The following is a 115,260-nucleotide window of genomic DNA, read 5'->3' as shown; positions in this document are numbered from 1 at the left end:
AAATATTCAAATAATTCTTTCTTACAACTTGCACAGTAGAATATTCATTTTAAATTCAAATTTGTTCAATTTCGCTACCTTTATTGAACCAATAATTAACTTGGTCGGACAAAAATTTAAATTTTTTGAGGGTCCCTTTCATTAAAGTAAATATCCACCAAACAAAATTAAACTTTGAGGATAATTATTTCCATCTTTCTATTAACGTATATCTTACATTAGCAGACGAAAACTCCTTAATTTAAAAATTGCGAATTTTAGAATATCAAATCCTGTTTAGCATGGAATTTGAGATATCACGACGCAATATAATTTAGAATATTCCGTCAATATTCTTTCCTTAGTTCCTCACTTCTCCGTTAAATATTTCTTGAAAAGAAATGTTTTTTAATGCTACTTTCCAGTCATATGTATTCTTAAAAAATTTAAACCTGGTAAAAGAAAATGATGAGTTTAAGTAAAAATATTACTACGTATATAGTGAGTAGTAAGTAATATTCTGTAGTATTTATTGAAATTTTATCACAACACAAGTTAAATTAAGCTTGAATTAGTAGTGAGTTTTATATAGTACTCCTATTCGATAATCAAATTAACTCAATAATAAAAGAACGTGATCGCTTTATTAATTTGTACCTGTACATAAATGTTTAAAAAATCTGAATTGAATCAATAATAAATATATTTAATGAATGTTAAAAATCTGAATTGAATTAATAATAAAAGAATTTAATGGAATTGAATAAACAAGAAATAAAAGCGTGTAGATGAATGACAGGTGTGAGGATAGAAAAGGGAGGTGTAGGGTAAGAGGTATGCCGTAGTAGCAGAGGATCCTGACCTTGTTAGAAGACATTCCCACTAAACCTCAATCTTCGCCTCACTGTCCGTCCAATCTCTATCAACACACACCTTCTTGTTTCAATTTCAAAACTCAAATCACTAAAAACGGCTAAAAGGAATAGAAAAAGTTCAATTCTTCGCTTAAGCACTTTGCCCCACCACCATTTCAGCCATTGTTTCACATTCAAAAACACAAACGAACAACCGAATATACAACCTACTTTGCTTCTTCATGTTTCAATTCCAAAAGCTAGCGCCGCAAAATCAACTTTTCTCCATGAGCTAGCTAGATTATTTCCATTTAAGTTTTTAATTTTTCAAAGGTATAGTTTTTGTCTTTAATGCTCAGATCTCGTCTGTTTGTGAGATGCCGCTATCTTAATTTTAGCTCATTGTCTAGAATGAAGTGTCATTCTGTTGAATTAGTGTATAAAAAGATCCAAATTTGTATCTGGGTTTCTTCGCCCAAGTGGGAAATTTAGCCGGCTGTTTAGTGCCGTTTGAATGCGTTAGGTTTCTATTATACTGTTTTTTATCATGAAACTGAGTCTTTGGTTTGGTATGCTTTGGTTTGGAAAATTTGGAGAGAGAGAGAGAGAGGGCTAACTAGTGACCGGGTCACATATAGCAAGTGTGTTACAGTTGTAAATTTGTTTGCAAACCGTGTGTGTGGGGGGGAAATGAATAATGAATGTGTATGTGCCGTATGTATAAATTGTCTCATTATTAAATTCTAGCGTTTGAAAATTTCTTACTCGTCTTGGGGGGAGGCCGTTTCATTGTTTTTATATACAGAAATGGTCTTCGCTTCTTTTAAGTAGACTGAGTAGCATAGATGATGTGATATATTTCCATCCATTTTCTTGTTGTACATACACGATCTTCTTCTTGCTCACACGTTTTCAACACCTTTACTTGCGTTTTACTTCTTCATCTGCACATCTTCTTTCGAGTTGAGGTGTTTTGTGTTTTGAAGATTGAGATCATTAGGTGCACATGGTGTGATCTCTGATATCTGTTCTTTGCAGAAAATAGGTAACTTTTTTTGTGGTTGAGATTATCTCGACTTTGCACAACTATTTTATTTAGTTCTTTTACTGGCAAAGATTTGAATTTGGCCAAAAAAGCAGCTGCTTTTTTTGCTTTTCCTGTAGAAAGAAATGAATGAGTAACGTTGTAGAAAGAGAAAGTGTTTTGATCTATTCTAAGCTATATTCAGTATTGGTCTGTTAAAGTTCTTGGGATGTTGTTTTTCACTTTAAAAAAGATGGTCGGAGAAAGAATGTTTGATTTTAAAAATGGTGAAAAGTAATCTGACCGTTAGCAGAATATACATAATTTCATAACTTAGTTAAATATTTGATGTTTGGCTCTTTGATATGTTTCAGGTTCTGGTGAGTAGATACTTTGTTATTGCATAGATTGGTAATGGCAGGAAGATCCTTCAGGCCCTCTGATTCGCAGCCAGGGAGGGGCCCGATTCCTCCCAGTGTAAAGTTTACAAGAAGAACATCGTCGGGCAGATATGTGAATCTGTCAAGGGAAAGTCTTGATAGTGAGATAAGTGGTGCTGAGTTTGCGGAGTACACTGTGCATATACCGCCAACACCTGATAATCAACCAATGGATTCTTTGACCATTAGGGGGGAACCTCCAATTTCACAAAGGGTCGAGGAGCAATATGTGTCTAGCTCTTTGTTCACCGGAGGATACAACAGCGTTACCCGTGCCCACCTGATGGACAAGGTGATAGAATCTGAAGCAAACCATCCTCAGATGGCTGGGGCAAAAGGTTCGTCCTGTGCTATACAGGGCTGCGATGGAAAAGTTATGAGTGATGAGAGGGGTGAAGATATTCTTCCATGTGAATGTGATTTCAAGATATGCAGGGATTGCTTTGTTGATTCTGTTAAGGCTGGTGGAGGCATCTGTCCCGGTTGTAAAGATCCATATAAGAATACAGAATTGCCCGATGAGTCAGCTGAGCCCGGTCAGCCATTGCCTCTTCCATCTAATGCTGGAATGTCAAAAATGGAAAGGAGATTGTCTTTAATGAAATCCACCAACAGGTCTGCAATAGTGCGGAGCCAGTCTGGATTAATGAGGAGCCAAGCAGGGACGGATTTTGATCATAATAGATGGTTGTTTGAGACTAAGGGTACCTATGGATATGGTAATGCCATATGGCCAAAAGATGGGGGATTAACTGAAGATCAAAATGACGAAACAGGCGAGCCTCCAGAACTTTTCAACAAGCCATGGAGACCTCTAACCCGTAAACTAAAGATATCAGCTGCAGTACTCAGTCCATATAGGTAAAATCGTTGGCTAATTTTGTTATTATATTTTGCTTGATAGGATTTTCTGATTTTCATTGTGTGTTTTCGTACAATTTTCTATCTTGAATTGACTGATCAGGTATTTTAATAATTAAGCCGTAATGTAGAAATTCAATAAATTATTTCTTACCTGATGATACTTCTTGAATAATTTAAGTTGTCTGTTATTGTTCACAGCCAGATTTTGTGGGTTTGTGGGGTTGTGCATTTACAATGTAGTTATGAGACTACATTGAAATCTATACAACATATCCCCTAGCAGTGATAAATGATAGTATTGAACTTTTAAGTACCTTTTTGGCTATTTCTCATTTGTTCTTATTTCTATTATTTCGATTGGGAATAACGCATCTGTATAAATTTGAATGGATATTGTATAAAAGCTGACAAGCATCCCTCTTCATTTCTTCTTCCTCCAGACTATTAATTTTCGTCCGTATGGTTATTCTTGGTCTATTTTTGGAATGGAGAATCAGCAATCCTAATGAGGATGCAAGGTGGCTGTGGTTGATGTCTATCATCTGTGAGATTTGGTTTGCCTTCTCCTGGTTACTCGACCAACTTCCGAAGCTCTGCCCTGTTAATCGTGCTACGGATCTTAAGGTGTTAAAAGAGAAGTTTGAAACACCCAGCCCAGCCAATCCAACTGGAAAATCCGATCTTCCGGGAATAGATATATTTGTTTCTACTGCTGATCCAGAAAAAGAACCTCCACTTGTTACGGCAAACACTATTCTGTCTATTCTTGCTGCTGATTACCCAGTCGAGAAGCTCTCCTGTTATGTTTCAGATGATGGAGGTGCCCTCTTGACATTTGAGGCCATGGCAGAAGCTGCAAGTTTTGCTAACTTGTGGGTGCCATTCTGTCGAAAACATGATATTGAACCAAGAAATCCAGAATCTTATTTCGGACTGAAAAAAGACCCATTTAAGAATAAAGTGCGCCCTGATTTTGTAAAGGATCGCAGAAGGGTTAAGCGTGAGTACGATGAATTCAAGGTTCGGATCAATGGTCTTCCTGATTCAATTCGGCGTCGTTCTGATGCATATAATGCTAGAGAAGAAATCAAGGCCTTAAAGCTTCGGAGACAGACTGCTGCGGATGAAATATTAGAACCTTTAAAGGTCTCTAAAGCAACTTGGATGGCAGATGGGACTCACTGGCCGGGAACTTGGGTGGTTTCTGGTCCGGAACACTCTAGAGGTGACCATGCAGGAATAATACAGGTATATGCTCTTTATATTTGTTAAATTTTCTACTCTAATGATTTGGATATTGGTATGTATGTATAAGTCCTTCAAGATTGTTCCCATTTCGTTTTAGCATAAAATGTTTCTAAACCAGTTGACTATTTTCCATGCCTTAATTTGCAGTATCTACGTAGGGATTATTTAGGGATTTTTTTGAAGGCTTGAACTATTGTTACTTGCTTTTCACTGAGAAACTGTAGTTAGTTCATCCCTCTTAACTTCTTTGTATTGTTGATTCATTAACACTTTTGTAACTATAAAATTGCAGGTCATGTTGAAACCACCAAGTGATGATCCTCTTAATGGTACTGATGATAGTAGCCCACTTGATTTTACAGAAGTTGACATTCGGCTACCCCTCCTTGTCTATGTTTCTCGAGAAAAGCGTCCAGGATATGATCACAATAAGAAGGCAGGGGCCATGAATGCTCTCGTTCGAGCTTCAGCCATCATGTCTAATGGCCCATTCATTTTGAATCTTGACTGCGATCACTACATCTATAACTCACAGGCAATAAGAGAAGGCATGTGTTTCATGATGGATCGTGGTGGAGACCGTCTATGCTATGTCCAATTTCCTCAAAGGTTTGAGGGAATAGATCCATCTGATCGCTATGCAAATCATAATACCGTGTTCTTTGATGTTAACATGCGTGCTCTAGATGGGCTGCAGGGTCCAGTTTATGTTGGAACTGGATGCCTCTTCCGTAGGACTGCACTTTATGGCTTTGATCCTCCCCGATCAAAAGAACACTCTGGTTGTTGCAGCTGTTGTTTTGCTAAACGGAAGAAGACTGCAACTATCAAAACTGCACCAGAGGAACACAGAGCTCTTAGGATGGGAGATGACGATGATGATGAAATGAATCCTTCTCTATTCTCTAAAAGATTTGGTAACTCAAACTTCCTGATTGATTCCATCCCAGTGGCAGAGTTCCAAGGGAGACCACTTGCCGATCATCCTGCTGTAAAGAATGGACGAGCACCTGGTGCTCTTACCATTCCTAGGGAACTCCTTGATGCATCAACGGTTGCTGAAGCCATTAGCGTGATCTCGTGTTGGTATGAAGACAAAACTGAGTGGGGTAACCGTGTTGGATGGATTTATGGGTCAGTGACTGAAGACGTGGTGACAGGATATAGGATGCACAATCGAGGCTGGAAATCTGTGTATTGCGTTACTAAGAGGGATGCTTTCCGTGGCACTGCTCCTATCAATCTCACAGACAGACTTCATCAAGTCCTCCGTTGGGCCACTGGGTCAGTCGAGATCTTCTTTTCCCGTAACAACGCTATTCTTGCTAGTCCAAAAATGAAGATTCTACAAAGAATTGCTTACCTGAATGTGGGTATCTATCCTTTCACCTCTTTGTTCCTGATCGTGTACTGCTTCCTTCCGGCACTATCACTCTTCTCCGGTCAATTCATTGTCCAGAGTCTAGACGTGACCTTCCTCACGTACCTCCTCGTCATCACCTTGACACTTTGCGCATTGGCCGTGCTTGAGATAAAATGGTCGGGCATCAACTTAGAGGAGTGGTGGCGTAATGAGCAATTCTGGCTGATCGGAGGCACGAGCGCTCATCTTGCAGCCGTGCTCCAGGGTCTACTGAAGGTGATTGCTGGGATCGAGATCTCGTTTACTCTGACATCAAAATCCGGAAGCGACGACAATGATGATGAATTCGCGGATCTGTACATCCTGAAATGGAGCTCGCTGATGATCCCACCTATCACCATCATGATGACGAACTTGATTGCCATTGCTGTTGGCGTGAGCCGGACTATATACAGCAGCATACCACAATGGAGCCGTTTGCTCGGAGGCGTGTTCTTCAGTTTCTGGGTGTTGGCTCATCTGTATCCATTTGCCAAGGGACTGATGGGGAGACGAGGAAGGACCCCAACCATCGTGTTTGTGTGGTCGGGTCTCATCGCCATCACCATCTCCCTTCTCTGGGTGGCCATCTCTCCCCCGGAGGGCGCTACAGGAATCGGAGGTTCGTTCCAGTTTCCATGATCTTCCAGACATGTTCATTGGCATAGATATGTCCTTCGGAGTAAGTTAGTTAGATCAATGTTACACTTTCATTTCATTTGTTTATTTTTGGCATTGTTATATTAAATGTGTAGAAGATAAGACCAGATGAGATGACAGATATTCTCTGTCATGGAAAATTTAATACTATATTCTTCTTCATCTGCATTCTTCATTTTATTCTATTGCTGACAAAAGGAGATTATCTAACGTCAACTTGATTTTTATCTCAAGATCTAGTTAGGTTTTTGTCTAGGTACGCAATTGCATAAAATATATCGAAATTATTTAAAATAAATTTCAATTTCCTTCTTTATGAATATCTATGTGCTTGCGTAGATATAGTTGAATATCCATTTCATCGTGGTTTCAACCGGTAATCGTTGACTCTAGTGGCCTTATAAAAGTTATAGAAATCTGCGTGAGCTCTATTTATACTCCTAATTCAGAGAAAAGAGGTCATTATAAAATTAAGAAATAATTTTGAGTACAGAAGTAACAACTATAGTGAATAGAAGTGGTTGTTCTTTGTAAATGAATATTTCTTTGTAAAAAGGAGAGGACTGTAAATTTAATTATTTTGCCATTTATACTTCTGCGGTTTAATACATTAAAAATATTTCAACACTTTTTAAATGGAGTACGTTTTTAGCACGAAATTGTCCCTCAGTTCTTGAAGAGTATTCTAATCTATTTTAGTCACTAATTGTAATTTTCAGAGTAATTATTGCATGTCAATCTTTATTACTCCTAGACGCAAATCCTTTGAGTTGAAATTGAAGGAGTCCTTGCTTTATTTTATTTTGAGTGAACTATATATATAGTTTAACTTTATATGTTTTACATTTACGGTTCTTAGTACGTAGTACTATTAGAAGTCTGTGGATTTTGATGTATTTTAAATTACCAAGAGGACAAAGAATCCATTCCTGATAATTACATTAATAAGATATTTAGGTGGTGACAATATCGATTGAGAATTCGGGATGTTACACTTGGTGACTTCAATATCATTATTGAAAAGAATAATTATGATAAAGCCATCTCCTCGGCTCCTCCCCTCTATTTTCTTAGCTTTCAAAACAATTCCAAACTTCTGACAAACTTTATAACATGATATCGGACAGTTTGCAGAGATATCTCAAGTTATAATTTCAAACAAATGAAATGGGTGAAAAGTTTGTAATGACTAATGAGTCTTTGTATGCAAAAATGTCAAATCTGAAGAAAAAAATTGAAGATTGTTTACCTAAAATCGACCAAAAAGATAATTTAAAAGTGTAGAAAACAATCTTCTAAGTATATTACATCAAACTTAGAGATATGTAAAACAAAATTTAATTATGAAGACAACAGAAATACATATAATAAAATATAGTAGTATTTGTTATTCTCTATTACAAAACACCAATGTTTTGGACATAAACTATACTTAGTTCGATTCCTAATGGAGAAAAAATCTATATATAAAATTCAAATAGTAGTAGTACATATAGTATTTTGTTAGATGACTCATCATTCTATTTATTAAATTTGTAAGTTAATAATATTTTCAAAACATCTCAAAAGTTGAGAATTTATTATAAATAATGCTATAAATTATGAATATATTTATGAAATAATGTAAAACTCGAGCACACAATCTACTTAATTTATCTATATATATGCATAATGATGCTTTCCCTTTCCCACCTTTGATGATGCCTCATTTTCTATTCTAAAACATTATTACATTTCATTTTCCATTAGGATATAATTAATTTTGTATACCAAATCTATCATAATTTTCCGTAATGCCAATCTCTAATATGATTACTTTTCCATCACTATGTTCACTTTATTCCTAATAACATTCATGACATTCACTTTTTCAGCTAAAATCGGTTCCATGAATATCTTTAAAAAAATTTAATTAATTCCATAGACGCGAATGAAACATGACATATTTATAATAAGGTAGTAGAATTTTTTGTGTAATGAAGCACGACATAATATTATTCGGAATATTCTGTCATTATTCTTTCCTTGTAATTTCTTTAAATAATTTAACCTGGTAAAATAAAATGACGAATTTAAGTAAAACATTAGACCACCTTTGAAAAAGTAGAATTATTGAAGTGTTTCTCATAAGTTAAACCTAAGCTTGAATAACTCGGAGGCTTTAAAGTCTTCAATAATGCAAATAAGCTTAACCCAATAATAAAAATTGAGAATTGAATCAAAAATAAAAAACATAATTAAGTTGGATAAACAAAGAGTGAAAACGTGTAGACGAATGACAGGTGTAAGGTGAGAAAAGGCAGGTGCAGAGTAAGAGATACGGAGTAGTAGCAGAGGATCCAGACCTTGTTCGAAGGCGGCCCCATTAACCCCAATCTTCGCCTCACTGTCCGTCACATCTCTTTCAACATCTCCTTGTTCAATTTCAAAACTCAAGCGCTCAAAACGGCAAAAAGGATTAGATAAACTTCAATTCTTCGCCCCACCACCATATTCCGCCATTTTTCACATTCATCAACACAATCGAACAACTGAATATACAACCTACTTTGCTTCTTCATTTTTCAATTTTATAAGCCAGCACCGCAAAATCACTCTCGATGAGCTAGATTATTTCCATTTTAAGTTTTTAATTTCTCACAGGTATAGTTTTTGGCTTGAATATTCAGATCTCATCTGTTTGTGACGTGCTACTATCTTAATTTTTGCTCATTGTCCAGAATAAGTGTCATTCTGTTGGATTAGTGTATAAAACGATCCAAATTTATATATGGATTCTGTCACTGCCGTTTGAGTCTGTTAGGTTTCTATTATACTGTTTTTTTCATGAAATCGAGTTTTGGTTTGGTTTTCAACACGTTTTCTTCTTGATCTGCTCATCTTCTTTCGACTTGAGGTGTTTTGTGTTTTGAAGATTGAGATCTTTAGCTGCACATGAACTGATCTCTTATATCTATTCTTTACAGAAAATAAGTACTGTAACTTTTTCTTTTTTTTTGTGGTTGAAATTATCTAGACTTTCCCCAACTATTTGATGGCATTCTTTTATCGGCAAGTTTTAATTTATCCAAAAGAGCAGCTGCTTTTTACTTTTCCTGAAGAAAGAAATGCTGGATTTTGATTTTGATTGTAAATAAATAGTTTACACCCTGTGCAATCTGCAGCTCAAAATTCATTGGATTTCTTCTTTAAATAGCTTGTCTGCAAATTCTCTAGTTCAAGTAGTGTTTGCACTTGAAATATGACGAGCATTCTCGTCGTTCCATCCGGTTGGAGTCAGTAATGATTTTGTAGTTTTGGTTGCAATGTTTCTAACATATTCCATGTAAGTACTGATACACTGAATTCTGGTTTTAACCTAGCTTGATTATCTTCGTAATAAGATTAATCAGTTTAGTAGAGTATTTAGATTCTTAGATAATAGTGCAGTCTGCAAAATTCTAGTAGTAATACTTTTGATTGATACATTAATAATTTTACATGTTATTATAGGAAGATTTAGCAAATTCTAATACTTTTAATTAATCTAGTAATATATCTAGTTAGTGTTGTACTATTACACATTTTTTGTTCTAAATAATTGAGGTTGCTGACAAAATTTGAAGTCTATAAATACATTAATGAAGTGAATATTGATGTTTTGGGTTTAAAACGGTCATATGTAAATGGTGGGTTTCACTTAAAAAAGATGGTCATAAAAAGAATTTTGACTAATTGGACTGTTAGCAAAATATGTAATGTCTGTTTTTCGTAACTTAGTTAAACATATTTGATGTTTGGCTCTTTGATATGCTTCAGGTTTTGGTGAGTAGATAATTGTTATTGCATAGATTGGTAATGGCAGGAAGATCCTTCAGGCCATCTGATTCGCAGCCAGGGAGGGGCCCGATTCCTCCCAGTGTAACCTTCACAAGAAGAACATCGTCGGGCAGATATGTGAACTTGTCAAGGGATAGTCTCGATAGTGAGATAAGTGGTCCTGAGTTTGCAGATTACACAGTGCAGATACCACCAACACCTGATAATCAACCAATGGATTCTTTGGCCATTAGGGGGGAACCCCCGATTTCACAGAGGGTCGAGGAGCAATATGTTTCTAGCTCTTTGTTCACCGGAGGATACAACAGTGTTACCCGTGCCCACCTGATGGACAAGGTGATTGAATCTGAAGCAAACCATCCTCAGATGGCTGGGGCAAAAGGTTCGTCCTGTGCTATACAGGGCTGCGATGGAAACGTTATTAGTGACGAGAGGGGTGAAGATATTCTTCCATGTGAATGTGATTTCAAGATCTGCAGGGATTGCTTTATTGATTCTGTCAAGGCTGGTGGAAGCATCTGTCCTGGTTGTAAGGAGCCATATAAGAATACAGAATTGCCCGATGAGTCAGCTGAGCCTGGTCAGCCATTGCCTCTTCCATCAAATTCTGGAATGTCAAAAATGGAAAGGAGGTTGTCGTTGATGAAATCAGCCAACAGGTCAGCAATAGTGCGGAGCCAGTCTGGCTTGATGAGGAGCCAAACAGGGGTGGATTTTGATCACAATAGATGGCTGTTTGAGACTAAGGGTACCTATGGATATGGTAATGCCATATGGCCAAAAGATGGAGGATTCAGTGAAGATAAAAATGATGAAACAGGTGAGCCTCCAGAACTTTTGAACAAGCCATGGAGACCTCTAACCCGTAAACTGAAGATACCAGCTGCAGTACTCAGTCCTTATCGGTAAATAAGTTGGCTAATTTTGTTTTTGTATTTTGCTTGAGAGCATTTTCAGATTTTCATTGTGTATTTTTGTACAATTTCTATATTGAATTCATTGATCAAGTATTTTGACTAAGGAAACGTAAGGTATGCTAGATGATAATGTAGAAATTCAAGTTTCACATTTTTAGCTTAGCATACTTCTTGAATAGTTTATGATGTCTGTCATTGTTCATAAGCCAGATGTATTCCTAAAATCTACATAGGGCGTCATTGAGCACATTTGTGGTGTCCCTCTAGGCTATCAGTCATCGATTTGGTGGGGTTGTGCATTTACAATGTTGTTATGAGACTAACTTGAAACCTATACAAGAAATCCTCTAGCTGTAATAAATGATTTTTTAACATATTCCTGTAAGGTCTTGATGGCTGATGAAGAGTTTAAGTTCCATTTTTTCAGTAGTATTATTGATGAACATTTTTATTTGCCTTCTCATTTGTTCTCGTTATTATTTTTTTGACTGGTATAACCCATCTGTATAAATTTGAATGGATATGGTATAAAAGCTGACAAGCATCTCTCTTCATTTCTTCTTCCTCCAGGCTGTTAATTTTTATCCGTATGGTTATTCTTGGTCTATTTTTGCAATGGAGGATCAGCCATCCTAACGAGGATGCAAGATGGCTGTGGTTGATGTCTATCATCTGTGAGATTTGGTTTGCCTTCTCCTGGTTACTCGATCAACTTCCAAAGCTCTGCCCTGTTAATCGTGCTACTGATCTCAACGTGTTGAAAGAGAAGTTTGAAACACCAAGCCCTGCCAATCCAACTGGAAAATCTGATCTACCGGGAATAGATATATTTGTTTCTACTGCTGATCCAGAAAAAGAACCTCCACTTGTTACGGCAAACACTATTCTGTCTATTCTTGCTGCTGATTACCCAGTCGAGAAGCTCTCCTGTTATGTTTCAGATGATGGAGGTGCCCTCTTGACATTTGAGGCCATGGCAGAAGCTGCAAGTTTTGCTAACTTGTGGGTGCCATTCTGTCGAAAACATGATATTGAACCAAGAAATCCGGACTCTTATTTCGGCCTGAAAAAAGACCCATTTAAGAATAAAGTGCGCTCTGATTTCGTAAAGGATCGCAGAAGGCTTAAGCGTGAGTACGATGAATTCAAGGTTCGGATCAATGGTCTTCCTGATTCGATTCGGCGTCGCTCTGATGCATATAATGCTAGAGAAGAAATCAAGGCCATGAAGCTTCGGAGACAGACTGCTGCGGATGAAATATTTGAACCTTTAAAGGTCTCTAAAGCAACTTGGATGGCAGATGGGACTCACTGGCCAGGAACTTGGGTGGTTTCTGGTCCGGAACACTCTAGGGGTGACCATGCAGGAATAATACAGGTATATGCTCTTTATATTTGTTAATTTTTCTACTCAAATGATGTGGATAATTTGGTATATATTTATAAGTCCTTCAAGATTGCAACATGGTTTTCAGCATAACATGGTTTTCCTACTTTTAAGTAGAACCTCTTTGAAATTGAAACTGCACTTTACCTACTTGTATAAATTGCTTTTCACTGATGAAGAGTAGTTAGTTCATCCCTCTTAACTTCTTTGTATTGTTGATTCATTGACACTTTTGCAACTACGTAAACCGCAGGTAATGTTGAAACCCCCAAGTGATGATCCACTAAATGGAACTGTTGATAGTAGCCCACTTGATTTTACAGAAGTTGACATTCGGCTACCCCTGCTTGTCTATGTTTCTCGTGAAAAGCGTCCTGGATATGATCACAATAAGAAAGCCGGGGCCATGAATGCTCTCGTTCGAGCTTCGGCCATCATGTCTAATGGGCCGTTCATTTTGAATCTTGACTGTGATCACTACATCTACAACTCACAGGCAATAAGAGAAGGCATGTGTTTCATGATGGATCGTGGTGGAGACCGTATTTGTTATGCTCAATTTCCTCAAAGGTTTGAAGGAATAGATCCGTCTGATCGCTATGCAAATCATAATACTGTGTTCTTTGACGTTAACATGCGTGCTCTAGATGGGCTGCAGGGTCCAGTTTATGTTGGAACTGGATGCCTCTTCCGTCGAACTGCACTTTATGGCTTTGATCCTCCCCGATCCAAAGAACACTCCGGTTGTGGCAGCTGTTGTTTTGGTAAACGGAAGATTACTGCAACTATCAAAACTGCACCAGAGGAACACAGAGCTCTTAGGATGGGAGATGATGATGATGATGAAATGAATCCTTCTCTTTTCTCTAAAAGATTTGGTAACTCAAACTTCCTGATCGATTCCATCCCAGTGGCCGAATTCCAAGGGAGACCACTTGCTGATCATCCTGCTGTAAAGAACGGACGACCACCTGGTGCTCTTACCATTCCTAGGGAACTCCTTGATGCATCAACTGTTGCTGAAGCCATTAGCGTGATCTCGTGTTGGTATGAAGACAAAACTGAGTGGGGTAACCGTGTTGGATGGATTTATGGGTCAGTGACTGAAGACGTGGTGACAGGATATAGGATGCACAATCGTGGGTGGAAATCTGTATATTGCGTCACTAAGAGGGATGCTTTCCGTGGCACTGCTCCTATCAATCTCACTGACAGACTTCATCAAGTCCTCCGTTGGGCCACCGGGTCAGTCGAGATCTTCTTTTCACGTAACAATGCCTTACTGGCTAGTCCAAAAATGAAGATTCTACAAAGAATTGCTTACCTGAATGTGGGTATCTATCCTTTCACCTCTTTGTTCCTGATCGTGTACTGCTTCCTTCCGGCACTATCACTCTTCTCCGGTCAATTCATTGTCCAGAGTCTAGACGTGACCTTCCTCACGTACCTCCTCGTCATCACCTTGACTCTTTGCGCATTGGCCGTGCTTGAGATAAAATGGTCGGGCATCAACTTAGAAGAGTGGTGGCGTAATGAGCAATTCTGGCTGATCGGAGGCACGAGTGCTCATCTTGCAGCCGTGCTCCAGGGTCTACTGAAGGTGATTGCGGGGATCGAGATCTCGTTTACTCTGACATCGAAATCTGGAGGCGACGACAATGATGATGAATTTGCAGATCTGTACATCCTGAAATGGAGCTCGCTGATGATCCCACCTATCACCATCATGATGACCAACTTGATCGCCATTGCTGTTGGTTTCAGCCGGACTATATACAGCAACATACCGCAGTGGAGCCGTTTGCTCGGAGGCGTGTTCTTCAGTTTCTGGGTGTTGGCTCATCTCTATCCATTCGCTAAGGGACTGATGGGGAGACGAGGAAGGACCCCCACCATCGTGTTTGTGTGGTCGGGCCTCATTGCCATCACCATCTCCCTTCTCTGGGTCGCCATCTCTCCCCCGGAGGGCGCTACTGGAATCGGAGGTTCGTTCCAGTTTCCATGATCTTCCAGACATGTTAATTTGCATAGATATATGTTGGGGATTTATCCTTTTTAAGTACTCCATATTAGTTAGATCAATGCTGCAACTTCTTTTTGTTTATTAATTTTTGCTATGGTTAAATTAAATGTTATAGAGGATAAAGACAAGATGAGATGACAGATATTCTTTGTCATGGAAAATTTAAGAGTATAGCTGCTTGCTGTATTCATCATCTGCACTCTTCATTTTATTTTCTTGCTGACAAAAGGAGATTTTCAAATGGCTGTATTTCGAGATCTGGTTAGAGTTTTGAGCAGGCATGCTAATGCAAGTGCTTAAAATATGACGTTCGTATTAAAAATAAAAATTTCAAGTTCCTTCTCTATGAATGTACATGTGCTTGCGAGATATAATTGAATTTGAATATCTGTTTAATTGTGGTTTCAAACTTTCAACCGGTATTCATTTGACTAATTATTGTAGAAATTTGTTTGTCTATGTCATAGTAGAATTAATTCTAGAAAAGTGATCATTCTTTGAATGAATTTATTAGTTACGAATATAAGAATGAATGTGTAAGTTACGAATATAAGATTCATTTTTATGAGTTTTAAGAAATGTGAATAAATATAAACTGAAAAAGTTATTTGAATGTTAGTTTTAGTTTTATATATTTTCTTTGTTCATAAAGAGATAGTTTTGTTTGAGATGATATAACTCTTTTAAAAAGTTCCTTTATGGTTATGCTTATAGCTTTCTTTAACTTACTAGCTCGATTATCCAAATATTTTTGTAATTCATATATTCTTAAGATATTACTCTTAATTATATTTTATATACTCTTGATTTACTAATTATAGTAATTCATAAATAAGTTCACCCAAACCTCTCCTTAGAGTAACTTTCATATTTTATCCTAAACTTTGGTTATCTCACATCAGAGAAAACAAATAAGTATTCATAATTATTAGCCAGCTGTGGATGTGAAAGAATAGACAAAAACATGAAATAACTTCAAAATTACATTCGAAAACATTAGAAGAATTTAGTTGTGGGCCCTCTATCTACGTCCAAGTTGAAAAAAAAGAATGCTAAACTATTAATAAATGCATTCACAATTTCACACCCCTAGTATCAAACAAATAAGTGGTCTTCATTCTAAATCTTTAATAAGTCAATTTGTTAAATGTATAAGCTATTAATAGACTTGACAAAATATAATTTCAAAAAAGTCAGGAAAAGAGTAGTCCCCCATCAGCGTCGATTACAGCTGCCATTCCCCTTTCCATCTTCCCCACCCTTTTATTTTATTGACAAAAGGGCCAAAATTGATGATTTTATTAATCAATTATAGATTCGACAATCAAATTGATTGGGGTAATTTAATTGATTGGATTATCTTTTCTTGGCTTTATTTGATGAGATGCATCACACGAGGTAAATTGTCGCAACTAACTGTGACTAGGAATGTAAATTGGATTAACCCGCTCGGGTTTAGGCCAATCCACTCGGGTTGTCGGGCTATTTGGGTGCGAGTTATTCGAGTTGTGAATTTTTCGGGTTAAAAATTTTCGGCCATAACTCTAAATCTTCGGGTTTCGAGCTAACCCAGGGCTACTTGGGTTAAAAGTGATCTTATGTGTTACTCCCTTCGTCCCCGATTAAGAGTCACACTTGCATTTCTGCACTCGTTTTGTAAAAATAATAATAAATAGTTAAAGTCGATAAATAGTACTCCCTCCGTTCCATAGTAATAGGGGCGTTTTTCCATTTCCGTATATTCCATAGTAATAGAGTCATTTCCCTTTTTAGTAAAAGGCAACACATTTTTCCACACCTACTTTACTCTCTCTTACTTTTTTATCTTCATTTCTCTACCTTTTTCATTTTCCACTTTATTCTCTCTTTACTTAACTCACCTAACTTCTTAATCACCGTGCCGAAAAGTTCTGCCTCCATTACTATGGAACGGAGGGAGTAAAATAAGATAGAGAATAAGGTAGAGAAGAGTCTTCTTTACATTATTCTCTCTCTTACTTTATCATTTTTTTCACTTTAACTATTTATTATCATTTTTACAAAACGAGTGCAGAAATGCAAGTGTGACTCTTAATCAGGGACGGAGAGAGTACTTTCTATCCAATTCAATATTCTAACTTATAAAAAAAAATTGTAGCAAATAGAAAAGTATTATGAAAGTGATCAAGAGAAAGAAATTAATAGCAATTAAAAATTGAAACAAAATACATACATATCACTAATTATTAGCACATGTGGATATGACTACAATTGAATGTAAATCATGCATTTCAAAGTAGTTGAATGACATTCTTAATTGTATACCCAAAACATAAATTTTAAGTAGGTAAAAAAGATAGTATAGGATAGATAGTACTATGTCAAAAAATAAACTCTATGGAGTTGAATGACATTCTTCTAATCAATAATTTTTGAAGCTTCAACCGGATCATTCTCTTAGATGGAAAAGACGTAATGCAACGTTTAATATAAGTATAAAATAATAACATCTATATTCCATATAACCATAAGTTTCAATTTGAGAGAGAAGACATAATTACCATATACATCATATCAATGCTGCTTTTAATATTGTAATTATCATATATACTTTATATAAGTATATAACACAAAATTTTAATTATATTTTTATTTTAAATGCTCAACCCATGGGCAAACCCACAACCCACTCGGGCCAGCCCGCATAACCTGCCGATCCGAACGGGTTAGCCCGTGTAGCCCTATTCTGCATTTAGGTTACGATTTTCTAGCCTTAACCCTATGATTTTACCGGGCTAGCCGAACTGCGGGATTCGGAATAGATTGACATCCCTAACTGTAACATCTAATCGAATTACCTAAAAAAATCAATTCTAATTATATTTTAAAGACGAATATTAGTAGTATCATAGTATGATTTATTCATGTGAAAGTTACTCTAATTTTTTGTTCACGACAAAGTTGTGCAATGATGAAGGCTTAGCATATATCTTTGCTTCCCAAGAAAATCATAATATCAAAATTTATGAATATAATTAACACTACTATTTGTCAATTTAATAGCATCATTCAAAGGCGGCATTCTTCACTACTTTTTTGCCAAATGATAAGAAGATCCGATCATAATCCACCGACACTGATTAAATTATAATAATTGAGATTGAGAAATGAGAAAAGTATGATTCTCTTTATCAATTATAATTCAACTGCTTGATAAAGAATTCTGAGCTACCCAAAATAATTAATTTCCATTCTATAAATTTATTGACATTTATTTGTACGTTTACATTAACTACCCAATTTTGTTAATTTATCACTACCCTTTCTGAAATTGACTTCAATATATTCAATTTGATACAGTTATTGAAGAAAAGTAAACCTTTAACTAATTTAATTACTTGGAATTGGTTGTTGTGAATTGTGACCACCTTGTGTAAATATGTATAATTGCTAATAAATCTGATTTATTGCCTCAGTATTTTGCTTGCAGCATCACCTAGAAGAGAAAATAAAAATTCTTCATATTTATAATAATTGGGAAATGATATACTCCATAAAGAACGTTTAATTAACAAATGCATCCACGTTGCTTTTACAATAATCATTCAACTGCCCCACCAGAATCAATGCAAGAATTTAATCCACAAATTCAGAAATATGCATATTATATGGACTATCTTTTGGGTGTATAATATAAAGTGAAGTCATGGAATAATTACTTATTCATAAAACAATAAAGAAACAATGACAATCATGATAACAAAAAACATGACAATTAGCTAGCTTTTTTTAAGTGAGAAAAAAAGCAATAGATAAGGAAAAGTGGGATGAAAAGTGCTAAATACACCCAACATCATTACCCAAGTTTTGAGGGAGTGACCAATACTATTTGGAAAGTCTATAGTTCGATGAAAGAGATGAATATTATAATTAATATCTTTAGGCTAGCTATAGTTTATTGTTTTCATTCCGTAAAATGAATAGTATTGTATAGAGACGTATTTAGTGAGTTAAAATTCATAAAATAGGTCAAGATCCAAACAAAATTACAATTCAATTTCAATAAAATTAAAAATATATTATTAAACGAGTTTATTTGAATCCAAATCTTAATTTGTCTAACATAATTTGACACATTAAATAATGTTATGCGAATTTTCGTGAATAGGCAAATCAAAAGGTTTGACAATTTGGACTCCACATTATCGTATGGAGCACGTAACTCTAGTTTCATTTATGTGAAATGTCCCCGACTCGTACTAATTCATCTTCATGACATTTCAATCTGCATTTTGTCTTTCTTCAATCGTGATAACTCAATAAAAGGACTGTATAATATATTTTTGAATTATAATTAATAGTTAAAGTGAAGAATTATGATAAATAGTTAAATTGAAGAGATAGCAAAGTAATAGAGAGAATTCTCTTTCTTACTTTACACTTTCTCCGCTATAACTAGTTCTACTATTTATTAGTATCATTTTGAAAACATACAGTAGGATCCATGAAGAAGAAAGTTAATGCAGAGAATACTAAAAATAGCTTGAGTGTAGAATTTGTTGTTTTTCATTCAATGACCAAAATGCTCCAAGAGCTCATACATATATCCATCGTTGGAACAATCTAGAACCATTAACTAATCTTCATTAAGTACAAGATAAACCATAATAATAACACTAAACAAAACTAACTCTGCAAAACATCCTTCTTCTTTATCTTTGATCACCACGTCTCTTCAAGTACAAGAGTGGTCCTCCACCTTAGCTGTGATCTTGGGTACAGTCACGAGCTCAGCTCGTGTGGAGTTATCAACAACTTTCTCTCGTGCGCTGAACACAGGATTCACACAATGCTCTTCAAGACTTGACACTGTTGCATTGCTGGCAGTGACCGAGCTATTTTGGCAATGATATCTAACACATTTTTCCAAAACGAGTGCAAAAATGAAATGACTCAAGTAACATGAGACGGAGGGAGACTTAAAGTGAAAGATTGGTCATTGAAGGTGGATAGAAAATACTATGGTGCAACTCTATTTCAAGAAATTGGAGCTCTTATAGGACCGAATACAAGAGCTTGAGCCTTGAGGTAAAAGATATTTATACAGAATGAGACCCATTAAATAAGATTGATGGATTAGATAAAGATCAATTTTAAGAATGTTATTCGCTTAGCTAGGTAGATAGGGTTTGTTAATCTCATGAAAATGTCACGTAGTATTAATTTTGACTTATGAGTTTTTACCTTATCTCGACTAATATTGGAATAAGTGAATCTTAAGCAACCGAACATTCATCCATGTACAAGTATATGGAGTAAGTTGGTTATAATAATATCAACAAGATCCAAAAACAGTTTAGGAACAAAGAAAGCACACTTCAAAATTTAATGGTCTTATATCAATATATCAATAATATCCAAATACAAGTAATACTTGCAAATTAAAAGTATTTATTAGGGTTCAAAAAGTTGTTGTTGATCTTACCAAATATAACTACATTATTTATGACTCATAAATAGTCAAGAAATGTGGCGTGAAAACATAGTCGTTTTTTCTTACCCGCGTTTTAGGATACTAGCAAAGAGACATAATTACTCCAATTAATTCAGGAAATAGCTAAAAAATTAAAAATATTTTAATTTAAATTATATTCTAACTCATATCCTATGACAACGCATGAATATATAAACATGAGTGAGCTCTAAATTCTAAATTATTCTTAACATATTCGAATGCTATTATGCTTGGTTACAATTTCAACATTTGATTAAATTCTTGCACACTAATTCTGTCCGAGTATGCGTATGTTTCATACTATGCATACAACATTTTTGGGTACTGATACCATTTAGCATATACAAATCCAATACAAAATTTTACACTCCATACATCCATTAAATAATATCAGTAGTAAAAGGCGAAGATTTTAATCATCAGTAAAGAGATACTTAAAGAAAAAATTAGTTAAAGTATTACTACATTAGTAAAAAGATATTCAAAATGAGACACATCTTATGAAGAGAAATTTATCATAGACACTAGTAGTATAGTACTAATTTGGGTATGTGAACTGTAAGAAAAAAAAATGTATAGTGTAATTATTTATTGTATAATGTGAAATTATTAGGAGTAATAAATATATATCTCACACACATGCGTGTGAACATATATAGACGTGTGTGGCTTGTAAATTGTACTAATAATTATATTATAAAATCGGTTAGTTGAGAAATATTTGGCAGATTATGAATGCATGCGAAGTAATTAAGATGCTTTATACACAGTAGGTGGCAGAGTAATGTAGCATATATGACAAACTAAAATGCTTTTGCTGACAGCAAAGTAGATATACTTTGGCTGCCTCCGTCATTTATTTCTTATCAAAATCTCTAAATCAAGAAATATACACCTAATACTATTATTTATTTAGAATGAAAGTCATCTCTCTTATTAAGCAGCTACATACAATACCATACTCACATGTACAACAGTAAATTCTTCACCTTTATTTTCAACCCATAAACGTTTATAAAATGCTTATTAGAATTTTTTTTTAAAGGAATCGTTGTAATTAACTCAATATACTAGTAAAAGATTTCCCATTTGAATGATATCTATAGAAATTGAGTGTCATCAAATAAAGAGGCGTAATGAAAAATATGAAGAAAATGATGACATCCAACCTTAGATGTAAATCTTGAATTTAGTAATTCAATCCATTATTCATTTCTGTCTTCTGAATTATTATGAGATTTCAGATGCATCAATCCTAAATATTTTGTTGGGCTATTATTTTTTTTATACTTTTCACTTGATTATTTAATACTCCTATGTTAGTAAAATTAATGCTTTCCATATCTTGCAAGCCCACATCCTCTGTAGTAGTCTACACTACATGACACTGTCAGTCTCCATCCCTTTGTGCAGTTATAATCATTCTTCCACTCTCCAACCAAATACATGTAACCCATTTTTCATTTTTCAAAGTTAGTTTGATGGATATGATTTGATGATATTAACTTTTTGCGGCCAACTAGACCACTCTTCTCTCACATCATTTATTGCTTCTATTCAATCTTGCACACTCATTTATTTGTAAGAAAATTTATGTCTTAATAACTTGTTTGTTGATTAAAGCTCTACTCCACTTTGTCCACTTATGGTTTTCCCACATGTTCTTGTTTAGGTACCTTCACACACACAGAGAAGAATGGGTTCAATTAGTACCCCTCACAAGGTCTCCAACTATGATGAAATCTTCATGCAGCGTAGTTTGCAGTTTGCAGAGAGCTTGAAGGTTTTTCCTATCTACCAAAAAAGCTACCACTTGAACCATTATTTTGTAGTGATTCTGATTTGTTTTGGGATTTTTCAGGATCTCAAAGTTTTAAAGAATCAGTTGTATTCAGCAGCAGAGTATTTTGAGTCATCTTATGACAAAGATGATCACCAAATACTGTATGGTATTCTCTGGTTTGCAAACATTTTATTGAATTTGTATGTATGTTGAGAATGATGATGTGTGTGCAGTGTGATGGAATCGTCGAAAGATTATGTGACGAAAGCTGTGGTGAGCACGGTCGACCATTTGGGGTCCATAGCTGATAAACTCAACAAATTCTTGGATGAGAAGGCTGATGAATTCTCTGCCACAAGTATTAGATTTTCTTGCATTCAACAGGTACAACTGCTATAACTACTTTGATTAGATTATTCCATTCTTGTAAGAATGGAAGAAATTGGTCCTACTCTAACTCTTGGAGAACATCAATAGCAGAAGATATATCAACAGTTTAAGAGATTTTATTGGTTTTTTTGGGTGTGGGATGTGTTGTAGAAACTTAGCGCATTTCAAGGATTTGTCGACTTGAGAGGCGTATCACAACACTCGTTGATGGTTGAAGCTCCCAAGCACCATAAGCAGTATATTGTTCCAGGCAACTATGTTATTCTGTTTTCTACTTATCTTAGAATTCAGAATTTGCTTAAATATGCCAGTTATAGGTTTTTAGTTTATTTCTGTTGCAGAGTCTTCCGAAATTGGGAAATCGAAGTTGATGTATAGAGATCATGTCTTGCATCCCCGGTATGATATGAATCATACCAAGCAAGGTTGGATATTTTCATAACTTGTTGGGCATCAGCTCTTTTAACTTATTTTTGTTGTCTTTTTCATGGATTGTTTGTTTGAATAGATGATTAATTTGTGGCATATTCCAATGAATCAAGACATCAGGTAAATAATATTTGTATTAGGTTGTGAAATCATATTCTGACAAAGTAGTTTATGTCCAAGATAAGAATTAATCTTATGTGGTGTGTCAGTGTCTGCATCAGATTATATTTGGATTTTTGTTGTCTATAACAGAAAATAAAATAACATACTGTATTAAGATTAGTAGTAGGGACTGCATTTAGAATATTAAAGCTCATTCTGAGGAGATTTAGATTTTCAAGCATCGGATGAATGTTTGAACACCAAGTTCCTGAGCAGTAAACTGACTTGTTAGTAGTCCAGATACTCCATCTGCTAAAGCTTTTCAAGCAGCTCGACTAAAGCATCAGCCACCGTTATCAAGGTACAATCTGACACAAAGAAGAACACATTGCATTTTTCACCTCAGATTCATCAAGCCAATCTTACTTGTGCAGAAAAGGACACCCGATGGTTTCTTTAGACGAACCGTCTCAAAATCCTGCCCACTTTTCTTTTACGCGAGCCATGTCTAAGAAAGAAACTGGTTAGTGAGTAAAATCTGAACAATTCTGTAAATTGGCTCGACTGCTTTTGCATATTTGCATCTCCACTACTTCTGCTCTTTCTTGTGTTGATTCAAGATTTCATTTTGTGTCCAAATCATTTGGTTGATGTATGTTAGTATTCTATATGAATATTTTGGTAGATAACCGTGCAGGAAGTTGAGGGTTTAATTGAAATGCATAACATAAGCGTTTTTAAAATGGAGGCGGCTCTTATGAGGTTAATGTTTTCATGTAAATCAGGGAAGCGTTCAGTTTCACCACTTAGTTTTCCTCTCAAGAGGTCTGGATCTGCTGCTAAGAGATCAGTCTCGCCTACCCCTTTGTACAGTAATCAACAGGTAAGCCAAGAATCAATTGTTTGAATTACAACATTATGGTTTCAAGTTAGTAATGTAGGAGACATTTGGTAGATGCAATGGCAGAGACCAACAGAGCCACGAAGAGCTATGTCAGTGAGCAGAATAGGTGACACGAAGAGGGAAGGACAGATGATAGAGTCGTATACCAAAAGAAGTAAGAATCTGTTCAGAGCTTTGCTTAGTGCTCATCGGTCAACAAAGGAGAATCATAAGCTCCAAACAATGTATAGATAGATAGACTCTCTTTTGGCTGCTATAAATTTATTATCAAGGCAGCCAGCTATATCAATTCAAAGATATGGTTGTAATAAAGGGTTCTTACGACATCGGAAGTTGAGCTCTTATTTTCACAGTTACAATCAGTATATAGGAGCTTTATGATGATAAGGTCTCAAGCTCTGTGGCACACAATATTCTGTCAAGGTTCCTCTCAAAATCCAAGATCAAAACTCGGGATCTCATCCATATCCTTTGTCTTGAGACTTGCCTCTTTGAGATCATTGTTCCATCTAGAACTGCTTCCCTTCTTGTGTTTCTGCAGCTAGGCAAAAAGAAACATCTTTATTCACTATATTTTCAAATATGAGGATGCCTTTTCTGTGCTAGATGACAACTGAAATTTCACTAAAATCAGTGCACCAATAGAGACTTATTGGTTTGTGCTCATCCAGAATATTATTACTGTGAGTTGGTAATTTGTGTATTTCCACGAAAAAAGAATAGTAACCGAGAATTAGACTAGTCTATGCTTTATCAATAGTTATCCAGAGGTGATAAACCTTCCTATTTCCAAATTTAAAATATTTGATCGTTCTTTTACTGTAATTGGCTTCTAGCTACTTTGCTAAAGGATTAAGTGAACGCATATTCAAAAAACCTTCAGTAGCTCTATGCATAAAGGATACAAAGGACTGCATGTTCAAGTTAATTAAGCTAGTCATCTCATAAAATTAACTAGCAGGTTAGCAGTTTAACTACCAAAGCATTGAAGTATTAGTCAATTAAATTTTAAATCAAGATGTTTCAGAATTTCACCTCAGCTGATTTCCTGCAGCTCAAACCATTTTTTAGTGCAGCATTTGATCCAACTACAACCTCTGCAAGATGAAAATGCAATAAACCATCATCAATAATTTGTCCGGTGATGGGGCATGTATTGCAGTAACTCACCTTCACATGGGAATATGTTTTCTTGCTCTTCATTATTGTATGTTCTGGTGAGACCTATGACTTCCTTTTGGCTATCAGCATTCATTGCAGCAGCGGCTTCTTCATGAGACTTCATAGATGAAGAACGTGCATCATAGACAGGAGATACAAAGTTCCCTGTTTGTTGTCTGTAATAAAAAAGATTCTTTAGCAAAGTGTAACTCGGTTAATTAAATACTACAAGACAGGTATGCCACAGTCAAGAGGAAACAAGTTTGCATCATCTGAGCAAAAGAATCTTGGGTGTTTTCAGCCATAAGATTCAGTATAGCTTGGATATAACAGACAGGAAGCATCGCCAGAATTCTTTCATGTTTATATCAATGCTAATTTTGATATCAGAACTCTTCACCTTAGATAAAGCTACATGAATTACTTAGTTTCGAGAAGAAAGTCAATTTACTTTTAGTAAGGAACTAGTGTAATCTCTCAATAACAGAAACTAAAGTGCCACTCTTGACTCTTTCATTGATGAGAATTGTCTACATAAACATCTTATAACTAGTATCAGTTCCTAGAGTAGTTGTGCTCCAGTTGCAGATGCTACAGAAACCAGAGGCATCTTGTTCAACCAAACCAAAATGTGCCATGATTAAGACAATTCCTCTTTTTACCTGATATACAAATACAACAGCATGAATGCAAAATTTATACCTGAGATGAAAGCTAGAAGGTCTAGCTGGAGGTACTCTTCCATTTTCAGGAATTTCACTCTTTTCAGTTTTTATCTTGACTTCAGTAGGTTCAGATTTTATAACCTTAATCATGATATCATGCTCTGACCCTTTTTGTCTCAATTCCTGTCTTGCAGTTCCACTACATTCTTCCTCTTTTATATGATTATTGGTACCAGACAGAAACTCTGAAGGATGTGACACAGCACATTCCTCGGTAAAAGGCTTATTCACAGAGACAACCTTCCCCTCACTTGGTTGTCTGAGAATGGACAATATATCGCAGACTGTCATAGAATTAAAATACTTTTCAGTCTTCAACTATAGGACAGCAGAAAAAATGTTGTAAAATGGAATTAGAAAAATCCTATTTTTTTTGTTATAAATCTGATATGAAGACTAATGAGTGATTTTTACAATTTCATGTCTGTTGGCGGAAAAGAAAACAAGATAAGAAACCAATATCCATGACTTGACAGAGAGATTAGACGTATTTTCTGTAACCAGAAGCTACAATGAATGGTTCATCATGAAGGTAGATGAGCTCTGGATTCCAAGTGCACTATTTTAACAGCAAATGGGAGCATGATTAGGTCATATTTAATTTATTACACGGCGCTCAAAAAAATCCTTGGCACCAATCTTATTATCTCAGTGACTCCGAAGTCCGAACGGATTGCTTAAGAACTTATCTAATGCATAATGGAACTTAATTGTTAAAAGTAAATGTGTCTTCCCGAAAAACTGCACTGCTGGAAATGCATGAAAAAAGCATTGTTATTGGTATACTGAAGGTAACAAACTATGGATTTCGTTCGAGTGGCATTGCCCTCAAATGAAAGAAAAACAATCTCAATCAGGGAGAAATATAAAACATAGTATGTAAATCATCATTTCAAGATAAATAGAAGCCTCTAAAATGGTGGCCTGCAGAGTTATAAAACAGAGCTTAGTTTGAATTTTTATGAATCAAGTCTCTATTATCTAAGAAAGGTTCATGAGAAATTAATTACACAAACAGTAACATTATCAAACCAGAAATCCTTATCGCTGAACAACGTTTGTATCATGAGAGGACAAGACATTATTTTGCAATTGGCTTAAGATTAATTACTAAAAGCAAATTTCTAAGTCTCTCGGAGCACCTTTAGCATCTGCCTTCTGGTACCAGTAATCAGATGTATATGAAACTAAAAGGCAGACTAAAAGCTCATTATTTTTCTCAAATACTGGACTGAACACAAGTAAGCTAATACGCAAAAACAACTAAAAAGTATCTTCAGATTGAAAGTACACTTTCAGAAAAGAGTATGAGATCCTATGGTTGCGTTTTCATATCAAGAGACCTCTTACCAGAACGTTTAGGCTCTGCATCTCCCACATATAATTTGATGTTTTCAGACTTGTAGCTTGGATCACTTAATTTAGTAAGTGTGCCTTGAGAGGTGCCACCTGGTGTTTTTCCTTGATACCCAAGAAAATATGGGTTGTGAGAAAAGCTATAAGAAATCTGATTAGATTTGAAGAATGAAGATTGAAGACAGCAAATTTCCAAGTGATTATACAGGATGAGGGAGATGCAAGGACTGCTAGCTAAGTGTTATTTCAGCTTTAAAATGCAGTTGAAGTGCTTGCACAAAATCCGAATGAAAGATGATGATTCAGATTGCTGCAGTAAATGATAAGAAAATTTTAGAACACTGTTGAGATTTGCACGATAGACCCATTTAACTTCTTAAGAGAAAAGATATCTAACTAAATGACCAATGTGATATATGGTGTATTCAGCTAATGCCAAGCGTAGTTTCCCATTAATAAGCTACAGTTGAAAATGACATCTCCAGTGACTGGTTCTATTTGTTCATCCTGTGCTAAAGTATCTAGTTTTGACATGCAGTGTGGGGAGTTTACTAAATTTAAATGAGCCAAGCTCTAATGCGAACAACTAAGTAATAAGACACCATGAAGATTCAACCAGAAGTGATACAACATTCTACTTTACAGTTTACCCAAAAGCAGGTTTATAACATGGAAAGAGGGTAAATACCAGCAGGAAAATTTTTAATAGTCGGGATTTTGGTATGGAAATCAACGAAATCACTTTTTCCAGCTATGTCACAGCTTTTTCCTTGAATGTTTAAGTCAGTTGGATGCTTATGATCTTCTTCCTGCTCTCCAATATCCACTAAATGACCATCCAAAACAAGTGATTCACCAGAGCAAATTTTTTCATCCTTTTTCAGAAACTTTCCATCTAAGTGTCTCCTGTTTGTATCGTACAGCTTAACCTGAAGTAAATTAATTAAGAGTCAAATTAGGGTGGTTTTTATAGGAGTTGTTAAAAACAAACTACACTTGATAAAAACAAACTACACAGGATAGGAAATGCAACTGAGTTATATTTCAATAAGATAAAATCTCAACTCAATGGCAACTTCTTATTATCCTGGACACCAGATAACAGTCTCCATGAGCAGCATATACTAACGAAATATCTTTTGATTTCTTGTGATGCAGTAGAGAATACAATGACATGGAATGGATAACCGTATAAACTTGACAGAGTTCATTTATGAAGGATATAGTCTTATTAAAACATAGAGTGATAGTAAGAAGTCAACTAAATAAATATTCTTTATCTTCCTTTGTAACACAAAGCACGTGAAGAACTTACTTTTCAAAAGATTAAACACTGGTAGGTAAGAGGAAACAAGAGAAGACAGAAAAAAGTTGAAAGGAATCATAAAACATTCGCATAATATAAGTGTATTGATTACCATTTTATGTGATGCAATTTACCGTTCAGAAAAGCATGTGCATGATCACAGATAAGGTTATGTACAAAAAGAAAAGAAAACTAGCTAGTTATATTAGTTGATACCTGTCTTCCTTGTGATCCACGAATTATAAGCTGTAGAAAGCCATCATGATATTTCTTTGCCTTTTGTGTTATTTGTGACGTGTATAAGACCTGCCATTCTTTACAGAAGAAATAAACTGTTTATCTTTTTTTAATTTCAAGGACTTCTTTAAGAATTAAAAGAATAACTAGATAAATCCAAAAGAATAAATGGACATTTCATTACTAGTGCATTGTGAGCTAGAAATCTACCTTTTGTGCTGAGTGTCATATCCATACAATTTGGTGAGGAATCTAACTTATTCACTTCACTTTTCTTGAAATCTAAAATAAGCACCAGTTGAAAGTCCAGTTAATAATTAAGAAAGACCGGGATGGAATCAATTATCAGCAACAATGCACTCTATGGACAACATTTATTCATCAGAGGCATTATACAAATCTTAGCTGCCACCTTCTTCCACAACCACCAAGATGTGCTGTTTTTTAACTTAATACATCCAATACGAAAAATATGTGGATAAATTTCAGGACATAAATTAGAGATGAAATTATGAATATTTTTAAACTAACCTCTGATCATTTTCTGTGATGGGCTTATGTTAATGACTCGTCCTTTTCTTTTCCCAACCATAGGCTTCCTATCTTTTCCAGAAGCAAAAAAGTCCACAGTTATTTGTCATGCGGCAATGCACAAAATACAAATTTACTCCAATCTTGACAATTTCATGGAAAACAAACAGTAAAATAAAAGAAGATTAACCAAAAGATTAAGGTAATGAAGTCTATATATTACTTTGGGAGTCGTAGTAACATGAACTGGATGTTTCTGCAAATTTCCCACCCTGATCTTGAGATTTCAAAATAGATGTAGGTCGATGGCCTTGACATAGCTCACCAAGGTCAACAAGGTAAGAACCAAATGTGATAGTTTCACCAGATGTGATGAGATCATCTTTCTTCACAAACCTAGTCTCCAAGAGCTTGTCCCATTCATCATACAGCATGAACTGATCATGAAGGCATAAAATTAATACTATTTATTATACATAGCATTTCTTATTTGAACCAAAGAGCGATGACACTAATGCATATCATCACTGAAACAAAACATTAAAAACATCTGGAACTGAGATTCTGAATTGATAAAATGTCTTCACAAAACATATGACATCTCATCTGGAAAAGACATTTAGCTAACCAGCTCAATAACAAAACCTAGTTGAAAATATTACATCTGGAGGATATCTGGCTCTCATTGTCTTTGGATAGTTAATACTATGATATAAACAACTTAATATCACTTCGCTTACAAGTGGCTGGTACCGAGTCTGCAATGCTATTAACAATTCAAATTTAACTAAAAAAAAAACAGAAGGTAGAAAAGTTGAATGGCTGAAAATTTTTCTGATAGAATTACAATATAACAGGCGTGTTTTGAAAAACTGTATGATTTGTGTTACAGAAATTGTAAGCTGATCAGACTATCGCAATAGGTATTAGCAATTAACTCAATAAGATTATCAGCAAAGGTAACCAACCTAACCTGGAATTACGAATTAGAAGGTCGCATTTAAATTTTCCTCTATTTACAACACTGCCTTCTTTCACAAATATAATACCACAGGCGATGGAGCAAGAGAGGGGAGTAACTATGGAAAAATGCAATCAGAGATAATACTTAAATAGAACTGTGCACCATAATATGAGATCAGCAAACACTCACCCTAAATCCAATTGGCATAACAATGATATGCATAAAATAGATGAATGTTGTATGATTCCTTTGGAGATGAGGAGAAACCTTATTTCGAGATGATTGAACAAGTAGAAAGCCGTCGTGATAGACTTTCCGCTTCTGCTTAACGTGATTCGTGTACGTTACGCTCCACCGCTGAGCTTCCTCCTCCATTGCGAGGCAGAGACTGATTTTGTGCTTGTGCGGATCGATTACCGGAAACTTAGCTCAATTCTCTTAAGAATTTAAGATAGGGAACGTATTCGCAATAGAAAGAGGCGTATGGAAAATGCGGTGTTTGGCGTGGCGGGAACTGAAATACTCCATATAACAATTTCAGTATTTTATCAACTTTTCGAAACAAAAAAAATGTGCCATTCAATTTTTTATATTACCCACAAATTAGAGGATTTGTGTCAGTGTATGCTTTAATATAGAAATAAAGTTTTAAAATATACTATATAACAAGCAAAAGATATACAAGTAGTACTGTAACAAAAAAATTTATATGGCTTTGAAAACTCAAATAATCTCAACTTTACATTTTTTATTCAGTAACATTCTCTAGTATTAAAATCCTTAAAATCCATTAATCACATTAGAGCATCCGCAGCGGTAGGGAAAACCGCGTCCGTCCGTCCGTGCCGCTGGACAAAGCTCGTCCGTCCGCCGCTGGAGGTCGTCCGTCCGTGCCGCTGAGCACAATTACGTGGCAGCTTCTGATTGGCCAACGGCATAGCCGTTGGCAATTTCGTTTTTTTTTTTTTTTTAAAAAAAAAATCAAAATTTATTTTAAAAAATGTTTTTAAATAAAAAAAATTATTTTCCCACTTCCCAAAAAAATATATCCGTTTTCTACCCACTTTTAATTTATTTTTCAATTTTTTTCCCCAAAATTCACATTTTCATCTATAAATACCCCAACTCCAACACAAAAAAAATCACATTCTCATCTATTATCTATTCTATCATCATCTACATTCTCTCATCTTTTTTCCTCATACTCATCTCATCTAAATTCTCACCACACTACACAATGTCCGGCTCCGGCGATCACCCTTCCGGCAATCGCGGTTGGAACCACGATTGGTTCGACTCCGAGGCCGGATATAGTCCGGAAACCCAATTTACGGCCCCTCCTCAAACCCAAGGTTCGCAAGCTCCGGGTGGCTACCGTCTTTACCCGTTGCACGACCTAAACGCCCCCGGGTTCGGGTGGGCACCCGAACCCGGATCGGGAGGGAGCAACAGCTCTGCTCCTACTCCTACTTCTGTTCCTACTCCTCCTGTTCGTGGCACCCGCACCCCGTACACTCCGGGAGAGATGATGGCGATGTTCAAAGCCTACTTGGCAGTCTCCGAAGATCCGGACGTCGACACGAACCAAACCGCGGATACGTATTGGTGGCGCATCACTCGCCTCTACAATGAAACCCGGCCGGCGGGAACCATCTATCGCAATGATAGTATGGTTCGCAATTGCATCTACAGATGCAACGAAGCAATCGGGAAGTTCCAGGGGATTTACCTCCAGGAAGAGCGGTCGGCGGGGAGCGGCACGAACGAGCTCGACATCGTCACTGCCGCCTTGGCGGCATACCAACGGGAGGAGTTCAAACCGTTCAAGTACCTCGATTGTTGGCAGGAGGGGCGCCAACATCCGAAGTATAGGAGCGGCATAGCAGCATTCTCCTCCAGCTCCTCCAGCAAACGGTCCAGGTCGGTTGCCCTATCCGACGGCGTCTCCGATGATATGGCTACCCAGCTTGCCGGAGCTAACTTGGGTAGCCCCGACGCTGGCCCGAGCGGTTCCCGCCCGCAAGGAAGGAAGAAGGCGGCGGCCAACCGCCCCCGCCGTCGCGTCTCGACTCCATCCGCCCCCACCCCGGCCCCCGCCCCCGCCGCCCCCGCTCCCTTTGTGCCTCCTCCACCCCCGAACAACACGTTGTGGGCCATCTTGAGTCAACTCTATATGAACGATACATCTCGGATGACTCCGGATCAACTTGCAACACATGAGCAAATGATCCGGGGGCTCAAGAGGCAATTGGGGATAGAGGACTAGTCTTCCACGTGTGTAATTTTTAATTTGTAGGATTTTAATTATGTATTTTTTATTTTCTAGGATTTTAATTATTTATTTTTATTTTTAAGTATTTTAATTATGTAATTTTTATTTTTTAGGATTTTAATTATGTAATTTTTATTTTTTAATGTATTTTTATAATGTAGAAATGTTTTTAATAATTGAAGTATTTAAATTGAATAATAGAATGGTGGGACTCTTGAACTTGTCCTTAGCTAAGAGCACAGATGTGGATGTTGTGCTCTTAGCTAAGGACAAGGAGTAAAAGTGGGTCCGGGTCCACCTCCGTACTCTTAGCTAAGAGCACGGATGGGGATACTCTTAATGGATGAGTAATACTAGTACTCCACTTGAGTATTCCATACAAGTAAAATATGCATGTATCTTTTAGAATATAAATTTAGAGCATTTTCAACTATTTATATTAAATTTAAATCTATTTTAGTGTAAATATTATATAAAATAGTGATTTTAGGGTAAATCAAGATAGGTTACTGAAAAATAAATAAAAATAACTTAAAGATCATCTCTAATAGTATACTAAAATCTAAATGAAATAGTAATTAGCTTCAATAGTACTCTAAAATTAATTTCGTTTTCGATTTTTGAGTGAAAATACTAAATCAAAATCAATTTTTTTTTCAAATTTTATAAATTAAGAAAAGTATAATATAGACACTATTTTTTTTAGATTTGAGTTTAAACGACGGGACTAAAATGGCTGAAGACGCTCTTTATAAATTTGGGATTAATTGTTGAGCAAAAGCCTCTAGAACCCTAGCTCTCCATTTGCTGATTTCTGTTTTCAATTCTTTACACAATCTACGATCAAACACAGAGCCTCGATTTCTCTTGATCTGCTGCTAATATCGATTTCAGCACTCGGATCTATCTCACTCAAGATATTCCTCTCATATTTCTGCAAAACTCCCTGATTTCATCTGCATACATCAATTATTTTCACCCGAAAGCTACGGTGCATAGAATAGCATATGATTATTGTTTGATCGATCGGTTCACGCTGTTGTGCCTTTGGAGAAGGAAACGGGACTGAGCCGAAGCTCTGCACCTGCTTCCGTGCTCGTCGATTTAACAGCCACCCTCCGCCGCCGGAAAGAGTCGCGCCGCTGCGCTGCAGTTGATCGAGAAATTACCGTCCAAAAGCTCTCACTTTAGGGGATTGAAGAGCTCGTACCCCGAAACGATCAGTGAGCTAACGAGTGCGTGGACGACGGTTGCCGAAGATACCAGCAGACCTTCTCTGCCTTAAAAAAATAAAGTGGAAACAAATCCTCAATCTTAACTCCCCAAAAAAGGAGTAACTAGAAAATCACGCGATCACTCGGAATTTTGCCTTTGATCAGCCTCGCCATTGAGAATGAGGAAACGGACGGCGACAGCATGGGGTGTCGCAATCCTTTGTTTCGTGGTACTAATGTTAGTGACTCCAGCAATTCCGCAATCTCAAGAATACCACAATTTCGCCGATCAGCGTGAATTCTTAGGTGATTTTTTATTTGCTCGTTTTTCAACCTTGAATTTTATTAGTATAGTATTTTGTTTCAGATTATTGATCTCATTTCTGAGTGTAGTAGTAGTAGTATTGTGGGAGTTCCGTCGTTCTGAAATTTGGGGGTTTCTAGAATTGACAGATGATGTTCCTTTTCCAGTATTCATTTTTTTGTCACTTGCATATATTTCTCACTTAACCTGATTCTTCGTATATAAAACTGTATTCTTTTTTTATGAATTTGCGTAGCCTTGTACTCAATTGAAAATTAAATCACATGTTCGTCTTTGGCCTCGTTTCCACACTGTTTCTGGTGATGTACCAAAGTGTTATAATTATTTTAGTGTATGACAACATAGTTTTTACTTTATCCTAAAAGAATATAAAGAATTTACCTCCGTATCTGCTATAACAATTTTTTGGTTTGTCATTTCATCTTTTTCAGGAATTCCTAATTTCTTGAACGTGATATCAAACTTCCCCTTCCTCGTAGTTGGCGTAGTTGGCCTTGTACTTTGCTATTACGGGAACTACTTTAAGCTAAGGTGCATATATACATGTTTTTTTATCATGACTCTGGAGTTGCTTTTTGACGGTCACTTTCTAACTGCTAATGATTATTTATGATCTAAAAGCTTGCCAGGTGAGCTTTTTGGCTGGACATTCTTCTTCGCAGGTGTGGCGGCTGTTGGTTTTGGTTCTTCTTACTATCACCTGGAACCTAATGATGCCCGCCTTGTGTGGGATCGCTTACCAGTAAGCTTTCTTTAAATATATTATGTCTAATTCTGTTCAAGTACCTGTTTTAATTTGTAACAGATCTTAAGAATGACCCTTGCAATGTGGTAATGTAGATGACTGTGGCGTTTACATCTATCATTGCTATATTCATCATTGAGAGAGTGGATGCACGTAAGGGAACCTTTTCTATTATACCTCTAACCTTGGCGGGTGTAGTCAGCATTTTATATTGGAGGTAAGCTTAAGCTTACTTGTATAGCATGAGATGGTACCTTGGTTGTTAATGACATGTGATCCTATGCTATTTTTACTTGCATACATTTTTGTTGGCATAAACTATTAGTACAAGTTTCACTTAGAAGGTATGGGCTGATTATGGATTAAGCAGTGAACTTGCTTTTATATTGTATGTACATGTCCTACTTCCAAATCTTTTGCTTGCATACATTTTTACTTGCATAAACTATTAGTACAAGTTTCACTTAGAAGGTATGGGCTGATTATGGATTAAGCAGTGAACTTGCTTTTATATTGTCTGTACATGTCCGACTTCCAAATCTTTTGCTCATATTTTATATGATCACGAAATTTGACAAGTGGGATGTGGCTGTGGTGGTTGGTAGGCATATAATTACTGACATTGTACTTGAGCTTTAGATTGTTAGCTTCCTTCATCTGCATAAGAGCTATTTGCTGTCCTTTTTCTTACAGGTTCTTCGACGACCTCCGTCCATATGCTGTGATCCAGTTTGTTCCATGCATTGCTATCCCAGTAATGGCTATACTACTACCTCCCATGTACACACATTCCACATATTGGTTATGGGCAGCAGGTCTGTATTTGAAATCCTGCAGCCCCCTTCAATGAGTTTTCACATTCTCAAAATAGTTTCATCATCTTTGCAGGGTTCTATATCTTAGCCAAAATTGAGGAGGCAGCTGATGTACCTATTTATAATGTTACCTTCCACATTATGAGTGGGCACACACTTAAGCATTTATGTGCTGCTCTTGTCCCTGTATTCTTGACTCTTATGCTTGCAAAGAGGGAGGTTGCTGAAGAAAGGTACTATCATTTTATTTTACAGATGTTCTTATTCAACCGTAGCATGAGATGAGTGCATTAACTGACTTCCGAGGAATTTATGCAAAATCCCATGCAAGTGTGCTTCCTTCCAATACAACAAAGACAAAAATCCTCCTATAGGCTATAAAACATGCAAATGTAGTTTATATGCAAACTGAAAACATAAGTTGCTTGTTTGGTCTATTTAGGAGATTGGCTTTAAGCTTAGTTGTGAATGTTTTTTAGGCTTGCGATCACATGATCGTTTCTAAATGAGCTGTTATTGAGTAATATATGGAATGTAGATTATTGACATATGTGTCAAGAGTGATTGCAATCTTTAACTATATGAGCCAGAAGTTTGCATACAAAGAAATTGGCAACAAAAGTGACTAATAATTAAGTTGGTTTTCTACTTGATCCCATATTCGACTATATGAGCCAGAAGTTTGCATACAAAGAAATTGGCAACAAAAGTGACTAATAATTGAGTTGGTTTTCTACTTGATCCCATATTCGAAAAACGCCTATTTCATTATCTGTTGCTGCAGTTTAGAGATTTTCCAGTTATAAATCAGTTAATTGACGAGTTGCTTATTACCTTGTGTTCAGGGTCAGCTTACTTCAGATGTGGAAAGTATCATGGACAAAGGTTAAGTTGAACAATGCCAATGTGGAGACTATCTCATGCGAATACTCTGTCGCACCAGGGGATGAGGGAGGAACGAGATAAGCAATAACTCAACACTTTTTATGACTTTTCGTAAACTTTGAGCTGGGCGTTGCACTTCCTAAAGAATGCTAACTCATCTTTGACTTGAATTACGTAAATATATAAACGCTGTAATTTTTCTTTAAAAAGTGAAATAAAGGTACTTCGAATACTATCTTTCCATGCAGAAACTTATCTTGGGCTAATATTCTTGCTGTTCACCTGTAACTTCATTGCATCAACGCTATATTCTATTGATAAGAAAGCTTGAAAGGCCAATTGCATCAGCAGGTAGTTTCTCTCTAGAGAAATAAAAAGGGTCTTACTTTCTATGCAAGTAGCTGCAAACTAAATCTAATGCGTTGACAATGAATCGTAAGTCAATCGGTAACATGCTTGTTTCTCTTCCGATTAATAAATCTAGAGTCTGGTTCACCTGTGCATCAGTGTGCATGTGCTTGATTTGTTATTCAAAACTGTCATTTGTTTCTTTTCTCCCTCTTGTCAATTTAGTTGTCCAAAGTGAGATGGAATTGGCTATGATTATTTTAATCACGATGAGCACATTTACTATCTTTTGCGGACTTTGATTAGTACTTAGTAGTAGTATATAATTGTGGGTTGTGTGATCATCTTTATGTTAACCAAATATTTAAAACACTAAAGTCTAATTTTGGTCCCTTACATTTGAACTGAAATTCTTTTTGGTCCCATGCACGGACAAAGGCGAGACGATTATTATTCTGAACACAATTAAGAAATCGATTACAACAATCTCAATCTCTCAAGCTTACTACTCAATCAAAGAACTTCGCTAAACTTTGAAATACTCAGTTAGCTAATATGCATTGCAAAGTGTAACTCTCTGTCCTGACCCGAGTGTCCTAACATGGACACTCCTCTCCCACCGCCGGCGGCCAAAAAACAGAGTTTCTGGGGCGCTGCGGCTTGCGGCGCCGTGCAATAGCCAGCCGCGGTCAGCCCCCCCTCTCCCTCAGCCCCGTCCACACCGACTACTCGGTTGTGGCCTTTCCACCCCATCCCTGCCCTGGCCCATCCGTCCACCGCAATAGGGAGCCGCGGCGCCGCAGGGGCTCCCTTATTGTGGACACTCTAACATGCACGGACCGGGGCTCCCTTATTGTGGACACTCTAACATGCACATACAAAGGCGATAGTCTTTATACGAAGGGGGAAGAAGGAGAAGAAATCGACTAAGTAGTTGTTGTAACTGACGAGTTGTTCAGCTTAGGGGTGGGTCGATACGATACCGTATCGAAAATTTTGTATCGTTATTATATAAAAAATATCGGTATGAAAGAATTTCATATCGTTATCGTATCGAAAGTTTCGGTATACCGAAATTTTGGTATGGAAAAAAACTATACCGTTACCGTGTCGAAATTTCGATATCGTACCGAACTTTGGTATACCGTTTTGAACGGTATGTCGAAATTTCGTACGATATGCCGAAATTTTATACCATTTCGAATACCTGTGTACCAAAAAATATGGAGTAATTGCAACTGAAAAATAAAACCAAAATTAATATAATTTCAACCCAGTGAAATAACATTGTTTATATCTCCATAATCAAAATCCAACGCAACAAAACATCAAAAAATATCATAATCAAGTCAAGTTCGAACAAAATACTTAACAACAATTAGCAAAAATTATCAACATCTTGATCTTGAGCACGGTATACTCGGTATAAACGGTATTTATCGATAATTCGATATGCATTGATTTTCGATATATTTCGCTATACCGAAAATATTGATATATATCGTATATTCGATATGAAACAGTATAAGAAAATTCATATCGTTATCGTATCGAAAACTTCGATACGATATTGTATCGTACCGAAAATTTCGGTATACCTAAAATTCGATATTTTTCGGTACGATACGATCGATATACCGTTTTTTCGGTATATTTACCCAGCCCTAGTTCAGCTCACTCAAACAGACTTTAAGCTGACTTGGGCATGTTCTCTGGGCTTCGAGATATGTGGACTGCTTATTGGTTGGGCTCTTGAGATCAGCCAGAAATACCCTACATATAACATTAATATTTAATACTATAAGTAAATAAATTATATAATTATGAAATTTACATAAATTATTGATAGTGTTGTGGCCTGTGGGGTTAATGTATAATTTTAAAAAATACTATATAGGTAAGATTGAAAAAATATAAAAAGTCGGTAAATAGGGAATGATGAAAAAATATAAAAAGTTCGGTGTAAATGGTTAAAGTAAAATTACGGTTTGATGTGATATATACTGAAAAATGAATTTGAGTTTGGTGTAAATTGTTGAAGATGACCTGAGTGGTAATGCAAAAGCTCCCATATGCAACAGACTCACTGTAACTAGGCAACCTTAGTGGCCATTGAATTAAGGATGAGTGATGGATGAAAGAAGAAATGTGGTGGCCTGGTGGGGCTCTCTTAGGGATGGCTAAGAACCCTTACCTTTCATTTATGGTGTACTAGTTTTAGCAGTTTGCATGCCATTATACTATTGCAAAAATTGATCCAACACACCCTTCACTTTGGACAGTGGATGAGGCTTACTCAGTCATAACAAAAAGAGTTACTATTTTCGTATATTCTATTTCAATTATTTCTATCACGATGTGCACATTTACTATCTTTTGCGGACTTTGATTAGTAGTAGTATATAATTGTGGGTTGTGTGATCATCTTTATGTTAACTAAATATATACTAAAATTTTAGAGTAAGTAGGATATTAAAAGATAAATACTCTGAATGAACTTATTAATTTACAGCTTCGATCTTGCAAGTTGTCTTAAGATTTTACTATAAACTTATCCAAACGGGCTTACTCATCCAATCACCAGATTGGATTGGTCGTTGTTTCATTCACATGTATAATTCTCTTAATTGAGCATAAAAATACCTGAAATGAGATGGAATTGCATTCCCAATTGAGCTTGACAAACAACATATTATAAAATTTGAAGTAAAATGTGGAAATAATTAACAGGTCAATATCACTACCTTTTAAGTATGAATGACACATACTAAATTTGGTTGACCTTCATTGTTTATTAGTGAGAAATGTATTTATATGGACAGGCACTACTAGATGCGGCACGGTAGTGGCATTTGCATCAACTGACTTTTACTTACTTTGTTTCTCAATCTTTGATTATATAAATATATAATGGAATCACCCTTCAGAGTCAACCAGCCAAAATAGTATATAGATGAATCAATGTGAAGACAAATTAAAAGTTATGTTAATAATCTGAAAAAAAAACTAGTTGATTGCATCATTAGATTTTTGAGTTGAAGTGAAGCTTGTGCATGTGTTATGCATGGAGGGGTGAATTTCACTATCTGTTGGTTTGATTTCCTACTCATTTGTAGTCATAATGGATAATGGTCAATTAACATTATTTCCCCTTAAAACACTTGCAATTTGTGATCAATATCTCTCCACGATATGGAATTTGGACAAATCTCTGTAGATGAATAATTCTTGGTTTAGACACGTTGGTCCCAACTGCTGGTCCTGTTCCCACCTCATTCACTTATTCTTTGGAAGATTTTAGAACACAACTCCTTTGTATGTTTCATAATTTTTATTCGATTTAATATGTTGGAACATTATTTATTCAAAGAGAAGTTGTGTGCCAACTTGTAGTCGCCACTCCCACCCATCAACAACCAATATTGTATATTAATTTTGTACTATGAAATTATAAATAAATAAGTAAGATATGGGAAAAGGTGAAAGAATAATACAATAGATTGGTTGATAAATTATAAGATGAGTCCAATCCCAACCAAGGAATCTCCAAACCAAGAGGCAAGTTGATGTGGAGAGAGACGAGTGAATGTTATTAAGTCACCATCAAACATGGACCATAATATCTCAACAAATATTTCCTTTTGATTCTATCTATATAGTAGTAGTATATCTTAATTATAGTTTATAGCGACTATATATGCACATCACTATTTAATCTCTTATTTAATTTCGACGTCAATCTCTAGATATTTCTGGGGCGCCTCAATTTTCTTCGTAATTATCTTGAGAAAGGGATTTAATTGTCTTTTGATCATCCCCTACCCCAGATGTATCAGTTTGTATATTTAAAGTGTGATAACTTCTATACCACATTTTTCAATCAAATTGGTTACTCGGAGATGTTTGATATATCTCTAAATTCGGCTAGTAACTTTAAAGACGAATATTAAGAACTTGATTTTGCTCTTTTTTACACTTTAATGTATGAACACAGTTGTGACTTGTGAGTCTTGTGAGTTTTGCTTCTAGCACGACTCCTATGATCAAATTGGTGTATTGGAGGATTTAGAAGATAAATTTTGTTTTAGAAAGGGAACTATTAGGTGAAAATGGATTGTAGTTTGAAGAGAATAAACGAGAGATAAAGAAGGTTTTTTTTTTCTTAAACTTCGATGAGAAAAATATTTTCATTTTGTAGACTTAAGTTTTCAATAAGATCTTAAATTACTTCGTTTAACGTCTTCTATTTTAAATTTTTTTTTCCTGCAAATCGATGGAAACAATCATGACATTATTGGCAAATCTTAAGAAAAGAATTAAGGTCCTCTTTTATAAGAGTGAATTACATAAAACCAAATTCAAATAGGAGTACTATTTTAACATTAACTCACTATCTAAACTCTGATATTAATATTCTCTTTCATTACAATATTATTTTAATATGTGTTGCCAATGCACAATTGTGAGAATTTAACCAGGGTTAGCAATGTCTTTTTAATGAAGTGGTCCATGACTCCCATATATACATTTTATTAGCCAAGAAATCACCATCAAATTATGTAAATTAATGGGCATGATTAAAGTAGGTTTAAACTTTCATTTAATTATGAAACCAGTCAAGCAAACCAAGTTTCCTAAACACATAAACATAAAATAGTACTCCCACAACAAAGTTCTAATCTGTTTCCCTTTATCCACCCACTTGCACTTGCAGTATATATAATAAAAACTTATATATTTTTCTATTAATAATTGTACAGTTGATTGAATTATTACTCAGATAAAAACAAGGAAGCAAAGCATACGGGGCCTCCCACTAAGAAAAATACCTCCCTCATTTATTTTCTAATAAATGAAGTATTTAGCTTTGTCCGATCAATTTCATAATAAATTTATTTTTCTACGACTCACATTTCTTTAGAATTAAGATTTTACAAAGTTATAAATAATGTAAATTTCTTTTTATAAAATAGTATCCGTCCGCAGTATAATGTTTATATAATATAAATGAAAATGTTCAAAATAATAATTGAGACTTGTGCCCACGTACAGAGTTTTGTGCTTATACTTTCTCAATATAATAGCGATATAGAGAAAAAAGATAAAAGACACCCAATTATTAGGATATGAAAAGCTAGAAATTACTTTTTGTGCGTTATTGCCGGTGTCTAGAGAATAATGTAACTGGCATTAGCAACATTATAAGTACTACCCCCTCTCCTATGTGCTATTCAAAATGAAACTTTTTTTTTTTTTTTTTCCTATTAAAAATGAAACATTTTCTTTTCTGGTCGTTCCATTAAAAATGAAACGTTTCCCTAAAATGGAAACAACTTTATTTCTACTTTTTCATCTCTCTTATTTTACTCTTTTTTTATTAACTCACAAAACAACACTACATAAAATCCTGTGCCGATTCTCATATGTTTCATTTTAAGTGGGACGGAGGGAGTATTATATAGGTAGAGGATTTAACAAAAAATCTCTTTTTGTACTATGTAAAATTCAGTTTAGATTATAATTTAATGTGTTACGATTACAATGACAATATATATACATCCCCTACATATTTTATGTGACCTTAATTCCGGTATAGTTTATGCTTCCTTATCGACAATATTTCAGCGGTCACGGGCTTCCTTGATGTATCCAAAATAATTTGATGTATTATAATCATCAAATTAGAAATGACGATTGGCTTTATTTTAAATATTATGAGACGACCCATTTTCCAAATGTAGATAATTTAGTGAACATATTTTGTAGTAGAAAACATGAACTTTCATTTAATGGACACTGAACGCACACGTACAAAAAAGAAAAAGATCTTTTCATTTTTTCTTCATTGTTTAATTATGCTGCAGTTTAAACATGAACCCTAAACCTAACCGAATGGGCAATACTTACGTATAGCACGCTTACCAATACTCCCTCGATTCCTCACAAAATTACAAAACTAATCCAAATTCGATTTTGCCACCATTTTGGAAAACAGTTTGACGACTTTATTTTACCCTCATTTTCCCAAAATTAGTTTAAACTTTACAGCCTCTCTTCCGTTCTTTTAAAAGTTAGTTTCGGAAGATATCACAAATGATAGAAAAAACAAAAAAATCACAATATTATCCAAAAGAAACTCAAATAGGATTGACTTTTTATACATTCATTGCTAATTGGTGGTAGTAAAATTTAATAGTGACTAATTACATTATCCATAAACTGTTTTTGTAAAATCAAAATCATGGAAAGATCCAAAATTGCAATTAAAGTTATAGAAATGGTGGGAAAGAGAAGAGTGGGGCCGGAGAGGGCGTGGAAGAGGGGAACAATTCCCCATTCTTTATCCCTGAGCAAGTAGAGAGAGAGGGACGACTATTTACTATAGATTCCCCCACCCCCAATATTTGCTAAATGGAGCTGGAATCACCATTTCACCATCTCTCTCTCTCCTCCACTCATCATCAATATGCCCCAACATGACTCCTCCCGCCCTCCTCACCCGCCGGACCTCCTTATGGATCTCGATCTCGATCTCGACGCCTCCTGGCCCTTGGATCACATCTTCTCCGCCCCTCCCTTCCTCCTCTCCACCTCCGACCAGCCCTGCTCCCCTCTCTGGGCCTTTTCCGATGATAATAACACCGCCGCTGCTCCCGCTTTTCGCTTCTCCGACTCCTCCAAGATCTTCTCCTGTACCGATTCTTCTGCTTAACTCATTTTCATTTCTTACATCTACTTGACTCCATCGCCTTTCAATTCTTCACATTTCACATCTTATGTACTCCACATAATTACTATGTTTTATTTGGATTCTACTTACCTGACTTATAAATGACAAAGTTTACTTTTCGATTGGAGCTTCACACTGCCTTGTTCCAATGTCAATTCTAAACTTTATTGTTCTTCAATTCATGAATCCAGAAAAATATGAAATTAGTACTTCTGTATTAGAGTAGATTGATTGCTCGACTTACCCGGTGTTTTTTTGGGGGAAATGTTTTAGTTAATGATTGCGCCTTTCTGTACAGATTCTGGTAATCCTGATGCAGCAACCGAAGGTGCACATGAAAATAATGACAAGAAAAAGCTGCCTACTCCATTGATGGGGTTGGTGCCTATTGACAATCCAGATGGATCTTGCATAATAAAGCAAAGGATGACTCAGGCTCTTCGCTATTTCAAGGATTTGACCGAGCAGCATGTTTTGGCTCAGGTTTGGGCGCCAGTCAAGAATGGTAGCCGATATGTTCTAACTACTTCAGGCCAACCTTTTGTACTTGACCCCAATAGTAATGGACTCCATCAGTATAGATTGGTTTCTCTGTCGTATATGTTCTCAGTGGACGGAGATACTGATGGGGACCTCGGACTTCCAGGACGCGTGTTTCGGCAAAAGTTGCCGGAATGGACACCAAATGTCCAGTATTATACCAGCAAAGAATTTCCTCGCCTTAGCCATGCTTTAAATTACAATGTCAGAGGAACTTTAGCTTTGCCTGTATTTGAGCCTTCTGGGCAGTCTTGTGTTGGTGTTCTAGAACTTATAATGACATCCCAGAAGATTAACTATGCTCCAGAGGTAGATAAAGTCTGCAAGGCACTTGAGGTTAGTTTGTGTTCCCTCCCTCAGTAGATGTACTTTTTGAAGCTCACTTTGTTGCCATCACGATTATTATTTTCATCCATGAGCTTTTAATTATTTTTTTGCTCTTCAGTTGACATTCCTTGCTGTAAGTTGCTTCCATTTTTTCGTAGTTATTTGTGGTAGGGGCTTCCATTCAATGCTCATTACTGTAAAATTAATTAAGGTATATGATGTCTGCATTTACGTGACTTTCATACCAAATCTGCAAGAGACCAGAGCAGAACCTGCTTAGTACTTCTATATGAATACTGGAGATGATTCCCGTGGTCTTCTTACCCCTGCATAAATTGTTTGATGTTCATGCCCCTCTGATATGTTGTTAGCAATCTACTGAAAATTTACATGTGTATGATGATCATTCTATTACCTATTTTTAGATAGAAGATCCACATTCTCTTAGAATATGATATCTGGAACCAATAAGTTCATGGGCCTTAAGACTCCTAGTCGGTGATTTTTCTTTTAAGCCCATTTACTGTTTGTAAGCTAAACTAGGCTGATGAGATTCATGATGAAAACTGTTGCTGTAAAGACGATGTATGTTAGGGTCTTAGACATTGTTTCTGCTAAAAGGTTTTTGAAGTTATTTTACTTCTTGGTTTCCTAAATCTCCAGTGTGTTACCACAAATTTTGTCATGAGTTCATGGATTCCTTTGTAACGCAAATTTAGTTCTTCTGCAGGCAGTAAATCTGAAAAGCTCAGAGATATTGGATCATCAAAGTACACAGGTAAATAAGGCTGTTCTTTTTAAGATTACATATAACTATCTCTGTGAGTACCTTATGTATACATCATTCTTGTATACCAGATATGTAATGAAGGTCGCCAGAATGCATTGGCAGAAATACTGGAGATAATTACAGTGGTATGTGAAACTCACACACTACCGCTAGCTCAGACTTGGGTTCCATGCAGGCATCGCAGCATACTAGCAAATGGTGGTGGGTTTAAGAAAAGCTGCAGTAGCTTTGATGGGAGCTGCATGGGACAGGTTTGCATGTCAACAACTGATGTAGCATTCTATGTGGTGGACGCGAACATGTGGGGTTTCCGAGACGCCTGTGCTGAGCATCACTTGCAAAAGGGGCAGGGTGTTGCTGGGAGGGCATTTGAATCCCTTAATTCATGTTTTTGTCATGATATTACGGAGTTTTGCAAGACCGAGTACCCACTAGTTCATTATGCGCGCATGTTTGGGTTGAAAAGTAGTTTTGCAATTTGTTTACGAAGTAATCATACTGGAAATGACGACTATGTTCTAGAATTTTTCCTTCCCAGTAATGTTGAAAGCTATGAGGACCAGCAGACCTTGTTGAACTCCCTTTTAGTGACAGTGAAACAGCACTTTGGAAGCCTAAGGGTTGCTTCAGGAAAGGACCTTGACCATGAGTGGAGGTCCATTGAGATCATCAAGGCTTCCATGGATGAAAAGCTTCATATGAGGCCTGATTTTGCAGCTACATCACCACCTAGGCCTCCTTCTGTACAGAACGGGCAGTTATTGATGGGTGAATTTAGTGGTGTAAATGTTAAAGGGAATGCAAGTAGCCCTACTGAAAAACAGAATGGTGCATCTGTTGCTGAAGCAAAAGATGTAGGCAAGAAGCCTGAGAGAAAGCGGGGTAAGGCAGAGAAAACAATTAGCTTAGAAGTTCTGCAGCAATATTTTGCTGGTAGTCTTAAGGATGCAGCGAAGAGTCTTGGTGGTATGCACATCTCTCTAAACCCTGTTTTCTTTAATTTTTCTATTTGCGATATGTATTATATACCTCTTGTGTTTGTACTGGCTGAAATTCAATGATCCTTTTTCACTTATACATTGTTTCTCTACAGTTTGCCCTACTACAATGAAGCGTATTTGTAGGCAGCATGGAATCTCTCGCTGGCCTTCCCGCAAGATAAATAAGGTTAATCGTTCTCTTTCAAAGCTAAAGCGTGTAATTGAATCTGTACAAGGTGGTGAAGGAACGTTCAGTTTGACTTCTTTGGCTACAAGTTCTATTCCTGTTACGGTTGGTCCAATTTCTTGGGCACCTAATATGAATGGAACCAACCAGCAAAGCTCACCTGGCTCTGGACCATGTGAATTTCAGGAAGAGAAGAAAGAGGTTGCTACTAAGTCCCATGGAGCTGATGAACAACAGGCAGAGGCCTCAAATCATTTTGTTGGAGAAAGGAGCACAAAATATGAGAAACTCTCTCCTAATGGAGGCGGGATTGTGGCAGGTGAGGGCTCGCACCGATCAAGAACTGGGAGTGGATCGAGAGAAGAGAGCACGGGTACACCTACTTCCCAAGGTTCATGTCAAGGTAGCCCTTGTCTCAGAAATGAGACCCAAAATGATCCAGTAGTTTCACCTATGGATCAGCACCGCATGAAACTAGGAGGCTCAGATGAAGGGGTGTGTCAACCAACAAGAGAAATTAATCTATCTTCCGCATTCCCAATCCCGGGTAATTTTATACCGCCACCCGATGGGACATTTGGAGCAATGCTGGTTGAGGATGCGGGAAGTTCACATGATCTGCGGAATTTGTGCCCAGCTGGTGAACCGCTATTTGAAGAGCACGTCACAGAGTACAGTTGGACAAGACCAACTCTTCCCGATCCCATGCCCAAGGACTGCATGGTCACTCCAGCCGACGAACGCATGCCACGGTTTTCTGCAAGGCCAGAAGTGAAAACAATCACCATAAAAGCCACATACAGAGAAGACATCATCAGGTTCCGCCTTGCAATAGATTCCGGTATTGTCAAGTTAAAAGAAGAAGTGGCGAAGAGATTCAAGTTAGAGCTGGGCACTTTTGATATAAAATATCTTGATGACGATCACGAATGGGTCCTAATTGCATGCGACGCCGATTTGCTGGAATGCTTCGATGTATCAGGATCATCTGGTGGCAATATTATCAGGCTATTGGTGCATGACATTATGGCCAATCTTGGGAGCTCTTGTGAAAGCTCAGGTGAATGACAAGAATATTAGAAGTATTGATCAGGTATGGTAAGTTATGATAGAAAATTCTTGTTGTGTTAGGATAATTCATGTGTAATTGTAAATTTAGTTTATTTTGGGCAGCCTTTTCAGTTTGCCAGAAAGTTTTTTGTAGTACATGCTGTGGGGTTTGGGAGAATAACTCTTTCTGCTCACATCCTTTGATAAAAGTCTGTGAATATTAATGTCACGCCTTTCTAGCTGTACAAGTGTAAAATTTGCAGTAGCTAGAATTAGCAAATTGCCCTTTATGTTATGTTGTTCATTCATATATAGTATACTTGCAGTGGTTGTTGAATTATGAATTGATTCAATACTAAGTTTCTCTACTATTTGTTTGATTACCTTTGAAATAGTATCTTAACCATTTGCACTTATAATATGCATATAATCGGCTTCGTATAATATCTGATTCGTTTCACATTTTAAGTTGGTCCCATTAAGCTTTTAACACATTTAAAAGGTAGCTGCTTTTGTAGTAGTGTCTCTAGATTCTAGAATGAGTCCCAACTTTTGTCGTTTGCGCAGAAGTTTGGTCGGGGAATTTTGTGTGTTGGTCTAACTTATATTAGTAGCTGTAAACTTGTGGAGTAGTAATATACTCCTCCGTCCAAAAATAATATTCCCTTCATCCTGCTTTAGTAGTCTCAGTCACTTTTGAATACATATTTTGTAAAAATAATACTAATAAATAGTTAAAGTAGAGAAATGATAAATAATAGAGAAACTCCACTTTAAATATTTATTATCATTTTTACCAAACGAGTGCTCAAAAGTAACTGAGACCACTAAAGCGGGACGGAGGGAATAATATTGGTAATGAATGATATAAATTTTAATGCATAATTTGTGAAGTATGAGAGAGATAATGACCTAAAATGCCGATGATATATGCATCTTCTTTACAAATCATGGCCGAAAAGAAACACCCAAAAATTGAGAGAGATAATTGACCTCTTCACCTATATATGACTAAATTAACATTCCCAATCTCTCATCAAATTATCAAAAAAAAAACAAGATTGTCAGGTGACAGACCATCTGAAACTGTCAGAAACAGCGAAATAGTTCTCCACAAAGTAACTTAGACATACACAATAAGATGCTCCGTACACATGAATAGAAAATAACAGGGCACACAACAAAATGAAGCACTGATTAGAACCTTGTGTTGGAGGAGTCTGGCACAGAAGTTGGAGACCAGATTCTGCATAGGAGACATAGCTGACACAGTTTTATCCCTTCACCAATTCAATATAGGCCAATGGCATATTCTCCATTCATGTTTGGTTCACATAGAATCATCGGTCTCATCAGTATCACTCCCATCAGGCTCCCCACCAGCCGTTCCTGCTTCAGGCACATCAGGCTTTGCTAAAGGTGCAGATGCCACTTTCTTACTCGCATTGCGAGCAGCTTCATCGCCATATTCCCCGGGCTCAACCATTTCAACACGTAACACTCAATCAAGGAATATTCACAAATAGTAACCACAAACCATCAACGTATAGCAATGTAAAAACATTGTCACAATTACTGACATGGAGTATGCAGTTCAACACATAACAGAGAAGACGGGAGGAAAATGGAAGATGAGAACTGGAATTAAAACTTAAAGAAGAACAATCCTCCGAAGAGGCCTATGGTTGACATTGTCCTAAATTACTTAGTATTTTCTAAAGAGATAATGGAGATCTCTAACTTGATTTGACCTGCATCATAAACCCTTCAAGGCTGGTTTTATATTAATTACCAATGAAGTTTTGCATTATAGTGATAGTAGCAGAACCATAGATGAAAAAGATCTTATAGAGAAGTCCAAATCTACTGAAGCTAATTGACCAAGACTATTGTTTTACTATATTCTTTCACAATATATCTACATCTGCTAAATTATTGTCACTAACTTCTACAGAACAGCTATAGTTGCTATTGGCAGAGAAGGATAGTACAGATATGTATGAAAATTGCAAAGAGTTAGCAAGATAAAAGGATATCAATATTCTCAGCTGTTCCACCAGCCATGATGTTCTGCAAATCTCTCTCTACACGACGGACAACCTCGGGCTGAAAGAAGACATGGCATGATCAGTTTGTTCCTTCAGAAAGTATCAGCTTCACAAATTTATCAAATAAAATCACGCATACGCTGATTAGCATAGACAAGTTAATCAACTATTCAAGTAGCTTATTCTACATTTAAATCTGGCTCGCGACGAAATCTCCGTCTTCGAGCATCCCTCATGGGTGGAGTGAGTCCATGTCTATACTCAACTGCCTCTGGGACACCATCACTCTCCTCTCTCACCATTATTATCTGCACTACTCCGAAAAGTTAGCAACGCATGCGGCACCTAAAACAGCTATCTTGAACACTTGGTTTCTACAAACAGCCTACTTGACCAATGTCTGCAGTTTTAATCAAGACGTTGTCATCGTAAGTTTTGTAAGACTCTACAACAGAGGGAAGATCCAAGAGGGATGAAGAGAAGCGGTCATTTCCTATAACAAACGTACCGGTCCTTCCATCCTCTGCAGTAAAAATAACATGGAGCAGTCACCAAAACAAACTTGATAAAAGGTTAAAAAATAGAAGTGTGTATATTATTGAGTACCAGAAAACAGCATATCCAAATTCTTGTCCTCAGAAGAAGCAGATGAATCATTTAAGAGCCGCTCAATTCTTTCAGCTACAGCTGGTGGCACTCGCAGTATAAACTGCTCTTCCATACCATATCCTTTACCTTACTTGTCTCTCAAAAATTCCCAAACAATACTTCTAATTCAGAGAAATCCCAATATCTGAGAATAGCAACATAAAGCAACGTATAAATCTGCCTGCTCTTTTTACCTATCTCCAATATTAGGCAGCATAAAACGATCTCAATTATTCGGCTTTATCATCAGGAACAACATTTGAGCAATGGTTCGCATTTTTGCCTAATTCGATAAATGAATCCAAAACCAACCAAATCATCCAAAAATCCAAACAATTTATAATCAAATGCATATTAACCAACATAAAACCCCAATTGCGTAGAGCTATCTCAATCAACAAGATACATAAAACTCAACGGGCTACTTAACAATTGTTTTCGAGGGATCGTCTCAGAATACGTCGCCGCCTTCGATCCAAGTAGAAGAACAATTTGAAAAGATATTATTAACCTCAGTGTTAACAAAAAATATGACCCATATATTCAAACATTGGACGCTTGTTTTAGTCGATATGTAATTCCTAAGTCTAATTTATATACCCTCTGTCTCATAGAAATAGGTCATACGTGATGTGAATTCGGGACGTGCCAAACCATTAGAAGAAACGAAGGCATCCAATGAACCAAATCGGAGCTGGGGTCGGTTTCAAACATCAATATACCTATCAAGATGTGGTCCAAATGCTGATCCAAGACCACCATCATCTTCATCGTCGAAATACCTTCGCGTGGGTACCTCACACGCTCCAAACGGAATTCGGATGAGAGAGATATGATCGTTTCAAGAAAACCTCGCAATGCAGAAAGAAACACGCGGGCGGGTGTTTTGCCAACCCAAAAACACCCGGTCAGGTTTTTTTGCCGAGAAATCAGTTTTTGTCCAGAGACTTCACGCAGGCGGGTGAAATGAGCCATGGGAAACACCCGGTCGGGTGTTTTGTCCGGAATGTGACTTTTTGACCCAGACTTGTTTCAAGCAGCTTTTGAATAAGAGATAACTTCTCCATATTTGAGAGCTCACCTTCTTCATCTTTTGAAGACTTATAAAATTCCTTCGGATTGCATTTGATATTTTGTCGGGCTAAGGTTGATTGTAAAGGTATGCATGCTAGTTCTTGTGTTGCTAGTTTGTGGAGCCATTTAGGTGTTTGTATGTGAAAGTGCCTTTGGGATTTCTTTCTTGTGCTTCACTTAAATCATAACACTAATTCATCCTCTATCCTTTTATCCATATTTTCTTGTTTCATTTCTTGGTTTATCTTGTTTATTTGTTGGGTTTATTTATAAGAATAAGTCTGGGGCAAATTCATGAGTCTTCAATCTATAAGATTCACATTAATACGAGTATTTCTTTTTTTATCTGTTCCATAAATAGTTCATGTCAATTTATAGAAACATTTTTCTCTTTTTTTCTTTATTATTTATGAACTCCATCATTCATTATATAATTTTAACTACTTTTTTTCTTCTTTCTTATTTTACTAAAATTTGTGCCAACTCTAAATAGCTCATTTATATAGGATAGAGTATCTACTTAGATCATGTATACTGTGGGAAATATAATGCCTGCTGTAATATTGGCCATCTGCCATTTATGAAAATAGTTTATGGTTGTTTTGCCTTTGTAGTAAATCGATTGGTCAAGTAGTTCGAAGATTTTTTCAATTAAAGATAATCAATGACGGTTCCCAATCTGTCCTGTGGTGCCCTTAACCTATTGGAAGCGTCTTGTCAGTGCTCCATCATCGAGTAGTTCCAAAGGTTTGGATGATGCAATATGTATAACTGTGAATACGTGGATTGTAATTCAAAAAATACAAAAAATTGTCTGATATTCAGATACCTATAACATAACATTATTATTTGGTAGATAAGCTTTCCCCATGTTAATGATATCATCATGTAAATGGAGGCTGAGAAAATAGCTACCAAGAAAAAAAGCACTAGTACTATATATAGATATTATGCGTTGGGTAGCTTAAATGTGCAAATAATTCGACTCTAATTTAGACATATGTGATAAATTACTATATTTGAGTCATCATCAGCTAACCTCTCCGAAAATCTGCCGGCAGTGGTATATTGAGTTCTGAGCAGACTAACTGCATGATTTTGGCTGTCACGCCTCCCATGTTCAACTTGTTCAATGTTATACTAATAGAGAATCCGTTGTCAATGTCGCAATAGCCTGTTGATCCACCGATTCCAGAATGCCCGAAGCCAATCAACTTACCATCCTCCGTGAAATATTACATCATTTTTCCTCTTCACCTACTAAACTGGCAGTAATCCGAAATCATTCAGACTTGATCTAACTATTAGGTGACGTCCGATTACCTTGACTAATATCATGAAACTATCCATTTAGGATTAAGTTGTGAGATTATTTTAGTTGGAGGGGGAGGATATGACTAATTATCATGAGACTATCCATCTAGGATTAAGTTGTGGGGGTCAATCTTATGAACCAAATATGATACATATTTAATCATGAGATTTAGTCTTGCCAACCGAACACCCCCTAAAGTATTCGATTTTCACTTATCGACTGGAGTCCTAGTTTTTCTTTATTCAAATACATCTGGCTTAGTAACTAAAAAATGCTTGACTAATGACACATTAGCTTATAACAAGATAGTTTACATGATTATGCATACAAAAATTAAGATAATTTTATCATTTTTAAATAACTTCTGATCTTTTTTTTAAAAAATGTTACCAATACACAACCTTGATTAGAAACTTAGATGTCCCCCAACTAATTTTAAACCGGATGAATGTAGTAAGATAACACTCCTTAGACTTCAGTCTGAGAGAAAATATCAAAACACAATTATGCGAAATGATAGTTTCATACTCATTTTAAAAGAAAATAAGCCTCTCAACAATATGTATTTTACCCCTAAAAAAAGCTGTAAAAACAAAATAAACCGATCAACTTTTGCTGTATATTTGTGGGTCGAAATATGGCTATTTGAAATTTCAACCCAAAACATAAATAAGTGCCATGTTGTTATAGAAAGAGGACAGAAATCCAGGTTGCCTGAACACTTTGGAGATAATAAGTGACATTTCTTTCCCACAATTCACTTAACAAATGGAAACAAATAAAACAATAGAAGGAAAAGAATAAATGAAAAGAGGATGAAACTGCTAATCAAAAGCCATGGGAACAACAAGCCTCAACAAATTACAACTTAACACCATTCACAATCTTCTACTTTATAAAATAATAGTATGAAATTATAGTTACCTGTGAGAAAATAAAATCCACACTCAACTTCTAAAGCCGAATGCAGACCATTTCTTGGACGTCTCTTTCTTATTACTCCTTTTGGAATTGGGATCAATAAGGTTTTCAAGGGATTTTGCCTTCTTGTTTCTAGACCTGCCGGCTTCTTTCAACAGCTCCGCTAGCCTTTTCTTCTCATCATCAAAATCTGGATTGGCTGTTCCAAGTTTCTCTTCTCGCAGTTTAAGAACATACTCCAGAATTTCTATCGCATCTTCAATTCTGTAAATGTAACCAAGACTTGTTAAAGGATCGTCAACAAAAGTGTTACTCCTACTATATAGGAATACCGACATTCTGTAACATCTAAGTGCTGGAAGCATCTCAGAATGCAAACATTAGTCAATTCAACTGTGCAGACATCATATTTTGGCCATATTGGAAGTGCTGAAGTAATCTCAGAATTAATATGCGATGGCCAGGAGAATTGAAGTAAATTGCCTGCACAATTTCTGTTGTTATATCTTGGATGAACTATAGGTGAACGATAAGCACTAATGACTTCGACCTCAATTATTTATTTATTGTTCAAGTGGACACGATCCAGCAGAAATGAGATTATTACCTTCCCATAGCATCATAAGTTGCTGCAAGATTGCTATATACACCAAGAGTATCCTGATGACATGGGCCGCACTCCTGTTCCAGTATTTCTCTAGCTTCCTCAAATAATTCTGCAGCCTCATCGATCTTAAACAACTGAACGCAAGCCAAACCCATTTGGTTCAGCACAACACCAAAGAAAGCTGATTTCCTCTCACCACTGGCTCTAAGTTTTGCTACAGCGCTTTCAAAGGAGCCCCGTGATACTTCGTACCTTCCAACCATGTAATACATCACTCCCATTCGTGCTTCAATTCCAGCTACTGTACTGTGCTGCCCTGGTTTATCCTCCAATAGTTTCATGGCCTTCTGTAGGAGCTTCAAAGCTTCTTCAGGTTCATTGAACAATTCATAAATAGCTGAAATTTCTGTCATCCCACTAGCAATCTCTTCTGAAGTTGTTCCAGGTACAGGTTTTGCATATATTCTCAGAGCATTTTCACAATAAGATCGGGACTCCCTTAATTTTCCTGTTTTGTAGTACAGGTCGGCAAGCCGGACGAAGACCGAGGCCACCGAAGGGTGGTTATCTCCTTTAGAAGATTTGAAAACAGTGAGTGCCTTCTGGTAGGAGAAAACTGCCTCATCAAAGCGGGAAAGAGAGGAATAGATATTGCCAATGCTAACATCTATAGCTGCAACCTCATTTTCTTGTCCATTGGCAATCATAGCCATGCTGGCAAGCACAAGGTGTTCCAAGGCTGCTTCATAATCACCCTTAGCCTCACATATGAGAGCCATCAATCGACGGTCTGCTGCTTCCTCAAGGGATGCCGGTGGGCTGTGCACTCGATGGATTTCTAGAGTTTTTTTGCATAAATTATCAGCTTCATCAAATTGCATGGCTTGAACATGGGCCTCCGCCAAGTACCTGCAAGATTCAGCAGTGGAAATTGATAACAGAAACAATCAAAATTTAGTCATGAGATAGTACTATGTATGATTTATCTATTGAATAGGTATGTTATCATTTATACTAAGTACATTTTTTTTTCAAGATTTCCTTAATTTCGATTCCCCCATTTAAAGTCTTCACTTTTTTAACTTTCTATTAGATTATCTTCATGTCTTTTCTTCTTTTTATTTCTTACATTGTCCTCGTTTTTTACTTTTCTCATACATTTTCCTCATTTTAGTTTTTACTTTCTATTCTTTTATCTTCTCATTTTTTCTACTAAGGTTTTCTTCACTTTTTCATTCATCCACGTTTTCCTACTTTCTCCTTGAAATTTCTTCCTAATTTTCCTCTTCTTTATATTTCTTACATTATCCTACCTGCTTGGATAATCTACGACCTATTCCTGCACCAACAACACATGGCCTGACAGCGAGGATGTGCTGGCCAAGATAAATGCATTAACTAAGAAAAATGAAGTCAAATTGGGGCTTGGTTGAGGCTGCAAGGTGCTGATAAGTCTTCTACATTAAAACTAAAACTTGCATGAAATATTGATAATTGAAACTCATCTCATTGATTGAGAAAACAAGAGAAAATAGATGAGGAAGGAAAATAAAATGGATACCATATGCTAATTCGACTATCAAGTAGAAACAAAAAAATTTAAAAGACAAGAAAATCAATATCCCTGAATGTAAACCGTTTGTTTATGATAGCAACTTCATATAATTAATTTTTAAAAAAGCAAAGAATCTAAAATTGAATAATGCTATATGGTTGGGAAGTCAACTGATTTGGCTTCCCAATGCCTTCAATGGCCATGAATTAGAGTTTTCTACATAAAATTAACACCCAGACACTGAAGGATACCATGTCTTGACAGACCAGTCTGCCCAAAACACCTACTGACCTGACAGACAACCTGGTCCTGCCCGGATCCATTTGGGTCTACCATATCTTTACAGACCAGTCTGCCCAAAACACCTACTGACCCAACAGATACCATGTCTTTACGGACCAGTCTGCCCAAAACACGTACTGACCCGACAGACCACCTGGTCATGCCCGAATCCATTTCGGTCTACAGTTTTTTACCCTATTCTGTTTCTTGGCCCTAGCCCTCTTCTTTACTTTTAGTCTCGGTTTATTTGGGTTTCAGGCTAAATGCATATCATTAGTTAAAATGCAGGTAAGCGCCTAATCTGATAATGAGATATTCCAATTCAGTGCATCTATAAGTTGCACTTTATTTTCTCCCCAACCTTCAAATCTCAGTTTAAATGAACAGCTAATATAAGAGCTCTCTCTTGAGAGTAGGTTATTCGGTAATTTAGGAATAGGAAATCAGAAAATCCGGAGCTATTAACATACGTATCGGAAGACGGAGCGGAGAAGAAGCTGAGGAAAGTGTATCAGTATGAGTGATGAGTTTAGGGGTGAAGAGTTAAAGTTAATTCTACCGTTGAAATTCCTTAATTCCAAAATAAATCATATATTTGCGGTATATCGAGCGAAATTAAGATAATTTACCAACTATTTCTTGCCAATTTGAATATCAGATAGTAAAAATTACCTGCAGGTCTCTGCAACTCTGGGATCATTATCACCCAAGGCCTCCATCTGAATTTTGAGGCCATCTTTATAGCACTCAATCGACCGATCCAGCTGCCCCAGCATGGAATGCGTATCCCCCAACTGCATATACCCGGAAAACGCCGCGAGCGCGTGATCCGCACCCCTCGCCACCTCCGGCACCTTGATCGCCCTCTCCAACACCGGCACCGCCTCCTCGAATTTCCCGAGGCTGCAGTAGATCGCCGCCACCACGTGCAGGCTCATGGCCAAATCCAGGCTGGGCTCGCCGTCGACGGCGCATTTCTCGAAGCTCTTGGACGCACGCAGCGCGTAGTCCAGGGCCTTGGTGGGGCCCTCGCCGGACGCGATGGTGTCCCGCGCCAATTTGAGCAGGAAGGGGCCGAGATCCGGGTTGTCGAGGGAGGATTCGTTGAGGAGATTCTTCTCGGGCGGGGATTTCTTCTTGGCGGAGCCCCGATCCGGCGAGGGCTTGGCGCGTGAGGTGGAGGGGGAAGGGGAGGGAGGGCGGCGCGTGGCTGGGGAGCTGGATTTGGGGTCGGATCTGATGGGTTGCGCGCGGATGGGAGTGTGGGGCTGGTCGTCGGGGACGGTGATTCGCAGCGGCGGCGTCTTGACGGAGACTAAACCCGGCATTGTTGCAGAATGTGGAAGATCAAGTGGAAATTGGGGGTTGTGAAATGGAATGGAGGGGAATTAATTAAATGGGAGAGGATTAATTAATCACTACTAATTAAGGGGTGGGGGATTAATACAGGCTACCATTTTCAAGTGTAGCTTCATTGCTTGCTGGTGAGAGATACTGTGGATTGAGATATGGCCGTTGGGGTTAAAGAAGGAAGGTGAGGATACAACAGTAATTTTCAAGTATCACACCATATCTCTCATCTCATCCTACCAATTCTCCATCAATATTCCATATTATACTTCTCCCAATTTTTTTTATTAATATGATCGTTGTAGAAAAAATTATGTAACTACTAAATCCATATATGCGTTTCAAATTTCATTCATGTTGGCTGTTGCTATAAAGTGTTTTGTAACAGACAGAGATATTTAAAGATGTGTATTTTTTTCCTAACTACTGCAATAGTTATAATTTACTGACTAATTGATTATTAAAAATAATTGTGACTAAATGTATAAGCTGGATGATGCTATCTTTATTTATTGTAATAATTATGCTGCTGTCCATTATGTTAAACTAATAATTATAGCTACTCATTATTATGCATTTAATAATGACAAAGGGTTGTGATTCAAAGGAGTACTATATTAGCATAATTTATAAGTAGGGATGCCAGTGTATCCCGTAATCTATGGACTGGCCTGAATAACCTGCTAAATTTATAAGATTAGGGCTGGAAATTTATAGCCTGATAAAATTAAAACTTCATTAGCCCGCACCTGATTAACCCGCAAGGCTGGCTCAAAACCCGATAAAATTTCTACTCCCTCCGTCCCATAAAAGTTGAGTCGTATTCCTTTTTAGTACGTCCCAACAAAGTTGAGTCATTTCCTTTTTTAACTAAAGACAAAAAATCTAATCACTCTTACTTTATTCCATCATTTACTTTACTCTCTCTTATCTTTCCTACTTTTTCTATTTCTCTTATTTATTTAATATAAATTCTTAATCTCCGTGCCCAAAAGTTTTGTCTCAACTTTTATGGGACGGAGGGAGTATTATTCTATTTTTTTTACTCCTAATTCGACACTTTATTGATTAATTTTAAATATAAATATCTAAAAAATAACTTTCAAATTTAAATTAAATGCATAAATTATATATCGAATTTTATTAATATAATAATTCATATAAATAATTTGAAAAATTCAAATTTACTAAAAAAAATATTTAAATTTTTAAAACAAGCATTAAAATTTCACGAAATATCTCAAATATTTGTATTTTATCATGTTTATGATTGAGTTTAAGATTATATATCTCGAATTTATCTTACTTAAATATTTTACATTTTATGAATATAACTAATTTTCATCATTATTTATTGGATTGATTGCATGTTAATCTTATCGGTAGCAACCCGATTACAAGTTGGGCTAGCCTGAAACCCGAACTTTTAGGGTTATGGTTGAACTTTTATAACCCGAAAGAAATCATAATCCGATTAACTCGCACCCAATTGACCCGCAACTCGAGTAGAGTTGGCCCGAAATCCAATTGGCCAACCTGATTGACATCCCTATTTAGAAGACAGTGGCATTTTTACTGTAATGGACTAAAGCAATGTCGTTTAAGCATCTATCTTTGTTATCCATGTCAGACGACTCTCTCTCTCTCTCTCTCCAATCTTCGACACCGGTGAACAAGAGAGGTTTTCGTCTTCATCTTGAGAGAATGCGAAGCCTCTTCCTGAATTACATGGCTTGAAAAATCGCTTTTGAACCACGATCACTCTCATCGCTATCTTCTCTGTCACTAGATTAATCTACATACATTCCAAATCAATCTTGCCACTAGAATCAAATTTGTGAGAAAATGATTAGAAACTTTTTAAAATTTTATTTTTTTCATCCCTATAAAAATTGGTCGATGTTAGACCTTGGAGACAATGGACCATAAAGTGACGAAGGAATCGTGGGAGCTGTGATTGAAGACTGATAGCGCCTTTGCCGGATACAGCCGAGGGCAACAATGCTGATTCAGAGTCGAAACTAGTTGGAATGAAGAGAAGATTTGAATGAAACAACCAGAATACTTATTTAAGAAATGAAGAAATCAATTTAAATCAATCAGATAGATATACTTTCTTGTTAAAATATTAAATTAAACTCAATATAAAAAGTTGGATGTAAAAGAGTTGATTATCCAAGAATAACATAATGCAGTTATTACGATTCTTTCAAGTTTTTAATTTTTGCATTTTATTTTTATCATAGTATCAACTATTCATAATTAATTGTCAGCTTATCTAAATTGATCCAGTTTAACATGTATCCAAAAAGCTTATAACATTCGCAATAAAGGACGATGAAATCGTTGATCGAATGACAGTTTTATCGCCATCTATTGCGAGTGGATTGTTGATCTCACCGCCCTCATATAATAACGCCCCATAGATAGAGTGTGCAGATCGGCTAGAGCATGTAGATTTATAGATAGGGCGCTATTATAAGTACCGGAACTGGAAGATAAAAATATTAGCTGACATGAGAAAAATAAGTATGGATGGATTTATAGTCCACAGCTAGGAATGCAAGTCAAAACTATCCGATTTGTTAATCACATGTTATAAAACTATCATTAAATTATTGACCTATGAGAGCTAGGATTAAATTAACTAAGACCTCCACAAGATTGATTTAAGGAATGCACGTTTAGTCGAAAAAATTTGTTACCCCTTTATATTATTCACTTGTTTAAATCAAATGTAAATAACAAAATGATTGGGCATGATTAGCATGGATAATAAAAGAAAAATAAATAGGATAATGATTACATTCGTTGCGTGAGAAGAGAGCAAGGATTCCACTATTTTTCTTGACAAATATCAAAACAAATCATTGGACCTGCCCCTCCAGGTAACCTGAATCGACACATACTATATTACATAAATCACTTATCAACCTTATTCTATGTTATATTGTTCGAAATAAGCACAATAATGAAGAAATTTAAAGTGAATGTAATGTGTCATACAGCCAATTACACATTTTTTATAGGAAATACTCCAGTTCATAGTTAGAGATTGGGCCTCAATTAAAATAATCATCTGACGGAAGACCTGCGGTCAGTTGCAATCAAGCAGTATTGAATAAACATGTTAATTGAAATACTACGATTTAATAATTTTTTAAGGGTTTCTTTCAATTAATCGTAATAAAATGTTAAATTTAATCTTAATAAGATGGATGTGACAATTTAAAAAATAAGTTATCACCAATGTTAGAGCATCTCCAAGGGAGAGGGTAAATGAGAAGGTGAATAGAAATAACTACCATATTTACCTCTTTTTGATAAAATTTCATGCTCCAAGGGAAAAGGTATTTGGAGAGGTATTATACCTTCTTTCATTTTGAGAAGGTACCTTTACCTCTTCTTAGAAGAAAAGGTAAAAAGTTAGTTATTTTTATTTGCCTTTTCAATTTACCTTCTTCCTTTGGAGTTCATTACATTTTAAGAAGGTATAATTACCTTTTTAAGAAGGTAAATGAGAAATATACCTTCTCAACTTACCTTTCTCCCTTGGAGATGCTCTTATAGTCATAATACCCTCATACTAATACTTTTCCGGCATTAATTGCAGCTGTTTCAGCCGCTGCTGAATTCATCTTTTGTTTTTTCATAAAATTTAATGTACATTATTTTGTCTTCTAAATTCCTACATTTCTTCTTCTACTTAATGTAAGAATTTTAATTAAATAAAAATAATATCTGTGCAGTATTTTTAAAATTATATTGACATTTTAATCTATATTTTTTATTTTCTAAATTGAAAATTAAAAGAACTAAAGAATAAAAATATTAAAATAAGTTATGGTTTATGATAAGATGTCTTATTGCAGGGATGGTGGTTAAATTAAAAATGGTAACGTGACAGATAAAAAAAACATAAATTATACTCCTAGTAGCAAATTTTGAGATTGTTTTTTTTGGTCCATAGCTGGCCCATAAGCCATAACTCATTCTCGCCACCTATTTATTTTACTTTTGATCGTGAGACCATCCGCATCGCGTCTTGATGCGGGCTCAGTCTCGTCTCCGAGATGAGATCGCATCGAGACAGCGATGCAAGCTCCCGTCTCGTCCCCAACTCGTCGCGAAGCTCGTCCGAGAGAGGTGTTTGGTGAGCCAGCTCGCCACGCGCCTTGGCGACGTGGCGAGCTCCCGTTCGTCCGTGACGCCCACTCACCGGCCCGTGAATGGGCGTCGTTTATATCCGTTGAAAATATTTGTTTTTTTGTTTTTTTTTAAATTCAGGAAAAAATCAAAAATTAAAAATAAATCCCAAAAATATACTAACCGTTTATAGCCGTTTTTTTCAAAATTTTGATTTTTTCTTCTTTAAAATATTTTTTTAATCCCCCAATCACTTCTATAAATATCAAATCATTCCCACAAATTATCCACCATAAAAAAAATTCTCTATTCTCACTCTTCTTCATCTCAAAACATTATTCTTCTCCCAAATTTTAATCCATTCATGGATCCATTTGAGCAAATGCGTTGAATAATGGGATACTATTTTGCCGACGGCATCTATCGAAGTGGCCAACCTTCGTGAAGACGTTCAACAGGCCGATGAACGAAAAATAAGCTCTTTTTGCGCAGAAGCAAGAGGCTGCTCGCAAGGATGTGGAGAGAGCGTTCGGGGTTCTCCAAGCTCGATTCAACATTATCAAAGCCCCGGCTCGTACGTGGTTTATGGAGAATATGGTCGACATCGTGTATACGTGCATAATCTTGCACAACATGATTGTCGCCGACGAAGGACCTGAGGCGGGAAATTGGTTCGACCCTGAAACCTCGGGAAGCTCTACCGCAAGTAGTCCGCCTCGCAGTAGAGTGCATCCGTCTTTGCAAGAGCGGTCGTGTGTTCGGGCAAGAACACGTGATTCTACCACTCACGCCCAACTCCACGAGGATCTAATGGAGCACATTTGGAAAAAATTTGACAACCGTTAGATGATCGTCACTAGAGAACTCCTTCTGCTTCTTTGCCTCCATTTTTTTTTATGATTTGAGTTTTGAGATTTTGAATTTAAGTGTGCAGTTTTTAATTGCTAGTATTTTAAATTATGTCTTTTTTATTTTTTTATAAGATTTTAATTTATGTGTTTTTTATATATTTTTTTAGGATTTGAAATTGTAATTTTCTTTTATTTAATAAAGTGTGTTTTTATTAATTAAATTTGTTGGAAATAAAAATAAAAAATAAAATTGAATGAATAGTTAAGGGATGAACTGATTAAGAGATGGAGGGATGCAAGTGCTGTCTCTTAGTTAAGAGATGAGGTGAAAAGTACAGTAGGATCCATGAATAATGAAGAGATGGGACGGTTAAGAGACGGGGATGCGGATGACCTAAATTTAATATCTTCGGTATGCGAAATATTTTTTATGGTACATAATTTTTTATAAATAGTCCGTTAAAATATAAAAAAATGAAAACTAATAACATTTTTATATTTAAAAACATCGAGTGAGGCAGGAAAACAGAATGTTTGTGACTGTGACAGAGAAAATATGTAATTATATAAAAAATAGGAGAAATAAACTATCACTCTTTAAATTCATCTTTTCCTCTTTCTTATTCTACAACTTTCAATTCGTATTCTTTATTCTCATTTTAAATTTTCAATGAGAAAAAATATCAGCATTAAGAAATAGTAGTAAGAAATAAGGAACGAAATGAAATCACGAATTTACAATAAATAAATAATGTCATCGACAACATTCACGTGCGTCTCCATTTTTCCTAGCAATTGATAGTAGTAGTAGTATATTTTTGGTTTTCTCAATTAATTAATTTCGTTTGATCCTTCGTTTTATCCACTTAGCAGAATTCATTTATATTTTTTTTAAAGAAAATCAGTTTCCTATTAATTTAGAAAGCAATCAGAAATCACTACGCAACTCCACATGATCTCGCTAAAAAGTAAAAATAGTTTGGAATTAATAAATCCAGTTAGGAGTGATGATGGTTTTGGACTTTGGAGAATTGTTTATAGGGAATTAAATATAGGTGTAAAATTGTGTATAAGGACAAGGTGCATATATTTTTCGTTTTTGTTTTCTGAATTTGATTCCAAACCTTTGGTTTGTAAAACTCATAATTCTTGCACTTTTCTATATATGATAAAATTGTGCCATTATTTTGAGGCGAACGATGTTATTGTAATTTTAATTAATTAAGTTGAATTACTCAATACATTTATGTGATTGTGCAAAAATCATACATTGTCTATATAGAACTGATATTTTCTTCAAATAAAATTATAAAGATCCAAATCCAACATGTTCCGTACATATTAGCATTATTTATTTTAGTTTATATATTTGATTTTAATCCCTAATAATTTATTCTTCGTATTAGTAATTTTATAAATTACTTAAAACTTAAAGTTGGATTACAAATATCTAAGCATGGACTTCTCTAGTATAATGATTAGATAAGTGATATAATACCAGCTGGTACTATCAACTGATTCAGTTAATACTCAAATCATAACACATTTAATAATGGAATTTGGTGACTATAATTAATGATTATGTATTTTGGTTTGGGCAATCCTTAAGTTATACTCCGAAGTATTATATTCCAGCATAATTGATCGATAACTTAAATTACATAAATTATTCTGTATTCTAATTGTTTCATTCCTGCAGCTGAATAGTACCACAGTATATACCATTACCAGAACATGGTGTTGCTCAGAGTGGGGTCCTGATATCAACAAATGGAATCTATCCAAAATAATGGAATTCGGTTGCAGAAATAATTTTGATGTTGTTTCCTAAATAATAATACTACATTGTTTAAATATTATTGCTGTAACATTCATGTCATAACTTGTTTGAAAGGCAATTCTAGAGGAAAAGAAAGAAGAAAACTCCAAAGAATCCTTAGAATTTTAGGATAACTAGAGTAACTAATAATTTTATTTGATTTATACTCCTATCTATTTGAAATACTAGTAAAATTGGAGAAATCTTCTTTGTAGAATAAAATACTATAACTCATGAAAAAGTAAAACTAGAATTTCATTAGAACAATAAGATATACAATCATGAATTTTTGATTTGTGGATTTGGAAGAGCTTCTTCTCCTTGAGCATCAAGGTGTTGTACAAGTTGATCTATCTTCCTGAATTGATATGCCCACTCTGGATTGTAAAGGATTTGCCGTTGATCAATTCTATTGTCCTCACATGACTGACTCTGCATAAATTAAATCTTCTTCATTAGCTAAATCAACATGGATAATAATCTAGGGATAATAACTTTGATTGGAACCCGATTTTATTAAAATCATATCAAATTTAAAGTTTTTGATTATGCAATATATTTATAAATTGATATGCTAAATTTAAAACTATTAATTCAAATTTGTATACCTCCACTATATACGAAGGCGTTAGAATGGTCATCTTATGTCGATTTATGGAATAGCTCTTGAAGAAATGTTTCACTTTGTGAGCTATTTGTGTTGGACTCATACTTGCGCCCCATTTCTCGCACAGATTCTGTCACAACACAATGTAGTAGTATATATCTCAATTCATTTACTATTAAAATGAAAAATAGTGAACTCCATTTTATACCTCAAACATGGATACTGGTCCACAATGAAAAGTCTTTCTCAATCTTCCATATGTTGAGAGTTCTTCCTCTGTCATTCCCCTCTCCTAATGTGGATCGATCGAGATAAAGTAAAATTATGAAAATGATGAGTTAAATTAAGTAAAATTAATTTGATCTTATAGTAGTAGTATATACCAAAGATTCAAGAGTGTTAGTTTGATCAGTTTGTGCTAAGGATGAATAACCGAGATTGACTGCAGCCCATTTCAAGAATGCTCTAAGATCTTTCATATTGATGCTTCCAATTGGATTTATGTCACCAGAGCTGCAACCATACTATTTATCCCAATCATTATTAGTAAAATTAAAAATTTAGTACTAGTATTATTATACCATAGTAGAGAACTAATTATCAGACCTTGGTTAGATTACCAGATAATCCTTGATCGGCAGTGGTGCTACTCAACACCAGATAAAAGCCGGATTTGTGGTGGATCCATGGCAATAGTGAGGCTAACGTGAACGCCACGACCATTCTTGTTCGACTCCTAATTTTCACTATTGCTGAATTATCAATATCTGTGCTCCCATTTTCCTGCCTCTAATACTCAACAACAGTTATTATTTCTATATCTACTTTTGTGTTTTGTCAAGCGTCAACATATAATACATGACTGAAACTACGAATATAAGAAACAGTTAATCTAGTTTGGATTGAAAAAAGCCATGAGGTGATGTACCTCTTTAGGGATGATGAGAGTTTGAAACAAGGAGAGCAGGGCAGATACCACTCCATCTATTGCAACGTCGAGATGCCATGCCCCGATTTCCTCAGCAACCACCCTCGAGTGTTGCTTGCTTGAACTTGAGGCTTCGTTACTATCACATCAAACCAATGTTTTAAAAACTGAACCGGTAGACAAAGCAATAGTCATATGGTTCTATCGGTCTCACCTAGTATCGGTTCCCATGAAAATCGTGTAGAATATGCGTTTGGTAAATTCTTTAGCATTCGTTGGAAACTGCCCATCACTGTAGTGGCCAATTCTCACTGCATCAGCTTTCACTTGTTCATCTCCATTTTCAATTTCTGCATAAAGGTTAAAAGAAAAAAAAAACTTACATACTTGAAAGAATATTTGTTTAAGATAAAAGTATAATTAAAAGGTGATTGATTAACCTTTGACAACAAGTTGGCACATGCAAGCAACAATAGCAGCAACAGAGCAAGTTTCAACTTCACCAGAGAATGGAAGCAGAAAACCTGAAGCACCACTTCTCCTAAGATAATTCCACAACCAGCAAGCTGGTCCCATTGCTATTTCCTCTTCACGACAAGGATACTCGACCTATATTTTTTATACTTTACAAACTCAATAATGCATATTCAAATCTATAATTGATTGGGATGATATTACCTTTATTGGAGTTGAAATTGAGTTTTGGAGCTTGAAAGAGTGGCAAAGCTTGTAAGGTACAAATATTGATGGAACTTTGTTTTTGCAACTGGCTTGTTCCTTGTAGCTACTGGGAGTGAGTCTCAAATTCACCACCTGATCATATTATAATCAATCAATATATATTGATTTACAATTACAAAATGTTTTGGAGTAATTAAATTGAGTTTCATACCTTGTCTAGATCTACTTGAGCAATAACCATATCCACATCTTTAAGTGAAAACTGTTGGCCATGGGCAACCACATCTCCATTTGCAACTATACATGAGCATCCATCTGCAATCCAAAATCACTAGTTTTTGGAATTGGTTGGTATATATGAATATGTAGGGCTAGGATAGCAATACCATAGTAAAGGCGAGCACCGTCGCATCCTATGTGGTTGCTGTACATGTAAACTCCTCCACGAGCAGACATGGCCGTGGTTATAGTGCGAAGACGACGCTCCATCTTTTGCACTAGATGAATGCTTCCACTTGCATTCATGAAAACTTCTACTCCATTCAAAGCCAATTCAGGGTGAACTTGCACAGGACAAAATAATTCCATGCAGATTTCAGCAGCTACAGCTCTAACAACCAACACAACACATCATGTAGTTGTCAAATTGATTGAAAAACAATTTACATATCTATGAATATATATAAAATATAATTCTAAAATGCATGCATCAGTGCTGATATCACATATGCATATCACCAATATGGTACCAGTATTAAATATAAAATTACTAATATTTACCAGAAATTAGAGTGAAATTAATAAGTCGAGAAACTGTGTGATAAAGGGGGACTAACGCACGTGTCAAGAAACTGAATGAATCCATATCCAAAAGGTGCGGTGGGCTGAGAGATGGCTTGAGCTACATCAGGCGGCAGCAGGAGGTCATCGAGGCGGGGTTCCGCCTGCTTCCAGGCCGTGAACCACCGCAGCTCGCTGCTGCCGCCGCCGTTAGCCAGCCACATCTTGGGGCGCACCATGAGAATCTTCCTGTTGAGGCAGAGCACCTGGCAGTTGTAGAGCTCCGGCCCTCTGCTCACCGGCATCCCGAAACTGCACAGCATCCCTTCCGTCCAATCGCCCGTCACCAGCTCCTTCAAGCACTCCCACCTGCACAGATAAATAACACACATTATAAATTAAATTTAGTTATATAATTTCAAGATAGATGAGTTATCTGCGTTACGCGTGGGTGATGGTGTCTGGCTCCATGAAATGGTCCTCGCAGCCGTAGCCGGTGATCTCAAGCTCGGGGCCCAGGCGGATGGCAGCGCCGGCGGCTTTGGCTCGGCGCAGGGACTCCTTAATGTTGGTCATGTTGTTGTCGAAATCCATTGCCCATTGGTTTAAGCTGCAGGTCGCCACCTTCAACACCCTCATCTTTATTCAATCTGCACCTATGCTTCCTCAAACTCATTTATAAGCAAACATGACTATGTATGTTCACGCTTGTTTTTTAATTCGAAATGGGACGCCATTGAGGGAATCTTTTTTGGTGGAATGGACATGAGATGAGATACGAGAAGATGTGGATTACTTTAATTAAGATTTAACACGGAATAAGATTAAGCTTCAATGGATGCAACTCATCTGTCAACCACTTATGTAGTTAATTAAAAATGTGTCAAAAAAGAATCCACTTGCATAAAAGCAATATAAAATCTTTTACCTATTAGAGGGAATTGTGTTTTTTTATGAAACTTGTAGTACAGTCGTTTTTATTGGTATATGATAAATTTATAGAGTCGAACCATATGCACATTTTTAAATATAGCTAATAATATGTACACAAGACATTTTAAAAGAATGATGCACACATGGTGAAAATAGGAGTATAATATTACTGGATAACCAAGATAATATGATAACATATTAAAGTTAGTGGATACAATTAAAAACATGGTAGAAAGAGTAGTAAAGTGGATAGTCAATTTATTCGGTAGCTTTTTGTGAGTTGCCAATCGTATCATTTTCACAAACTTTGTTTTCAAAGCTTAATACGGGTCGAGCTACAAATATCTTAATAATTCGTAGACAAAATTTGTGGGTTGATATACTGAATCTGATTGATGTGGCTATGAATTGAATGAGAAGATCCAATCGATGGAAAATAATATTTTACGATATGCAGCATATAGACAGACATAGATGGAATTCTATAATAAGAAGTGTTTTATTGCTTCAAGAATTATCACTCCTAGTGTTGTTCCCTGTTTTTTATTCGATCACTAATCTGATCAACAGTTCGTCAAGAAAACATGGGGAAAGATTTTATTTTTTTTCAATGACATCTACCTCAAGTTAAAATTGACATTAATATACAAACACTAAAAACACATAAATTACACCAAGCATCATGGATTCAAGGTGGAGGGGAGTATCGATCGCGACTGAGATTACTATAAGGCCATGGCAAAATTTACAAGCCAACACTTGGATTGCCCGAACCTGCAGCTACGACACCCATGCCACCATCTGATCTGAGCCCCGATGCTTCATTTGCAATAGCCACTCTATCACCATCCAACTGTGTCACAAGTTCATCTATCTTCCGGAATTGATATGGCCATCTTGCATTATATAGGAACTGGCGTAGATCAAACCTATTATCCTCTGGTGAGTAACTCTGCACAAGGCATTTGAAGTCCAGCAAAAAAAATAGTTAGAACCGGCCCATGAAAGCTAAAGGAGAGAAAAATGAACATACAAAACCTTCACTTGCTCAATCAATAGTACCTCTGCGTGGTATGAGGGAGTTAGAACTGTCATCTTGTGTCTGTTGATAGAATAGTACTTGAAGAAATATTTCACTTTCTCAGCAACCTCTGCTGGAGTTAACTTTGTTCCCCATTTGTAGCAGAGATTCTTCCATGGATACCAGAAAATGAATCAACACAAGAAATTATTCAAACAGAGATTGCAACAAAGTAAACTAATTTGACAATCACCGGAAGAAAAAAATAGTTTGAAGAAACACAGACTTGCAAAGTATATATAGGATCCTCATGCAAACAGGAATACACATAATACAGCATCCCTATGCATGCAAATAAATCCTAGCTTCCACAAAACTACGTATACATTCTGCAGATCCTTGTATTTTTAAGTTTGATTTTCCCTGGCAATTACTACATAGCAATGAGCAGTTTGCAGAAAATTGTTCCATTTCTGGAATCGCCAATGAAATTATCGGTTGTCACTAACAATGCTTCCTTATACTATCAACCTTGTTAATTGCACAAGAGAGATAAGTGCATGTATGAAGAAGGGTGATCAGTTGTCAAGAGCAAAGTCGAAAGGTTATAACATAAACAAAAAGTAAAATAAACCTTAAACATGGATACGGGTCCACAGCGAAAGATCTTTCGCAGCCTTCCATATACCGAGAGTTCTTCATATGTCATTCCCATATCCACTTCGTCCAGCTGTGTTTTAAGAAAATATATATTAGTCATGCACAATATCAGCATTTATCAGTAGCATACAAAGATGAAAGAACTTAAAACACAAAAACGTCCCGCCTCCATATCAAGGAGAAAACTATCCCTGTGTTGAAGGACAATGGCTACATGTAAATAAACAGAATGACTAGAAAAGATCATACAGGATTAGAGAAACTTAAAAGAAGGGGGTGAAAGATTGGAAGGAAAAAATTAGCTTTGTTTGACATGTTTGTATCTATGTGATCAGATACCTGGCTGTAGTCGGATCGTATTGGCTCCAATTCAGCAGTGGGTGGAGCAGATTCAATTTCTTTTAATGAAGAGAAACCCAGATCGACAGCAGCCCATTTTAAAAATCTTCGTAAATCTTGCTTGCTGATGCTTCCAATAGGATTTATATCAGCAGAACTACAATCATACTGCATAAAAAAATCATGAGCACCCACCAAATCTCATGCTATAATGAATGGAAAAGTTGAATTCAGTGATGCTCAAGATCCAACAGTGAAGTCAGCCGTTGTGTGGAGGCTAAAAGCTTGATAGAGGCATTAGAAATGAAACCAATCATAAGCTATAGGCAAAAAGTTGCCTGAATCTTTTCTAACATAGTTTTAGTTTTTTTGTAAAGGTTCAAACTGACAAAATGATTTTGATAAGCATACAACTATGAATGCATATAAAATAAGGATGACCTTGCCAAGAACCATTGTAACATTAGTCATATGTAGTACTCCCTCCGTCCCACTGTAGTAGAGGCATTTCTTTTCGGCACGGGATTTAAGAAAAATTGTTTTAAATGAGTTGAGTAAAAGGAGAATAAAGTAGAAAGGGAAAAGGTAGAGAGATGAAAAGAGAGTAAAATACTTTTTGCCAAAACAGGAAATGACTCAGTTATAGTGGGACAACCCGAAAAAGAATACGACTCAGCTACAGAGGGAGTACCTTTGTCAAGTAACCACGCAATCCTTCATCGACATTTGAGCTCCCTAAGACCAAATAAAAACCAGGTTTGTTATGAACCCATGGCAAGAGTGATGCTAGCATAAATGCTAAGACCATTCTGATTCGAGCTTGAATATTTTGCAGTCCCAAATTTTCAATATTAGAGCCCCCATCTACCTGTAATAAAACAGCAATACAACAAGCAACTTCAATTATGGGAATCCTGCATATACAGATATACTGCAGCATAAATGTTGAGTCATATACTTACTCCAAGATGAAATTATGATACAAGCAAAAATGTTGTAAATGTCATCTGTTCAGATTTTACCTTGTATCGTGGTTGTTTTCCTGTAAGTGTCTTAAACAAAGAGAGCAGAGCAGAAACTACTCCATCTATTGAGACATCAAGATGCCATGACCCAATTTCTTCTGCAAGCACCTTTGCCCTTGTTCTTGTGGCATTAGAACTACAATAAACGAAAGTAAGTTAACGGCACAAGAAAATATCACGAAAAGAAAGTAAAAGTTAAATGACACATTCTGCCAGTGCCATAGAAGGAAGGTAGTCAAAATAGACATCTAGTGTTGAAATTTTAAAATTCTACACAACTTTACTTAGGTTGAAAGCTCATCAACAACTAAGTGAGTATCATCCTATTCAGCTATAATAACAAAATTTGTTTCACAAGAAATGCTTGATGTTTCATAGCTGAAGACACCGCAAATAAAACTTTTAAAACTGATACTAAGGTCAGACTGGGGATGTTAATTTGTCTTTTGCAAATCATTAGATCTATAGCTATCTCAGACTATGCAAACTGCAGAGGCCGCACATAAGCTTCAACAAGAAGGCACGAATTATCCCACCCAAAGAATAAATATAAGCTGAATAACTGGAAACTTAAACAGAGAAATGAAGATGAAACATTTTTAAATGATCCCACCCACATATTCTCACCTATTTTCAGACCCCATGAAAACAGTGTAAAATATACGTTTGGCAAATTCTTTGCTGTCTGTTGGAAATTGTCCATCAGTATAATGGCCAATCCTTATGGCATCAGCTTTGACCTGTTCATCCCCCTCTGATATTGCTGAAGTAACAAACCTCACAATCAATACACATGAGGATTGAATAAAGGCCTCATACAATCACATGCAATGTTATCTTTTCCAAATTATGTAGCCTAAGGCAATTAAATAAGTTTTAGGATAAACAGACAAATAATGAAAAAGAGGGATCATCATTCTGTTGAATTCAAGAGGAAAAGGGTACAAAAAATCAAATATATACTGGCTCATAAAAGCCCCTTGGAGTTTACCTCATCTTTGTTGAGAATAACATGAGAAAATGGATGGTTAAAGATGTAATAAGAACCCTCATTATCACAAATTTAACATAGACGCTGTAATCAGAACCCAAACAAAGGGCTGGAGGAGAACATCACGCTGCAGATATATAATATGTTGAACTGATACTTCAGTGGTATCATAACCAACTGAACCAAGGAAAATGAAAGGTCTTGTTTTCAAATCTTAACACTACCCATTTCTTCACGCGAAGCTCTGATGAACCAAAAAAAAAATGTAACCAGCTTATGCATGAGGGGGCATGTTGAATGTATATTTAGAAGTTAAAAATGATACTCCTCTCTATTCGCTTAACAGATTAGATGGGTGGCGACTGAATCATTAATCCAATGAATACAGATCAACAAATTAATGGGGATGAAGTTAAATAAGAAATTTACCTTTCACTACTAGCTGGCACATGCAACCAACTATAGCAGCAACAGATGAGCTATCTGCTCCACCTGAGAGTGGAAGTAAAAAACCAGATGCACCACTTCGTCTCAAATAATCCCACATCCAACAGCCTGGCCCAAAAGCTATTTCTTCTTCGGGAGAATGATATTTAATCTGAAAAGAATGAGAAGTCACTCAGCAAACTTTAACAAATGAAGCTACTATTGTTCTGGAGGTTCAAATTGCACATATTTTTAAAAGAGGGGGTAAAAAAGCTTAGATCCTCAAATTCTAAAAGCAGAACATCAAGTAGAAAGTAAATAATTGAAAAGTGAAAGTATAATGGTGGCATATAAATAACCCTGCCAGTATATTACTTTCATTGATGCAAACACATGAGATAAATGTAAGATGTGTATTGCCACTGCAATGGTTTTATTTTGGCTACTCATACAGAGGCATCTATATTAATAGACAAATAGCAAAGAAATAAAGAAATGAATAAAAGAGCCCATACATGATATGATCCCATGTTTTCTTAATGTCCAAGACGATCATAAGCAATGAATAGGCTGAAGTGATCTAGGTGCTCTAACTTTCTTTTGAAGAAAACAGAGCATACAAGAAGCCTCAAAGAAATGAGTAAAAAAGATTGGATTTGTAAGGTTTCTAATGCAAGAGGTAACCAATGAGTGGATGTAACAAATGAGTGAGGTTGATGCATAAATAAATGTTTTAATCAAAGAGTTGCTTAGGAACTGAAGTCATTCATCATGAAATATGGATGTTTGCTCTATATTACCTCCATGAACTATCAGACAGGAATTTAACACACGTGTTAGCATTAGTATTGGAACATTTTCTTGTCAACCCGTTAATTCCTCACCTTTAGAGGACTTGAAAGCAACATTTGGAGCGTAAAAGACTCGCAAAGTCTATAAGGTACTTCAATGGAGGAAACTTTTGGTTTGCAACTGGCTTGTTCCTGAAAGCTACTAATAGATCCCCTAAGACTGGCAACCTGCAATGAGAAGTTTCCGTAAATCAAATTATACAAATGATGTGATGAGCACCAGTTATGATAACCAAATTCTGAAAAAAAGAATCTTGTTTTATTTTATGTAGTTCTCCATTCAGAATTAAGTAAATAACTTCCTCCAAGACCCTAACAAGAAATTGTAGTAGTACATACTGCATCTAGATCTACTTGAGCAACCACCATTTCCACATCCTTCAAGGAGAATTGTGAGCCTTGTGCAACCACATCACCGTTCACCACAATGCAGGAACATCCATCTGAATGTAAGAGGTTATCAAACAAGACTCCTCAAAATATAAATTATTTGCATCACAAGGAAAAGGAGTGGACCATAATCTAAGCATTCCAATTTAATAATGAGATCCAAGTAGTTCAATATACCGGTTCATCATAAACTGCGACACTTCTTGAGAGTCTAGATGACTCATTCTAATATATTGTCACAGTAATATTAGGATGGAGAGAGAATGTTAGTAAACTTCCAAGAGTCTTTCTTTCATCAAGCAAAAGGTTCCCAGAAAACACAGCATGACACCAAAGTTAACAACTCCAGAATATGACAACCCACACTAAACTTAGTAATGCATTTATTACAAAGACTTCCACCTATTTTCCACGTTCAAAACTTTGAGCATTCAGGCTGAGGATGACATATGTAGGAACAAAGTTTCATATCCACAGTTTGTGACAATAAGAGAAATGGCTATAGAAAAGTTAGAGGTGTTAAGCTATCCCTTTATTTCAAAGATCAAAGTTTAAGCAACCAGGTTGAAACTTGAAACGGAAAACTGGAGGGCCAATATTTGCTGCATTTACATTTTAGTGATGCTTATAGTGAAAGCCCCGGCAGTACTAGATGTCTTAATTGTTCCCTATTGTTTAAGGGATATAGAGCAGATAAGCCGTAACAACAACCCATAGTATGAACTGTGGAAAAAAAATTCACGCTGGGTCACCCACCATAATAAAGGCGGCTGCCGTCACATCCTTGTTGATTACTGTACATGTAAACACCTCCACGGGTATTTGTAGCTCCAATAAAAGCACGGAGACGAATATCAAGTTTACGCAATTGATGGTGACTTCCACTAGCATTCAGAAATACTTCAACGCCATTCAGAGCGAGCTCAGCGTGAGGGGGCATGGGACTAAAAAGTTCCTCGCAAACTTCAGCAGCAATGGCTCTGAGCAAGGAAAAAAAGTTTTAAAGCAGTAGAATTTGTGAACAGTTTTCCAGAGATCAAGCTCAAATGTTTAACTATAGCTTGCATGCATGATGCTTGATTATAAACCTGATTCAGATTGTATAGCTACATAATGCATCAAAACAGGAGTTCCGGTTATTCCAAAGATGAAACTCATAACTCGCAAAACCTGGTTGGTGTGACTAGAATTGATGTATACCATGAATCATCAGAGGCATTTGATAAAATAAACCTATATGCGCCTCATAAAATATATGCTTCATCCAAAATATTAGTTTTACACCTAATCTCCATCAACAAAATCCCGCTTTAAAAGATCACGCATCTTTAGTTTACTAATATTCAAAAAGTTCACTTTAGAAATTAGGGTTATATTCTTGAGCGCAAATCACAGAAAATAATGAGATAAATGAGCCGGTATAACGTTAGTATAAACGGACTAAAAATAATGGTAAGAGATCAACATCAAAAGTTAGAAAAAAAATTAGGTTGGATATCATGATGACTTACATATCTAGAAACTGGATATATCCATAGCCGAAAGGCACTGTTGTCTGCAATATAGCCTCAGATATATCACTTGGCAGCAGAAAATCTTCAAGAGGCCCTTTTTGTTTCCATGCCGTAAACCACCTGAGCTCCCTGTAGTTTCCATCATTTGCCAGCCACATCTTTGGACGTATCATCACTATTTTTCTATTCAAGCATAGCACTTGACAATTGTAGCGCTCTGACCCTTTGAAAACAGGCATACCGAAACTACATAATATGCCATCAGTCCAGTCATCTACTAATAATTCTTTTAAGCAGTCCCACCTGTAAAATGATTGTTCAAAATGTCACAATAAAAATAATGAAGGGGGCAGGTTTCTCCAAGTTGTAAGCTATTAACAACTCAACATTTTGTTTGATGCTAAATCAATCACAATGTATCAAAACTATCTGAGCTTTACAAGAGCCAATTGATTGCATTTCAGGGATCAAGTTAGCTAATTGCATATTTACATTAGCATATTCTACTATGAACACTTCCATAACAGCATAGCAATTCAGAAATAACCAAACGATCTACTGCAAAGTAGATTTAAACTCAGTGGTCACGATTTTGCATCACTTGAAATTGAATTTGGCAGTAACTGAACACTTAATAATACGTCACTTCGATCATCCGTCCCCTGCGTAATTAAAAATCGGCAGCAGAGCATAGAATAGAGGAGGCGCTTACGCGTGATTGACAGTGTCGAGTTCGAGGAAATGGTCTTCGCAGCCATAGCCGGTGATTTCAAGCTCGGGGCCGAGGCGGATGACGGCTCCGGCTTCTTTGGCCCTAGAAATGGATTCCTTGATGTTCTTCATATTGCAATCGAAATCCATTGCCCATTGATTCAGGTTGCAGGTGGCTACCTTGAGAAGCCTCATTTCCCTGCAATTTAGAGTTAGAGAAAAAGGAGTGGGCGGAGAATATATGGCGTAGATTCGGATTGTCTTCTCTGGATTTTGGAGGTTGAGTTTGTTTATATATATGGAAAGAGAGTATGCATAGACTTGTTGTACGTGTCGTGCGTGCGGGTGCGAATTGAAGAATTCGTGTCAGACTTCTCCCGTACTCACCGAACTCCTACAGTTAACCCAACACCAAAAAAAACGAAATTGTTATACTCCCTCCGTCCCATAAAAGTTGATACAAAATTTTTAGGCACGGAGATTAAAAATTTATATTAAATAAATAAGAGAGATGAAAAAAGTGGAAAGATAAGAGAGAGTAAAGTAAATGATGGAATAAAGGAAGAGTGATTAGATGTTTTGTCTTTTGTTAGAAAAGGAAATGACTCAACTTTGTTGGGACGGACTAAAAAAGAATACGACTCAACTTTTATGGGACGGAGGGAGTATATAGTTTTAGGGATTATCTACGACAAACCCTAATCCATCTCCTAATACATACACACATACATGAGTGATGAAGCTCACCATCCTTTATTATGTACTATGTGTGTATGTATTAGGAGATGGATTAAGGTTTGTCGTAGGTGATCCTCTCCGATAATAAAACGATGCTTTTTTTTTTTATCACTTTTTGTAAAATCCTATGCAATTATGCTTCAAATTATGTATTCCCAGTAGAGGCTATAAGAGTATCCTTAACCCCATCCCAAATCCGGACCGCAAGTCCTCTCCACGTAAACATTCCCCTAAATTTGAATCTCAGACCACAACTCCATTAACCCCGCAGGTCACAACTATTATTTTGCACAATTCACAACTACAACTTATTTTACTCCTAAAATAGAATACGTTGAACAATTAAAACCGAGATTGAAATACTAGAGGATTGAAATTGAGTTTGTGTGGAAAAGTATTAGAATGAAGCAAATCAAGTGTATAAATAGGCAAACAAAAATTAAAAAATAAATGAATAAATCGAGGGGACTTGCGGCCCGGCCCGCACACAATTAACGTCGGGACGGGACGCAACCTTTGCGGCACGGGCACCGGTAACGCCGGGCCGGGACGAACTGCTGGTGCGGCTCAGGGACGCAACTGCGTCTTCGGGACCGTGCCAGGCTGTGACACGCCATGCTCCAACACTGTTCCCGGGCCGGGACTCGCGAGTTACAGCCCGGGCCCTGTGCGTTAAGGATGCTCTAACAGCATTCCCCATTTATAAAAGTGCAATATTTCAATTTGCATCCAACATGAAGTAATAAAAAAGCATTTTAAAACAATTAAAAAAAAGAAAAAACTACCTAGCGATTCCGGCGGGGCCAAGTTTCAGATTTGCTTTCAATTACCCATGATTAAAAAAAATCTACTCTCAATTATCAAAAGCCCTACAGCCAAAATAATATCTGAGCAAAACAAAACCAGGTGCAAAATAAAAGACATTTGCGCATCCGGGGAATCGAACCCCGGTCAGTACCGTGGGAGGGTACTATGATACCACTACACTAGATGCGCTTTCGTGACATTATTGAATTGTTAAAAATATCAAAATTTTTCGGTCAGTGCCGTTTGGTTTATTTTCCAAATAGCCGCCACTCTTCAAGACTGTTTTAGGGTTCTTATTTACTTTGCAGCTTTGATTTTCTTTTTTGGTTTCTTTGTTTATAGGATTACAGTATTGATTTTGAACTGTGCTTGTTCAATTATTCAGCACCTTTTTGTTAATTTGCGACACCTTGATTCTACTCACATGCCCTTTTTCATGTCTGACAGTTTGTTTTCATTGATCAATTGTTTGGGTCTACTGAATAGCCAGAGTAATCCATATAGTTCAAGGAGCTTTTTGAAGAAAGGAAACTTTTAATCTTGCTAAGTTAAGATAATTAAAGCACTATGCGGTGCAGCGAAATGAGTTTAAACAAGTAGTAGTAAGATATTAGATGGCTGCTTTGGGAGTTGATTGGCGAATGTTAATGGAGATAGTATTTGATTCATGCCTTATTTGTGCAGGAATAGTTGATGTGATACTATCTTAAATGCTGTTTTGCTGCAGATTTTGGTATGTAGCTGATCTTTCTCAAATGAATGTGTTCTTCTCACATGTAAAATGCTGATAAGTTGAATAAAACTCCCACCTTTTTAGCTCTTCTTCCTGTAATGGGGCATAGTTGTGCATAACGTTTTGCACGCGACCGAGATAGCTAAAGATTTGTTGCAGCTTCAAGGGCGGAATGTCATCTTCACATTGTTTCGAATAACTAACTAAGAATGTGCATCTGCCTTTACATATTACTTTTTTGTACAGAAAAGGGTAACTATCTAGGCAAATTTGGCTTTGTGATTATGCTATCATTTATTCCCTTTTGAAAACACAAACGGATTGAATTAGAATGCTTGGATTACTCGATTGTATGTGCTATTTAGGAGAACAAACGGATTAGATATCTTGATTACTATCACAATCTACCTTCTAGGATGATTTAGAGACACAATGGTAGTGAATTGATGCCTTTCTTGCAGCTGTACCAAACTTACATGTTTAGCTCTAAAAAATATATGAATCCCTCTTGTGATCTAACCTTAGAAGCCGCTTGCTTGGATCTGCATGCCTAGTCATCATTTTCCCTCCAACAGATTAGCATGTAGAGGCAACGACGTATAATGTAGAGTCTCGCCCTTTGTTCCTTGAGAGCCTCACATCTTGGGACGTAGATTCTGCTGTTCCTTTGCCTGTATGGAACTGAGTTCCCCATTGATATCACTGTCTCTAAAATTTTAGTTTCCTGTGGAGAGTTGTTATTGTGGTGGAATTTACTAAGACTTATCTTGGAATATTGGTTTTTTATTGTGTTGAAAGTCCATTGAGTATTAGATATCTCACTTTTCTGCAGTGAATTTGTGGCCTTATTTCATGCTTTCAAGAGGGGGATTTCGCAATGTGTCGCATGAGCCTGCTTTCCTGGTATGCTGCCTCCTCCCTCCTTTGTCATTTTGGGATAACTTCTAATGTATTTGTTAGGTGTGTGTATATTCCTTGAACAAAACAATTTTCTTGCACAGTTCACATCTGGCCAACTACATGAGGGGATCTATTCCTCTATCACCACTGCATCTTATGGTAACCACCATTAATGCTCAGCAATGTAGTCTGTGTAATATTTGTCTCTGTGTTGATTAATGTCAAACTTAGTCCGCACATTTCGTTCATAATTATGGAAGCTTTAATTGAAATGCTCGAAGATCGTGAATCCCTCTAGTCATTCAGAGTCAAAGCAGTAACCCTGTTTCTGCTTTCTGTTGAATGAATTTTTTTCTTTCCCCACATTGCTCCTTGCTATGTTTTGCTTTGGCTTTTCTTTTTTATGTGTCGTTGTTGAAGGCTCCGATGATGATGTCTATATTCTAGTATATCGTTCCAATTGCTGAACTGCTCCACCGTGTTAGTGGTAATGTAGAGATGAAGGGACAACTGAGGAGCTTGCTTGCACTCTTTTTATGTATAGTTTGCTTTTTCTTTGATTTTTTTTTTGCTTGTCTTGCACAAAATGGTAACATCATTTCTTGAGGATTGGCTTCCAATTTTATTTTATTTTTTGCTTTTTGAGGTTTAAAAACCATATAATGTTGTTTTTTTGGTCACTTTTTAATAGCTTTAGGGTGTATTTTTTGGCCCTGCTTATGTCTGATGAGGATTCATATTTTTGTTTATAATTTTTGCCTAATCCGAATCAGTCTGAAATTTTAATTATTATTAAAAATGAATCTGAACCGAAGCTGATTATTTGAAAATCTAAATCTGAATATACACAAATTCAATTATTTCAAGCCATTCTGAATCGACAATTCTTAGTGTACTAATAAAATTTAAAAAAACCTACAAATCGGAATATCAGAAAAGTATACCGAACTAAATTACTTGTGTAATGCATAGACAAAATTGAAGTAAGCCTAGCTCCTTGCGGTTAAGTCATAACACAGAATCTCCTTTGGATTGCGTACATATTACTAAGCAAGTTATGTTAATACCAAAATCTTGATTGGTTAAAATCAAATAAAACAAGTAGTTTGATACTTAATTTACACGCAAATTTTAAAATTGGTATGCAAAATTAGATTGGTTAAAATCATAAAAAATCAACAGTTCTATAATTTACGCAAAAAAATCTAAAATTTGTATGCATAATCATAATTTGACGAAAATTTATGAATTTACAAGCAAATACCCTTATTTGATACGGCTAAAAAAAGTCATGATGTCAATTTGATAATAAAATGCAATCCAATTAGTAAGATGTTTCATCTCGAACTTATACATTAAAAGTTTGAGTCACCACAAAAAGAAATCATTAAATATTCATTATTGATCTTCTTTTCCTTAAAACTTTATGAGATTTTAGTTTTAAATTTAGTACTCCGTAGTCCGTCTCATTGTATGTGAGACATTTCTTTTGGGCACATGAGTTTAGGAGTGCAAAAAAATAAAGAGGAAAAGTAGGAGAGAAGAAAGAGTAAGAGAGAACATTGTTTTTTTGCCAAAAAAAAAAAATGAAATGCCTCACTTATAGTGGGATGGCTAAAAAAGAGTATGCCTCACTTATAATGAGACGGAGGGAATAATAGTTTTGATGGCCGGACAAACCAAGTTTAACATTTATAATGTGGCAAAGTGTATGATACCTAGGGATGTCAATGAAGCCCGCAACCCGTGGGCTGGCCCGAATAGCCCGATAAATTTATAGGGTTAGGGTCAGAAATTTATAGCCCGATAAAAATAAAACCCGATAAGCCGCACCCGATTAACCTGCAACCCGTTAGGGCCAGACCCGAAAACCCGATGGCTTGGCCCGATAACCCGGTAAAATTTATATTTTTCAATTTTTTACTCCTAATTCGACACTTCGTTGACTAATTTTATGACATAGATAACTAAAAAAAGATAACTTTCAATTTTATGGTAAATATATAAATTATATATTGAATTTTTATTAATATAATAATTATTACATAAATTAATCTCACTAAAAGAATATTTAAATTTTTAACATGCATTAAAATTTCACGAAATATCACAAATATTAGTATTTTATGATTGAGTATAAGCATATATATCAAATTTATCATAATTAAATATTTTATATTTTATAAATATAACTAATTTTCATCATGATTTATTGGATTGTTCGAGCCTTAACCTTATCGGTAGCAACTCGATTAACCTGTCGGGCTAGCCCGAAACCCGAGCTTTTAGGGTTAGGGCCGAACTTTTACAACCCGATCACAACCCGGCAAGCCCGCATCCAATTGACCCGCAACCTGAGTAGAGTTAGCCCAAAATCCGATGGGCCAGCCCAATTGACATCCCAACATGACAAGATTTCGTTGCACGGGGACTGGCGGATGAACTGCATGCTGGGAGTGAGAGTGATTGAGCCAATGGGCCATCTTGGTCCGAATTGGGAGTGCTTTTTTAATATTAAAAAAATACTCAAATTTAATTACTTTCATTTTTTTCTTATACGAATAACTAGCTAATCGCTGGTTGTTATTTTTTCAATTTTTTTAATAATTTATCACCTGTATAAAACTATAAATATCTTACTTATTTTTTCATAATATAATTACCAATGAAGAATGAACGAATATCCCTTATTGGATAGATGAATACATAATGACTATTTGAGTTATTCGACGCAATAGACATCCCAAATCATAATGCGCAACAACCCTTATGAGATTTTACCTAAAGCGTTGTGAGTCCGTGCGTGATACTCCCAATCACGATTGATTCCAACACAATTAGTAGAAGAAATTTAGGTGCACTTGAACCCCTTTAGGTGTGACTATAATTTCTTATGTAATTTTTGGATTCAATCTTATTATTAAAATTAGGGAATTGCTAGAATGACAACGCCAGTTTAAGGGACACTGTGCCACCAATCTTAAGCGTTAGATTTGGCGTGAGATTCAATTTTAAAGTGACATCTGGTAGTTTAGGTTTATTATTAAAATGAATAAAAATATTGCTAAAGGCTATTTCTGGAATTCACAATTGCAGCGGTTTCTTCTGAAACGCAATTCACGGTATTTCTTCCTTCTCTCTTTCTTCTATTTACGGCATTTATCTCAAAAATCTGTAGAAAAAAAGCCATAGCTATATTGAGTGTGTGCGATTGTTTTAATCTTAAGCGCTATTTCCATTCTCTTCTCTGAAATTTTTCCTTCAATATTAAGTCAATCTATGGAGAATGATGTTCCCGCTGATATCCATTTCATTGATTTTGAAGACGGTAAGAGGCACTTTCCTTATTGTTCAATTTAGGAGGATACTGATTTTTTGTGTTACTTCTGTCTATCTTCAGTCGTTAGTCAATCCATGGAGAATGATGTTCCCGTTGACACGAATATGACCTATTTTGCAGGCGGTTCTAATCATGTAATTGTGTTTTTAGATTTTGTTGGTTATCTATGTGATTCAACTTTATGTAATTATGGAGTGTATTTTTTTATACGCGAACTCAAATTCTAGACATATCGTATAGGATGTCGCAAAGCAAATTCCGCTGTTATTAATTTGCTGTGTTGCTTTTTGATGGTGATCCATTTGCATTGCTTAGTTGATAAAATATATTTGCTTTGTTAAATATGTTTTGTTGCTAAATTAGTTGGCTCCATTTGCTTTTGCTACTGTTAAAATATCTCATATTGCTTGCTTAATATTATTAATTGACAAACAATTGCAGAGACAGATATACTGTATTGCTTCTTTGTTTGAATGACAATGCTTGTTGTGCTTTAATTCAATTGTGAGTTTGCTTGATGTAATACCATTTGTTGCTTAGTTCTTTTGATATTATTGCTTCTTTTTTTTTATATATCCTACGCAGCTGCTTGTGTCTCCAAGTGCCCTAACAAACTAAAACCATTCGTTGGCAAGAAATTCAACACTTTGGACGCCGAAATTGCTTTCTACAATGCTTATGCTCATGAAGCTGGCTTCGACACCCGGAAACGTGGAATCAAATCTTCACGTGAGAGTGTTACTTGACAATATATTGTGTGCAACAGGCTAGCGTTGAAGAATGAGATTGAAATGGATCACATTCATGCTCGTGAAGGATTTATTAACAAGCGCAAAAGAACCTCTAAAAGATGTGATTGTAAGGCTAGAATCTCATTGAGGCTAGAAGGATTTTAATTACTATCCATTGTATCTCAATTGCATAACTTATTACCAATTGATGGGATATATTCATTTTACTGTTTGATTAAGTTTATGGATTTGCTTAGATTGCTTGGACACATTCAATTTATTGCTTGTTAATGTTTATGGTTTTGCTTGGATTTAATAAAGCAACTGCTTGCATATATAGGATTGCGTGTTAATATCGCTTTAGTTGCCGGTAGATCCAAATGAATACTTTTGTTAGTAGAATGTTGTAGACAATACTTATAACCAAGTGCTTGGTTACATTAAATTTAATGCTTGATTATGTTTATGGATTTGCTTGGTTGATATTGCATTACTTTATTTTGCTTTCCTAATAAGTGTTCAAACATATTTCACTTTATTATTTGTTAATGTTTATGGTTTTGCTTGGATTTACTATAAACATCTGCTGCATATACAGGCTTGCATGTTAATATCGATTTAATTGTTGATAGATGCGGATGAATACTTTTGTTAGTAGAATGTTGTAGACTGTACTTATAACCAAATGCTTGGTTACATTAAATTTAATGTTTGATTATGTTTATGGATTTGTTTGGTTGGTATTGCATTAATTTATTTTGCTTTCCTAATTTCAACTATTCGAACATATTTCGCCATAAAGAAAAGAACAGAAAAACGAATAACAAAATTTTAAAACAAAAAAACCCTTAAACCAAAACTAACCAATATTCAAAACAAATTCTAATCAGAACAAAGTAATTGTCACTTTTCAAAATCAATGTAATTCATCATTCAAGGTTTTGGGAAATTTGCCACCATTTTTTCAACATCAACGGTTTCTTTACTTTGTGCCTCTTTCATGTGGCTTGTTATTGTTCTCATCAGGTAATCAATGACCTTGTTTTCGTTACTATAAACCATAGTTGTAACGAAATTCGCACGGAGCAATTGGAATGCCTTCGATGGCTTGTTGGTAAGGTTGCACTTCCAATCTTTAACCTTTAAAGCAAGCAAATATACAGCCATAAATAAGCAAAAATGTAAAATGAACTTACACCCAAGCAAACAACAACAAAGAACCAAGCAACAAACAAAATAAGAACAAGCAATTCTTAATGCCCACAAAAACGTAATCAAAATGTATGAAAGGGGGTCTATCATCGTACCAAGCATTTTTTAACTCTAGAAAAAGCAAAGAATCAATCTTTAATAAGCAACCAAATACATTTTTAAAAGCACCCAACATTTTCCTAACTCTACAATAAGCAAAAAATCAATATTCAATAAGAGGATACATACATTTTAATGACACCCAAGCGAACAACATCAAAGTATAAAGCAACAAAAACACTTAAAACAAGCTATTCTAAATGACCAAAAAAACTTAACAAAAACATTTGAAACAGGGTCGGTCATGAGACCAAGCATTTTCTAACTTTAGAATAAGCAAAGAATGAATATTCTTTAAGCAAACAAATACTTTTTAATGACACCCAACACTTCCTAACATTAGAATAAGCAAAATATCAATATTCAATAAGCAAACAAATTGATTTTAATGACACCCAAGCAAACTACAACATAGTACAAAGCAACATCAACACTTAAAACAAGCAATTCTAAATGTGTATTTAAATCAAACGCGTACTTGTCTATCATCATACCAAACATTTTTTAACGGTAGAAAAAGCAAAGAACCAATCTTCAATAAGCAACCAAATACATTTTTAAAAGCACCCAACATTTTCCTAACTCTATAATAAGCAAAAAATCAATATTCAATAAGAGGATAAATACATTTTAATGAAACCCAAGCAAACAACATCAAAGAATAAAGCAACAAAAACACTTAAACACAAGCTATTCTAAATGACCAAAAAAACTTAACAAAAACATTTGAAACAGGGTCGGTCATGAGACCAAGCATTTTCTAACTTTAGAATAAGCAAAGAATGAATATTATTTAAGCAAACAAATACTTTTTAATGACACCCAACACTTCCTAACATTAGAATAAGCAAAATATCAATATTCAATAAGCAAACAAATTGATTTTAATGACACCCAAGCAAACTATAACATAGTACAAAGCAACAACACTTAAAACAAGCAATTCTAAATGTGTATTTAAATCAAACGTGTACTTAAATTTTTGCAACAAAACAACCAACAAAATCAGATTATCATGCTCTAGATTATCATGCTCCAGATTAAGCAAAAAATCCAATTCTACGAACAAAACAACAGACACAACATTCTCTAACTCCAGATTAAGCAAAAAATCCATCTTTTGATTTTTTGTTTTGGTCAATTTAACGCAGCCGATTAAGCAAAAAATCCATCTTTGGATATTTTGTTTTGTTCAATCTAACTCCAGAATAAGCAAAAAAATCCTTCTCTATGCTACAACATCAAACAAGAATATAGAAAAAAAGCAAACAAGAACATAGAACAAAGCATCAAACAAGCCCTAGGAATCAAGGTTTACACATGCAATCCAGAAACTAAGTGGAAACAGGTACGACAACTTACCGATGACACAGAAATCCCTGGAGAGCGCCGATTTCAAGCTTCAATCGCCAATTTAAAACTTCAATGGTCGTTTACGGGAGAACCACAAACCGCTGGGGGGAGGATTTCAAACTCCAACCGCCAATTTTCAAGCTTCTGATTGGGCAATTGCACACGGAAAAGAAGAGAACCACAAATCGTTGGGGGAGGATTTCGGTGAGAGCAACCAGTCTAGGGTTTGCTTAAATAGATGAAGAAACACGGTGGATGATCGGATTTCCATAAATCAGTAGATGATCGGATTGGGAGATTGGGAGATTTGGAGAGAGAAACGATTCAGTTTCCCACGTAGTGGGCATACGTTATAGCTTGGTGGTAGAGAGGGGATGAATCAACACCCAAAAAAATCGCGATTTACCATTCCCTATTTTAATTTAATTGCAAGCAAAAGACAAAATTACCCTGCAAAGCGACCCATTATTCACGACCAAGCAATCTGTGCTCTATTTCTAAAATCCAATCTAAGCCATCTATATAGGAGATCTGACGGTTAATAACGGTGTTACATTGTCAATTTAATATAGGTGGCACCCTAGTATGCCCCATTAAAATTATGTTATACTCCTTGTTTATGTAATCTTGAGTGTTCGTAATTTAACTATTTAATTTTTTTTAAATTGTTCTTATATGCAAATAAATTGTATTAGAATATATATGAAATAACAGATGAGTAAAGAATATGATAGAAAATAATGCGAGGCCCAGTTTAACGACTTATGAGAGATGATCGTCGGTTGTGTATCACCGGAAATGAACATAGAAATGCGATAATAAAAAGATGCTATTTTCACCATTCCACTTAAATTAACATACTTGAAAAAATATTATTATTTTTTTATTTATCACCCCTCTACATAATAAAACATCAAACATCATAGTATAAAATAGGTCTGTCAAATCGGGTACCCGCGGATACCTAATCCGAAAATTTTGGGTACCCGATCCCGAATTTTCCAAAATATAGTATCCGATACCCGATAGTGGATGTTCCTGCGCGAATCTCAGCAATCACTTGTTCTGATTCTACATATTGATCGTTTTGAACTAAAAGAAAACTTTGGGGTGGAATATTTACATTATGTCGACTATCTTCCGAATTTCATTTCGGGTACCCAATTACTCGACTCGGGTATCCAGTCCCGATTTCAATTTAAATTTTGACTTTTTTCAAAAAGAAAATATTAACTGACGGAGGTAGAGGGCGGCGGCGGTGGATGGCGGTGGCTGGGCAATATGGGCTGCAGCGCAGGCGAGAGAGCAAGAGAAGGGAGAGATGTTGTGGCCGACGCTGGGAGAGGAGACAGCGGCGGCGGCATTGGCGGCGGCGGAGGGAGAGCGCGGAGGAAGAGCAGGAGAGGAAATGAGACGTGTTTAATTATATAAGTAAATGATTAGTTCTAGGAACAGTAGCCTAATGTTTAATATTTAATTATTTAAAGTATGATTAGTAATACGAACAGTCAGTTCATGCTTAATATTTAATTACTTAAAATTGTTAATAAATAAATAAATATATTATATATTAATTTTTAAAAAATTGGATAATTCGGGTATACCTGATCGGGGAAAAACCAAAATCCTCAATACCCGATCTCGATCCGAAATTCGAATTTTCGGGTTTTGGGTATCCAATTACCCGATTTTTCGGGTTTGGATATTGGGTATCCAATACCCGGTATTAGGGCTGACAATTTTTGGCACGACACGATAACATGACATAAACCCCGAATTGGTAAAATGACGGATTCTTCTTTTCGGAGGCATGAAATTAATGGGTATGTGTCAAAGCTTATTGGGTTCATGTCCTTATCGTGTCGACACGATAACGACATGAAAATTTCGTGTCGTGTTCGTGTTACACGTTAAGTATACTATAATATTATTTCATGTCGTGTTCGTGTTACACGTTAAGTATATATAATATTAATTTTATTTTTATTTATTTTAAAAATTTAAATATTTAAAAATTTAAAAATTAAAATTTTAAATTAAAATTTTCATATTAGAAATAATATTAATATATTATAATATTATTATTATAGTGTTGCTATCGTGTTGTGTCATATATGCGTTGTTATCGTGTCGTGTTGACCCGAAGTGGTTCGTGTCATTAATAGGTTCGTGTCGTGTTCGTGTCTGAGGGTAGCAGGTCGTAGGTCGTGTTCGTGTTCGTATTTGGAGTTTTCTTAACGGATCGTGTTCGTGTTTGTTGTTATCGTGTCGTGTCGTTATCGTGTCGACACGATAACGACACAACACGCACGATTTGTCACCCCTACCCGGTATCCATTTTGACCTAGTATAAAATGTTGAACGAAAATGTTATCTCCAATAGACAAAGTAGGCCCAATTCAATTAGGACCTTTAGAAGCCCAACTTCACCTAGTCTAACCTGTTGCAGCTTTGTAGGCTGTAGCCCGATAAAGCCCATGATATCTGAAACTCGTTAGCTTAGACTGTTAAAAGTCGCTACAGCGTTTCTTCATTAAAGTAGATAGAAGGTTCACCCTTAATTCCGATTTTGCATTGAACCCTACGTTGTTGCCGCCTTAAACCTCCGGCGCCGGTGGCTCGCGACCAATCGCAAAATGGCAACCCTGCCAAGATTCACAGCCGAGACGCTGAAGCTCGCAGCTAAACAATCTCAGCGCTGCCACGTCGTGTCAGACCGTCTCCGCACTGCCATAGAGAACTACCTCCGAGGTATACTGTTCGGCATAGCATTCATTGTGTTGCGCTTCCCATGGGGATCTTTGCTATTACACTGTTCTGAATGAAAATGAGAAATGAATTTTCGTCTAAATCAATAATGTATTTTTCTAGTAGTATTTCGTAATCAGGCCACTACCAGCAATATTAGAATTGATGCATACTTTATAGAAGGAAAGTGATGTGGAATTTAGTTTATACTTAATGCATTTTAATTCCGTTAATGAAAATGCTAAGGCCAAAATTTGTGTTCCAGAGCAAGAATTTCTCAATATGAGGCAGAAGGTGCTAAGCTTGTCCCGATCGTTCACTGGAATCAAGGAAGCGAACTTGCTCCTTCCTAGCTCAACTTCAAAGGAGCTAGTTGAAGATCCGTTGAAGGCTATGGAACGCTCACAGCGGTGGAAACTCTCCACTGCATATGGAGATGCTGGTCTTAGATACCAAGAAGATCAAGCCATAGCATATGTTGCTTCCCGAATGCCTGCAGTCTACTCGGCTCTCTACCGAGTTCTCAGTGAGGTAAAGAAGCAAGTGGGCGTAGCCATTGCGTGTATCTGTGTGAGCTTTGGCCTGGGGCCAGGGGAACGTCTATGTCTACTTTGTATTTGTGATATGTTGTTTAGAATATTCATCCTTCTCTTTTCTAGTGAATTGTGTAGTTTTTTTTTTGCCAGAATCTCACTAGTTTGCTAAATTTTTGTGAAAATGTTTTGAACATGTGATCATCGTTTAAACTCTAACAGGATATACGTCAAAATGTACTTCCCGTCCCTGTAAATATCTGTTTACAAGTGTTTTCATGGTGATTTTTATTCAATAGTTCACCTAATTATTTTGTAGGATATGTTTTTTAGAGAAAAAAGAAAGTGTTGTATCCTAGAAAATCTAATTCAACCTCTAACGGTTGGAGAACTATTATCCCTAATTAGGATTTAATGATGGTGTTAGGTGAGAAGAAGAGTTCCTGATTTTGCTCCAACTAAAGTACTAGATTTTGGGGCTGGAACTGGTTCAGCACTGTGGTGAGCCCGTTGAACACGTTTCCTGGGTTTCACATGATATGAGCCTATATTTATATCGTCTGTGAACTGGTTTTGTTTTTTTTTATCGTGTTTATTCAATTGTATAGGGCGATGATGGAGGTTTGGCCTGGGTCTTTGGAGCATGTTAACTTGGTGGAGCCATCACAATCAATGCAAAGAGCAGGATTAGGTCTAATTAAAGGTATAATGTGAGGACAATTGGTCTGTATACTACATATGGAATTCGAAACATGTTTTATTTACTTTCACCTTATTTTGGGGTGGTATGTGTGTGTGTGTGTGGGGGGGGGGGGGATGTCCAATGTTGGGGTGGTAATTATCTTTTCCTGTATGTGAACTTTGAGGCAAATGACCTTACTCTTTCTTTTTATCAAATATATCACTAGAACTGTTGGTCTTAGAAGCAAATACTAATGGGTCCGTATTCATTAACTTCCATGGGAATCCCATACCAAACTCAAACGTTGATTGGTGTTCATAATTTTGCTTCTACTTTGGAGCTGTGCAGCAGTCTTTGGTTATGGATTCTCTGCCTTTTTTTGCTTTGATTGTTTTTTGAATGTTTAGTTTGTGGTCATGGGTAATAGTAATGTACTAATGTACGGTGTCATCCACAGGAAAAGAGTAGAAGTAATTGAGTAAAAGGATGATCTTGGGTAAATATGCAATTGTATGCTTGTGAGTGATGGAGAATAGAGATGAAGCTTGTCCACAGTTTCTAGTTTGAATGAGAATTTCTAGTTACACATCTATAAATCTATTTGATCATAATCATTTTCTTTCTTGGCATATGCTACATTTACGAGTTAGTACTCCTACCAACATTCTCTTTATGTTTTATATTATAACTCTTGACCTCTCTAAAATCTGAGCACCAAGGCAACAAAGGTGTGGATTTGGAAGTTGGGACAAGATTTTGATATACATTGCTTGTGTGTTAATGCAGTTAGTCTCTAACTTTTTGTGGTCTAACTGTTGATGTTTCTGAACTTGCATCCTTGCACTTGACCTCATTTTGAATATCAGTTAAGCTCAATAGATATTGTGAAACTAATCTCTTGAATACTCCTGAGTTGTGTTTTGTGTTGGGTAATGAATGCAGATTTAAAAGAATTGCCTCAAATCCAAAGCTATGATAGCCTCCAGTCACTGACTAAAAATATAAGCAAAAATAAGTCTGGAAGAAAACATGATTTGGTCATTGCCGTAAGTATCTTTTTTACTTTTTTGCTATTTTATAAACATTCTCTGTTTTTTCCGTTTAAATGCTTCTCAATATCATCGAGCTGCTACACTATGTTAGTTGCATGCTCATTTTTTGTAATTATCAATTTGTGCTTATTATGCGAATCTCATGGTTTAATATAAAATATCTTTTGCTATCTCACAAAGTCTTACGTCCTTGGAGAGATACCATCATTAAAGGATAGAATCACTCTGGTGCGCCAGCTCTGGGATCTCACAGAAGACATCTTGGTAATTTTCTCAACTTAATGGTTGGCATGTTACCTTTAGTTAACTTTATCTATTTACATTCTTATTAACATGCATTGAGGTGTGTCATTTCTGAAGTTGCATATTTGTGTAGAAAAACAGGACACTTTGTTAGATATGACCTGAAACAGTAGAAAATACCTGATTATTGTGAGATTAGAACTCAATCAGAATTCATATACAGCATTATTTTTCAAGATTAATTTCTTCTGTGGATGTAGGTTGAACACTCTTTTCTTAAATTCAGATTTAAAAGCAACATATGTTGTTAGTATCCTTGAACTCAATCCACCAACTGACCCTGACATTACCCACTGGTCCTGACAATGTGTGTATGCATGGACTCAAAAACATTACTCTTAGGGCTGAGATGGTGGTAATTTAACTAGAACATTTGAGATTTCTGAAAGGGAAAAAATATATTGTATATAGGCACGCCTCTTTAAGATTGAACTTAAATAAACTACTCCCTCCATCCCACTAGAGTATGCATTTTTGGTTGGGCACGAGTTTTAATGCACAATTGGTAAAGTAAGAGAGATAGAAAGAAAAACTAATTAAAGTATTGTTAGTGGAGGTTGGGTCCCACCTCTTTAGAGAGAAAGTGCATACTCTCGTGGGATGGACTAAAAAGGAAAAAAGTGCATACTCTTTTTTTTTGACGGAGGGAGTATTAAAGAGCCAAAGACGCGTGGGTGGTTATTTAATTATGAATGCAACTTTTGACTGTAAGCATACAACTAAGCATAAGGTGGAACTCTTACAAGTAGAACCAACTTTAAGAAAAAAAATCCCCTCTTTTAATACTAACTGAATAAACTGATTTAATATTGTTTTTTTTTCCATTTTGGTGTTGTTATTCTTATTGTATCCATGGCTATCTTTTTTATTTGGCTGCTTTCGCTCGTGATGTAATTTCTCTTGTATATGCACCTCCTCTGCCTCTTCTAAAAGTTTTCTCTGTATTTGTTTGATGAAAGTTTTCTGTTAACTCATAAATCACAGTTTTGTGCACTGTGGATCAGGTTTTGGTAGAGCCTGGAACCCCCCAAGGATCAAAAATTATATCCCAAATGCGATCCCACATCTTATGGATGGATAAAAGGGTACATAATGGTTGTATTTTCTGGAATCCTCTTTTTGTGGTTTATTTCTGATACGAATGTGCTTTTGCTCCCCAGAGAACCCGGAAATTGCAGAATGCAGCCAAGAGAGCTTCTAAAGATATAATGACACTAAAAACTGGTGCATTTATTGTTGCTCCCGTGAGTAATGGAGTTGATGTTTCATATGCTGCAGCTTACGTAACATCTTCAGCAACTAGCTAGATTGATTCTGACCGATTATGAATTCATGATTTTTCTTGCAGTGTCCGCATGATGGACCTTGTCCATTGCAGAATACAGAGAAATACTGTCATTTTGTCCAGCGCCTGGAGAGGACACCTTCTCAGCTATTATACAAGGTTTTTTTTTGTGATAACTAATGCTATAGCACCTTGCACTTGTACACAAGTCTCTTACAATCCTTCATGCGCTGACTTGGCTGTTAGTATGGAAGCATTAATTAGTCCATGAGCATTGTCCTCTAGGTGTGCATTTTCATTGTCCTCTGGGTAAAGTAGAAAATTTTCATTACTGACCAAACTTGTACTCTGTTGGATATGTGGGAATATGCTCTTGCCAACTTCATTCTCAAAATATTCTGGGAACAAGTAATGAATGGGGACACCCATTTCTCATTGGACAATGTTCAAAGAAATGGGACCTCTGATATTTTTGCCCATCACCACTAACCTGGGATGGGGTTCAATCTTCATGTCCTAAATGCACCTCAGTCAAACCTCAGATCAGAGCCTGTGATCTTCTTTCCTTCCTACCACCACTTTATCATTGCTATCATTTAAAGCTTCCTCCTCTGTCACCGTTGGCCATCTATAGCTATCTTAAGTTACTTAGCCTGCATGGTGCTGTGTCATAGTAGCTGATAAGACCATACTACCTCTTTGTCTATAGCTATCACATTTCAAGCTTGCTTAATTCTAATGCTTCTTGCAATCTAGCTCCTGTGGCTCCTTTCTCCAGAATCCCCTTGCGCTTGAAAAAAAATGTTTTGATGTCTGACATTATTTGTTTGTGGTTATATGGAAAGCAACCTGACTTACTAAGAAGTATTTTTACCAGATCACACATATATTGAGGTCTTCTTATGAACATCCCACCCCTTTTTAAGTTGCTATTATAGTGCAATGTCAACTCTGTGCTCTTCAGGAAACAAATTTGTCTATTAGAAGTAATTATATATTGACTGGGTATGGAAAATACTTATAATTTCTTAAATCTGTAAAACTTCTGCAGCGATCCAAGGGTCCTTTACGTGGCTTTGAAGATGAAAAGTTTTGTTATGTTGCTTTTAGACGAGGAACAAGACCAAGGTTAGTTTTTCTTTCTATGTAAGATGCGATTTTCTTGAAAATTCGTAAGTAAGATGTGAGTTTAGGTGTTATCAAGCAACTACATCAATAATATAAATACTAGTACTAATTAGAATAAACATAAATTGATTAAATATAGATGATTATAATTTGAATCTGCTCATAACATTAACCTTTGAGAATTGGCGCTAAGTGCTTGAGAACAGGAATATGGTGTTCTCTTTGTTTGGTTCATTCAGAACCATTTGATTATAGAATTCCTTTTCATATTTGATATTGTTCTTGAGGCTCCCTTAGCTGGTTTAAACCGACGGAATGGAAATGGATCATATTCAGAACTACAAGTTGCTCGAATGGAATTGGAGAAAAAATTGAAGGTTAAAAGAATGGATATGACTCATATGAGGACATCCTGGCAGAGTTGGTTTGGCATAGATTGGCCTTAGAGGATGGTTTAACTTGAAGTTTGATAGCCTCAGCCAACTAGTGTGGGTATTTCGTGTTTTGGGAGTTGCTTCAAAGGTGGTCTCGATGTGAAAGTCCATGTCGTGGGGAAACTGTGAAACCACCAAGCGCTAACACATGATGTGGGAAAATGAGCGACAGTGTGGGATTTAGTCCTACTACCATGTTGAGATTGATGGCCAAGCTGAGATGCTTAGTTATATTTAGGGAGATCCATATTTGTTGTTTTGCCTCATCGCCTCAGCACAAAAAGACATGGAGTTTGTGGATACCATGAGCCGGTTTTGCTTTAACGGTTAACACAGGATACCATTTATAGCCACATGAAGAATCTCAGTTTTAATTATCCATTATCAGCCACCACTGGCTGTGGTGTAGGCGATGCACTGGCTGGTATCTAGGAGTTGGCAAACCTAAATGCATTGCGTTGCCAATTGAGTTTTACACTTCAACTGGGCTGCATGGGGAAGTCAAATTGCTCACTGGCAAGACCTGTCCTTTGTGGTTGGGGTTAGGGTGTTTGTTAATTTGACCTACCATAGCTCACACTATGAAGAATATGATATGAAGTTTGCACTGCATTTCATCCTGCGAAGACATGCATCTACCTTATTTCTCCATGTCTCACAACTCAAACATGTAAATGGGAACCCTGAAGTTATCCCAACACTGCTTGCTCACTTGGTGATGGAGGAATTGTGATTTGAACTAGGTATTGCAGTATGGCTCAGCAGGGGGTTTGCCGAGGATCTTTCTCGCAGATCTAGCTCACCATATATGTGCCGGCTGTACATATGTTTTCACCGAAACTACTGCAGAGATCAGAGGGATTTTTTATTATTATGGCTCCAATTTTGATCTTCGGGATTATATCCTAATGCCTGGTTTTGGTTATCGTATGGAAGAAACCTTCGAAATCACCATGCTGGGTTCTCACAAGAAAACCGTCCAACTATCTGTCTTTTTTCACGTAACTATTCTGATAATTATGATCTGACTTATGTTTATTTGGAGAGAGATTTCAATTATGAAATAATACAGTGAGCTAGGCCAGAGCCTGGTCTTAAAAGCGATGCATATTATGGCTCCTGAGCTTAGTGGCCAATCTAGGGATCAAATACTAGGAACGAAGATGACCTCTAGTGTGTAATTCCCTATGCTCAGCCTAGAAAAATAAATCAGCCTAGATCATAAATGTATTTAAGTCCCTATAATCCTAGAATATAAATCAGCCTATAAATGTTAAATAATTCAACTAGGGAATTAATATTGGCTTATCCCTTTATTACCATAACGATTGGCGAGCTGTGACTTGTATTACTCTTATCTGACCCTGGTTTTTAAGATATCGAATATCTGTTAGTTAATTAATTAAAGCTTTTGACAATCATAAATTCTTTTGGCAGTTACACTCAACAATTATTCAACCTCACTATCGCAGTACTTGAATTTAATCAAAATCTACAGGGTTTTATGATAAACATTTTGTGATCCATAAGAATTAAAGAGGATGTTATCAACCTGAAATGGATACATAGAAACCTAGTATAGGTAACTAGCTGTCTTATAAGAATTTTTTTGGTCCATCATCCAAAAACCAAAGCATATTGAGTTATCAGTTTGACTTTCACACACAGTAAGTTAAAGTGACATACAGACATGTGGACACATCTGAAACATTATTATTGTTTAGGTGACTGAAACATTGGTTCTCTACTTTGTTTACAATAGAAGAACACGTCTTCCTGTGATCATGGTAGAGTCTCAAATGGTGTACTCTCCTTCCCGTTACTGCATGTAATACAGTGTACAACTTTTGCCTGTTGGGTGGTGATGGTAGACTTGGAGTTAATATGCGCTAAGTTTGCAGTGCTGTTTAGCTTTTCTTGAGTTTTTCCTCTTTCCTCTCAATGTTAAGATTATCTGATAAATGCAGGATGAAGCTTTTTATTTCAGTTATTTTAGTCAAGTATCTGTGTTTCCAGCTCTTGTGAACTTGATAACTTGGAATGTTTTGCTGTTTATTCAAATTTTCTTTTTTATATGTATGGACATATTTGTTAATTTTTCTTGGACATGCATCTTAATAGTAACACATCCGAATTCTTTTTTCTTTGTTCGTAGAGAAGCTTGGCCTCTTGATGGTATGAAGTTTGAAACATTGAATGAGATGCAAGCTAATAAAATACCGGAAAATTTGGAAATCGATATGGGTAAGTGCCTCAAATTTGCTATAAGGATGGATTACATTATAGCTGAAATATTTTATTTCAGTAACTCTGCTTGGTGTGCATCCTGTTGAACCAACATTGTTTATTGTCAGAGAGCCAATTTGATAGTGAAGAAGCCTGGAGCGACGAGTATGAAGAAGATGCTGACAAAATAACTTTAAACGATCAAAAGTTATCAGATGCAACTACAGTGAATGAAAGTGGTGCTGAGGGTGTCGAGGACGACGAAGAAGAAGAAGCTAGTGCTGATCTTGGAAGTGGCTGGGGGAGAATTATTTATATGCCTTTCAGGCGGGGCAAAAGAGTCGAGTTGGATATATGCCGATCCACCAACAGCGAGGGCACAGAGGGCTCCTTCGATCGTGTTGTCATTACACAAAGTAAGAACCCTAAACTGCATCATCAAGCCCGACGCTCAATTTGGGGCGACTTGTGGCCGCTTAGGAGTGAGAAGAATTCCAAATATTTCATGTAGATATGGGAAAAAAAGTAGTCCGTGCAATACTCTCATGATATGTAATTGGGCTGTGGTATTGTAGAAATTAGTAAATGTACCAACACATCTACATGTAGCAATGCACCATATGCATATTTGGACAGTTATTTCAGCAAATATGTATATCGGCAAAGAAATGCAGACATAACATGCTGCCTACATATTTTGGAATTAGATCACGGAGTTGGGATCCTTTTACCAGGACACTTAACCTTGAAATATTAAAATTTATATGATATAGTTATAAAGATAAAAGTAAAAGTTATTAATGTTTTAATCAAATCTTAATATTTGGATCAGTTAAAAATCAGATCCAAAACATTTTTATATGATAGGAGCTATATATTCTTAATTTTACCAACAATATAACAATTTGTCAAACACTTAATTTCTGTTGTGTTATATCTTTTCTGTATTTCAAATACTTTGGACAGTGCCCAATAAATTGTTGGGTGCTCTTTTAATGGTTTCAGTACCTGTGGGATTATTAACAATACCTTTGGAGAATGTTAATAAATTCCAAAATCCATTTCGCCGTCCAGTAACGACAACCGTCTTTTTGATAGGTACTGAAGTTGCCCTTTGGTTGGGTATTGGTGAAAAATTACCTATTGATAAATCCCTAACTTTAGGTCTACTTTAATTTGATTCAATTATGAAATAACACGACGCATGTATCTAAGGAATATGTCGCAATAGTAGCCTGTGAGACTCCTCTTTGTGCAATGCATAAAAGATACACTCTTTCACTAAGGAGGAGTATAAAATAACAAAATACCTTAATTAGAAAATACTAACTCTCTTAATGAAATGTTGTCATTTTGAAATATTTGTTTCTTTTTAATTTTAGATAATTGAACTTCTATTAAATTATTATATTTATATTCTACTACTCTCTACGATTCCATAATAGATGGAATATTTGGACAATGACATGAGATTTAGGCGTTCTTGTTTTGTGTGATAAATAAAAAGAAAAAATAGTATATTTATATTAATGTGATAATAGCTTTTTCTAAAAAGAAATGTGATATCTTTTGTTAAATAAACTAAAAAGAAAAACATTATATATAAATTCCAAAAGAGTCATATTGTGCTAATATTGTGTGACATAAGGATTAGTATAAAAAAAAACTAAAGCTCATATTGTGCTAATATTTTCATAAAATAGTAAAATAAAATTAAATAAAAAAAGATATTTAGAAATGTTGTAGCAGCCCCCCAACCCAGTCAGTGAGTGTGACACATGATTCACGTGATTGCTGTCTTAATGATTCCCATGCTATAGGAGTATTACAGCTCAACATTCATTACTCACATGGGGCCGCCTCGGGCCCGGCCCGATTCGATCCTCTTTAGATTCGGTTTTGGACTCTGGTTCAATTCATAGTACCATGCACGTGGCTGGCTCCCTTCCACCGGCTGCTCCGGTTACATAGTAATACTTCAATTATATACACATCTGCCACCCAATTATTTAATTATTTTACGAATTTTAAATATCAAAGAATTTATGTAATTATTATATAGAGAAAGCAGCCTCGGAATGCACGGCCAACTTGGTACATAAAGCGTGATATTATTGCTGAGGTCATGATCTAGTGACGACAATAAACAATTTATCTCCTTACAAAGTTGTGTTTCTTTATGGTTTAGGAGTTGTTACTTACCACGCTCCTTGGATTTTTTTATCAATTGATTTAAACATTTTATAACCCTATTCAATTTCCTATATCAAAACATAGTCTGACTATTTTTATTAAACAATTCCATAAAAAAACAAAAGAATTCTCCTGTGGGCACATGGGGCAAGTGAAGGTTTTTTTATATTTTAGTACTAGAATATGTAAAGTTGTTGGCATAATTGAACCTTAACCTTAATGTAAAGCATTTAACATGTCTTGCTTTTCTTAGAATATGAAAAGTTGGTAGTATTATTGGACCTTAATGTAAAACAAGATATCATGATTTGCCTTTATCTATTATTGACCGGTTATAAGCTGAATAGTGAAGAAAGGAACTATTGTCAAGTTGTGGGATAGTTATTTTTGTAGAGTAAATTATTGCATTTGGGGATATACTAAGATTAATTGAACTAACTAAAAGTGAGATGAAAGTACGTAGCAGATTGTGTAGTTACAAAATCATGCAAGTGGAGTTACATTGTAATACTCAAACTATTGATTATCAATAGAATCCTCAACTTATACATAATTACATTTAATTACCTGAAAGATCGACATGTTAACAAAAATACTCCAAACTATACATAACCAATTAAATAAAAACTGTCAAAATCAATTTTCAATCACAAAATTTTACGTTGCTACTCCCTCCGTCCCCTATTAGGAGTCACTCTTTGACCGGACATGGGTTTTAAGAAATGTAAAGAAAAGTTGGTTGAAAAAGTTAGTGGAATGTGAGACCCATTTTTTTATATTAGTTTTATAATAAAATGTGAGTGAATTGAGTTAGTGAAATGTGGGACCTACTTACCATTTATGGTAAAAATGAAGTATGACTCTTAATTGGGGACAGACTGAAATGAAAAAATGCGACTCTTAATGGGGGACGGAGGGAGTAGTAAGATAATAATTGACATGGTTTTCAACATGCATAACTGACATAGCAGCATGGAAGCTTACATTTTGACATTATGTAATACTTTATCCACTATTAAAAGTCACATTTTACATTTCATTTCATCTGCAAAGAATTACTACTACTTTTTTACCTTCCAATAAATAGTTAGTAGAATGTGACACATCACCTTCCACCAACACATTTTACTTCCAACTACTTGACATGTAGTGTTATTTTGCTTAAGTTGATGTTTTATTGGTTAAGTCACTTCTGTGGTGTGTAGTGGGGTATTAGCAAATGTGTTGTTCTTTGTGTGATTTTTTGGTTGATGTATGATGTTTGTATGTTAACAACTCTACTACTCACTGCACCTTTCGGCTTGAGCATTTCTTTTGTATATAAAATACGTTTAGCTTTTATTTTACTATAAAACTGAGAACCACATATCACTACATTTTCACCCATTTTTCTTTATTACTCCCTCCGTCCTCTATTAGGAGTAACATTTTGACCGAGCACGGATTTTAAGAAATGTAAAGAAAAGTTGGTTGAAAAAGTTAGTGGAATGTGGAACCCACTTTTTTATATTGATTTTATAATAAAATGTGAATGAAATGAGTTAGAGCATCTCCAACCATTCCACTAAACTCAAACTCATTTTAGTGTAAATGTCATACTAAATATTGATTTTACTCCAACCATTTACACTAAACTCAAACTTAAAAGAATATTCTCTAAATTATGCCTTTTTTACTCACAAAATTTGAAAAAAAATTTAGATTATGGTTTAGTGTAAACCTAAAGATAGGTATTTTTTTCTCAAAAACCAAAAATGAGATTGGTTTTTGAGTACTATTGGAGCTAAATACCTATCACATTTTAGGCTTTAGAGTACCCTTGGAGATGGTCTTAGTGGAATGTGAGACCTACTTACTATTTATGGTAAAAATGAAATGTTATTCTTAATTGAGGACGGACCAAAATGGAAATTGGTAACTCTTATTCGGGGACGGAGGAAGTATTTCTTAAAACACACATGTGTCAAACTCAACTGAGACTTCTAATCGCAAACGGGGAAGTAATACTAATATGCTAATATAAATCAAATAAACTTTATGACAATTTCACTTGTTTTTTTTATAGTTTTTTCATATATTTAAGTAAGACCATCTTAAAAGACTACAATTCATTTTTTAATTTAAGCATGGCCATTTTATTATTTTGTTTCGATCATTATGCTTAGTAGTTTCTGGTCCTCAATCTCGACTGGGAGTTTCCCACCAATCCACAAAAGATTGCTAGGATATGTTGAATACGTACCTTTTATTTCCAAGGATCTCATAAAATGACTTCAAAAGATTTAAAAGTTAATTTCACGAAATTATATCTACTACCTCCGTCCATCAAAATTTGTCCCACTTTGTTATAGCACGGGTTTTAAGAAATGTAATGGAATGTGAGTTGAAAAAGTTACTCCTACTAGACTGTGGGTCCTAGTTTTATATATTAGGAGTAGGTTAATAATAAAATGTGAGTATGAATGAGTTGGTGGAATATGGAGTCCACTACCAAAAATGGTAAAAGTGAAATGAGACAAATTTTGAGGGACGAACAGAAATGAAAAAATGGAACAAATTTTGGTGGACGGAGGTAGTAATATAGAATGTTTATGTAACTTAATGCGGATTTTGTCTTTGTTGACAAGGGCTTGCATCCCCTCACTCCACCAACGGAATAGAAAATCTTGATTTAGAAATACAAGCAGCATAAAATATGTTTTTAGCATGCATTCTAACTTGGGGCCGAGCCAGAAATTCTATTTAGCAGGGCCAAAAAAATACATAATTTTTTTTTAGAAATTTGAATTGGGGCATTTATTACCACCACGTGGATCCACTAACAATCCACTGTTTGTAGTTAAAGATGCTTTGAGTATACAAAAATTGTTCATTCTTTCCCTTATACTATAAGCAGGTTCTTGATGCATCTAACACCCTTTGTTTCCATATGGCGATTAAACATCGTGCCAGTAAGGCTCTTAGCGAAAGGATCGTTTATGTTGTCATTTGATGCAATCTTAGTTGCCTCAATTTCTCCATGTCTCATTATGTCTCTGATTAACATATTCCACATTTATTTAATTTTGCACCAAACATGAAATAAAATAACATCTCAATCCAAAAATCAACAATATTTAAAGTAATGAGATCGATAATAATTTCCAAATTAATTTAATATTTGCGCATTAGTTTAAGTAATTCGAATTGTAAAAAATAGTTATGCAATCATTACCCTAGATTTTGTCTCACAATTTTGCCACTCAATCTTCCGTTGTCGTTATTTGTAATTCGAACATACCGTCTCTCACATGCAAGCAATTATTATTGTTGTTACACACTTATATATATATATATATATATCAGTTCTAATTCTTCTTTTTTTCTTGAGGGGTACAACCTTTCCTCTTTTGTGTTATGCTGCAAATGCAAATTCCATCTAGTAACCAAATACAAAAGGAAGAAAATAAAGAGAACGAAACAAGGCGATCCTGCAGATGGCCACACGCACGCAATTCACATTCAATATAGTGTATCAATTCTAAAATGTTATTTTTTCATCCACGATTATAAATTCATTTTTTTTTCATTTTGGAATCTACATTATTAAATGTCTAATTTGACTTATATTACAACTTTTAATAAATAAATTTTATAGATACATAACAATTTAACTTTCATTTTCTCATTGTATACTCATATATTCATAGTGAAAAAAATGACCCGAACGACGATGCTTCTCCTTTTAATTTGTTTAGAATGAACAACGACGGATGAAAGATTTTGTTCGTTCAAAGGGCTGAGAATATCCAAGGAGGTTGGGGGGTTGAAAAAACGAACCGGATACTGCCTCTCTATTTGAGGTCGAACAACGATCTTTTGCAAAAATTGAGAGGAACGATGAGAAGAAGAAATATGACATGTATAGGACGAAAAAAAAAGTTGTGAACCTTAAAAGTTGACGTAAATCAACCAAGACAAAAAAAGAAAATTATTAATTTATGCCATCATATTAAGAAGACTAAAATCTGAGCCACAAGTTCTATTCTTATCAAAAGGACGTCAACTTTTTTCCGATCAATAAAAAAGCTGCAAAACAAGAACAACATAGTTATTTTAGTGGTACACTTTCCAAAAACGACAATTGCATCACAAATACCAAAAACAGCAAAAAAAGGATACAGAGGCAGTCGACTTTACAGCTGGTTATTTTCGTTTAATTTCTAATATTAATTGTAAGTTACATATATATATATATGTTAGTAGTCCGATTAATGTGTATTACTGCATATTCAAGCAATTCGAGTCATGGAATAGTGTTTATCTCAGCATAGTATGATAAAAATAGCAGTATCATATGTTTAGATCCCTTTATACGTTTTTGCGTTTATTTTTGCCCATTTACATATTTTTTGCATAAGCTCTATAATTAATACTATCTCAATATTCTTGAAGCTATAAATACAGTCGAAGTCATTCTTTATTTAATGAAATCATTATCTTTTTTTCATTAATGTATTTAAATAGTAGTAAGTCAATTATTATGGAGTATTTAAGGATGCAGTCAATTATTAGAGCATCTCCAATGCAAATAGGCCAGCCATTCTCTCTCTCTGCCACGTCAGCAGCACTAAAAATTCACATGTCATGTCAGATTTAGGCCAGCCATAGGCCAGCCGCAATAAAAGTAATTCAAAATATACTATATTTACGGAATTAAAATTACGATTAAATTACCGAATTAAATTTACGAGACATATACGGGAAAATTCATTAATTTTATTTAAATTTAAAAAAGTACATTAACTAAAAATCAAAAAAATTACATAATAAAAAAAATCCGGCCTTCCACACACGAGCCACCACCCCACTCTACTCCTCACTAATTTATTAAAAAAATACATAAAAAAATGTTAGTATGCCTTGAATCCGTTATAGTTTGTCGCTAACCGAACGGGGGTCGACGGTATGACATGTTTCTGTTTTAGGTCTTAATTTTGTATTGGGCTAGTTGTTGTTGTCCATCGCTAGATGTTGTTCTTGTACAGAAATTTAGAGATAGAGAAAATCGCGTTTATATAGTTTTTCAAAAATTAAAAAAAAAAATTAAAAAATAGCGCTGGCTGATCGGGCCGCCACAATGGCGGCCAGCGCATCGGCCAGCCACACGAGATCGGCTAGCCCACGCCGATTTGGCGCTAGCCTGCTCCAATGGTTCGGCTAGCCGACCGGCTAGCCACGTGAATCGGCTAGCCGACATTGGAGATGCTCTTCCTATCGTCTATCGGTATAGTTCAAATTCAAATCATCGGGACTTGGACTGACCCGAAATAGTTAATGAATTATTAATGAGTAATATGTTAGTTAAATAACAAAAGATTTAATGAACACATGAAACACAAGTAGAAGGATATAGTACTAAAATAGAAAATTTGTATAGAAATCCAATGAAACAAGTAAAACACCATAGAAAAATACAAGGATCTAAAAATGATACATTCGTCATTGTTTTGTACAAATAAGGACTGAATACAATTAGGAATAGTTACATATATAAAAATATAATTTCAAGTAAAAAATATCGTCAGAAGTCATTTGTATTGTATTGTAGTAATTAATTACATTAGAGATATTTTGGACTTTTTTTTTTGCCATTTTTTCAATTTTATAGCATATCAAGAGATAATTTAGTTTTTCTGTTTAATATTCTCTTTAATTCTTTCTCTTTTTCCCACTTTTTTACTCTTTCTTAGTAATTATTTAATTTTTCATTTATTTTTCGCACTCTCTATTTATTCTCATTTTAATTTGTTTTAAAAAATTAATAATTAAATAATTAAATGTAGAGTGAGAAAAATGAATAAATAATTAAATAATTAATGTACATCGAATTAAAAAATAATAACAATCTCTTTAATTTGATTTATATCTTTAAAAAACAAACAATGAAATATTAGTAGTAAATATATATTGGAACTTCGAAAGATACATTATTATTTATATAAGTACAAAACCACAAACGCACATGGGCTACAATTAATTGATTAAAATTTCAAAAGAACATGTAATACAAGTATGATTCATGTTTTGAAATTAGAACATCTCGGATGGCTTTAGTCTAGCCATATCCTAGCCAAAAACTCCTCCAGCCACATCATCAGGACAAGAAACCTCTCCTGCCACATCATCAGGATAAAAAACTGGACAAGCAATAGCCTAGTCACAGACCAACAAAATTATAAAAAACAAATAAATTACAATCACGCAAATTACGGAATTAAATTTACGACACAATTACGGGAAAATGTGATAATTTCATTTATAAATTAAAAAAACTAAAAAAAAAATTTACATAAAATTTTTTTTTGTAAAAAACACCATCTTGCTTCCACACACGATCCCCGTCTCACTCCTCGTCACCGCTACCCGGGAACCCAAAATCTAGCGCAGCTGAGTCCCCCTCGTCTCCCCTGGCCCTACGTGCGCGGGCCAAATCGACCTGCATACTCTGAAGGATCTCATAAAGAAACCCCTTCTCCACAGGGTCTTCTGCCGCCTTCCATTGATTAACGATTTTTCACATGTTCATCGCCGTTTGTTGACGCGCGAGTTCGGTGAGCTCGGCTGTCGACTTGCCAGTAGGGGGGATGCTGATTGGACCTCCTGGGACCCCTGGGCTACTTCCCTAGAACGGGCCCGTTGCGCCGTCCTTTGACCAACTGACAAACTCGTATTTTAGTGTCATGATTGGTGTGTTGATATGCTTAATTTTTGAGTTTTTGTTCTCAAAATGGTTATTTACAGCCAATTACTATTTATTTTGGAGTTCGCGTGTTTGTTGAGTGTTTTAGGCAAAATAGGCAAAAAAGAGGTGAAACAGGGTCTCACCCGGGCGGGTGGCGTTGAGAAGCCTTGGAGAGTCCAGAGAGCTCGGAAGAAGCCCCACCCGATCGAGTGAATTTACAGTACAACAATTGTACCCGGCCGGGTGATTTTTCAGTACAACAATCCCACCCGGCCGGTTACGTATGTCTGGCGATTTTTTTTATATTGTGAAACGCGATTTTCTGAAAGAGGAGAATAAGAAAGAAAAGTTAGGGCAACTCTACTCATGCTCTACCGCCGTGAAACACAAAAACCATTTCTCTCAAGCACTATTGGAAGAAGATTGAAGATTCAAGCTTCAATTCCTCCGCCAATTGTACTCTGTATCATGTTTTCCATTGTTTTCTTTAGTTTAGACTTGTTTTCTTCCATGAATATGAGTAGCTAAACTTCTTTTATGTAGAATTCTTGGTGAAGATGCATTGATTCATAGTTTTAATCCAATTGATTTCGTTTTATCTAGCTCTTGTGATTGTTTGGTTTATTCCTATGCTTTTTCCTGTCAATTGCTTGATTACCAATTAGTAGTGTTAGGGTTCCTTAGAGTATTCAGGAGGTGAAATAATTAATTTTGAAAGAGGAATAATCCACACCTTTATTCAATAAAACTCGGGAGAGTTGAGATTCTGAGTGGGATCTTTAATCTAATAAATCTTTTGGGAGTTAAGTCTAAGAATTAGAAGGAGACTTCAATTGTTACACTTAATCTGCGGATTTCTCACCTTGGGAAAGGTTAAATTCATATCTGTGATTGATTCGACAATTCTAGAGACTTTAAATGGTAATCTAATATCAATTGGGTTAGGCTATGAGTTGTGCATCGGATCCTTGAATTCTGCATATTTCTCCATCATTGGTGCGACGAGTAAACGATGGAGGGGACGGGAACTCCTGAGCATCGTCGGGGGGCTCGTGGGAACCACCGCTGCTGCTGTAGTCACCAGCGAGGTTAAGCCACTGCTTCTTCGGCTAGCCAGCATCGACACCCGCCCAGTACTTCTCATAATCCATCAGCACCTTATAGCAGTTCCAGAAGGTGAACTCCTTATAAACATTCTTCAAGAGGAACTGCGACTCCGCGATCCTCATGACATCGTCGTCAGTTTGGCCGCTGGTCTTCATGCGGAGGTTGTTGGCATACAACCCTGCAAATCGGGAGACCGCAACCCTGATTCGGTCTCACTGCTTCCGGCACTCCACCCCGCTGTGTGGCTTCCCATGCGGGCAATGTGTCTTGTAGGCTGCTGCAATCTTAGCCCACAAGTTGACGATCCTCTGATTGTTCGACTGGAGAGGGTCATCGCAAACAGTCACCCAAGCCTGGACAGCCCGACATTCTCGTCATCCGTCCACTTTCTCCGTACATTGTCGTCATCAGCCGGCTGCGACGACTCCGGTGCGCCCCGACCCCGACCTACTCCCCTTGTATGAGTGGGAGTATCTTCGTATCGATCGACTTGTTCCAATAACTCCTCTAGGGAGAAAGTGTCATCTCCAGTGAATTGAGTCTCTACTGGGGTCGATGTGTGGGAAGACGCAGTCAAAAAGTCAAGACTGGGGCGATAGACATTGTCTCCCCCCCTCCCCCCGGTCTGCACCCCCGGCGTCCCTGCATCACGGGCTGCATCCCCTGCATCCTGGGCTGCGGGGGATGCATCCCCCGCTGCCACCCCTGCATCACCGGCATCCCCGACACCCTCTGCCCGCCCTGCCACACCGACATACTACTACCCCCCGGCTGCACCATCGGCTGCACCCCAGACATCCCCGGCATCATCTGTGGCCAAAGGTACATATTGTAGTACCCGCCCATTGGTCTTCATCCACTTCCCACGGGTACCGTGGGAGTTTGCGACCCGCACGTCACTGGAGGAGAGTCGTTGTTGTTCTCCATTTCGCAATATTGCTCTTGTACATAAATTAAGAGATAGAGAAACTCGTTAAAACAAGTTGTGCGAATGAAAATGACGTTAAAATCGCGTATATATAGAGTCTTGAATTTTTATTTTTTTTAAAAAAAGGGCGCTTGCCGATCGCTAGCCGATCGAAACGCTACAATGGCGGCCAGCAAATCGGCATGGGCTAGCTGATTCGCTCGCCGATTTCACGCTCGCCAGTCCCAATGGTCGGCTAGCGGACCGGCCAGCGCACGCGGAGCGACTAATCGGCCCGTTAGCCGAGATGCTCTTAAGATTTGCATTGCTCTATTTGCTAATTTCATTAATTTCGCGTAAATTATTTGACTTATTCAAGGGACTGTATGTAATACTAGCATATTGGCATGGCCGCATGGGATAAAATGAAGTGTGAATTTAATTAGTTCTACTGTTTAATAATGATGGTTGTGACTTGTGATAGGTATACAACCCGGCGGCTTGAATTTTATTTCTACAATTAGGACACTGGGGGTCGCAATATTGAAAAAATCATAATTGCATGTTGGCTAATCTGATGTTAAGTTATTGCCAAGAAAAAAATGAAAAAGGAGTATATGCCATCTGAGTTTGGAGAACAACAATAATCTTGGAATTATTTTTCTCTCTTTTTTGAATAAAGTACAATTAAATTATTTTAAAAATAAGAAACTCAGCAAAAATACTATGTCAATTTTTATTTTTTTGTTTCAAATATTTCGCCATTTATTATATTTTAATTAAAGCACAAACATTACTCTTAGGACTGGTTTTAATAAATTTTCATTACTACACTATTAATGTAAACATTCTGATTTCTCTGACTTTAATTTTATCTAAAAACATACAACTTCTACAGAGAAAATTTAATTAGGTAAAACAAATTATTGTATGCTATTTTAAATTTGATTTTAAAATATATGTAATTGAATATTCATCTTTAGTCTGATGTATGTATTGAATATTCATTTTTTAAAGTAGAGTACAAATGTAATTAAGTCTTAACTGAGAAATTTCTGGTGATATTTTTACCATATTTCATGCGAATCTCAATGTCTAAAAACTTTTTCTATAGTTCACTCCAATTAATATTTGCATGTTTTTTTTGGAAAACATCACAGAAAAATAAAGTACTACGACAATGGTCCAGTAAATTACCGCATAATATCGCACAATCAGTGCACACATGATTTGTGAATGTAATGATTGCTTTCAAATTATTTTCATTTGACTGGGACACCTCACACCAAAAGTTAAAAACAATGGCCTCACACAACTCGCCTTGTATTTTAAATTTTTAATCTTACATCTTGGTCGTTCGGTCCACACTTAGTGACACGATTTTTTTTGTAGTTTAAAATTTATAAAAATATTTTAATAAATTTAATAAGAAGAAAATAAAATATAAGAAAAAAAATTATGGAATTTTGTGAAAACTGGACTGAACCAAACCGAATTATTTGAAAAAACAAAGCCAAGAAACTGAAATCCAAACTGAAAAATCAAAATTTAAACTACAAAAACCGAATCCTAAAATGAAATTACACAATATATTTTTATAAAAACTGATAAAACATCGAAAATCTAAAAATTAATTTTCCATAATTAATACTCTACAAAAATTATATTGAATCAACCGATTAACATACTCAAACTATTACTACAATATGTATAAAATCTAAAATATTATCACATTTATTAATATAAATCAACACTAGAGTTTGTTTTGTAATTTTTAGGTATAGTATATAAATGTACTTTCACGTTTATTAATTGGTTCGGACGTTCGGTGAATCGGTGTTGTAACTGTAATGGGATTTGCTTACATATTAACTGCAAAATGGAATTATGAGTGAAATGCGGTTAATGTGGATGACTTAATAAAATTAAAAAATATAAAGCAGCTTTCTTCACATTGACTAAGTATAGTACTAGTACTAATTAGTAGTACTACTGTTTTGAAATAATCCAGTAGAAATAAAAAAAAAAACAGTTTGAAATCGTGGAATGCAAATGCATGAAAAATAATGAGGGGGCTCACATGATTGGTGTTTAATTCCGAGGCAGTGGGAATAGTTGAATAATTCTGTATTCACATGCACTTGTAATTAGAGTAGCCCTCTGCTACTGCTTACAAGTTACAACTGGCTGTACCCATAAATCAAATTATTAAAAATTATTCAAATTTTTAACTAAGAAACTTTATGCTGATATTTTCATTTTTCAAAAGTTGCAATAATATTTAATTAGGGACTGGCTGCTTCAGAGTTGGTTAATTATTAATATTGTAAAAGATTTGTCACAGCGTGGCTCATGACGAGATCTTGCTGCAAATATATATAGCTAAGTCGTGTTTGTTCGTGGATCTACTTTTATAATTTAGTTTTTGAGGTTGTTGGAAATTTCATATTTGATTTCCCTTTTACACAAATATTCAATTGGTGAGATTGGAAGCCATGGAATATCCTATTCATTTTTCTAATAATATAGAGAGATTTGTTGTTCGTGGTTGAAAAGGCAAATGTTTGTAATTAAATAATTTTCTCACTGTTATTGTTAGCACATATGCCAATCATATTTATTGTTTATAATATTGTAAGTTGTAACCACTGGTGATGGATACATTTTGAATTTGATAATTTATAATTATATTACTGCAAATATTTTTAAAATATTACGGAGTACTAAATTATATTAACATCCACAACAAGGCCACGACCACAACAATCGTTTTCCTTTTATATTTGTTCATCTTTATTTATAAAAAAAAAAGATTGGACTTAAACATTATACTATCATTATAAAGTGAATCATGAGTCTAGAAAGATGGAACACATATGCAGGGCCGTACAAGTTTTTTTTCTTTTTTTCCCATATAATATTGACAGCGAGATAAAAAAAATTCAATAACTTAATCATGAGGCCACCACCAAAATAAATCGTTACTTTTCATTCTTAATGTTAAAAACTTAAAACATAGTGAAAAGATTTCCAACTTAAAAAATGGTGAAACATGAACCAAGCTCTTGTGCATATAATTAATATTAGCAGTTGCAATTTGTAAATACTCTATGCTCGAGACACATCCTTCGCGTATTATTTTTTCAAAATTTTATTTATTTATTTATTGGGTTTCATGGAGATGAGGGCCCACAGCGTTATTTTGTCTCTAACGATTTTAAATACTCCTGTGTACCATTAGTCACGCATTAATTATTTATTGTACTTATATAACTATAACACAGTAGGTACAACTCGTAATATTTTAAAAACAAATTCTTTGCACTTGACCTGAACCGTTCGTTTATTTGGAAAGAAGACAAAAGAACACATCGATAGTAAATTCATCACATGGTATATGTTCTTTCATTGTGGGTTTTATTTACTTTATTATTTTTTGTTTTTTCTAACCAAGTACTTTGAATAAGAGGCGATTGTAATCATGCCCCCCCCCCGGTTTGCAACACAATTTTCTTTTATTGATTTTATACTCTCTTAGTCACCTAAAAGATAACTACTCTCTTCATTTCTTGTTCATCGAGTCATTTGTCTATTTTAAAAAATTTCAAGATAATTGAGTCATTTTTATTTTTGTCAAAAAATATTTATTTTATTCTCTTTTCATCTCTTCTACTTTATTCACTATCCACTTAACACACTATTATTAATTTTTATGTCCAAAAAAAATTATTTCTATTAACAAGGAATGAAGATAATATTTTGTAGATGATACTATTTTGATACTCTTATAGATGTATCTATAAGAAGATTTGACTTTTTTGATACTCTTTTATTCAATATTCTGCAATTTTGGTTTTGTGACTTTCAGAAATTTTGGTTTGGTGATTATATTAATTTCCAATAGTTTATACATTTCTGTAAGTAAATATAGTACTATCAGGTATCAACTATTTCTTTTAATTACTATTACAGTAGTTTATTACTATAGATTTATGGTAACATGTAATTTAATTTCAAACAAATTTATATGGAGTACTTTTTTATGATTTGTAAATTTTACACCTTCCGTCGTACGTAAGCATATTTTATTTTTTACTAATAAAATAGAAAATCTTGAGTTTTTTTTAATAAAAAAAATCGAATACGTTTTTCCATATAATTTTTTGAGTTTTTAATTAAAAAAAATCTGTGTATTGCAAAAATAATTTTTTTGCTTTTGTGATTTTAAATATGTCGATCTCATAGTTTTATTCATATTGAGAACAAATCGTGTTACCGTAATTATTCGAAAAGAAAAAGTAAGGTCATAATTTTGTATAAAAAATAAAGAAATAAACCTTATTTCGAATTGATTGGAATTAGTCATCGTAATAAAAAAGGATAATTTCAAATAATGGTGACATTAATAATAATATATCATCATTCATTTTGTTTTTGTGTAAGACGAGCCTATATTTTCCCTTAAACTACTATTAATGAGTTTTACAAAAACTTTTAATTAAACTTTTGGTAGTACTACTAATTAACAAAAGATGATGACTTATATTCTTCCTTTAAATTTTACGTCTTTGACTTATGGGAGGTTAATCAGAATAAAAGAGTTGGTATTTGATTTATGATTTGATTAGTTGAAGTCGAATGCAATCGTGATAAAGATGGTCATTTATATTCATATATTTCTAGATTGTTGCACAAATGATTACGTATAGGGCACACTGATTTTACACATAAGCATTTCCATATATATTATTATTGACTTAATTGATACCCTCAAATTTTCCCTTCATAAAATAATTACAAAATTTGTGATCTGTCGGTTGTTTGCTTACGTCAAACATATAACGACTGCCATTTAATTTCTTTATAAAGAAAAATATGTCAACATATGCAATTGATCATTTAATAACTACTATTATAAGTGGTCCCTTCCTTTAGACTTGTGCTTTATCAATCAACTAGCTTGGTATTGAATATACTTTAATATTCTTTGATATCTAATCTCACTTATACATTACTTTAAAAATGGGTAGTTATAAACAATTTTCAAGTGCATATATTACGGAGTATTTGTTTTGTTGTATACTTTAATTGACCAAAATTAACTGGCACAATGGTTAATCAAGATGCTCACAGCCATGCTCTGTCAATTAAATCAGTGACTTGTTTATTACTAGTTGAGTTTGTTTCTTCGAAATATAATTTAAATATATGCACTATATATATGAACATACTTTGGGCTATTGTAAAAAGTATTTTAGTTGATGGAAATGATATGTGAGTAAATGCGTATCAAAATAATTGATTGTGATGAATTGAAAAGGAAAAACATATAGTTGGGAAAAATAATGTGGATGGGACTTGAGAAGATATTTGTGGGTAACAATTACATAATCATTAATACTTCCACACAAGTAGGTAGTGGTATACGCAAATAATGATAGTATTATATTCTCTTTTTTTACTGATAAGTAAATCCACGTGGGAACTACTAGACTATGCTACAATATTGTCCGTCAAAATATAATCAAAAGATACCAACAATACGTAGCATAACAATGGTTGAATTTCAATATTACTCCCAGCTGTAGAAGTTATAGATTGCCATATGATCCTTAGCTTAATAATTATTAATTAGTTTATATATTAAGAGAGTGATTATAAATAAAAACAAAATCCTATGTTGGATTTCCGAACATAGTAATAATGCAAGCAAATTAATAATAATATCTAATGTATAGTCATAATGTTTGTGAGGATCATTTTATTATAAAAGATAACTACGTTGAGTTTTTGCCAGTATACTGTATATATACATGTATGATGGTGGTTTTCTATTGCAAAATTACTAGCTTCATATTGAAAAGTTAAATTCGTATAATATATTTAATTTAAAAATAACACATCATATATACAATACTACTTTTTTACAATGTGTAAAACTAATTGTCTCACTTGACTATATACTAAAATAAAATAAGACAATTTACAAAGGAAACCTTATTATATAATGCATCGACTCTGATCCTTGGCATGTCGAGGAAAACAATTTATCACCCAATTATGCAATATCACAATATACCCTACTTATTTGTGGTCTGAATTGAATTGAATTGAATGAAATACCCCACTTAATTTATGTGAAATTCTATTTTGCTTGTCAGTTGTCACACTTTGTTTTATACTATTGTACTTCGAATGCAAGAGTTTAAGTGTGAATTATTATCTACTTTGTAGCTCGAGTACGTCCCGATAAAATTTTTCAAAATATGTTTATATTTTATGTTATTTATACAAACCTTAAATTATTTCTTCATATTTAATCATGTTTGAGTTTAAGCATATATCTCAAAATTTATTTAATATTCTATAAATAATGACCAATTTTTACCATTATGCGTTTGATTGATCGCATGTTAATTTTCTTGGTAGCATCCTGATAATCCCGAAAACCGAACGGGTAGGGTTAGAGATAAAAACTTTTAACCCGATTAGCTAGTATCTTATTAAACCATAATTTGAAAAGGGATTTGAAACCTGCTGAACTAGTTTGATTGATAAAATGTGTAGTATAAATTCTTTTAATAAAGCCATGTGGTCAATCTTATAATAATATTATAACAATGAGAAGCCAATTTACTAAATCTGGATGACAAAATAATTATTCTAGCTGTGTAGGTGTACATTCTTAATAGAACTAAGAGTATCCACAGTGGGAGGGCCGCGGCTCTTGACCCGGAGGCGGCCTAGGCGCGGTCCCCCACTACTGAGGTGCGAGGTGGACGAGGCCCTGGGAGGTGGACGAGAGAGGGCCGAGCTCTCGGCCAGGCCAAGGCTCTTGGGCGCGCGACTCGGCCCACCACTGCAAGGGCCGAGAGCCGCGACCCTTGGCCCCCGAATTTTTTTTTTTCAATTTTTTTTATATATTCATCATTTCTCCTCCATTTTTTTTTACCCCAAACCAAACTCCACTCTTTTCAATTGATTTCAATTTAGTTTCAAAACATGGATTCTGATAATGAAAATTTTCAACGAGCGATCGATGAGGAGTTCGAAGAACTCGTTGCAGCGGTGCAAGCTGAAGCGGACGAGGAGGAGGAGGCGGCGGCGGCGGCGGTCCCTCGGCCGATCTACCGTCGGCGGTATATCAACCGTGACCATGCCGGAGCCGACCATCGGTTGATGGAAGACTACTTTGGTGATAACCCCCGTTATCCCCCGGAGATTTTTCGTTGGCGATTCAGAATGTCGCAACGACTCTTCATCCACATTGCGTATTGTTTGTCTCAGCGGTACAGATGCTTCACCTTGCGTCATGATGTCACCGGTCGACCCAGATTGTCGACATATCAAAAGTGCACGGTGGCAATTAGGCAGCTTGCCTATGCCGGGCTTGCTGACATGTTCGACGAATATCTGCAGATGGGCGAAACGACTGCCCTTAAGACGCTGAGACAGTTTTGCAAGGGTATCAAAGAAATCTTCAAAGGGGAGTATCTACAGAAACCAACGGCCGAGGAATGCCAGCGACTGATAAATATGCACGGGACTGTGCATCATTTTCCAGGCATGATGGGCAGCATCGATTGCATGCACTGGGAGTGGAGGAACTGCCCGGTGGCTTGCAAGGGGCAATTCACTTCTGGTTTCAAAGGGCGACATCCCACGATGATCCTTGAAGCCGTTGCTGACTACCGCTTGCGAATCTGGCATGCGTATTTTGGTGTCGCTGGGTCGAACAACGACATCAACGTTCTACAATCATCGCATCTCTTCAATGATGAGTCCCGGGGTGAGGGTCCGCAAGTCAGCTTCGTGGCCAATGGCACGCAGTACAACAGGGCATACTATTTGTCCGATGGAATATATCCTAGTTGGCCCGTGTTTGTCAAGACGATCTGACAACCAGTTGGGCCGAAGCAGACCTATTTTGCAAAAAAACAAGAGGGTGCTAGGAAGGATGTTGAGCGGGCTTTTGGAGTCCTCCAAGCTCGATGGGCCATTATACGGTGTCCGCTTCGACTATGGCACGAAAATGATGTCGCAGACATCATGACTGCGTGTATCATATTGCACAATATGATAATTGATGATGAATGCTTTGCTGCAGAGCGCTGGGCACCGGAAGATGGTGCTAGCACAAGTCACGTTATTGCAATCCCTCCCCTGCAGATGGGTGTACCACGCAGTAATGAATACTTGATTCAGCGCTTCACCGATATGCGGAGTGAAATATCACATTCAACACTGCAGGCTGATTTGGTTAAAGAGGTCTGGAACCGTAGAGGAGGGGGCGCCGCGTGATATGGGTTCTCTTTGTTGTTCGTGTTGTATCAAAAATTTTCGTT

The 115,260-nt window shown here is 35.8% G+C and overlaps 11 protein-coding genes, 2 long non-coding RNA genes and 1 other non-coding gene across 19 annotated transcripts; 8 read left to right on the top strand and 6 right to left on the bottom strand.

Moving 5' to 3' along the window:
- Nucleotides 1-890: 890 nt before the first annotated feature.
- Nucleotides 891-6,633, top strand: LOC125212662 (cellulose synthase-like protein D2). Of its 2 annotated transcripts, none has more exons than XM_048112892.2 (4): nt 891-1,166; nt 2,232-3,158; nt 3,602-4,409; nt 4,702-6,633. In XM_048112892.2, the coding sequence occupies exons 2-4, from the start codon at nt 2,272-2,274 to the stop codon at nt 6,451-6,453; spliced, it is 3,447 nt and encodes a 1,148-aa protein (XP_047968849.1). In that variant the 5' UTR covers nt 891-1,166; nt 2,232-2,271; the 3' UTR covers nt 6,454-6,633. The 2 variants fall into 2 exon arrangements, with proteins under 2 accessions (XP_047968849.1, XP_047968848.1); XM_048112891.2 differs by lacking the exon at nt 891-1,166 and adding an exon at nt 1,212-1,878.
- A 2,250-nt stretch (nt 6,634-8,883) lies between these two features.
- Nucleotides 8,884-14,810, top strand: LOC125212290 (cellulose synthase-like protein D2). The gene is made up of 4 exons (XM_048112410.2): nt 8,884-9,114; nt 10,270-11,195; nt 11,778-12,585; nt 12,848-14,810. Exons 2-4 carry the CDS (start codon nt 10,309-10,311, stop codon nt 14,597-14,599), a joined length of 3,447 nt encoding a protein of 1,148 aa, XP_047968367.1. The 5' UTR covers nt 8,884-9,114; nt 10,270-10,308; the 3' UTR covers nt 14,600-14,810.
- A 6,735-nt stretch (nt 14,811-21,545) lies between these two features.
- LOC125209192 (protein ABIL2-like) lies at nt 21,546-24,100 on the top strand. 2 transcript variants are annotated; one of them, XM_048108801.2, is made up of 10 exons: nt 21,546-21,692; nt 21,784-21,894; nt 21,973-22,055; nt 22,128-22,278; nt 22,435-22,534; nt 22,626-22,709; nt 23,116-23,176; nt 23,250-23,338; nt 23,601-23,698; nt 23,771-24,100. In XM_048108801.2, the coding sequence occupies exons 2-10, from the start codon at nt 21,808-21,810 to the stop codon at nt 23,951-23,953; spliced, it is 936 nt and encodes a 311-aa protein (XP_047964758.1). In that variant the 5' UTR covers nt 21,546-21,692; nt 21,784-21,807; the 3' UTR covers nt 23,954-24,100. The 2 variants fall into 2 exon arrangements, with proteins under 2 accessions (XP_047964758.1, XP_088925308.1); XM_089069182.1 differs by lacking the exon at nt 21,546-21,692 and having other exon boundaries at nt 21,702-21,894.
- On the bottom strand, nt 23,863-30,489 carry LOC125209191 (uncharacterized). 2 transcript variants are annotated; one of them, XM_048108799.2, is made up of 11 exons: nt 30,267-30,489; nt 29,259-29,472; nt 29,036-29,107; nt 28,715-28,786; nt 28,484-28,581; nt 27,650-27,890; nt 26,956-27,066; nt 25,583-25,889; nt 24,890-25,056; nt 24,755-24,816; nt 23,863-24,254 (listed from the first exon to the last, which is right to left on the bottom strand). In XM_048108799.2, the coding sequence occupies exons 1-11, from the start codon at nt 30,372-30,374 to the stop codon at nt 24,150-24,152; spliced, it is 1,557 nt and encodes a 518-aa protein (XP_047964756.1). In that variant the 5' UTR covers nt 30,375-30,489; the 3' UTR covers nt 23,863-24,149. The 2 variants fall into 2 exon arrangements, with proteins under 2 accessions (XP_047964756.1, XP_047964757.1); XM_048108800.2 differs by lacking the exon at nt 28,715-28,786.
- Nucleotides 30,490-33,007: 2,518 nt separating this feature from the next.
- On the top strand, nt 33,008-36,490 carry SAG18 (senescence associated gene 18). Its single transcript, XM_048118405.2, has 7 exons — nt 33,008-33,791; nt 34,242-34,341; nt 34,432-34,552; nt 34,651-34,772; nt 35,249-35,370; nt 35,444-35,603; nt 36,216-36,490. The coding sequence occupies exons 1-7, from the start codon at nt 33,665-33,667 to the stop codon at nt 36,334-36,336; spliced, it is 873 nt and encodes a 290-aa protein (XP_047974362.1). The 5' UTR covers nt 33,008-33,664; the 3' UTR covers nt 36,337-36,490.
- Nucleotides 36,491-42,936: 6,446 nt separating this feature from the next.
- LOC125209354 (protein NLP7-like) lies at nt 42,937-47,436 on the top strand. Of its 3 annotated transcripts, none has more exons than XM_048108956.2 (6): nt 42,937-43,295; nt 43,632-44,209; nt 44,931-44,978; nt 45,059-45,956; nt 46,084-46,157; nt 46,344-47,436. In XM_048108956.2, exons 1-6 carry the CDS (start codon nt 43,070-43,072, stop codon nt 47,223-47,225), a joined length of 2,706 nt encoding a protein of 901 aa, XP_047964913.1. In that variant the 5' UTR covers nt 42,937-43,069; the 3' UTR covers nt 47,226-47,436. The 3 variants fall into 3 exon arrangements, with proteins under 3 accessions (XP_047964913.1, XP_047964912.1, XP_047964911.1); XM_048108955.2 differs by having other exon boundaries at nt 46,084-46,262; XM_048108954.2 differs by having other exon boundaries at nt 42,939-43,295; nt 46,084-47,436.
- A 746-nt stretch (nt 47,437-48,182) lies between these two features.
- LOC125209355 (transcription initiation factor TFIID subunit 7-like) lies at nt 48,183-50,483 on the bottom strand. Its single transcript, XM_089067140.1, has 6 exons — nt 50,334-50,483; nt 49,862-50,048; nt 49,645-49,778; nt 49,444-49,563; nt 49,244-49,313; nt 48,183-48,701 (listed from the first exon to the last, which is right to left on the bottom strand). Exons 2-6 carry the CDS (start codon nt 49,974-49,976, stop codon nt 48,538-48,540), a joined length of 603 nt encoding a protein of 200 aa, XP_088923266.1. The 5' UTR covers nt 49,977-50,048; nt 50,334-50,483; the 3' UTR covers nt 48,183-48,537.
- A 2,610-nt stretch (nt 50,484-53,093) lies between these two features.
- On the bottom strand, nt 53,094-57,286 carry LOC125214060 (protein KINESIN LIGHT CHAIN-RELATED 1-like). The gene is made up of 3 exons (XM_048114930.2): nt 56,330-57,286; nt 53,821-54,729; nt 53,094-53,477 (listed from the first exon to the last, which is right to left on the bottom strand). Exons 1-3 carry the CDS (start codon nt 56,983-56,985, stop codon nt 53,240-53,242), a joined length of 1,803 nt encoding a protein of 600 aa, XP_047970887.1. The 5' UTR covers nt 56,986-57,286; the 3' UTR covers nt 53,094-53,239.
- Nucleotides 57,287-64,057: 6,771 nt separating this feature from the next.
- LOC125211990 (glutamine-dependent NAD(+) synthetase-like) lies at nt 64,058-67,595 on the bottom strand. The gene is made up of 13 exons (XM_048111983.2): nt 67,265-67,595; nt 66,880-67,188; nt 66,426-66,649; nt 66,251-66,354; nt 66,037-66,171; nt 65,799-65,967; nt 65,573-65,708; nt 65,359-65,497; nt 65,037-65,219; nt 64,814-64,954; nt 64,639-64,722; nt 64,432-64,560; nt 64,058-64,255 (listed from the first exon to the last, which is right to left on the bottom strand). The coding sequence occupies exons 1-13, from the start codon at nt 67,456-67,458 to the stop codon at nt 64,103-64,105; spliced, it is 2,100 nt and encodes a 699-aa protein (XP_047967940.2). The 5' UTR covers nt 67,459-67,595; the 3' UTR covers nt 64,058-64,102.
- Nucleotides 67,596-68,232: 637 nt separating this feature from the next.
- LOC125214624 (glutamine-dependent NAD(+) synthetase) lies at nt 68,233-75,967 on the bottom strand. The gene is made up of 13 exons (XM_048115725.2): nt 75,682-75,967; nt 74,967-75,272; nt 74,212-74,435; nt 73,405-73,508; nt 73,099-73,233; nt 72,218-72,386; nt 71,425-71,560; nt 70,795-70,933; nt 70,464-70,640; nt 69,773-69,940; nt 69,408-69,503; nt 68,815-68,943; nt 68,233-68,704 (listed from the first exon to the last, which is right to left on the bottom strand). The coding sequence occupies exons 1-13, from the start codon at nt 75,873-75,875 to the stop codon at nt 68,498-68,500; spliced, it is 2,184 nt and encodes a 727-aa protein (XP_047971682.2). The 5' UTR covers nt 75,876-75,967; the 3' UTR covers nt 68,233-68,497.
- A 1,376-nt stretch (nt 75,968-77,343) lies between these two features.
- On the bottom strand, nt 77,344-77,414 carry TRNAG-CCC (transfer RNA glycine (anticodon CCC)). The gene has a single exon. It is a non-coding gene; the product is annotated as a tRNA-Gly (tRNA).
- Nucleotides 77,415-77,520: 106 nt separating this feature from the next.
- On the top strand, nt 77,521-79,464 carry LOC125211741 (uncharacterized). The gene is made up of 3 exons (XR_007174561.2): nt 77,521-77,958; nt 78,791-78,861; nt 78,960-79,464. It is a non-coding gene; the product is annotated as an uncharacterized LOC125211741 (long non-coding RNA).
- A 1,421-nt stretch (nt 79,465-80,885) lies between these two features.
- Nucleotides 80,886-83,224, top strand: LOC148931086 (uncharacterized). Its single transcript, XR_016136410.1, has 2 exons — nt 80,886-82,186; nt 82,784-83,224. It is a non-coding gene; the product is annotated as an uncharacterized LOC148931086 (long non-coding RNA).
- Nucleotides 83,225-88,128: 4,904 nt separating this feature from the next.
- Nucleotides 88,129-96,690, top strand: LOC125215355 (copper ion binding / methyltransferase). The gene is made up of 12 exons (XM_048116751.2): nt 88,129-88,344; nt 88,607-88,872; nt 89,302-89,375; nt 89,483-89,577; nt 90,499-90,602; nt 90,789-90,872; nt 91,916-91,996; nt 92,072-92,155; nt 92,260-92,355; nt 93,248-93,324; nt 95,914-96,002; nt 96,113-96,690. The coding sequence occupies exons 1-12, from the start codon at nt 88,230-88,232 to the stop codon at nt 96,493-96,495; spliced, it is 1,548 nt and encodes a 515-aa protein (XP_047972708.1). The 5' UTR covers nt 88,129-88,229; the 3' UTR covers nt 96,496-96,690.
- The last annotated feature ends 18,570 nt before the right edge of the window (nt 96,691-115,260 follow it).

The sequence above is a fragment of the Salvia hispanica genome, chromosome 3 (assembly GCF_029641045.1).
Source record: "Salvia hispanica isolate PSC_SH4W2 chromosome 3, Shi_PSC_v1, whole genome shotgun sequence".
NCBI lineage: Eukaryota > Viridiplantae > Streptophyta > Magnoliopsida > Lamiales > Lamiaceae > Salvia > Salvia hispanica.
The sequence above is the reverse complement of the archived record's forward strand: the minus strand, read 5'-3'. Positions and strand labels throughout refer to the sequence as shown.

What these genes read in the sequence shown, in the direction of transcription:
- LOC125212662 (XM_048112892.2), top strand. Translation starts at nt 2,272, where the DNA reads ATGGCAGGAAGATCCTTCAGGCCCTCTGATTCGCAGCCAGGGAGGGGC. An exon ending in GCAGTACTCAGTCCATATAG is followed by an intron (nt 3,159 to 3,601) that starts GTAAAATCGTTG and finishes TTCTTCCTCCAG; the next exon opens with ACTATTAATTTTCGTCCGTA. An exon ending in ACCATGCAGGAATAATACAG is followed by an intron (nt 4,410 to 4,701) that starts GTATATGCTCTT and finishes ATAAAATTGCAG; the next exon opens with GTCATGTTGAAACCACCAAG.
- LOC125209191 (XM_048108799.2), bottom strand. Translation starts at nt 30,374, where the DNA reads ATGGAGGAGGAAGCTCAGCGGTGGAGCGTAACGTACACGAATCACGTT. An exon ending in TATGACACTCAGCACAAAAG is followed by an intron (nt 28,582 to 28,714) that starts GTAGATTTCTAG and finishes TCTTCTGTAAAG; the next exon opens with AATGGCAGGTCTTATACACG. An exon ending in GTGGATCACAAGGAAGACAG is followed by an intron (nt 27,891 to 28,483) that starts GTATCAACTAAT and finishes AATTTACTTCAG; the next exon opens with GTTAAGCTGTACGATACAAA.
- LOC125211990 (XM_048111983.2), bottom strand. Translation starts at nt 67,458, where the DNA reads ATGAGGGTGTTGAAGGTGGCGACCTGCAGCTTAAACCAATGGGCAATG. An exon ending in CCAGACACCATCACCCACGC is followed by an intron (nt 67,189 to 67,264) that starts GTAACGCAGATA and finishes TTATCTGTGCAG; the next exon opens with GTGGGAGTGCTTGAAGGAGC. An exon ending in TTCATTCAGTTTCTTGACAC is followed by an intron (nt 66,650 to 66,879) that starts GTGCGTTAGTCC and finishes GTTGGTTGTTAG; the next exon opens with AGCTGTAGCTGCTGAAATCT.
- SAG18 (XM_048118405.2), top strand. Translation starts at nt 33,665, where the DNA reads ATGAGGAAACGGACGGCGACAGCATGGGGTGTCGCAATCCTTTGTTTC. An exon ending in ATATTGGTTATGGGCAGCAG is followed by an intron (nt 35,371 to 35,443) that starts GTCTGTATTTGA and finishes TCATCTTTGCAG; the next exon opens with GGTTCTATATCTTAGCCAAA. An exon ending in AGGGAGGTTGCTGAAGAAAG is followed by an intron (nt 35,604 to 36,215) that starts GTACTATCATTT and finishes CCTTGTGTTCAG; the next exon opens with GGTCAGCTTACTTCAGATGT.
- LOC125209355 (XM_089067140.1), bottom strand. Translation starts at nt 49,976, where the DNA reads ATGGAAGAGCAGTTTATACTGCGAGTGCCACCAGCTGTAGCTGAAAGA. An exon ending in TTTGGATATGCTGTTTTCTG is followed by an intron (nt 49,779 to 49,861) that starts GTACTCAATAAT and finishes TTTTTACTGCAG; the next exon opens with AGGATGGAAGGACCGGTACG. An exon ending in TGGAACAGCTGAGAATATTG is followed by an intron (nt 48,702 to 49,243) that starts ATATCCTTTTAT and finishes ATTGAGTGTTAC; the next exon opens with GTGTTGAAATGGTTGAGCCC.
- LOC125214060 (XM_048114930.2), bottom strand. Translation starts at nt 56,985, where the DNA reads ATGCCGGGTTTAGTCTCCGTCAAGACGCCGCCGCTGCGAATCACCGTC. An exon ending in AGAGTTGCAGAGACCTGCAG is followed by an intron (nt 54,730 to 56,329) that starts GTAATTTTTACT and finishes TGAATCTTGCAG; the next exon opens with GTACTTGGCGGAGGCCCATG. An exon ending in ACTTATGATGCTATGGGAAG is followed by an intron (nt 53,478 to 53,820) that starts GTAATAATCTCA and finishes TTACATTTACAG; the next exon opens with AATTGAAGATGCGATAGAAA.
- LOC125209354 (XM_048108954.2), top strand. Translation starts at nt 43,070, where the DNA reads ATGCCCCAACATGACTCCTCCCGCCCTCCTCACCCGCCGGACCTCCTT. An exon ending in CTCCTCCAAGATCTTCTCCT is followed by an intron (nt 43,296 to 43,631) that starts GTACCGATTCTT and finishes CTTTCTGTACAG; the next exon opens with ATTCTGGTAATCCTGATGCA. An exon ending in TGGATCATCAAAGTACACAG is followed by an intron (nt 44,979 to 45,058) that starts GTAAATAAGGCT and finishes CTTGTATACCAG; the next exon opens with ATATGTAATGAAGGTCGCCA.
- LOC125212290 (XM_048112410.2), top strand. Translation starts at nt 10,309, where the DNA reads ATGGCAGGAAGATCCTTCAGGCCATCTGATTCGCAGCCAGGGAGGGGC. An exon ending in GCAGTACTCAGTCCTTATCG is followed by an intron (nt 11,196 to 11,777) that starts GTAAATAAGTTG and finishes TTCTTCCTCCAG; the next exon opens with GCTGTTAATTTTTATCCGTA. An exon ending in ACCATGCAGGAATAATACAG is followed by an intron (nt 12,586 to 12,847) that starts GTATATGCTCTT and finishes CGTAAACCGCAG; the next exon opens with GTAATGTTGAAACCCCCAAG.
- LOC125215355 (XM_048116751.2), top strand. Translation starts at nt 88,230, where the DNA reads ATGGCAACCCTGCCAAGATTCACAGCCGAGACGCTGAAGCTCGCAGCT. An exon ending in TCTACCGAGTTCTCAGTGAG is followed by an intron (nt 88,873 to 89,301) that starts GTAAAGAAGCAA and finishes TGATGGTGTTAG; the next exon opens with GTGAGAAGAAGAGTTCCTGA. An exon ending in CTTCTCAGCTATTATACAAG is followed by an intron (nt 92,356 to 93,247) that starts GTTTTTTTTTGT and finishes AAACTTCTGCAG; the next exon opens with CGATCCAAGGGTCCTTTACG.
- LOC125209192 (XM_048108801.2), top strand. Translation starts at nt 21,808, where the DNA reads ATGGGTTCAATTAGTACCCCTCACAAGGTCTCCAACTATGATGAAATC. An exon ending in TATGAATCATACCAAGCAAG is followed by an intron (nt 22,710 to 23,115) that starts GTTGGATATTTT and finishes TTAGTAGTCCAG; the next exon opens with ATACTCCATCTGCTAAAGCT. An exon ending in CTTTGTACAGTAATCAACAG is followed by an intron (nt 23,699 to 23,770) that starts GTAAGCCAAGAA and finishes GACATTTGGTAG; the next exon opens with ATGCAATGGCAGAGACCAAC.
- LOC125214624 (XM_048115725.2), bottom strand. Translation starts at nt 75,875, where the DNA reads ATGAGGCTTCTCAAGGTAGCCACCTGCAACCTGAATCAATGGGCAATG. An exon ending in CGGCAGCCGCCTTTATTATG is followed by an intron (nt 73,509 to 74,211) that starts GTGGGTGACCCA and finishes TCTTACATTCAG; the next exon opens with ATGGATGTTCCTGCATTGTG. An exon ending in CTCAAGTAGATCTAGATGCA is followed by an intron (nt 73,234 to 73,404) that starts GTATGTACTACT and finishes TTCTCATTGCAG; the next exon opens with GTTGCCAGTCTTAGGGGATC.